The sequence below is a fragment of the Lolium perenne genome, chromosome 4, assembly GCF_019359855.2.
Source record: "Lolium perenne isolate Kyuss_39 chromosome 4, Kyuss_2.0, whole genome shotgun sequence".
NCBI classification, from domain to species: domain Eukaryota; kingdom Viridiplantae; phylum Streptophyta; class Magnoliopsida; order Poales; family Poaceae; genus Lolium; species Lolium perenne.
In genome coordinates, this window is record NC_067247.2 from 141,040,395 (window position 1) to 141,184,573 (window position 144,179).

General features: G+C 48.4%; 5 protein-coding genes across 5 annotated transcripts; 3 read left to right on the forward strand and 2 right to left on the reverse strand.

Moving 5' to 3' along the window:
- The first annotated feature begins 25,988 nt into the window (after positions 1-25,988).
- On the forward strand, positions 25,989-46,965 carry LOC127294059 (disease resistance protein RGA5). Its single transcript, XM_051323808.2, has 12 exons — positions 25,989-27,042; positions 27,265-29,361; positions 29,543-30,061; positions 30,146-30,233; positions 30,920-30,982; positions 31,062-31,225; positions 41,234-41,309; positions 41,981-42,037; positions 43,980-44,099; positions 44,565-44,821; positions 44,923-45,019; positions 46,442-46,965. Exons 1-12 carry the CDS (start codon positions 26,192-26,194, stop codon positions 46,499-46,501), a joined length of 4,449 nt encoding a protein of 1,482 aa, XP_051179768.1. The 5' UTR covers positions 25,989-26,191; the 3' UTR covers positions 46,502-46,965.
- Positions 46,966-47,153: 188 nt separating this feature from the next.
- Positions 47,154-49,934, reverse strand: LOC127348663 (uncharacterized). The gene has a single exon (XM_071819673.1). It carries the CDS (start codon positions 49,817-49,819, stop codon positions 47,264-47,266), a length of 2,556 nt encoding a protein of 851 aa, XP_071675774.1. The 5' UTR covers positions 49,820-49,934; the 3' UTR covers positions 47,154-47,263.
- Positions 49,935-50,992: 1,058 nt separating this feature from the next.
- On the forward strand, positions 50,993-59,105 carry LOC127347246 (uncharacterized). The gene is made up of 6 exons (XM_051373456.2): positions 50,993-51,225; positions 51,330-51,387; positions 51,532-51,651; positions 52,411-52,508; positions 52,600-54,695; positions 58,703-59,105. Exons 1-6 carry the CDS (start codon positions 50,993-50,995, stop codon positions 58,765-58,767), a joined length of 2,670 nt encoding a protein of 889 aa, XP_051229416.2. The 3' UTR covers positions 58,768-59,105.
- Positions 59,106-64,652: 5,547 nt separating this feature from the next.
- Positions 64,653-79,754, reverse strand: LOC127294060 (disease resistance protein RGA5). The gene is made up of 6 exons (XM_051323809.2): positions 79,535-79,754; positions 78,535-79,407; positions 68,560-69,226; positions 67,116-68,419; positions 66,371-66,718; positions 64,653-65,870 (listed from the first exon to the last, which is right to left on the reverse strand). Exons 2-6 carry the CDS (start codon positions 79,392-79,394, stop codon positions 65,069-65,071), a joined length of 3,981 nt encoding a protein of 1,326 aa, XP_051179769.1. The 5' UTR covers positions 79,395-79,407; positions 79,535-79,754; the 3' UTR covers positions 64,653-65,068.
- Positions 79,755-79,890: 136 nt separating this feature from the next.
- Positions 79,891-86,156, forward strand: LOC127294061 (disease resistance protein RGA4). The gene is made up of 3 exons (XM_051323810.2): positions 79,891-80,822; positions 81,469-81,743; positions 83,493-86,156. Exons 1-3 carry the CDS (start codon positions 80,026-80,028, stop codon positions 85,400-85,402), a joined length of 2,982 nt encoding a protein of 993 aa, XP_051179770.1. The 5' UTR covers positions 79,891-80,025; the 3' UTR covers positions 85,403-86,156.
- The last annotated feature ends 58,023 nt before the right edge of the window (positions 86,157-144,179 follow it).

The window sequence follows — 144,179 nt, forward strand, 5'->3', positions numbered from 1 at the left end:
ATGGAAAAGATGAATTCAGAGATCCCCCAGCTAAGATTACAGGTCAAGAAATATCTGAAATGACTGCAACTCTGCATACAGATTATGGCAAGTTACAGAAGAAGCCACCTAGGAGAAAAAAGAGGAGTGCTGCGGAATTAGAGGAAAATGAGGACATTTATATTCACAGTGTCGAGGAAACTTTCAAAAAAAAGAAGTGTCTTCTTCCAGTTGGAATACTGGCCGACACTCCTTCTAAGACATAACTTAGACATCATGCATGTACAGAAAAATGTTTTTGAAAACATAGTGACTTTTCAGGCATTTGACCGCATTGGAGTTGGGCCGAGATGAAGATGGGCTTGGAAGATTTACATATAAGAGGAGATTCTGAATCGGCCTTGGGGCTAGAATTTGGGCCAGCGTGCCCGTGTATCTGTAAATAATAGTAGTGTATGTGTCGGTTAGGATTAAGAAACAGAGTCTAGCTCGTACACGGTTGGGTTTATGCCCACGTTAAACAGTCTACGGACTATAAATATGTATCTAGGGTTTCTGAAATAGAGGACAATCACGTTCACAACAAACACAAACCAGGCGCATCGCCACCCCTTATTTCGAGGGTTTCTTCCGGGTAAGCATCATGCTGCCTAGATCGCATCTTGCGATCTAGGCAGTATACGTTTATTCATGCGATCTAGGCAGTATACGTTTATTCGTTACCTTGTGTTACTCTTGCTGAAGCGTTGTTGATGGCGAGTAGCAATATTTATCGTAGATGTTTTGGGGCTTGCATTGATTCTTTTCTTATGCATATTTGCTTAGCAATGCCGTCCCTCGATATCTAGCTGTCCTTACACCTATTCAGGTGTAAGGGCAGCACCTTGCTTGTTCGTTACTTAGTAGATCCGATCTGTTATAGTTGCTCCTTGTTTCAAGGATTAGTTTAATATCTGCATGATTAGGCCTTATGCTGGGGTTGGACGATCCGGTAGTGCGTGAGGTGTTGTTTCACCGTTCCTATAAGGGATGTTCCGGGAATTGACTTAACGTTGGTTTTTAGGCCTCTTTTAGGAATAGTTTCCATCATCTTTCGTATCTGCTAGGCCCAACTACGCGTAGGATGTTCCGATTATGCGGTGAAAACCCTAAACTGTCATAGATTGGTTTAGCTTTGTTTTGATCAAGCAGGATCCCCATGTCATCGTAAATCCAACGTGAACCATGGGGCGATCGGCTCCTTGAGCCGATCCACAGGGCAACCTGAGAGCCGATCGGGCTCATATTTAATGTTTACGTGTCTACCATGCAGGAGACTAGTCGAAGCAATCCAACACCTTCCTGATCAGGTATAGGTCAGGTGGCACGCCCTTGCAACCGCCAGGACGTGTGCTGGGACTTTACGGGACGACGCGAGGCACCAGGGCCCACTTAGCAGTCTTGGGAGTCTCCCGGCTCTTCGTGTTGCTTAACCACTGCTCGCCGGTGGGTTTTGGCAGGCAACACATTCTGGCACGCCCGGTGGGACACTTTCTACAACAACCATGTCAACATCGGCAGCCAAGATGTCGGACGAACTGATCAAGTACGAGGATCTACCTGCAGAGCATAAGAAGAAATACGATGAGCTGAAGGCCATCTTTGAAGCCGATCTCATCGGCTCTTTTGAGAAGACCCGTTCGCACGGCATCAGGTTCAAAGGATTCACACCCGAAGGCGCGTTCGAGGGATTAGATCTGTCTCTCCCTTCGGAGGAACGTACCAGAGCCCTGCGCCAAGAAATTAACTATGCTGTGGCTCATTCTCTACATCGGCATTCTGAGAGCCTGGTGAATACGCTTGAGCGAGTTGCGCTTCGTGTGGTGCAAGAAATCATGAAACATCAGTATTCTCCGTCAGGACCTGCTTTAGGGACTCACCAGGGAGAGATACCATTCCACACCAGGCCACCACTGCCATTCGCGATGGCAGCTCCACAACAACAAGGTTCACCGGCATACGTGGTCTACAAGGTTGGAGGTGATCCTGGCGACTACCAATTCTTGTATGAGCCTCCCAAGGAGATCCCACATGGATACGTGTGCACATACGTGCCGGACTGCAACAACTGGACGCACGCGATCCAAACTTCGGCAGGAGGAATTGCCGGAGCAGGAGCGATTGTTACGGCAGGAGGGATTGCTGGAGCAGCGGGGAGTTCTGGAGCAGATGCTGAGAAACAGGCGTGGCTAACTAAATATGCCACTACAATGAGTACGGACACCTCAACCCCTACAGCTCCTACTGTGGATCAGATCAGCGCAATCTTGAGAGGCCAGTTCGGTATCCTGCCGAAGAAGAAAATAATCGGCTATTCCAAGCCGTATCCCAATGAGTATGACCTGATCCCGCTGCCACCTAAGTATCGGCTCCCTGACTTCACAAAATTCAGTGGATCAGAAGGGTCTAGCTCCATCGAGCACGTGAGCCGATACTTGGCACAGCTGGGCATGGTTTCAGCATCAGAACCGCTACGTGTGAGGTTCTTTGCTCAATCTCTCACGGGTCCAGCCTTTGGGTGGTACACCTCGCTACCCCCAGATTCAGTTCGGACATGGAAGCAGCTGGAAGAACAGTTTCACATACAATATCATTCGGAAGCTACCGAAGCTGGCATTGCCGATCTGACACAGGTTCGGCAAAGGCGAGGAGAGACGGTGTCTGAATACATTCAACGTTTCAGAACTGTCAAGAACCGATGTTATTCGGTTCATTTATCTGAGAAAGAAGCAGTCGAGCTGGCCGTGGCAGGCCTCGCAACGCCACTCAAGGATCTGACGTTCCAAGTGGAGTACAATTCGTTGGCGCACATGGTCCAGAGACTAACTTCGTATGAACAGCGCCACCCAGAATTGTACCAAGACAAGTTCAAGCGCACGATAGGCCTGGTCGACGCTGAGGAGGATGAAGACCTTGCGGAAGATCAGGAAGTCGCCGTGGCTGAATGGACTCGGACGGCAGTTCCCGTGTCCTGCAAATGGGTGAAACAACCAGGGCCTCCAAAAGGGTTTGACTTTGATTTAAGCAAAACTGAGCAGATTTTTGATTTGCTGCTGAAGGAGAAACAGCTGAAGTTACCCGAAGGCCACAAAATTCCTACGTCACAAGAGATGAACGGTAGGCCATACTGCAAATGGCATCACACGTTCACCCACGCCACCAACGACTGCAAAGTGTTGCGCGCACAGATTCAAATGGCGATAGAGTCAGGCCGATTAATCTTCGGACAATTTGCCATGAAAGTAGACACACATCCGTTTCCTGGCGTCAACATGGTGGATCTCAGTCACTCCCTGAGATGCGAGCCAGGTTTCTCTTTTGGTGTCAACATGGCAGGGCTTGGGACCCGCCATGGCAAAGATAAAGCAGAAAGCAGTCACTCCCGTGGCAAGGAGAAAGAGGAGGCCGATCCACGCGACCGGCCCCAACATGATAACAGACGGTACCTGACAGAAAAAGAAGTGAGAAGCGTGCGGTATCAACGACCACTCTCCGCGCATCTCCTTAACAAATATGAGCAGCAGTATGACCGACGTCGGCGCTACGACGTGGATGACGAAAGATATCGTCGGTCTGATGCAGATGACAGGAGGTATCGTCGATATGATAGAGACGATGAAGGGTACGAGCGCCACGCTAGAGGGAAGTCAAGAGAGCAAGAAGACATGGATAGGCATTGGAACTGTCCTTTCTTTAAACACTGCTGGGACTAAGGAATGAGCCGATTGCCTACAATCGAGAACTGCCCAGAATGTAGACCGCAGAGGAAGGGAACAAATGAAGTTTCAGTGTTCAAGCGTCTCGGGCCTCTCCCACCTCAGGACAAACGAGCTGAGTCGTCTCAAGATGAAGACTTCGAGGAGTCAGATGAAGAAGAGGATAGGTACCACCGGCCAAGGTGGTGCCCTGATGGACTCAGCCATTCACAGAAGCGTAGGGTGCAGCGGCTACGAAACCTGGAGGAAGCCGAAGCACAGTACCTGTACACGTTGAGGAAGGCACGGCCCGATCTGGCCGTGAAAATTTAGCAAACGCTGGAGACAGAGATGTGCCCGCCAAAGAAAGTGTGGCACCCTAAACGGACAAAAGCCGATGCAGAGGCATCGGCTGATACAAACATGGTGTTTATACTCCCGTCGGAATTTTGTGCTCCAAAGGACGAAGAAGTATCGGTGGCTCAATTCGACTGCGGTCCACGGCCAGTGATCTTTGAGAAGCCACGAGAGAGGAGCTACAGGCATTTGAAAGCTCTATACCTAAAAGGTTATATCGATGGGCAGCCTGTCAGCAAGATGTTGGTTGACACGGGGGCGGCAGTCAACATAATGCCGTATTCCATGCTACGATGTTTGGGACACTCCAATGACAATTTGATCAAGACCAACGTCACGTTAAGCGATTTCAATGGCCAAGCATCAGAAGCAAAAGGTGTTCTGAATGTAGATCTGACCGTAGGCCGAAAAACCATACCTACCTCGTTCTTCATCGTCGACAGCAAAAGCAATTATGCTGTCCTGTTAGGAAGGGATTGGACTCACGCTAACTGTTGCATCCCATCCACAATGCACCAATGCATCATACAGTGGGATGGAGATGAAGTGGAGGTTGTTCAGGCAGATGACTCAATCGAGATCTCACTAGCTGCCATGAATATTTGGGATGCAAACGACCAAGAGCCGCTCTCTGGAATCAGTTTGGACGGTTGTGAACGCATCGAAGCTTCAAAAAACGGGGTGAGGCTGGTCTTATCCACCGGCCTGACAGAGTAACAAGATCTAAATCAGTAGGTGTACGTGGCAAGGCCGATCCCTGCGATCGGCCCCAAAAAATAAAAAGCACGAATCTCATCTCGAGCATGTCACGTAGCCATAGTAGGAAACCAAGAAGTTGTAGACCCTCATTGAGCATTGCGATGAAAAAGGAGGCCGATTCTAGCAATCGGCCAAAATTATCCTCGACACGCATTTTGCCTGTGTTCAGCATTGATCTAAGAAAGGATGCCTGAAGAGCCGATATCTTCAATCCCTTTGAAAAATCGGCTCGGGGGCACTTAAACGGATAAGATACGAGGTTACGAAGTATGAAGTGGCTGTCAATGGCCAGCAGCTCAAGATATATTCCTCGAAGATGATGGACATTGGAATACCGGGGCCGATGCATAAGTAGATCGGCCGGAAAAAATATAAATTTTTTAAGCACAGCCGATGTACAGCCATCGACTCTAGAATAAAAAGCTGATGCACAGCCATCGACTCTAGAATTACAAGCACAAACTGCCACATGCGCAGGCCCTACTGAAGGAAAGTTTCTAAGGCGCGGAGTGCACCAGCACGGACGTGATCCACCTCTGCGATCTCGGCCTTGTCGTCATCATCCATGCCTGTCACCAGTTGCTTGTTCAAGGCACGTATCTCTGCCAAGTCAGTTTTCAGTTCAGCCTTGAGGCCTTCTGCTTCCCGTTGGGAGCGAGCAATGGAAGCTTCCTTGTCACAGATGAGCTCTTTGGTGACCCGCACCTTTTCTTCGAGATCCTTCAGCTCCTTTCGCAAGATCTCAAGCTCAGCAGTGCTGACAGAGGTGTCAGTCTTGGCATCCAAAGCTGCCTTTTTCTCGTTAAGCCGTTGACATTTGTCTGCAATATCGGCTTTCAGCGGGAGTTGGGCGTGGCGTAAGTCGATTCTCTGACGAACCAACTGCACCCTTGACCTGAAGGCAGACAACGTCACGACTGGCCAGAGCTTCAACTGCAGCGTCACTGGGACGTGAGGCTGGATTTCTTCAAGAATGTTCTTCACCTCCTCAGAGTTTTCGACTAATGTCTCAATGGGTGAAGAAAGCAGAGCTTTGAGGCGTTGGAGTTGGTCAGCGATGACGCTGGGGCTCGGTTCATCACGTGCTGTGGAGTGGGCCGGCTCGATAGATTCAGGGTCGAACGACAGCAAGCCTGAGAGATCACAGCCCTGACAAACAACAAAAAGCAGCATAAGTCTGCAGATCAGGGTAAGGGCAAGCCCAACAAAGGGAGCATACCTCTCCTATGACCATGGGAACAGCCGATGACGAAGCAATTGGCTGTGGCATCTCTGCCTGGGGTTTGGCCAAGGTGGCAACTTGGTCGATGTCACCTTTAGAGGTTGTTACCTCCAGAGTTGTGGAGGGCATCAGAACTTCCTCGACATCCCCACTGGAAGTTTCATCAGTCTGCAAAAAAGATGGTGAGCCGATCTGGGCAGCAAAGCACAAGAACTAAGCTAGGAGGAGTTGGAGAGCCGTTACATTTGAAGCTTCTTGGTTCGAGGAAGGGGTTTGCTGATCCTTCCGAGCCCTCTTGGTGCATTGACTCTTTGTGCGTAAGCTTCCTTGCCCTGTTTTGATGGGAGCTTGAAGGGCAGCAGGTTCAGGGGCTGACCTTTTCTTGGAAGCCGATGGTGGCACATCTGGCTGTTTTTGCGTGGTGGTGTCCTCAGAGGTGCCCGAGCTTGAGCCTCGTTGGCTGGACTGCGTCTCCTCGCTGGTATTGTCTTCAGTAGAGGTCTACAAGAGCAGGATTAATGGACACTGACATGCTATAAAAGCCTAGAAGGATGAATGGAACAAGATGGGGTATAGAACAGCTTACATATAAGCTTTCTGGAACTGGCGCAGGGTTTTTGCCCTTCAAAGTTTTCCTGGCAGCTACTTTTCTCACTGCTGTTCTCGCCCTGACTGAGGCTCGGGGGGCAGCTGGCCCTGAAGAGTCTTTACTCTTGGGAGCCGATTTTATTGGAATCGGCTGGCTCTGCATCACAATCTTTTTAAAAGGTGGTGAGTTCTTGCAGAAGAGGACCACTGGAGCTGGTGGGAGGAATTTGAAGGGGGATCCATCATCATTGACAGGCTCTGGGCCATCTTGTTGCTGCAAAGAAACAGAGCAGGGTTATAAAGCATCAATGGAAACTATCGCAAGGAAATTTGCGAGCAAGTGGTACCTATTCTGCAGAAGTATCAGCTTCAGCGTCAAGTTGTTTCAGCAACGGTCCTAGGGCTCTCCTGAAGGCATGGGTCTTCCACATTGTCCACCAGATCTCAAAGTCATCAGTCGAAGAGATGAAGGATAGATTGTGAGGGATTGGGATGATTAGAGCATCAAAAAAGGAGTAACATCTTTGACTGGTGATAACATCAGGCAAGTCAGCCCTGCTCTCAGTTAGATGGTGGAGAAAGAGGTGAGGAGACACCTGCCCAAGACCGAATTGCCGGCCTACTACGACCGGCTGATAAGATTCATAACCAGGTTTTATGATCCTGTTTGAGGTGCTCATGCCAACTGGGAGGAAGCAGGGACGGATCATGATGGAATATAACTGCCGAGTGCTGTCGTCATCGGCAAAGCTGTCTAACCTGAAGGAGACTGGATTTTCAAAATTTTCAGACTCCTGATAAGGAAAGAAGAGAGGGTCATCCAGGCCCTGGTAAAAAGTTCTGAACCATCCTGATGCTTCCTTAGGGTTCAGTTGGCTGCACGGAAGACTGTACAAGGCTTGGCCGTGGCCGGTACAACGGATTGGCTTCCGTTGGTGTTTGGAAAGGTGCAGGTAGCCAAAGGTGGAAAGTTAGGGATGTGGTTGGAAGTACAGTTGAGCCCATAACTGAATAAACCACCAGGGGGTCTCCCATTTTAACTGTCTTTTGGGAGAATAGTTTGTGGGACATCAGTTGGAGGTATCGATAGACTTCTCCCAGAAACAGCTTGCCAATGCCAAGTTGGGTGCCTTTGGCAAGTTCATAGGCCAAAGAGAGATAGTTCTTGGTGGGAGCGAGGGAAGGACCACAGAATATGAAATGCTCCAACCAGAAGTTCAAGAAGGCCGTGTGTTCTTTCTCGGTTACAGGGCCCTTGGTTTTCATGTGGCGTCTAAGATAGGCACCCCAGTTAGTGCACTCTTCCTTAGAGGAGAGTTTGAATGGCACCTTTGGCAGCATGAAAGCAGAGGGGCTGGGGGATGAAATGTCTAGGCCGGTGATCATGGCCACGTCCGGCAAGGTTGGCGTCATGGGGCCATGGCCAAACATGAAGCAAGCTTTAGCGCGTCAGACCAAAAGTAGCCGATGGTTTTCAGGAGATTTTCATGTTTCTCAAGGGGAGACAATGACAAAGACAGAGCATCGGCTATTCCTGTGGTTTCCCATTTGGCTTGGTGAGTTTTAGCTACTCTATTGTACCAAGAAACCCAGTCCTTAGGAGGGTTAGGCCAGGCTCGTAAGCAGTCGGCCCAGGAGGTTAGATCCAGGTTTTGGTTCACGAAGGGAATCCTATTGGCCTCGTAGGAAATCAAATTGGATGGATTTTCGGTGGAACGGGGACCAAGGCAAAGGGAATTTGGAAGGGAAGGATGCGGCAGAAGAATGTCTGAAACCTAAAATTAATGATGAGACCAGGCATTAATTCAGGAGTTTTGCCGTTAAATCTAACATTACGCTCAAGTGACTTGGGGCGGTTAAGGATTACCTTCAGGCCAGAGACCGTGGCGTTGGCGCTGGATGATTCCGCCATTGGGTTCGCTGCGGAGTTTGGATTTGCGTGTCCAAGATCTAGGGTTCGCGCGACTGCGGTCTGGACCTGTTCGATTAGAAATTTGGGGATCTGAATTTGAGCAAGGTTTGCAGGTTACCGTTTGAGGAGGTGACTAAATTGACCTATCTCGTAATTTATCGTGAGGGACCGATGCGTTGCCATCGGCTCATTGAGCATTGACCAAGTTGACAATCGGCAAAGTCAGTATGAGGGGAAATCGGCTAAATTAGCATAAAGGAAATCGGCAAAATCAAATTAAAGGAAATTCTTCATTGATAACGGGATTCCTTACATAAAGAGCTGATTGCTCTCAAAAGGAAGTACCAGGGGATACATTGCCCCATCTACTACTACTGATCCTATGCTAAGGATCCTATCTATGGGCCGTCGCTGCCCTCGTCGTCGCCATCGTCGCTGCTGTCGGCGCTACTCCCGGCTGGCTCGTCGTCGCTGCTGCCGCGGCCGCCGGCAGGGCCCTCGTTGTCCTCGTCCTCCTAGTCAGCGTCGTCGTCGCTGTCGAAGTCGCTGAGGTTCCCCGGCCAGGGGCAGAAGCGCTTGGCCGGCGGCTCATCGGAGGAGGTGTCGTCCTCCTCCTCCTCCTCCTCCTCCTCCTCCTCGAAGGAGGTGAAGTCGTCCCAGGAGAAGCGATCGTCATCGCTCTCCTCCTCCGTTTCCCCGTCGGCAAGGAAGCGGAGGTCACTTTCCCCGTTGGTCGAGGACTTGTCGTCCTCAGACCAGACGGAGAAGTCGTGGCTGGACTCGTCCCCGTCTTCTATGGCGCGGTGAATGTAGGCCTCGTGGGCCTCCTTCGGGTCCCACTCCGGCGTCGGCTCGCGGGAGGGGGAGGACTGGAAGGAAAGACCCAACGAGGCAGAGGAGGAAGAAGACATGGTGGCAGAGGAGGGCTTTTGGAGTGCTAATGCGAAGGAGATGAAGAAGTGAACTGCAGGATGCGGTTAAAATAGAGGCGATATAGTGGAGACGATTCAATGCTGCAGCGGTTCCCGAGGATGTGGTGCCAAAACCGTCAAATCGTGCGGAGAAGTTGAGAAGGCAAGGTATCATGATGAAGGGATACCGTGGCGGTTCTGTTCTGCCCCAATTTGACACGACGAAGAAAGGGAAAAACAGAGTGGTTTTGGAATTACTATTGCCAAAACCAGGGGGGCATGTGTTATCGCCAGAATTTGACCGCATTGGAGTTGGGCCGAGATGAAGATGGGCTTGGAAGATTTACATATAAGAGGAGATTCTGAATCGGCCTTGGGGCTAGAATTTGGGCCAGCGTGCCCGTGTATCTGTAAATAATAGTAGTGTACGTGTCGGTTAGGATTAAGAAACAGAGTCTAGCTCGTACACGGTTGGGTTTATGCCCACGTTAAACAGTCTACGGACTATAAATATGTATCTAGGGTTTCTGAAATAGAGGACAATCACGTTCACAACAAACACAAACCAGGCGCATCGCCACCCCTTATTTCGAGGGTTTCTTCCGGGTAAGCATCATGCTGCCTAGATCACATCTTGCGATCTAGGCAGTATACGTTTATTCGTTACCTTGTGTTACTCGTGCTGAAGCGTTGTTGATGGCGAGTAGCACTATTTATCGTAGATGTTTTGGGGCTTGCATTGATGCTTTTCTTATGCATATTTGCTTAGCAATGCCGTCCCTCGATATCTAGCTGTCCTTACACCTAGGTGTAAGGGCAGCACCTTGCTTGTTCGTTACTTAGTAGATCCGATCTGTTATAGTTGCTCCTTGTTTCAAGGATTAGTTTAATATCTGCATGATTAGGCCTTATGCTGGGGTTGGACGATCCAGTAGTGCGTGAGGTGTTGTTTCACCGTTCCTATAAGGGATGTTCCGGGAATTGACTTAACGTTGGTTTTTAGGCCTCTTTTAGGAATAGTTTCCATCATCTTTCGTATCTGCTAGGCCCAACTACGCGTAGGATGTTCCGATTATGCGGTGAAAACCCTAAACTGTCGTAGATTGGTTTAGCTTTGTTTTGATCAAGCAGGATCCCCATGTCATCGTAAATCCAACGTGAACCATGGGGCGATCGGCTCCTTGAGCCGATCCACAGGGCAACCTGAGAGCCGATCGGGCTCGTATTTAATGTTTACGTGTCTACCATGCAGGAGACTAGTTGAAGCAATCCAACACCTTCCTGATCAGGTATAGGTCAGGTGGCACGCCCTTGCAACCGCCAGGACGTGTGCTGGGACTTTGCGGGACGACGCGAGGCACCAGGGCCCACTTAGCAGTCTTGGGAGTCTCCCGGCTCTTCATGTTGCTTAACCACTGCTCGCCGGTGGGTTTTGGCAGGCAACAATACTGTTCTGGAAATTGATCACAGATCGAAGGACAACTTGAATGCTAGATTGGATCTGCAGGATATGAATATTAGAACTGCCTTCCATCCTGATATGACGGCACCAAAACCTATCATACCTAGGGCAATGTACCAGATGCTTCCTCAGGGCAAGAATATATTTTGCACTGTCATCAAGTATGCAAGATTTCCAGATGGATATGCATCAAACTTGTACCACAAGGTAAACTTGGAAGACAAAAGGTTAACTGGCCTCAAGAGCCACGATTGCCACATCATAATGCAGGATCTCCTGCCGTTGGCCCTATGTAGATCGCTGCCTAGGAGTGTGGCTATGCCGCTGATACGTTTTTGCAAGTACTTCAAAGTACTTTATGGTAAGGTGATAGATGCTGATGAGATGGAGCAGTGGGAAGCTGAGATTGCAGAAATCTTGTGTCCGTTAGAGCTGATATTTCCTCCATCATTTTTTGACATGATGGTGCATGTAACTATCCACCTAGCAAGTGAAGTAAGAATTGCCGGACCTGTTCAATTCAGAGACATGTGGTCTACTGAGAGGTTCGTAGGAACACTGAAGGACTTTGTACAGAACATGACTTATCCAGAAGGGTCGTTGGCAGAAAATTATCAGTTCGATGAATGCCTGACATTCTGCTCAAGATATCTGAATGGCTGTGCTACAAAGTTTAATATACCTAGTAGACATGATAGTACTGAACCTAATTGTGCTGGACAACCTTATTTGAGGATCATCGGCAGGCCATTACCAGGTTTTGCTTCTAGTCAGCTGGATTTCGTTGCTTGGTCTCAGGCACAACGATGTGTTCTTGTGAACTATCCAAATATTGAAAAATATGCACAGTGAGTCCATTCCCAACCTAATTCCATAAACTAATTATCCATTTGCATCATCATTTTGATATCAGACCAGTGTCTAACCCCATTTAAATCATGTAGAGAGCATAAAAATTTATTGGCCAAAGGAAAAAGGAAGTCAAAGAGAGATATTGAGAATGCTCACCACAACACATTCGTAGACTGGTTTTCTAACCATGTAAGTACTGCAGAAAAAAACTTATTTTTTGTGAATAAAAAATGCGTTATTAACATGGTTCATTTCTCTACTAGGTACAAATTCTTAAAGATCAAGGAATTGATGTACCAGATGAAGTTTTTCTGTTATCTCAAAGACCATACAGGATGGTTAAATCTTATAATAGCTATAGTATAAATGGTTGCACCTATGACACACATTCATATAGTGTAGGAAAAGCAACCCAGTGTGACGGAGTTTCACATGTTGCAAAAACATCGAGTTATGCAAGCTCTAAGGACAAAAATCCTACTTTAGGCTATGTCACATACTACGGTAGAATTAGTCAAATAATTGAGTTAAATTACTCAAATGGAGGCCACGTAGTGTTATTCAAATGTGATTGGGTAAAAAGTAACGGAGTTAGGGAGTTGGATGGTTTCGGAATAACCGAGGTCAATTTCAACCATACCTACAATGCACAAGACGAGCATAGCGAACCGTTTATTCTTGCAAGCCAAGCCATACAAGTTTACTATGTGCAAGACCCAGTTGATGTTGAATGGAACGCTGTAATCACTCCAACAATTAGAGATTTCTTTGATATGGATGGTGTGGACGTTGAAAATGTGAGTGTTTTTGCACCATTTTTTTTGTCAACAAGGAATTTTTTATATACGTTGACAATACCATTTATTATTCATGCAGGAACAAAAATGCTGGAAAGCCAAGAAAGGAAGATGAGCATGCTCAACCACAAACTAAAGAAATTAAATCTGCCTACAAGAGATGTACAACCATCTGAACTCATCTCCAATGAAATGGAAAGAATAGCTCTTATGAAGGAAGCTAGGGCAAAGGGAGTTTACTACGATATGCTAGAAGTAAGTTCTCATTCATGCATCATTTTTAGATAAGAAAAACTCATTCAATTTGCATTCTGTAATTACTGAATTGAAAAACTGTTCAAATTGCAGTCTGCAAGGATATATGATTCACAAGGGAAAAAAGAAAATGATAGTGACGATACCGAAGATGAAGCAGTAGATAACATAGAACAGGACAATGAAGAAGAGGAGGAAGCTGAAGAAGAAGACGAGGAGGAAATTGAACAACCTGAAGAGAGAGGACAGCTTGAAGCACAACAAGGTATGGTCATCAGTTCGCTGGATTCCATGTGCTACAACTGTTGTAGGCTCTGGCTTGCTGGATTCCATGTGCTATAACTGTTGTAGGCTCTGGCTTGCTGGATTCCATGTGCTATAACTGTTGTAGGTTCTTACTCGTTGTACTGTTTTAATGTTTCAGTCAAGCCGAAAAGAACAAGAGGGCCTACTGATATGAAGAAGTTTTGGGAAAGGCATGGTCCGCATAACAAAGTGATAGTTGAATTCAACTATCTTGGACAGCCATGTGGAGTAAATACTTCACAATTAACAAACTTCATAGCATATCTGGTCAAAGGAAAAGACGTATCAATGGGTCATGTGCGTTGGAGAAAGGTTCCAACTGCAGAAAAAAAAAGTTATGGATGACTGTGAAGGTAATTAGGTTTTTTCAATGATTACTGCTAATGTCATCACAAATGGAGAATGTATCTCATAAACATTTCTTTTTGACAGGCTTTCTTCAACCTAACTGAAGCACACAAGGAGTGGGTGATGAAATCAGCCTGCAAAAAGTGGAGAGCCTTTAAGTGCTATCTGAAAAACACTTTCTGGAAAGCTGAATTGACGGTTAACCAGAATGTTGCAAATGGCTGTGGGGAAAGAATTCATGGAGCACAGTGGAAAGAACTGTGCAAGAACTGGAGGAAAAGTAGTTCAATGGTCAGTAACCCATCTTATGCGCTAGTTTTGAGTACTTTGACTTTCTCCTTCAGGCACTTTTTAGTCACAGTAAAGATGTGGTGTGCTTGTTTAGCTAATAAGGATTTTATTCAGGTACTGGCATCTAAGAACAGAAACACCAGACTAAATCAAGCTAACTGTCTGCATACAGCTAGAACACGTAGTTTTGCTGTTGTACATGATCAGGAGGTACATTTGAATGCATGGTTGTACACAATGATAAGTTTTGCAGAATCATTTTAAATATGATGTACTGACATATGCACTTGCACTACTGTAGGAACTGAGGCAGGGAAGAATAGTGTCTAGGACTGAACTTTTCCGAATTGTTCATACAAAGAAAGATGGATTGGCAGTGAATGATTTCTGTGCAACCAAAACTGTATGTCATATTCCCTGAAATTAATGCAAATGCAACTCACAAATTACTATATCATGTACCATCTGTTATCACCAGATTTTGGTCAAATCGGGAGGTGGGCCGTAAGAGAGATGGGCTTGGAAGATTACACGTGGAGGATCTCTGAAGCGGCCTTGCACGAGGAGTTTGGGCTAAATTGCCCGTGTATCTTTAATTATAGTAGATTTCATCTTAGATTGAAAGTTAGAGTTTGTGTCGTGTACGGTGGGGATTATTCCCACGGTAGAAAGTCCGTTGGACTATAAATATGTACCTAGGGTTTATGGAATAAACAACAACACACGTTCAACCAAACAAACCAATCTCGGCGCATCGCCAACTCCTTCGTCTCGAGGGTTTCTATCCGGTAAGCGACATGCTGCCTAGATCGCATCTTGCGATCTAGGCAGCACAAGCTCCACGTTGTTCATGCGTTGCTCGATGCGAAGCCTTGTTGATGGCGAGCAACGTAGTTATCATAGATTTGTTAGGGTTAGCATAGTTCTTCGCGTAACATGCTAGCGTAGTGCAACCCTTGCATATCTAGCCGCCCTCACACCTATCTTAGGTGTGGGGGCGGCACCCCGCTTGATCATTATTTAGTAGATCTGATCCGTTACGATTGCTCCTTGTTCTACAAGGATTAGTTTAATATCTGCAATAGTTAGGCCTTACAAAGGGGGGGAGGATCCAGCGGCACGTAGGGTGTCGTTCGCAAGTCCTAAACAGGATGTTCCGGGGATCAACTTCGTGTTGGTTTTTAGGCCTTGTTTAGGATCGGCTTACGATCACCGTGCGTGGCCGCGAGGCCCAACCTGAAGTAGGATGATCCGATTATGCGGTGAAAACCCTAAATCATCGTAGATCTCATTAGCTTTATCTTGATCAAGCAGGACCACCATATATTCGTGCACCCTGTACGAATCATGGGTGGATCGGCTCTTTGAGCCGATTCACAGGATAACCTGAGAGCCGATCGAGGCTCGTATTTAATGTTTACGTGTATGCCATGCAGGAAACTAAGCGAGGCATCTCCATCACCTTCGACCAGGTATAGGTCAGGTGGCACGCCTGCACTCGGCATCGGACGTGTGACCAGAAGTGCTTTGCGGGCCGTCGCTCGGAGGGACCTCAGCCAGCCGCAGCTCTAGGTTGTTCCCGGCTCTACGGTGTTGCTGATCGCTGCCCGCCGGTGGGTTTTGGCGATCAACACATTCTCGCACGCCCGGTGGGACAAGCTTCTACATCAACCACATCGCCATCTACATCCGAGATGGCGGACGGCACGCCCGATCACCTACGAGGAGCTGCCCGACGAGCTCAAGAAGAGGTATGACGAGATCAAAGTCACCCTCGAAGCCGACCTCATCGGCTCTTTTCAGAACCCGTTCCCATGGCATCGATGGAAGGGGTTCTCACCGGAAGGTGCACTCGATGGGATAGACCTCTGCCCCGTCGGAGGAACGCACCAGGGCCTACGGCGGAGATCAACTACTTGGTGGCTCACTCGCTACACCGCCACTCGAGAACCTGGTCAACACGTTGGAGCGTGTCGCTCTTCGCGTGATCCAGGAGATCATGAGGCACCGTACTCGCCGTCGGGACCAGCTCTCGGGACACATCAAGGAGAGTTGCCACTCCGGTCCCGTCCACCGCTGCCATATGCGTTGGCAGCACCAGAAGTGCCGGCTACACCGGCATTCGTCGTCTACAAGATCGGTGGTGACCCTAGTGACTACCAGTTCTTGACCGAGGCGCCTAAGGAGATCCCTCACGGATACGCGTGCACGTATGTGCCCAGTTGTGGTAATGGGCACTCACAAACCAGGCCACAACATCGGGACTTACGGGAAAACAGGAGGAACGTCGGCGACGAGCTTGAGAAGCGACGTGGCTAACTAAGTACGCCACCCCGACGAACCTCCAGAGCTCAGCTCTGCGGTTGGCTCGTAGGCGGAGAAGCAAGCATGGCTGGCTAAGTACGCCACCCCGGCGAATCTTCGAATTCGACTCCTGCAGCCCAAGACACGGCGGATCAGATCGATACCATGCGAGAGACCAGTTCGGCATGGTGCCGAAAAGGAGGGCAATCGGCTATTCCAAGCCGTACCCCGACGAGTACGAGATGATCCCGCTGCCACCTAAATATCGGCTCCCTGATTTCTCCAAATTCAGTGGATCAGATGGTTCCAGCTCCATCGAGCACGTCGGCCGATATTTGGCGCAACTAGGACCGGCTTCAGTGTCGGATCAGCTACGCGTGAGGCTCTTCTCACAGTCCCTCACGGGATCGGCTTTCGGATGGTATACCTCTTTGCCACCAGACTCCATCCGGACTTGGAAGCAGTTGGAAGAGCAGTTCCATATGCAGTACCATTCGAGGCTTCCGAGTCCGGCATTGCCGATCTAGCACAACTACGTCGAAGCGCGGAGAAACCGTGACGAGAATACATCCAGCGCTTCAGAATCTTAGGAACCGATGTTATTCGGTTCGTATAATCGAAAAGGAAACGATCGAGTTGGCAGTAGCAGGCCTTGCAACACAGCTCAAAGACATGGCCTCCCAAGCAGATTATCCCTCACTGGCGCACATGGTTCAGAAACTGTCAGCATATGAACAGCGCCACCCGGACCTGTACCAAGACAAGTTCAAGCGTGCAGTAGTCCTGGTCGATGCAGAGGAAGATGAAGTTCCTGCGGGAGATCAAGAGGTAGCAGTGGCTGAATGGACTCGGGGAGGAACCCCCGTGCCCTGCAAATGGGTAAAGCCACCAGGCCCACCCAGGGGATTTGATTTTGACGTGACCAAGACTGAGCAAATCTTCGACCTCCTGCTCAAGGAGAAACAGTTGACGATTCCTGAAGGTCTCAAATTCCCCACGGTGCAAGAGCTGAACGGAAAGCCATATTGCAAATGGCACAACTCGCTCTCCCATGCCACCAACGACTGCAGGGTATGGCGTCAGCACATCCAAGCGGCGATAGAAAAAGGGCGACTAATTTTCAACCAGTACGCCATGAAGGTCGACACCCAGCCCTTTCCCGCCGTTAACATGGTGGAGTGCACTTACCCTGAAGGTTGCCAGCCAGGATCCTTGTTCAGCATCAACATGGTAGGACCTGGGAACCACTCTGGCAAGGATGGAGACGAGGGCAGCTGCTCTCATAGCAAGGACACAGAGGAGGCCGCTCCACGCGATCGGCTCCGTCATGATGGCAAGCGCTACGTTACAGAGGGAGAAGTGAAGAACATAAGATATCAGCGACCCCTCTCTGATCACCTCCTCAACAAATATGTGAGTCAGTATGACCAACGCCGACGGTCCAGCCATGATGATGAAGGAGATCGTCTGGCTAGAGAAGCCAGAAGACATCGTCGGCACGATCGCGATGAGGAGGAGCATGAGCGCCGTGCCACGGAAGGATCAAGGGAGCAAGATGACAACGCCAGGCACTGGGACTGCCCCTTCTTCAGACACTGCTGGGATTCAGGAATGAGCCGATTGCCCACAATCGGCAATTGCCCAGAATGCAACCAGAAGAAGAAGGAGGCAGCCAACGTGTCTGTGTTCGAGCGCTTAGGGCCTCTCCCGCCACAGAGCAAACGTGCTGAGTCCCCTCGGTGGGCAGATCTCGAGGATTCCGAAGACGAGGGACAAGAAGAAGAAGAAGACAGGTACCACCGTCCAAGATGGTGCCCTGACGGGCTCAGCCGTTCACAAAAGCGCAGGGTTCAGCGATTGCGCGGCCTGGAGGAAGCCGAAAGGTTATACCTGCATACGCTAAGGAAGGCACGGCCTGATCTGGCTGCAAAAGTTCAGCGAACCCTGGATGAAGAGGGTCGTCCACGGAAAATGGAATGGCGTCCCAAGCAAAAGAAAGCCGATGATGAAACATCGGCTGGCACGAACATGGTACTCGTCCTTCCGACGGAGCTTAGTGCTCCACGATTCTACGATGCACTCAAGGTGGACGACAGCAGGCGTATCAAGTCAGAGGTTGGGCTGGTTTTATCCACCAGCCTGACCAAGTAGCAAGAACACACCAATGAGCAAACAAGGCGAGGCTGATCCTTGTGATCGGCCCCATAAATTATGAAGGAGCATTACAGAACCTTCAGTCAGCGCTCCAATGGATATGGGGGCCGATTCCAACAATCGGCCAAAATTATGTTCACCACATATTCAGCACATATTCTGCTTGTGTTCAGCAACGATCCACTGGGCAGCGGCCACGTCGGCAGATGAAAGTCAGCATGAATCCTTACGGAGCCAACGTGCAAGTACAGTGCCCTGACTGACCATAGAAGCCGATATCTGCAGTCATTTGGCAGATTCGGCTCGGGGGGCATACAGTCAGATGAACATGTGCAGATAAATGTGTGTAAACATGCGTGCAGTGAAACATTGGGGGCCGATTAAGAAAAATCGGCCAAGTAAAAAAAATTTTGCGCAAGAAGCGAAGCCGATGCGCAGCCATCGACTCTAGTACAGTTACACAAGACCAAGACCTACTGGCTATGTGCTCAAATTTCACGTCGACATCGACGTTTAGTGAAAGAAAGCTGATCAACGATCTGTGCATCCTCGCCGGTATCCTCGCCTTGATTAAGGCTCGGGGGGCAGTTAACTTGGTAGATGCTCTGATTTGGGAGCCGATTGGAGTCGCATCGACTGGCCTTGCATTGTGATCTTCTCTGGAGTAGTAAGGTGTTGCAAAAGAAGACTACTGAAGCTATGGAGAGGAATCGGGAAAGGAGGCCATCGGCTTTTACGGGTTTTGGACCGTCCTGTCGCTGCAAGGGGAGGAAAGGGACTGGACTCTCAAAATAGCCGATGAGTAGTCATCGGCTAAGGGATTGCGAGAAATTATGGTCAGGCATCAAATCGCAGTCTGAGATTGAGAAGTGCTTGACCGGCGGGCTAATCGGCATGTGAGTCCGGCTTCACGGGCGTCCAAAAGAAAAGAAAGCCGATACGTTGCTATCGGTCTTGGCATGACAGGCGGAGGGAATGAAATTGGAGTAATTGAAGGACGAATTAAAAGAACAATTTCATTAATTCAAAGGAGCGGCTTTACAAGAAAGAGCCGATGGCTCTCAAAAGAGGGATCTGGTGCCTAGTGCACTGCTACTACTAGTCCTATTCTACTAGTCGTCGCTGTCCTCGTCATCACCGCCGTCGATGTCGTCGGCGCTGCTCCCAGGAAGCTCCTCATCGCTGCTGCCCCAGCCCTTGGCCGGAGCCTCGTCCTCCTCGTCATCATCATCATCCTCGCTGTCCGCCCAGGAGCGGAAGCGCTTGGTCGGCGGGTACCCGATGGAGGAGGAGGATTCATCCTCCTCCTCTTCCTCCTCGTCATCATCTTCGTCCTCGCTGTCCGCCCACATACGGGAGTGCTTCTTCGGCGGGAGCTTGGCGGGGGGGGAGGCCTTGGCCTTCGCTACTTCTCCTTCTTTCTTCTCCTTGTCGGAGGAGAGGGGGTTCACCTCGGAGTGAAGGTTGTCCTCGTTCTTCTTCTTCGGCGAGGATTGGAGGGGGAGGCCTGAGAGGGATGAGGAAGAGGAAGACATTGCTACAGGAGGAGAGGGTTTTTTGGGCGCCGATGGCAAGAACAGAGGGTGAAGAGGGCTAATCGATCGGCACGGTTAAATAATGGGAAGCCTGGTGGAAATTTAACGCCATTACAGTTTCCGAGGAGGTGATGCCAGAGCTATCGAATTTTGCAGAGAAGCTGAGAAGACAGGGCATAATGATGACGGATGCTGCAACGGCTCTGCTCTGCTACGACATGACCCTTCGAAGGAAAAACAGAGTGGTTTTGGAATTATCATTGCCAAAACCAGGGGGGCATGTGTTATCACCAGATTTTGGTCAAATCGGGAGGTGGGCCGTAAGAGAGATGGGCTTGGAAGATTACACGTGGAGGATCTCTGAAGCGGCCTTGCACGAGGAGTTTGGGCTAAATTGCCCGTGTATCTTTAATTATAGTAGATTTCATCTTAGATTGAAAGTTAGAGTTTGTGTCGTGTACGGTGGGGATTATTCCCACGGTAGAAAGTCCGTTGGACTATAAATATGTACCTAGGGTTTATGGAATAAACAACAACACACGTTCAACCAAACAAACCAATCTCGGCGCATCGCCAACTCCTTCGTCTCGAGGGTTTCTATCCGGTAAGCGACATGCTGCCTAGATCGCATCTTGCGATCTAGGGCAAAGACAAGCTCCACGTTGTTCATGCGTTGCTCGTACTGAAGCCTTGTTGATGGCGAGCAACGTAGTTATCATAGATTTGTTAGGGTTAGCATAGTTCTTCGCGTAACATGCTAGCGTAGTGCAACCCTTGCATATCTAGCCGCCCTCACACCTATCTTAGGTGTGGGGGCGGCACCCCGCTTGATCATTATTTAGTAGATTTGATCCGTTACGATTGCTCCTTGTTCTACAAGGATTAGTTTAATATCTGCAATAGTTAGGCCTTACAAAGGGGGGGAGGATCCAGCGGCACGTAGGGTGTCGTTCGCAAGTCCTAAACAGGATGTTCCGGGGATCAACTTCGTGTTGGTTTTTAGGCCTTGTTTAGGATCGGCTTACGATCACCGTGCGTGGCCGCGAGGCCCAACCTGGAGTAGGATGATCCGATTATGCGGTGAAAACCCTGAATCGTCGTAGATCTCATTAGCTTTATCTTGATCAAGCAGGACCACCATATATTCGTGCACCCTGTACGAATCATGGGTGGATCGGCTCTTTGAGCCGATTCACAGGATAACCTGAGAGCCGATCGAGGCTCGTATTTAATGTTTACGTGTATGCCATGCAGGAAACTAAGCGAGGCATCTCCATCACCTTGGACCGGTATAGGTCAGGTGGCACGCCCTTGCACTCAGCATCGGACGTGTGACCAGAAGTGCTTTGCGGGCCGTCGCTCGGAGGGACCTCAGCCAGCCGCAGCTCTAGGTTGTTCCCGGCTCTACAGTGTTGACAGTCGCTGCCCGCCGGTGGGTTTTGGCAGTCAACACCATCTAATGAATGTGTTGCTTAAATTTGAATGCAGGCTTTGATAAATGAACGTTTCCAACAAAACCCAGAATTAGTTGGCCAACAGCACACGGATGGTGACCTCTACTCAGAATTGTTCTCACCACCTAGGAATTCTAGAAGGCATGGATTTGGACTACTGGTAGGAGGGAAAGCATCAAAGGTACTGGATGAAGCTGTAGAAGCATTAAGGGATTCTAAGCAGGAGAACATTGAGCTCAGAGGCTACGTGGAAACACTCATGTCAAGGAGTCAACAGTTGGAAGAAAAGGTAAATTACCTGATGGCACGTCAACGAGATGGACATACACATGAAATGCATGGAAACCAGGAACAAGAAGGAGTCGCAGAAGAATTAGCGGCGTCAACACTAGCTGAGCTGTCGATGCATAAGCAAGCACAACCTGAGCAAGAGCAAACAAAGGAAGCTTCCAGTGCACCAGGCAGAACAATATCAGCATCAGCATCAATAGCATCTGGCATAACAAGTGCACCATCATCAAGTCATAATACATTGAAGGTACCAACAGCAACAACATTGAAGTCAACATCAGCTCCATTCAAATCACCTTTCAAGGCACCAGGAAAAGCAGCGGCACATGCCGTGAAAAGCAAGACATCAACGGTCCGAGGATCGGCAAAGATGTGCCCAAAAAGAGCACCGAAACAAGACAGGATCAAAGGCAACAACAGAAGCAGCCAAGGTACCAAAAGCAGCTGGATCAGCCAAGGGATCAACAACAGCAATCAATGGGGCAGAAGCAGCATCAGTACCGACGATACCGGAAGCAGCTGTAGCAGCCAACGGATCAACGATAGCACTCAAGGCTTCAGCAGCAGCAGCAACACGAAAGGTACAAGAAGCAACTGGAGCATGCACTGGATCAACAACACTAAATGGATCAAAAGCAGCACCCAAGGGATCAGGAGCAGCGGCACACAAGTTACCGTATGTTTGGATCAGCCAAGGGATCAACAACAGTACTCAATGGGTCAGAAGCAGCAGCATCAGAACCCAGGATATCAGCACCACCACCCAAGGGATCAACAACACATGCAGGAAAATTGAGCAGCCAGACATCAACCAGGACAAGAACAAAAAAGTTGACAACAAACCAAGGCACATCATCTTCAGCATTGAAGGAAGCATCTTTGCTTGGTCTTAGTCAAATGTTGCCGCCGAATCCGAAACCAAAGAATGACTATCTCAGAACAAGGCAGTCAAGAAATGAAATCACCAAGAACAAGTAAAAGAAGGAAAAATGATAAGTCGGGAGATTACATCGAAGGATCACATGGCAATGTAGAAAGCCAAGCAACAACAGCTGCAACACCAACAGGAACAATAAGTAAGAGACCGAAGAAGAGGAAGCTAGAAGAACTTATTGATGATAAGCTAGAAGAACTTAGTGATGATGTGGTCATTACTTCAGTTAATGTAGTCACGAGAAGCCAAAATGCTCTTACGGAATCGCTATGAGACAACACAATCTTAGTCAAGGTAAAAGAGGAGAAGCTAGAAGAGAACATTGCTGACAAGGAAGGTGATTGGCATAGTAGAAAACGATGCACTGATGAACATAATGATTGGCTTAGAGCAAGGAATCCACTTAAGGTTAGTATGTTAGCAATTTTACCACACATTGGTTTGCTGTTCGCTGTACAATTGGTTGCTTGAATTAGTATGTTAGCTAATATGGCAAATGATATTGCTGATTAATATTCTGGCATAATGTAGGCAAATAAAATTAAAACTGGCATTGAAGTGGGGTTGACTTCGCCAAACAGCTTATAAATGGTGGCATTGGGAACAGTTCAGGAAATTGAAAATGAGGAGTTTGTCAAAATTTTGGTGAACGTGGTCTTCAAGAACACAACTGTCCTGCCAATACCAAAAGGCAGAATGGTTCAAATGGGAGACACTGATGCACATTGCATAACCTGGCCAAGAAGAAATGTAGGTCACCTTTGAATCTTTCTTGTTCACCTTGTTGTAATGCTTTTATTTGTAGAAAAATGTGCTAGACAAACAGATAATAAATGTCAAACTTATAAAAGAAACAGAGAGGATTAGCAAGGTAAAATATGCAATTTAACTAAACTATGCGGAGTAGAAACTATACAATATCATTATTATTAGTCAGCCTCTGTAGACATGTTAAGATGGAGTGTCAAAGCATGTGCACCACAGATATGTGCTTGGTTAAAGTATACATACAACTGTTTCACATTTTACAGGATGTGCTTGCTTAAAATATACATACATACAACTTGTTGATATATATTCATATGAAATCGGTAGAATATCATATTTGTTGATATATCGATAGAATTATCAGACTTTACATGACTTGACTTTTAAAGAAAATATGAGAGTTATTCATTGAAACAGGGCAGCTCACTCCACATTCCTTCCCAGCCTCCCCACTGTACATGGCTTGACTTTTTAAGAAAATATGAGACTTATATTTGTTTCTTCATTGTTTCTTGTTCAACTTGATTTAATACAATTATTTGTATATGGTAGTGCAATTATATATTCAGCTAGATTTTAGTTTTCTACCTCGCATAACAGCTTTTGTACTTTTGCAAGATATATGTTTTGCTGCCGACTTATAGAGCATGCAGCAACACGACCTAGTTGCTTTAGTTTGCCGGTCAACTTTGTGAGAGATCTCATTTTGCCAGTACTTGATGATTTATTCCTCCGTTACTGAAATTATTTTTGCCAGTACTTGATGATTTATTCCTCCGTTAGTGTAATTAGTTGTTACATCTTAATTGCTCAATATTATTTATTCCAACATCTGTTGTTTGACACATTCAAAATTGGTTCCTTGTAGGTAACTGATCCAGCAATCGATAGAACATCGGCCGAGATTGCGTGTACACTTGAGAAGAAGTTGAAAGCAGTTGCATCTACTGCTAAGAAGAGGAAGGGTGCAAGTCAGAAAGACACTGCTTAGATATTGTCATCAAATTACTGCATAGTTACTGTCAGTGTTACATAATGCAAAACTGCTTAGATACTGTCATCAAGACAATGCCTCCAAAACTGCAAAGTTATGCATCTGTGCATGTTAGTACTGTAATGTGACCACTGTGATTTGTTATTAGTACTGTAATATGACTTATACCTTAACTTTGACCAAATCTGTGCATGTTAGTACTGTAATGTTATTAGTACTGTAATATGACCACTGTCATGCTTGTAGTTTTAGGGGCATTTTGTTTACTAGCTTGTAAAGACATTTAGAGGCACATCTCAAACTGCCTCTAAAGACATTTAGAGGCAAATTTCAATGTGCCCCTAAAAAACTTTAGAGGCAAAACACTAAGTGCCCCTGAAAACCTTTAGAGGCAAATCTTAAACTGCCCCTAAAAACCTTTAGAGGCAAAATTCAAACTGCCTCTAAAAACATTTAGAGGCAAAATTCAAAGTGCCCCTAAAAACCTTTAGAGGCAAATCTCAAACTGCCCCTAAAAACCTTTAGAGGCACTTTTCAAACTGCCCCTAAAAACCTTTAGAGGCACTTTTCAAACTGCTCCTAAAAACCTTTAGAGGCAAAATTCAAACTGCCCCTAAAAACCTTTAGAGACACTTTTCAAACTGCCCCTAAAAACCTTTGGAGGCACTTTTCAAACTGCCCCTAAAAACCTTTAGAGGCAAAATTCAAACTGCCCCTAAAAACCTTTAGAGGCACTTTTCAAACTGCCCCTAAATGTATTTGGGGCATTTCATTCAAAGTGCCCCAAATACATTTAGGGACACAAGCATCCGGGGCACTTTTCATAGTGCCCCTAAAAGTAATTAGGGGCACTTTGGCTACCTATTGGGGCACTTTGAAGTGCCCCTAAATATGGACCGTACAGTAGTGCCACTTGCGATTGTAGGCGTACGGCCACACCACGGTTCTCGGGCTCGCCGTCGCATTGGCGGTGATGGAATCTCCAGAGTCCAGATCACTAGCTCGCTGTGATGCCGCTCGTCGTCTGCATCAGTAGCATCACCAGCGCATTATGCTCCTCGCCACCGACGCCGCGGACATAGCAGCTCGCCGCGTACCTCGCCACTGACGCCGCAAACACAACATCAGCAAAATAACAACATACCTGAAGAAGATAAACCTCAACATTACAGGTACGGTACTCCTAAAAAATGCACCAAATGTTTGGATCTGCATGGACAACATACATCCCCTCCCAGGTGATGTATATTTGCTTCGACTGATGCAAATTATACATCGTGATGTAAAAAAATTAGGCCTTTTTTCCATCTACATTATTTTGCTGGAGCTATTTTTTTGGCGTCAATGTAATATAATGGTAGTTATTTGGAAGTCATGATTTGGCACATATGCTTCCTTTATCCAATGCATTTTAAAATATTAAAAGAAATTAAAACAAAAAATTCGCACATACATCTTCACGTGCTACACGCTCGCGAAGTAGTTACATGAAAAAAACGACTTGTTGTGTGGCATTTGTAAAAAAAGAAAAATTTCGGTGCTAAAAATAAGGTTTTTCACGAGAATAGTTTTCTCTTTTGTACATAGAGCACATATATTATCGGTTTTTGGCGAAACTTACGAACGGATATATATTGTGGAGATGTACTTGTAGAATTTTTTGTCAACAATTTTCGATCCTTTAAAATATGATTTTTTGGTAGAGAAATCATATATGCATCCAAAGCCGAATTGAGTTTGCGTATTTTTTTTTTTACAATCTATTGGAGATGCTCTTTAGATCCTCTCAACCTGTTTCTTGACAGCCCGACCTTACCTTGTGTAATTGTGTTAGCGTCGTTCCCCAATCCTGGCGGAGTTTCCGCTGTTTCGTTTACTGCTGGATGCATCAGATCATCACTCTCAGACTACTACAACTTCCAAACTGGTGGAGTAACTACACTTTATCCATGATTGATTTCCCTTTCCACCTCTCCTGATAGTGATGAGTTCTTCTCTGTTCGGTACGAGCGCCATGGAGGCTCCGGTTAGTTCTTCTCTGGGTGCCATGGGCCCCCTTCTGAGGAAGCTGGATTCGCTGCTGGCCCTCGAGTACCGGCTGCCAAAGCCACTCAAGTGCGGAATCGAGCTCCTCAAGGAAGATCTAGAAGAATTAAGCGCCGCCCTTTTGGAGCAGTCAATGGCGGATTCCCCCAACCACAAGTCAAAATACTGGATGGATGAGGTGCGTGAACTTTCCTATGAAGTAGAGGACTGCATCGACGGCATGATGCTGAGACACACCGGCGCCGGCGCCAAGACCAGATCCGTCCGAGGCCACAGGGTCTGTCGCGTCAAGGTTTCTCGGGTTTTCAGGACGCTGAAGCCTTGCACAAGGATTTCCAAGATTGCAGCGCTCAGGACCCTGCTGCGGGAGGCGAGTGAACGGCACGAGAGGTATCACCTTGATGATTGCGCATCCAGTTCTAGCTTTGTGTTCACCGGGCACAACCGGGGTCCAGGCCTATATGGGCAGGCGACGGATTTCCTTGCTGGCAACGACGGCTCGAAGGTTAGGCTTACCAAGTGCCTTACTGAGGACGGTGGCCAACAGCTGAAAGTTGTGTGTATAGATGGGCCTGCAGGCGTTGGTAAGACCACGCTGGCTAAACAACTGTACCGTGATCTTGGAGGGCAGTTCGAGTGCCGTGCTTTTGTGCGGGCGTCGCGAAAGCCTGACACGAAGAGGCTACTCGGGAGCATCCTCTCTCAAGTTCAGCGGTGTCCACTACCCTCTTATTCTGAGAAGGTGCAAAATCTCATAGACAATCTCATGAAATATCTCCAAGATAAGAGGTATTGTATTTACCTTTTTCTTTTATTGAGGGTGTGGACTCAAAAGAAAAAAAATCCAGTGGTCATGATTGTGGACGGTTTAGTTTTGTGAATGTGTACGTTCGATGGACCAAATCTATGGCATAGCTCTTTGACCATTTGGAGATAGAAATCAAAATGCTAAGCAACCATTATGTAGGATATTTCAGTAAATATGTACTTATATATACATTCATTTTGCAGATACTTTATAGTAATTGATGACCTGTGGGAAACAACAACATGGGATATTGTTAAAAGTGCTTTTCCGGATGGTAATAATTATAGTAGAATAATAACAACGACAGAAATTGATGGTGCAGCTCTGCAATTCTGTGGTTATCAGTTTGCTAATGTTTTGAAGATGAAACCCCTTAGCAGCCACGACTCTGCAGAATTATTCTTCAGTATTGTTTTTGGCTCTGAACATCAATGTCCTGATCAATTGAAGGAAGTTTCATATAGAATCATTGGAAAGTGTGGTGGTTTGCTGCTATCAACCATCTGTATTACTGGTCTCCTAGCCAGCCAGACGGACAGCTCTGAGCTATGGCATCATGTGCACAAATGTTTATGCTCCAATTTAAGTACAAGTCCTTCTGCGGAAGATATGCTGAAAGAAGTACTTAACCTTAGCTACAATAGTCTTCCTCATTATTTGAAGACATGCTTGCTGTATCTTACAATGTATCCGGAGGGGTTTACAGTGTTGAAGGTTGATTTGTTGAAGCAATGGATATCTGAAGGTTTCATTACCGCAACACAAGAAAAGGAGGCAGAGGAAGTTGCGGAGAGCTATTTTTATGAGCTCATAAACAAGGGAATGATCCAACCTGAGCAAATTAACCATAATGATGAGGTGCTATCCTGTACAGTGCACCACACTGTACTTGATCTTATTATGTGCAAGTCCAAAGAAGAGAATTTTATCACTTCCATAGATTACTCAAAAGCCATTACAGGAAATTCTAACATGGTTCGTCGGCTTTCTCTCCACTTTAGCAGTGCCCAATATGCGACCAAGCCAGCAGGTGTAATACTGTCGCAATCACGATCACTTTTCTTTTTTGGACTTCTCAGATGTTTCCCTTCTGATGTGGAATTTAAGTTACTGCGAGTTCTAATCCTTGAGTTTTGGGGGGACCAATACGGGCATGCGAGTCTCAATCTCACAAGAATTTGCAGTTTGGTTCAGCTCAAATATTTGAAGATTTCATGCGATATCATTGTAAAACTACCATCCCAGATGCAAGGATTCCAATACATGGAAACACTGGAAATAAATGCAAGATTATCTGCTGTTCCATTGGATATTATTCATCTCCCAAAATTATTGCATCTCTCTCTTAGAGATGACACAAATCTACCTGATGGGATTGGCCACATCAGATCTCTGCGTACACTACAGTATTTCGACCTTGGCAATAACACCGAAGACAATGTACTGAGCCTCGGTGGCCTGATTAACCTGCAGTATCTTCATCTCACCTATTCCACAGTGCAGTCTGATGAGCATCTGAAGAGGAACATTGTAGCTCTGGCCTCTTCTGTTGTGAAGCTTGTTAACCTCAAATCTATCATTCTGGCTCCTGGAGCTTTAAGCACAGCCATTTACCGCGATGTCTCGGATAGCGTGTCGCAGTCTTCTCTCTTTCTTAAGAGTCTCCAGAGACTTGATTTGTTACCGCCAATTTGCATGTTTTCCAGGCTTCCCAAGAGTATTGCAGAAGTCCACAAACTTTGCTATTTGAGTATTGTGGTCCGTGAACTACGGAGGAATGATATCGACAGTGTCACAGGATTACCTGCCCTCACTGTTCTCTCATTGTATGTCCGTCAACCCCCAGCAGAGAGAATCATCTTCAACAATGGGGCACTCCCTGTTCTCAAGTATTTCAAATACATGTGTGGTGTACTGAGCCTGGCTTTCCAGGAAGGAGCATTGCCCAATCTTCATCGGCTCAAGCTAGGTTTCAATGCTCGCAAAGGACAATTGTACGATCATTTGCTTGCCGGGGTTCAGCACTTGGTATACCTCAAGAGGATTGATGGAATAGTTGGGGCAGCCAAGGGTGCTGAGGAACCTGACAGGACTGCTGCAGAATCTGCATTCAAGGACACAATTCGAAAGCATCCAAGGTTTCCTAGTTGCATCAATGTAAAAAGGGTAGATTGGGTTGAGGAAGATCACGAGCTTAGCACCCAAGTCAGCGACTCATCAAGTGAATGGCATGAAATTCTACAAAAACAGCGTGGGGTAATTGAGACTGAGGAAGACACAAAGCAGTGTGCTGAGAGCGGGTAGACTATTTAACCCTCGCTTGTTTCTAACAAGTAGTGCCATTTTATTCCACAAGCAAAGCAAATATTATATTTTTTATGTCCATTTTTCCACAAGTAAAACATGCACAATATTTTTCTCCAACAAAACCTTTGTATATTATTCAGATTATTTCCTGATGCTTACAATTGATGGTTATAGGGTGACAGGTCAGATCATGCAAGTGCTTCCTCAGCATATTGATTTGTGCCTAATAGATACAAAGTTGACTACATCTAGTCACCACAGAAAGGCATTCCCTGACAAGTTGCTGGATAGTATTGTTGCTGAACCAATTAACTTCTCATTTACTACATCATCTGCTCAAGGTCCACAACCTTGCTCAGCTCCATCATCTTCTCGCTCTTTACCTGAAAAATATATTGGGTATCCAGAGGGATCTCCTTACTCAGGGGTGTTGAGAAGTCCTATTCTTATGCCAAGGACTACCAGTGCCCCTCAATCAGCTATGCACACAATGTTATCTCCCCAAGACCATATTGCACGTACTGTCAGTTTTTACTCCCTACCACTTTCTCCCGGAGCTATAAGCCCAGTGAAAACAGGTCTCAGCAACCAACCTGCTCCAAAAGTTGAAATGTCTTTAGTAGATGGTGAGTGGGAAAAGGGGAGACTTATAGGTAGCGGTACATTTGGCTGTGTATTTGAAGCTACCAACAGGTATGCAAAGTGTAACTGGTATATCACTGCGACTGTTACTTCATGTTATATTCTGAATGTTGGCTTAATGCCATTTAAATGTAGGCGCACTGGAGCTCTTTGTACAATCAAGGAGATCAATATAATTCCCAATGTTGCTGGATCTGCTGAGTCATTGAAACAATTAGATCAGGTTATTAAATTTGACTATGCGCTCTTAAAGTAAATATAAGCTGTTCTTTTGCAGTAACAAGGAATCTATTATTTTTTTATCAGTTCCATGAGTTCTGTCTGGAAACTTTCCTTTGCTATTGTTCTTTTTTTCGGGTTTCTCATTCTGAGAATTAAGTATTTATCTGCTTGTGTTTATTAAATTGTTATGCTTTTTCTAACTATTACTTACTTTCATGTGGGACCGAGTTTATGGCTGGCACGCCAAAGGGCAGCCAGTCGATGACAGTTTGATCCCCGAGTCAGCCCAGAATTTTCCACATCAATCTATTTAATTATTTTCCATGTTTTTTAGTTATTGCCTTATCTCTTAGATTGGTTTAAGATTTCAACTTCTACTATAAAAGAGAGGACTAGCAATCTAGCATTATCAAATTGTCAATACAACAAAAAATGAAAACGATACTTTAACCCTGAGCACCTGAAACCTACAATATTATGTCATACTTATATGCTCATAGAAATACTTGCAATCTTTGTTCACCAACTTATTTCTCTAAAGCACCCCAGTTGTACCTACCTACTTTCCGAAGATTTATCTTAGTTCTCATTGTGTAACAATGATTCGTTACTTGGCTTTTCTCTTCTGTAATGATGTAGAGCAAGTTTTCAAGTTGCCTTTGCTGACTTACTTTCATTCTTTTTCAGGAAATAAAGCATCTAAGCCAATTTAAGCATGAAAATATAGTTCAGTATTATGGTAGCGAGACTGTAAGTTTCCCTTCCAATCTGAGCTAAGTAATTGCACATGTCTCCATAATGTAATCTTATTTCTTGGAGGATCTTTCAGATAGAAGGCCGCTTCTACGTTTACATGGAATATGTTCATCCGGTTTCAATTAATAAATATATTCAACAACATTCTGGAGCGATAACAGAATCAATTATCCGCAACTTCGTCCTTCATATTCTTAGGGGCTTAGCATTTTTGCATGGCCAAAATATTATGCATAGGTATGTGCAAATATGCATCCCTCTTTATTTAGGTGTTGCTATGGCATGTGTGCATCTTTGTTATGCAGAGGCTAGGTGTAAACTCTTTTGTTTGTATCGCCTTTTTTCGAAATGGAGGATGAGATCCCTGGCCTCCACATCGAAAATAAGCATATGGCCTTTATTAATTTATTCAACAAAAGGCGTACAAAGGGCATACATAAAAAAAAAACTGAAGCCTCCACACAACACCTACAGACCCGAGCGACAATGGATGAAGATCATGTCAACATGGCCTTATGCTCGGAAAACAATGAAATTCCTCCATCAGCTAGGAGCCGGGAGCATCGCATACCCCGAGATGCCCTCTAGGCGAAACGAGAGTGCTCATCCAGCTACAGATGTCGTCACCGCCATCGAACCGCCGAGCAATCTTCATGGTTAAGATCTGCATAAACTTTGCCAATCTTGCCGATGATGTCACCATGGCACCAGGCTGCACCTCCTCCTACGCGCGCACGCGTCCTCCCTCGAGACTCCGTGGCGCCACGCCGCGATGCAGTAAGAACCACACCTCTCCACCCCAGAGCCCCTCCAGCCAGCATCTGCTCCAAAAACTATACCCCAGGGGGGAGAATGGTGTCGTGCGTCACCATCGTCCGATCCGGGAGTCCCAGATCTGGGGTTTCTCTCGGAGCAGCCCGAGCTATGGGATCAGATCTGCATCGGCTGCAGCGAAGTTCCTAGACAATGCCTCCAGGTTCTGCTGCATCACACTAGGCTCCAACCAGAGTATACGCGCCAACTTGGAGTCATAGAATTGCGTCTCGGCCCGGCGGTGCTCCTCCTCAGCCCTCGTGAAATACCTTGTATCCTCTGATGCGAGGGCATGGGCGATGTGTCGTTCCTCGGGGAAGTTGAGCTGTAGGCGCATGCCACCTGGTATGTGTTAGCTCATGTATCAAGGTAGTGCTTCACCTTATTGATGGTGATCGCAGCCCCCATGTTGGCTTTTATTGATGGCCCAGCGGTGCTCCTCCTTGGCCCTGGTGAAATACCTTGTATCCTCGACGTGTCGTTCCTAGGGGAAGTTGAGCTGTAGGCGCGTGCCACCTGGTATGTGTTCGCTCATGTACCAAGGTAATGCTTCACGTTATTGATGGTGATCGCAGCCCCCATGTTGGCTTTTATTGATGGTGATCGCAGCCCCCATGTTGGCTTTTTTGTGCCCCAAAATAACCTACTCAACTTTGTTTAGATACAGAGGTATAAAGAGATGTATCTACAAAAAGTTGAGCAAGTTATTTTGGTACAGAGGGAGTACAATTTTTATCTTTAATTTTCTCATCTAACAATCGACAACTAATAACTAACAATTTTCTTCACACTACACTAACAACTACACTATTTTATCTAACAATTTACACTACACTATTTTATCTAACAATTTACACTACACTAACAACTACACTATTTTGTCTAACAATTTACACTACACTAATATATAATAATTTGCACTAAACTAACATCACTAACAACTACACTACACTAACATTTATACTAACAATTGACAATACTAACATCACTAATTTGCGCTGCGCCGTCGCGTGTTGCTGCGGGGCTCCCTGCGGTGACTTGGCAGTGGCAAGATCTGGTGCCTCCGGTCGGTCGTCTCGTGTCTGGCCTGCCGTGTGCGTCGAGGAGGGAGCTCGTCAGACTTTGGTCCGCTGTGGCTCCCGGATGCCGGAGCAGCGGCTCCGGACAGTGGTGGCTGATCTCTTTGGTGAGGTCATCTGGTTTCCATGGCAGGCTATGGGGTGGCCTGCTGTGGTGTGGTTTTGGGCCCCGGCGCTCAGTCCTACAGGTGGCTGCGGCGTTCTCGTCGGGCGCATGGGGCTGGCGGGCATCGGGCATGGATGGGCTCAGGTTGATCAGTTGGCCCTTCTTCTGGTGGTGGTTGAGCTGCAACGTCGGGCTAACGCCTTGCTCCCGTCTCGCGGCCGGGGCAGACGACGGCGGCGCTTATGGCGCCACTACCTTCTTGAAGGCGTCGTTGAGGCTGTTGCATGCTCCTCCACTTGGGAAGAGCTCCGGGGGAAACCTCAGATCCCACCGGGGATCGAACGAGGGTGGCGTCTCGCGTCACTCACCTCTTGAGGCCTCATTCTTGGAGTTGGCACTGACTGGAGGGCTTGCGGAAGACGGAGGTGGTCGGGTGTTCCGGGTGGAGGCTTGCGAGGCAACGACAATGGTGATGACCCAGGGTTGGTGGCGTCAAGACCGTGTTAGTCGGCTCCGTTCCGGCGTGTTCGAATGTCTTCGTGTTGGTCTCATCTCGCTGTGAAGTTGAACCCGCCTTTGGGCGGTGTACGATGACCTTTGAGGGGTGGTCTGCTGAAGGTCCTATTCGGCGAGCGGGTCTTGCGCATCTCCTCTCCGAGGCTCGTCTTCAGAATCGGAGCTGCCAGCCTCTACTCGAGGAGCCATTTGTTTGGCATAGGCCGACTTGAGCTTCGCGGTTGTGTAGCTTTTGTCGGTAGCTAGGGTGGCTGGGTGTGCCCTTGGGGGTAGTCGTGGTTTGGGCGTGGCCCTGTTGTTTGTAGGTTTTTGCCCGGTTTTCTCTAAAAACCGTGCACCTTCTTCTTAATTAATGGATGAGGCAAAGCTTTTGCCTCTGTTTCAAAAAAACAATACTAATAGTTTGCAAAAAATAATAGGGTACACAGCGGCACGACACTCACCGAGGACGGAGGCACGGCGGATTGATGGCGGCGCGGTGGAACAACGACTCCTCTGCCGATGAGGCAGTCGGGGCGTGGCGGCGAAGCGGACATGGGGCGTGGATTCTTGTAGCCGGGCCGTGGTGGCAGCAACGGTGTGGGGCGGAGCGGACCGAGCGTGGCGGCGCGGGGATGTAGAAAGTGAGGAGTGTAGTGGGGAGAGAAATGCGACGATGAGGTGCGCTGGGGCGGTTAATTTGTGTATATTGATTCTTGAACCAGGTGGGCCGTGGAGGCTATCGCTATGGCCCACTAGGCTATGATCTACGCCTATCTTATTTGCATATGAATTGATGATCAATGTTGTTGCATATGAATTGATGATGCATATGAATTGATGATCAATGTTGTTGCATATGAATTGATGATCCAACTTGTTTTTCATTGTTTTGCATCATATATTGTTAGATGCTCAATGCCCTCGAGATGTACAAGAACCAAAACGAGGACAAAGACTTCCCGTTTATGCATTGCTACAACAAGCTCCAAGGTTGCAAGAAATGGGACGACCTCCTCTCCACTCTCTTGAAGGATGGGGAAGATGGGCCGGTCGATCCAGCCCGGTGGGCGCCTCCACCGGGCGCCCCATTGGCAACAAGAAGGCCAAGGCCGATAGGAATGCGGCGCCGGTATTGGCAGCCATGGACGCCTCCATCGAGAAGATGATCACTTCGTTCTCGGTGGAGAACAAGGAAGCTCCCGATAGAGCCGCTGTCGTGTGGAAGGCCATCCTCGACAAGCAAGACGCCAAGCTCGAGTTGGAGAGGGAGAGGGTGGAGGCGGCGAAGATGGAAGCTCACGTCGCTGCCATGAAGGCCACCAACGAAGCGTCGCAGCTATCATTGGCCAAAATGTCTCAAGAATCGAAGATCTTGATGGCCGACATTGAGAAGATGGACCCCTTGGCGCGGGCGTGGCACGAAATGTACCGCGAGCGCATCGGCTAAGAGGTGATGGCGGCGCGAGCAGCGTCGGCGTCTCCCCCGGCACCGTCCACGTTCATGTCTACCCTGGCACCGTCCCCGTTCTGCCCCGACACCGTCCCCGTTCATGTCTGCCCCGGCACCGTCCCCGTTCATGTCTGCCCTAGCACCTTCGACGTTCATGCCTCCCCCGGCGACCGTGGATCCTGTTGCAGCGACGAAGCTGCCGCCGGTCGCCGATGAGGAAGTCCTCGAGGTTGCACCGCCCATGACCTCATTCATTTGATCATGTGATCATCTGGCTTGGAAGCCCATTTTTTGTGCCGGAAACAACGATCTGGTGGCCGTGTGTTGGCCCAAACTTCTTATTCCAAAACCTATTCGTATTTGGTGGTCGTCTGTTGGCCCAAACTTCATATTTGTAGACTTATTCAAATTTCTATGGTTGTGTTTGAGATTTCAAATTCAAATTATCTATCGGGGCCGCCTGTTTGGGGGCGCCGGTGTGGGAGAAGCTCCCCCAAATGGAGGATGTTGTGCCGGCGTCCCCCAAACGGAGGTGTCGGCGCCCCTGTCGGCGCCTATTTGGGGGGCGCCGGTGGAGATGCTCTAAGTAATTAATCCTATTTGATTGTGTTTGTGCATGCATTTGTAGCTATCAAGCCTACTAACTAGAGTGTTGATCTAATCAATGATGATTTGACATCCCAACATGTACAATCGCTAGCTAAATCCAACAGTTTAGTGAACAATGATTGCTTTCATTAGTATATCTTGAACTTTTATATGATATATTTTGTGGCAAGGTATTTGGTGCAATATATCAGAGTGATTACCAACCTTGTCTACATAGCGCATCTATGAATTTGTTCACCATTGTTAGCTATGCTAAACACACTCTCAATCGTTTTGAGCAAAATTAAACACAATGATAGCTCAATATAAAGTACTTACATTTTTTCGAAAATGGGCACTTTATTACTTGCGCAATAGACCCGGCCTCTGCATAACTAAGATGCACACACTAAGATGCACACAGCCGCACATAAATTCGTTACAAAACCAGAAAGGTGTTCAAATGGATAAAAAAGGTTCAAAAAACAGAACCAAAGTCTAGCTAGGAGGATCTAGCCGAAGGTCACGCTGCCACCCATGTTGGGAGAAAATATCTCTCGCCGTATCCTCCAACCGTGAAGACACCTCCGTAAAGAGGTCCCGGTGCTCGACACGCTGCAACGGTATCCATGAGCGGAGCAAAGCCGTGCATCGGTAGATGACCTGCAAAAAAGAAGAAGAAACATTATTGAAAATCTTGTCATTTCTACATAGCCACAGCGACCAGATAATTGCAATCGCTCCCATCCTAATAAGACGTTTAAACCTAACATCCACACCATTGAGCCAGTTGCCAAATAAATTGACAACACTACGTGGTGGGTATAAGGTAGACCCTATTTGGACAGCTGACCATATAGACCTAGCTAACTTATATTGGAAGAATAAGTGGTTAATTGTCTCGTCTTGATGACAGAAGACACACTTTTTACTTCCATGCTAGTTGCATTTGGCAAGATTATCTTTAGTAAGGATTACCCCCCGACGAAGATACCATGCAAAGATTTTTGTTCTCAGCGGTATTTTCATCTTCCAACACCTTAGCGATAGTATCGCTTTTGTGGCGCACTATATTGTACAATGCCGGATACTGTTCTTTGAGCGTGGTGTTACCCAACCATATATCCTCCCAGAAACGAATTTCCGATCCATCCTTAATAGAGAAAGAGCCATATGGAAAGAAAAACTTATTTGTTTCCATAAGACCAGCCCAAAAATGTGAATCTCCTGGTTTCCAAATAACCTGAGATAAAGCTTTTGAGCCAATATACTTCCTCTTGAGGAGTGTTTGCCATATGCCCTCTTCGGTAAGTAGTTTATACAACCATTTACCGAGAAGTGCCCTATTTTTGACCTGGAGGTCTTGAATACCAAGTCCTCCATGATCTTTGGGCCGACACAAAGACACCTCCATTTAGCCAGCCGATATTTACGCTTCTCGCAGTCCCCTTGCCAGAAGAATCTTGATCGGAAATAATCCAACCGTTTTAAGACTCCTCTGGAAAGTTGGAAGAAAGAAATCATATATAGTACCATATTACTCAGTACCGCATTTATGAGAACTAATCTTCCTCCCAAGGACAGCAATTTACCTTTCCAACTACTTAATCTAATCTGAAGTCTTTCCTCAACCAATTTCCACTCAGCATTGGTAAGTCTCCGATAGTGAATCGGAATTCCCAAGTACCTGATTGGAAATTGGCCTTGGCCGCAGCCGAAAAGTTCAGTGTACTCTGTAACATGATCTTGGGCCTCACCAAAACAAAACAATTCACTCTTATGGAAATTTATTTTCAGACCAGACAAAAGCTCGAACGCAGAAAGAATTAACTTCAGGTTCCGAGCCTTGTCTATGTCATGATCCATAAAAAGAATTGTATCATCGGCATATTGAAGAATGGATAAACCTCCATCAACCAGGTGAGGAATAACCCCTTCAATCTGGCCCTCAGACTTTGCACGTTCAATCAAGACAGCAAGCATATCAGCCACTATATTAAATAGCACTGGCGATAATGGATCTCCCTGTCTTAGTCCTTTCTTAGTCTGGAAGTATTTGCCCATGTCATCATTGACTTTAATGGCAACACTTCCTCCTGAGATAAAACTATTGATTAACGCACACCACTCACCAGAGAAACCTTTCATTCTGAGAGTTTGTTGCAAAAAGGGCCACTTGACCTTATCATATGCTTTTTCGAAGTCGATCTTTAAAATGACACCATTCAACTTCTTTCTATGCAATTCATGAACAGTTTCATGGAGGACTACAACCCCATCCAGAATATTTCGTCCTTGCATAAAAGCTGTTTGAGAAGGCCTAATCACATGATCTGCCACCGAATTTAATCGGATCGTGGCAACTTTAGTGAATATTTTAAAGCTCACATTAAGAAGACAAATAGGACGGTATTGTTGAATCCTTTCTGCCTCATTAACCTTGGGCAATAAGATAATTTCACCAAAATTGAGCCTAGAAAGCTCTAGCTGCCCAGCATGCAGATCCGTAAAAAGAGCTAGCAAATCAGCCTTGATGACATCCCAAAAAGATTGATAAAATTCAACTGGGAAACCATCAGGGCCAGGGGCTTTATTATGCTCCATTTGGAAGACAGCTTTTCTTACTTCCTCCTCAGAGTAAGGCGAAGTGAGAAAATTATTCTCCGCTTGAGAGACTTGGGGGATATCCTCTGTTCTTGTCTCATCCAACGAGAAATTGCTTTCCTCTGGAGCACCAAAAAGCCCTTTGTAATAACTTGTAATAAACGACTTTAGCTGCTCATGACCCTCAATCGTACCCTCATCTTGAACGAGAGTACGAATAAGCTTCTTCTTGTGCCTACCATTAGCCACACAATGGGAGTACCTTGTATTCGAATCTCCTTCGAGAATAAATTGGGCCTTAGATCGTTGGTACCATTTCAGCTCCTCTTCGCGCAGAAGTTTTGCGATTTTCGCGTTTGATTGGCTTTTTTGCTCAATCTCTTGTGCGGAAAGCGGTCTAACTTCTGCTTTAGCTTCGAGGTCATCTATAATAGATGAGAGTCGCTGTTTTTCTTTTCTAAGAATGCCAGTTGTATGTCGTGCCCAACCACATAGGTGTTTGCGTACCGCACGCATTTTGTTATTCCACCTCTGTATCGGAGACACACCCACAACCGGCCTATCCCATACCTTTTTAACCATGGTTTGAAAACCTTCTCGATTCAGCCAACCGAGTTCAAATTTGAAACGGCGGTTATTCGGAGGTCTAGGTAAACCAGTGGATAATAATATGGGAGCATGATCCGAGAACCCAACAATACGTTCTAGCGCGCGTACCGTCACCATTGGAAATTTCAATTCCCAGTCGGTATCCATTAGTACGCGATCTAGCTTTTCATATGTTGGCTCTGGAAGATTGTTAGCCCAAGTAAATTGTCTGCCAGTCATTGACACCTCCCTCAAATCCAAGCTGTCTATGACCGCATTGAACAGGAAAGGCCAATGATTGTCAAAACTACCTCTGCTCTTCTCGCATGGAAATCTCAGCAAATTAAAATCCCCCCTATGAGAATAGGGTGAGGGTTTTCCTTTGCTAGATTCACCAACTCGCGTAGGAAGGCGGCCTTATGAGCTTCCTGGGCAGCACCATACACGGCTACAAGACTCCATATGAAATTGTCAGCTCTATTACGGATGTGGAATTTGATATGGTATTCCCCAACCGAATGTGCTAACACTTCCATAGAGTCTGTTTTGACACCGAGTAGGATCCCCCCGGAGCGCCCACGGGGCGGACATGATATCCAAGTAAAGTCTATACCACCGGATATACGGTTCAGAAGACTTTGCGAGAAATCCCGTCGCCCCGTCTCAGAAATAGCCAAAAAATCCAAATTATGATCCCTAATGCAGTCGGCAAAATGTAAGTGTTTAGCCAAGTCACCAAGACCTCTGCTATTCGCGAACATGCCATTCATTGGGAAACAATTGGATATTTGGGAATTTTTGACCGTTTCCGCGGTTTTTTGCTAGAGGGAGATTTGGATTTCCGACGAGATGCCTTTAAGTCTTATAAAGAGTACATGTCGTCCTCATCCAAACCCACCTCTGACACCTCACCAACTAGATGATAAAGAAGCTAACCATCTGATGTGGCAATCGCTTCATCCTCATCCAAGTAAGTGGAGTCCAACCTAGTCGAAGCTTTTGGAATAACCGTGACACGATCAAATTCCATATGCTTGAAGACTCTAGTTGAAACAGATATCTCCTTTTCGGAACTACCAAGACTAACTCCTAAACCATTAAGTCTAGAAGAAATAACAGGTGATGAAAAAGATAAAAACGATTTAGACTTATGAGTAGAAATCATACCATCGAAGTCGAGGTTTTTCGCCGCCTTACGGCGCATCGCCTTCTGCATGGTATCCTCGTCCGTCACAGTCCCACCACCCGCATCCACACCAAACCTCCCACTCCTCCTAACCGGAGTGACATACCCACCATGGCATTCACTCGACGGTACAGGAGTGGGTGGCGGCTGAACAACCGCCCCCCTATGTCGCTGTGAAAGCGACACACAGGGCGTCGTCGGTGTCGGTGAGGAAGATGCAGCCGATGGTGTGGAAGGTGACTCCGTCATCGCGGGAGACGACGCCGTCGGTGAGGTAGGATGGGGAGCCGCAGCATCCGGCCTCAAACCCACCCCACCCAGGGTCAACGTCGCAACTGCGGTGGTGTGGGGCAAGGTCGATGTAGAAACCCCACACACCACCACCAACTCGTCTTCTACACACCCCTTCTCCACCGACACCCCCGCCGCAGCAACCGAGACCGTGGGAGGGGGCATAGGCGATGTAGCAGCCCCCTCAACCACCGTCGCAGCACCAGTAAGGGGAGGCGAAGGCGCAGCGGTCTCCCCCTCCAACAGAGTCGAAGTAGATAGAGGAGAGACCGGCGGCGTCGAAACAGGCCCCCTCTCCTTCGGCTCCACCTGCTGAGCCGCCGCGCGCCGAGGTGAGGAAGAACACACCTCCGGCGTCCCCTGCACTTCCTGCGAGGCCCCGGGAACAACCAACTCCAGTGGAGACACCGCCGATCGCCCCACTAGCTGCGGAGACACTCTACGAATCCTGTCAACAATCTCCTTTCCTCTCGGAGTCTTCGGACTAGCATTATATGGAGTAATGGCTGGACATAAAACATGAGAAACCGGTACCGACTTTCCTTGACCATATGAGGAAGAGGGCGCAGAAGAGTCCACCTCCATATTAGAAGTCTCGGTCGACGGTGCCCCAGATGGGCCAGTGGTATCATCATCCTTATCATTACCCAGGTCCTCTCCATCCATATCATCGCCCTTCCGCCTCCAAAAAAACTGAGAGAAGGACGGATCCGCCACAAACTCGGACGGCTCTCTACGGAACACAAAACTGAAAGGTACTTACATAGTTTGGAGAGATGATTTTTTTGGCTCCCTTATTGCCTCGTCCCGTATATACCTAAATCCTGGCTCCGCCATGTCCGCCGTGGCCGCATTGTCCAGGAGTGGATGTCCAATTCCACCAACTGTGTTCAAGTCCTTGTGGATGCAAATTTGGGTTCCTATTGGAACTGTCAAGGCTTCCCTTAAATTTTCTTTCTAAGGAAAAAAACTTCCAGATGATTTTTTTTGGTTTATATGCACTCAATATAACTCTGTCATGCACATGAATCTACTATTACAGGAGTATCAGAGGAGCAAATATGCTAATAGATGTTAACGGTGTTGTTAAACTGGCTGACTTCGGAATGGCTAAGCATGTAAGTGCATCCATACAAAGTTAGTAGAACTTTTCATATGGCAATGTATCATGTGTATCCGTTTTCATGGTTCCTTTGAAAGACATTTTAAGAATGATTGAGCACCAGCTCAAGCAATAGTCTAATACCATCATTATAGATGGGGAGTTGTTGGATATATCTCACAAGCAACAGGGACATGCAAAATGAGTCAGAAAGTGGAGGAGCCGCGTGGGATTTAATTAAAATAGAAACAACAATGAGATTCGAGAATTTGGGCCGATAGGAGTCAAACCCTTGTTGGTTGGGGCATACCACAACGCCCCTACCACTGGGAGCTCTCTATTTCCCATAATAAGTAATTAAGTGTGTATCTCTAATCTGGTGTGTGCTGTTGATTACTGAAATTCAAACGAGTTGTGTCTCTTATCAGCAGAATTTCTTTGACAACATTCTGCGTTTCTAATAACTGAATCTTGTCATTTGCAGAATTATTTGGTTGACAATTTTCTTATGTTGTGTTATTATATCATCCACACTAACTTTGTCAGGGAATGGGTACTCTACAACTGTTGATATCATGCTTTGCTGTACAAACTTATATGTTGACATTTTCTATTGTTGATGAACACTTCGAAACATTTTCTATATCCTCTCTTATGTATGTTGACACTGCCGTCACATCTTATCAGTTATATACTGCTGCCCCGGATCTTTTTTTAAAGGAAACATACTGGATGGCGCCAGAGGTATGCATATATATTCCTTGTATTGCTACCAAGTTCTTGTATTATCAACTTTAAATATCTTATTACAAATTGTACAAAAGTCCCTTAGGGCTGCAAAGTTGAAGTCCATACAAATGCAATGTTTTTCGCTCCTTATACTTTTTTGTACATGGGTGGTCAAGCTCACTTTATGACCCTTATGGACCGCAATCTAATTACACTACAAAGGAAAAGTTCATTTTCCCAATCAGCTGCTACATAGGCTGGTACATCACCGAAGACAACTTGTGTAGCAAAAGAAACAACATTGTTTTTTCACTTGATGGCATTATGATTGTTATTTCTCAAGAACAGTTAAAGTGAAAATTTTGATAGTGTAAAATTGCTGGGCCATATCGGGTACTAGCGTAGCAAACAAAAACGAGTGCAGGCACCAAACATGGTTACTGCTGAGGATCCGGCTCAGGGATTAGGCAATAGAACCTTACCACTAGACGCGCAGATGCGAAGACTTGAGGAAACGCGTAGTCAGGGCCTGTCTCCACAAGCAGCTCGGGCTCCATTACCGGCGTGTTTGTCATCGGCGGTTCTGTCTCAGCGTATCAAGAGAGGCGTCTCTACCGGTATCCACACATATAGGGTGGAACAGCGCCGGCGAGGTGTTAGCCTCTCTTCCGGCAACGAGGGACAAGAGTAAGGGAAACAGAATGAATCTGACATATCCTCCGTTCTGGCCGCACTCCTCCTTTTATAGTGTTGCTGAAGTGGGCGTGGTATCACATGTGGCCCAAGTTCCCAAAGGCCAAAACCCTAACCCGAAGTCCGTATGGGACCCACACTGTCCCCATTCCAGCTAAGGTCCAACCTTAATTTGCTGGCTTAAGGTAGTTGGATCCAATCCGCCTGGCTATATCCCCTTCAGTCAGTGACCCTTACCGTAAGCCAGACAGTTCAGAGTCGCACTCATAAACTTACAAGTCGGTAGTGGCTCTAGCAAAGCATGTCGGCTCCCAGATACCATTAAATCTTTGATTAGCCTTTCCCAGTGTGACATTGACGATATGTCCAAGTCCCTTTGCCTCACGATATTATTGCTGAGCTATAGGTTAGTCTGCTGTCATCCCTGTGTAGCAAAGCTTTGTCTTCTGGATTCCATTCGACATGTGATTCCATTCGACTAACTCCTGGTTGGACTAACTTGGTTAACACTTAACCAGGTAGCGCATGGCTTCTGAATCATTCACTTTGAGAGGGCCTGGAGAATATATCTCCAAGTCTGAAGGGCAAATCCTGTCTTAGCAATCCATATCACACAGCTTGCTTCTTAGTCAGTCCAATGCCCGCTTTTATAACAACCAGTTCCAGAAAGCGTTTTGGCGGGATCAAAGCTGTCTAATCCGCAACTTTGATCATGCGATTACCTCATGTCTAAGAATTCCATTATCTAAGACGAACCACATGACGACTTGGACTTTTTGTTGTGTTGGCCAATGCATAAAACTTGATATAGTATCACAGGCTGAGGTTTTGGGTTCAAAGTCTTGGCTTCCTCAATTTGTTAAAAACTGCTGCTCCGGCCTCCCTTTCAGTCCACAGATAGGCCTCTCATGTCTAACGTGAGATTTTCTAATCACGCGTTGGCCTCTAAGAGTCGCACGTGAGTGGAAGTGTTACAGTATTTGTGAATTGTCTAGCCCTTTCCGTCAATTTGGACAGATGGATGAATTGCTTAGGTGAATACAACTTGCAACTAGAGGTTCAGGGTTCAATACCGAAGTATCGCAATATATTTATCCATCAGTAAGTATCAGAGGGTTTAGTATGGAAGATGTATGATATGAAAAACTTCAATGGCACTGTGTTCGGTTTAGGTTCTCAACTTTTCATGTTACAAACTTGACCATTGAATATCTTGGTTTTGTCTTTATGCTTGTTGAACGTTAGCTTGTTTCTTCTTCTGCAGATGGTTCAGGCTATGCTTGTTAAAGACGTTGGCTATGATCTTGCTGTTGACATCTGGAGTCTTGGCTGCTCAATTATTGAGATGCTCAATGGAAAGCCTCCTTGGAGCCATTTAGAAGAGGTAATAACTTGGATCGTTTAGCTTTACAGTAAAATGACTAGCAGTCTGTGTAAAATGGATAACATCATATAACTGGAGCACTTAAGCTAACCAAATCATTGGTTCGTATAACAATTATGCATGATGACATCAAACTCCACTAAAATTGATTCTATAAGGAAGGTCTAATGTTGTACACAGGTGAGTATTTAAAACTTAAAATTTCGTTTTCATACTCAGGTCGGAGCTAGAACATAGAAAATCAGGCTGTCTAGCCTGAATGTGCTATGATTGTGTAAGTTTATTTTAATAATGTTATCAGTGGAAGCCTTAATACGTTGTATGTTCATACACACACATAAATGGTTATGAAAGGTAGTCACAAGTGTTGTCACCAGCTATTGATCTTGGTAATTCGTAGTCTGGGTACCAACATCATAAAGTTATAAGAAGAGCTATTTCTAAGAAACCTTTTCTGTACTACAGCCTGCTGCAATGTTTAAGGTTTTGAATAAAGATCCACCACTTCCTGACAATTTATCTCAAGAGGGAAAAGATTTTCTGCAATGCTGTTTCAAAAGGAATCCAACAGACAGGCTAAGCGCAAGCGAGTTATTGAACCATCCATTTGTCCAGAATTCAAGTCATGACAGCAAACATGTTCAAGAAGTCATTACAGCACGCTGTGAGGAAGTCATTAGAACAAGCTGCGATGCACCCTTTAAAGGGGAAACTACTACTCGGTGAGCAGCTTTGTTTCACTTATTGTTCACTCAAATAGAATGGTTCATTTATTCAATTTTCATTTATTGATCTTTATATACCTCTGTTTTTTTATTTCCAGCGGAGCATCTCTGTTCTTTATTTCCAGCGGAGTAATTGATGATGGTGGCAGGCCTTCTGAATCACCAGTTTCATGGTTGACTCCCGAATCAGTCCAGGTAGGCACGTTTTATCCCCTTCCCCCCCCCCCCCCCCTCCTCCAATAGACCCTCTAATCCTGGTTCTTAAGCATCCAGCATTGGATCTACACTCTCGGATGCTTGCATTGTAACATTTTAGGACTGTGGCACACATCAATTTTCGTACAAATTCTCTGGGTCATCAACGAAATGTACAAATCAATAACACCTAGACTGATTTTCTATGTTCAAAGACAAAGTAGCACAACAAAACGTATCGGTAAATTTGCATATGTCCTTTGATATTGTGCTACCAGTAACCCATATTCAAGAATATGATTGGATCTGCCATACAAATAACTCAGTCAACTTACAATCGCTGCCATATATTAAGTGAATATCTTTTTAAAATAAAAGCTGTTACTAACCCAGTAAGTATATTACTTTGTTAAAGAGCAAGCATATGTTGCCTACTTGCCTTCCTGTGCAAAATCTAGTCTTTTTTTATCAAATACAATTTTCCTATAGTGGAAGGGCGGGCCTGATGCAGCGGTAGAGACTCACCGCCTGTGACCGAGAGGTTCCAGGTTCAAGTCGCGGTCTCCTCACATTGCACTTCGTGAGGGTAAGGCTTGCCACTAACACCTTCCCCAGACCCCGCACAGTGCAGGAGCTGTTAGCACTGGGTACGTCTTTTTTTTTTTTAATTTTCCTATAGTGGGCAAATAGCATGTTGGCAAGGTTTAAAATTGTGGACCTCACTGAAATAAACAAATTTTTGTAAATTATTTCAGATTTTGATCTATAAAAATTGTCTGAGTTTTAACAAATTTGACGTAATTTCAATTTGGTTTGAAATTATTTTGAATCTGACTCAAAAAGATTTATATTGCAATTATTTTGGTACCCACCAAATTACTGAAATTTTGCTGATATTTTAAAGCTCTATGCTGGTGTGGTGCATACCTACAGTTCTATTGCTAGTTGCTTGGATAACTAGTTTTGCATATTGTGTCATTGTAGTTTGAAGGTGACATTACCTTTTTTTATGTGACATCCTGAAAATCTTGTCCTGTTAACTCTTTTTTGGGATTTAGCTTTAGTGTTTTTTTTTTGTGGTGCACAATAAATTATTCTTTGCTTGATACTTAACTTTTCACCATTTTGTATATACTATTCGACATCTCACCATTTTGTATATTATTCGACATCGCACCATTGTGTACAATATTCAACTACTTTTGCTCGAGTTGAAGCTGCGTACCGCCATGCTACAGCTGCGGCTGCTAACCGTTTTAAAAGTTTCAACATTCTGCCGAGGATTATCATGTCTACCGCTGTAGCAGCCAAGCGTGCTAATTTACCGCTGGATAGCAGCTCCCTCATTGGCACATATATAGCTAGCACCATCACATGCCTGCACCACTCTCCTCACCCACCTACGTTTCTCTCGATGGGCAGGATACGAGGCGGAGGACGAAGCTCCCTAAGGGAGGTACCATCTTGAAAGAGATCTTTTAGTTGATTGGCCGGAACACCAAGAAAGTGCCCTGACACTGCCACAAGTTCCAACAGCAGGGGCGGCAGTGGTGGAAACGACTGCTGAAATTGTGTTTCGTACTAAGGAGAAGTTTTCAAGTTCTTACAGACCAGCCTAATCGACAAGGGAAGAAAACAGCAACCAAGATGAGTACTACAGAAATAACAACAGAAACAACAAGACACAGGCTACGACTTGAGAGCCAAGGGAATATGAGATCACAAGCTCCAGTTTCGCCCCATGAATGAAAACTTTCCTTGCATATGTCTATAATCTTCGGATGGGAGTGGTGACCTTTTCTAAGACTCTTCCTTCTTTTCCACAAGTGCCAGGCGATAAAAAACAACAGGGCCGTCAGAGCTTTTTCATTAACAAGTGTTTACGTGTTTGGAAGAACATGAATCACTAATTATCCATTTTATTTTATGGCGGAGTTTGCTATTAATTTTTTTACTGTTGATTGGGGAACATGTACAAAAATATAATCAAACTGAAGCGCAATTGAATTAAAAATAATAATCTGGAGCACAATACAGAATTTTAGGAGATAAAAAAATACTCCACTCATTCATACAGAACACGCTCAAGTTTCCAAAGTAGTGGGCTACAGAAGTGCGTAGTAATCAAATAAGTATTGACCGATGGAGAAAAATATTTTGTGTTCGTCGACCTCAGCAGGCACTACTGCTTGGAGGGGTCGAGGACGTGCCCGGCGAAGACAATCATGCCGGTCACCTCCTCCACTATGTAAAACGCAAACGGATGGTCGGCACTTGCGGAGGTGGCGACCACCGCTGTATTTCGCATTCTTCAGCGGAGATAACCATGGTGACGGCCGTGGCTTTCGTACCTTCCTCATTCACCTCGATCACCGCCTTGTGGATGACGTTGTCCACCACAATCGGCAGTCCAGAGCTGTCGTCCTCCACCATGTCGGACAGATCGGCCTTCCCGTAGAATGGCAGTCGGAGACCCAGCTTCGTAAGGACATCGACGATGCTGCTGTAGAAGGAGAGCTTGAACTTGGGCACCCTGATCTCACGGACGTCGACTCGTCGATGCGGCAGGTGGTCGTGCAGGAACCCGGGCCGGGACGCTATCGTGTCGAGCAGCCCTCGCAGGCCATCGTGTGCCTCCGGAAGGAAGATGCACATTGAGAACTGTGTCTGGTCAGCAGCACGTTGCGGTGGAGCAGCATATCTGACTGTCCGCCGTTCAAGCTCAACACGGCCAAAAGGAGCGGGCGTTGGTGTCACTTTGTTAGGGTGACCTTGTGCCGCCATCCTGTACCGGAGTTTAAGCACCTTGAACCCGTCATGGACGGCCACGAACTGCCTCATCCGGCTCTGCATGAAGCACACGTCGACCTGGCTTCCGTCGAGCCGGTGGAAGGGCTTGTGCACGATGTGCCTCCTGTCGAACGGCTTGCCCTCCCATGCGCCCTTGAAGTACAAGGCATTGCCAACCACGACGCGGGTCGTCGCCGGGTCTATCGATCCCGGAGGAATGACGGAAATAATCAGCTTCTTCGTCTTCTGCGCCGCCCACGTGTTGATCTGCCCCCGCGCTTCCTCCGGCGCGTGGAGGAAGTCGACGACGCTGGCCTCGGCCTTGTACGTGCCCACGACGGCCTGGCGGAAGGCCGGTTTCAGCGGCCGCGCCAGGTCACTCCACACACCGCACGCGAACGCCACGCTTGGCCCACCGGATTCTGACCGGTCCTTTAGCGCGGCCACCATGCGCATGACCAGCTCCTCCAGCTCGCCCCGTGAATGCACGCCGAGGACATGGAGGATCTCGTCAAGTGTAGCACCACGGGCGCCCGCGGAAAGGAGCGCAAGCGCGGTGTAGATGGACAGTGGGGAGAAGATCAGGTTTTTGTCTACGCTCCCCTCAAAGAGGCGCCTCCCGAGCCCGGCAGCGAGCGTTGCTACTCCAGTGGAGCTGGTAATATTCCTCGTCTGCCCTACTTGACCCAAGTGCATCGGCGGCGGCAAATCGTATCCTCTAGCCGTGGCCGCAACAGGCTTTCTTGTCCGCACCGTGACTTTGCCATCGGTAGGGTCCACGACATGCCCTGCGAAGAGGATCGCACCGGTAGACTCCTTGAGGATGAAATACGCAAAAGGGTGGTCGGCGACAAAATCGACCGTCGGCTCCTGCATCATCGGCGGAGCACATCCAAAAGCCATCGGCGTGGTGGTGACCACCGCAGCTACGGTGCCCTCCTCGTTGACCTCGATGACGGCTTTGTGGAAGACGTCCTGAACGACCAAAGGCAGGCCGCTGCCGTCGGCCTCCATCATGTTCGACAGGTCAGCACCCATGCCGAACGGCAGCACGAGTCCCAAACGTTGGAGAATTCGGGTGACGTTGCTCATGAACTCAAGCTTGAACTTGGGAACCCCGAAATCGCCGAGCTCGACCGTGCTCGATGGCAGGTGGTCGTGCACGAAGCCCGGCTGAGAGGTTATCTCGTCGAGGAGGGTGCGCAAGCCGTCGTACGCGTCCGGTAGGAAGATGCACATGGAGTATTGCGTGTCTTTCTTCAAGTTGGCGGTCCGGGAGCAACTGGGCGTCCAGCTATATTCTTGTTGTGGCATCTTGTACCGCAGCTTGAGCACCTTGAACCCGTCGTGCACGGCGATGAAGTGGCGGCTCGAGTTGTACATGAAGGGCGTGTCGGTGGCGGCGCCGTCGAGCCGGTGAAACGGCCTGTCCCTCGTCGTAGAACGGTAGGTCCCACTCGCCTTTGAAGTACGGTATATGGCGTTGGCGATCACGACATGAGTCTTCTTCGTCTTAAAGGCCCTGGCGGAGACGACGTCGTTGATGAGGTTCCCCGTGACGTCTGCCACCCAGGCGTTGATCTGCTCCGCCGCTTCCTCCGCGTTCTCGTGGAAGTCCACGGAGCGCGACTCCGCCATGTAGGTGCCGACGACGGCCTCACGGTACTCCGGCTTCAGAGGGCGCGTCTTGTCGTTCCACACGCCGCACGCGAACGCCACGGTCGGCCCGCCGGAGTCAGACTGATCCTTCAGCGCTTCGGCCACCATGGTAGAGACGGACTCCTCGAGCTCGTCCCGGGACCGCCCGCCGAGGAGGCGGAGGACCTCGTCCAGGGTCTCTCCCCGTGCGCCGGGCGCCAGCAGCGAGACGGCGGTGTAGATGGACAGGGGGGAGAAGACGAGGTTGCGGGCGGGGTTCTCGTTGGCGAGGCGCTTGGTGAGGCGCGCGGCGAGCCCCGCCAGGCCGGCGCCGTACTGCCGCGACTTCTTGGTCGGCCGGGCCATCATCATCGCGGCTTCTTGCACAGAACGCGTCCTACAGACTGTGTTGTCGAGCCTTCGTGCTTGACCTCGCGCGCATATATGGAGACGCGCGCAGGGCGTTCGATCTGGTTTGGACTTGGAACGGGAGACAATTCTGTTTCGGTTTCGTTTCGGGAACCGACATATATATGCAACATTGGTTTCGTCTTTCAAGTGCAATTTTGGTGATCAGCGGTTTTGGTTTACCTTTTCTTGGAACTACTAGTGTACTCGTACGTACCTAATTCCAAATGCGAGGACCTCAGAAGGGATTGTCCCAGCAGGAACCAAAATCGCAGACGCGCGGTCGGGAACACCTTATTTAGTCCCACATCGCCAGGCTAGAGCAATACTGCGCTGCTTAAATAGCAGGGTGCTGGACACCGTCTCGCTGAGGAAGCAGAGCAGCCCTAACAGCTTTGCCGAGGTAAAGAGCAGTCGCTACATGCTTCTGGCCGGGCCTGGCCTGGCGGCCTGTCACCCTAAGTCTCATCTTGGATGGTGCAGGGGGCTAGAAGTGTGATGTGATGTCAGTCTCTTTTTTCCTCTCTCATCTTTTATGAATGCTTAAATAGCAGGGTGCTGGACCGAAAATCCCCAACGGAACCCGGGTACGGGCGAGGATGAAAAACACCCAATCAAGTTGCACCACATGTCAAACGCCATACGTATTTCCATCAAGTATTTGTCCCGTATTTTCAACGTGTCTGACAACCCAGATTTACATTAACTCCTCCCAACTTGCCTTCGTCTCCATCTCTTCCTCCTCCCTATCTCCGTTCCCCACGAAAATCTCCAGGCCGGCAGCGCCTCCTTCAAGCACGAGAGCTCCATCAGCGAATCCCACTAGATCTCATCCTCCTCAATGCTTGGGAACCCGTGGTCGCCGGCATCCTCCTCGCTGGCCCTCGGCAGGCGACATCCTTGCGCGGGAAAGGGAGCCCCCACCAGGTCACCACGGGTTCCCAAGCGAGGTCGTCGGCGTCCTCCTCACATGAGGAGTCCCAGGAGCACTGGGGGATGGACCAAAAGGCGCGTCGGCGGGGAAACGCGTCGACCTCGACGACATGTGAGCATGGGACGGCGGGGAAACCGGTGACTACGACGGCCGCGCGCGACGCAGCATTCCTGGTGATGTTCATCGGGGTAAGCTGGTGGGCGATGCTCGAGGCCGCCGCCGACGTTGACCCGGCCACGCTCGTCGTCGCGCTCCGGTCGTCCAAGGACAGCAGCGCTAAGGGCGTCGTCGATGCATACGGCGCGGCGCCGGTGGCTACGACGGCGGCGCGCGACACAGCTGGTGGATGGGCTCGACCCCGAGCTCACTGGCACGCGCGACCTCGACCTCGAGCGCGGGTGGCGGAGGCCTTCGACGGAGCGCAGCGGCCGTCAAGGTGAGCCGCAACTCCTCGACCACTGAGGAAGCAGCCCGATCTAGGATTCAGTTTCTCTCTCGTTCTGAATCTCGCTTGATCCACAAAATGCGGTTTCGCTGCAGTTTGTTGAATTTGGGGATTATTTTGTTAGATGAGGTTGCAGATCTTAAATTGATCCAGGTTGTGGTTGCTTCTTGTTGCGTTCTTAAATCCTTTCCGTTTGATCTCGTGTACTTGAATTCGTCTATTTTTTCTGGATAGTTCTGAAATAGCAGTGCAGTGTAATGAACGATTTGTCACAGAGTCTTTTTTTTTTGGATGGAGAGAGATAAGGTGAGCGAGGTGAGCGAAAAGGGCGACGGTGATGGCGATCTGCGCGACCCCGTCGCTGCGACGCGCGGGCCGGGCTCCGCCTCGTTGCCGGCCGGGCCGCCGGAGCTGCCGGTGCCCCCTTGCGGTCGGTCCCCTCTCCAGGGGGTGGGGAGGAACCGGCGAGGTTACGGGCGCGGGGAGTGACCTCGACGGGGACGAGCTCTCCTCCTCCTCGGATGGGTCCGACGGCGGCGCATCCGAGGCGAGTCGGGCGGCGCCGCGCCGGCCTTGTGTACCCTGGAGGCTTTCGTGCGACGGGCGGTGGAGCGGGGGCTCCACGACGGCGACGAAGCGCTCGGCGTTTGCCGGGGAGGCGGAGTTCAGTACGGTGGCTCGCGCCGCCGCCGCGGTTTCGGCGGCTCGGCGACGCGACGGTTCGGCGAGGTCCTCGGCGGGGGTCCTCCTCCCTTGGTCTGGCGCAGTTGACGAGGGTTCCGACGCCGGTGGAGCAGCCGGTCTTGGTCGCTGGTTCGCCGACGGGGAGTCGGGCCTTGGAGAGTCGGGCCTCGCCGAGATCCTCGCCGGCGATCTCGCCGGAGGAGGGGGAGCCCGGGATTTTTGAATCCAGGAGCGGGCTGGTGGGGGACAGGTGGGACCTGCGCCAACAGCCGTTGACCGAGGATGACGTGGACTCCACTCCCTCTGGGCTGGAGGGTGGGCTACTTCTTCCTTTGGGCCTGGAACAGGTCGGGCCCAGCCCGCCAGGAGGAGACGGGGTCGGCCTCTTGCGGTCTGGCCCACTTGCCACCACAGGCCGGCCCGATGGCCCAGGCGCGCCCACCAGGTTTAAGTGGCTTTGGCTGCCTAAGGGCTGCATCGAGCCATCTCTAGGGTTCCCTGCTAGGTCCTCCGAAGTGCGGCGCCGCCTCTCTGACCCCTTTGCTCCGCGCCATCGCCTTCTCCGCCGCTCCCCTGATCCAGCGCCGCTGGTCCGCTCCTTCGCGGCGGCGGTCATGGCGGGTGGCTTCGACGACGGGCGCAAGAGGAGATTTGATGAGGGCGCCGGGCGCTGCTTGCCAGGAGGCCGCGGCGCGCGGGCCGGGGACGCCAAGACGGCGGCGGGGGAGGTCGGCATGATGGAGGCGGAGGAGGCGGCGGTGGAAGCTGGCAAGAGGGAGGAGAAGGAGGTGGGCGGCAGGATGGTGGAGGACGTGGTGCTGGTGGCGGTCGCCAAGACGGGGGTGGAGGTGGCTGGTATGCGGGCGGTGGCGGAGCTGGTGGGCGGGCTGATGGTGGAAGTGGCTGGTCGGAAGGCTCGGGCGGCGGGCGCCAGGAAGGAGGTGGCTACCGCTACCTCGAGGGCCCTGGCCCTGGTCGCCAGGACGGCTGGCAGGAGGGTACCGGCGGTCAAGACCGTGGCCGGGGCGACTTCGGCTCCTTCGGGGCTCCGCCGCCTTGGTGGGAGGAGCAGCGACGGAGGGAGGATGCCCTGGCCAACCGCCGTCCAGACGGCAACTCCGGCAGGGGTGCTGGGCAGCCGCGGCAGGGCGAGCGGGGTAATTCCCGTGGGCAGCATCAGCAACAGAAGCTCAAGGGGAAGAAGCAGGCGGGTGGCGCATCAGGGGATGGCCTGCCACCGGCCAAGGACAAAGCCAAGCATGCGGCCCCGGCGGCGGGCGAGTGCTTCAAGTGTGGGCGTGAGGGGCACTTCCAATCAGAGTGCACTTTCGACCCTCTCTGCGTCGTGTGCTCTGGGGAGGGGCACACGTCCGCGAACTGTCCGTCAAGGGGTAAAGGGATGCGGCTGGAGACCATGGGGCATGCTATCACCGGCGGCGGCTTCTACAACATCGACGTAGAGCCGCTTAAGGGGGGTAAGGGCAGTGGTGAGGTCTTTGCAGCGGTCATCAAGTTCGCCGCGGCACCGCTCTCTGAAGAGCAACTTTCTGATGAGCTGAAACACTTGGTCGATGAGCTGTGGGACTGGCAGGTCCGCAAGATCTCCGACTCCGAGTTCTCAGTGGTCTTCCCCACCCGTCAGATCCGGAAGCGCAGCACTGGAAGTGGGAAGCTGCACCTCCCCTTGAGCAAGACAGACACGGAGATCCGGGAGGCCTTCCTGGCTCCGAGGCCGAGCCTCATCCTCCCCTCCACTTGGGTCCGCCTCACAGGGGTGCCGGAGGATCTGATGGTGCGGGAGCGCCTCATGGCGGCATTTACCATGATCGGCAGGCCTATCGACGTTGATGAGCTCTCCATCAAGAAAAGCGAGCATGAGCCTATCCGCATGCGCTTCCACTGCCGCTATCCGGAGCGGATCAAAGGCTCTGTGCAAATCTTCGTCAATGGCGAAGGCTACACGGTGGGGGTGCAGGCTGAGGCACCACCGAGGGGGTCGGCCGGGGCGGGGACAGGGGGTCCACCGCCGCCTCCTGCTCGCAAGGATCGTGAGGATGACTCCGATGAGCTGTCCTCTGACAGCGAGTGGAACAAACACCGCCGCTCTCGCCGCGGTGGCAAGGAAAAGGGCAAGGGCGATGACCCGCCTTCTGCGGCCGGGGGTGCCTCGGGTCCTTCAGGTTCGAAATCTGTGGGAGCTTCACTGGGAGTGGCTCTCGTTCTGGACCAGTATGGTTCCAACCTCTCGGCCTCGGCGGAGGTGCTGCCTTCCCTCCCCCTCCTTGACGCCTCCAAGCTGATGCCCGGGGTCCAGAGCGACCACCTTGGCGCTTTTGAGGAGTCCCTGGAGTCTGGGGAGATGGAGTCCCACCTCACTGACCCTCTGGCCTCGTGGGTGGAAGACAGTCAGCAGGCGGAGGGGCCTCCGGCCAAGGTGGCTAGGCGCTCGCTGCCTTCCCCGCCGCCGGCCGTGGGTGCGGAGGGTGTGGAGTTGGTGGAGATGGAGACGGTGGAGGAGTCCGATGTGGAGGAGCAGGTGGAGGGCGGCGATCTGCGGGCGGAGGTGGCTGTGGTGACGCCTATCGCTCAAGGCCCGCGCTCAAAGGCCGTCTACTACAAGCGTGCCCAGGCGACCCCGGCCTCGGCGGTGCGGAAGAGCGCCAGGAACGCCTCCGTGGCTCCTGGTACCTCCGCTCTGGCGAGGGCGCAGCAGCTGATTGCCGAGAAGAACCTGGAGGGGAAGACGGCGCCCGCGTCGACGATCGGCAAGGAGAAAGGTAATGTTTTTTCTGTTCTTGACATCCTCTCTGACTCTCACCTCACCTCTGTTGTCACGGATAGCTGCATGATGTTCGTTCCTTCGGCAAGGGAGCCGGGGGAAGCGCTTTCCATTGTTCGGGCCAAAGAAAGGGTCCAAGCCGCCATGGCGGAGACTGCCCGCCGCTTGGCTAGGGAAGCCGAGACGGCGGCGGCGAACCAGGAGGTCGCGGGCTCTCCTACGGCCCAAGAGGTTGCCGACGAGGTGGACCCGGCCCTCCTCTCGCCATGTGTGCAGGGCGCCGGTCTGAGTGAGGCAGGGGCCTCCACGGCGCGCACGCCGGCCACCCGTGCCAAGTCGCGGCCTGCGGTGGCCGAGGGACAGTCCGCCGTGACGCGGTCTCGTCCTTTGCGGAAATGTGTTAAGGCCTCAGTCCGCGCTGTCTCCACGAGACAGTACAAGAGGCGCTCGTCCAAATGAGGGCCCTCTTCTATAACTTGCGTGGGTTTGGGGGACGAGGGCGTCGCACCCAATTACGTGACTATATGCAACAAGAGAGGATCGATATTCTTGGCCTCCAGGAAACGATTAGACAGGACTTCTCGGCGGCTGAGCTTCGGAGTCTTGAGCAGGGCGGCCAATTCAATTGGAATTGGGTGCCGGCCAATGGCCACTCAGGGGGGATGCTCCTAGGGTTCCGGGATGAGTGCTTCGAGGTAGGGGCCTGGAGGAAAGGTAGTTTCTTCATCAGCGCGGACATTTTCCATCGCTGCAAGAGACTTATCTGGACTTGTATCCTTGTCTACGGTCCAGCGGATCACTCCAGGACTAGGGAGTTCCTGGATGAGCTGGTGTCTGAGGTGGAAGCTTGCCACTACCCACTCATCATTGGGGGCGACTTCAACCTCATTCGGGGTGCTCATGATAAGAGCAATGACAACATTAATTGGCCTAGGGTGCGCCAGTTCAATGACGTTATCGCGAGCCTGGCCCTGCGAGAGATTAATAGGACAGGGGCTAGGTTTACTTGGACCAACAGACAGCTCTCTCCGGTTCGCTCTGTTCTGGATAGGGTGTTTGTCTCTCCGGCGTGGGAACAGGTCTTCCCGCTCTGCTCCCTTTTGGCTGTCACGAGGGTAGGCTCCGACCACAACCCCCTCCTCTTCGATGATGGGGAGCAAGGGGTCCGGAGACCGTCCAGGTTTATCTTCCAATCGTGGTGGCTAAGGGTGGCGGGGTTCGACGAGATGGTCAAAGGGAAGATTGACCACTGCATCCATGCGTTAGGGCCGCATCGCTGCAGCGTTGACCTCTGGCAATGCATTGCTAGATGCCTTAGACAGCATCTCCGGGGATGGGGCGCGAATCTAGGCAAGCTGCGCCGTCAGGCGAGGGATGACCTAATTTCTCAGATCCAAGAGTTGGATAAGACGGCAGACTCGAGTGGGCTCGATGATGATGGCTGGGCTCTTCGATACTTTCTCGAGGACCAAGTCGTCAACCTGGATGGGCTGGAGGAGGAGTACTGGCGCCAACGGAGTAGACTTCAGTGGACCCTAAAAGGGGATGCCTGCACTGCCTACTTCCACGCCTTTGCCAATGGGAGGCGGCGGAAGTGTATGATCCCCAGACTCATCACGGAGGAGGGGGAACTCACTTCCCAGGAAGACATGATGGGGCATGTCTATCAGTTCTACCACGGTCTGATGGGCACGGTAGGGGAGGAGAGGGTCTTCTCCCTGGCACCTAACCTTTGGCCGGTCACCCAGAGGATTGGCGCGGAAGAGAACAGGGCTCTTGAGCTCACCTTCACGGCGGAGGAGCTGGACGAGGTCCTGGCTGGTATGAAGCCCGATTCAGCCCCAGGCCCGGACGGCCTTCCTGTGCTCTTCTTTAGGCGGTTCTGGGGAACTCTTAGAGCGCCTATCCTTCAGATGCTCAACGACTTTGTCCTAGGGAGGATTGACGTCGCGCGCCTCAACTATGGAGTTATCTCCCTGATCCCCAAATCCCACGGCGCTGACAACATCAAGCAGTTTAGGCCTATCGCTCTGATCAATGTTATTTTTAAATTCTTCGCTAAAGCCTTTGCTACCCGTCTTGCTCCCATTGCTTCTAGAACCATTGACCGTAGCCAGACGGCTTTCATCAAGGGCCGGTGCCTGCACGAGGGAGTGCTGGCTCTTCATGAGATCGCTCATGATCTTAGGGTTAAGAATCTGCCGGGGCTCCTTCTCAAACTAGATTTTGAGAAAGCCTTCGATCGTGTCAGTTGGAGCTTCCTGAGGGAGGTGCTCCTCTGCAAGGGTTTTTCACCGATGATTGTTCACCGCCTACTTCAGTTGGTCTCGGGAGGACAAACTGCTGTCAATGTCAACGGCATCATCGGCGAATACTTCCGGAATGCTCGGGGAGTGCGTCAGGGGGACCCTCTTTTCCCGATTCTATTCGACTTTATGGTGGACTCTCTTGCTGCCATTATTGCCAGAGCTTGCGAATCAGGGCACCTCCAGGGGGTCGTGCCACACCTGATTCCTGGTGGTGTCACCCACCTCCAGTACGCCGACGATACCCTTATCCTGCTTGAACCTTCAGATGTTGGTGTGGCCAACCTTAAGTTCCTGCTACTGTGCTTTGAGAACATGTCGGGACTAAAGATCAACTTCGATAAGAGCGAGGTGGTCGTGACAGGGGTCACTGACCAAGAGCGCCAGAAGTTTGCGGATGCCCTGAACTGCAAGCTTGGGAGCTTGCCTTTCAAATACCTGGGCCTACCCGTTAGTGACAAACCCCTCTCTGTGGCGGACTGGAATTTCCTCACTGACAAGGTAGGTCACAGGGTCGAGCCTTGGCAAGGGCTTTTTCTCACCTCTGCGGGGAGACTCGAGCTAACCAACTCCTGCCTCTCCAGCTTGCCGTTGTTTGCTATGGGGCTATACCTGTTGCACGACGCTACTCATGGGACCATGGACAGACACCGATCCCGCTTCTTTTGGGAGGGGGCGGGCCACAAGCGCAAATACCATATGGTAAATTGGGCCACGGTGTGCAAGCCAAAGGCGTTCGGAGGATTGGGAATCCTTAACACTAAATTCATGAATATCGCGCTTATGCTCAAATGGATCTGGAAGATCTATCGTAACGAGGGGTCGTGGTGACTCGCTAAGGGCCAAATACAGGAGATCATGACTTGTTTTCTCCATTGTGCCGACTAAGGGCTCATGATTACGGAATGCCATTCAGAAGATCAAATGGTATTTCAAAATGGGAGCCAAGCACAAGGTCCGGAACGGGAAACGCACCTACTTTTGGCTTGACTGGTGGACGGGCACGGGGCCCCTGCGTCTGACCTTCCCCCGCCTCTTTGCTTGTTGCGATAACCACTTTGCCACTGTTGAAGGGGTGCGCGACAATGAAGGGTGGCACATCCGGTTTAGACGCTCCTTCGGTCTCGCGGAGACGGTGGAATGGGACAACCTTTGTAGGATCTTTGACCTAACCCCCATTCTTCCGGGCGAGGACGAGGTCCGCTGGTCGCTGGATCCTTCCGGAGATTACTCCACTAACTCCATGTACTGTAAACTTTCTCAGGGCGGGGCCATAACCCACTTCAAGGAGGTTTGGCGCACCAAGGTTCCGCCTAAGATACGGGTCTTTCTCTAGCAGCTGATTAGGGGTAGGCTGCCAGCTGGGGACCAGCTGGTCAAGAGGCGGGAGCCCTCTGATGGTAGCTGTGCCCTTTGCGGTGGCTGGGAGACTTGCGATCACATCTTCTTTGAATGCCATCTAGCGAGATTCATGTGGGCAGGAATTAGGGAACTTCTGCACTGCTCTTGGAACCCGACAGGGGTCGCGGATTTCATTGCCATTGTCAATGGCCTTACGGGTCGTCTCCGTAGGATAGCTTGGTTCACCTTTGCGGCCCAATCCTGGGCCCTCTGGAACATCCGCAATAAGCTAGCTATAGAGGGATCCTTGATCAACAACCCGTCTGATGCTATCTTCAAAATGTCTATCTACATGCAGACTTGGAGGGTTCTGGTCAGACCGAGGGACTTACCGCTACTGGACGCGGCACTGGACGAGGTTAGGAGGCTTCAGCGACGGCTTCGCGATGATGACGGAGGATGATCCGCACCTGTGCCCGCATCCTGCTCCCCTCCAGCACGTGGAGCTGTAGTGCTTTGTAGCCTTTTTCGTTTCAGTTTGGGCACTTGTGGATTAGGAGTTGCTATGTATAAGGCATCAGACTAGCTGTTCGGGTGTGAGTTTGTATCGCTACTGTTGTTGCTTCGTGTGCTTTATTTATAAAGCAGGGCCATGGGCCTTCCCTTTAAAAAATGAACGATTTGTGAAGCTACTATGGATTGTAATTGAAAATTATGAAGTATTTGATGGGAAACAATGCAGAGTTGTGGATTGTGGCTTACTGTTTGCGTGTAACGTTCTCATACTTGGATTGGTGGTTTACTTCTTGCATCTAATTAGCTAGCAGCAGCTTAGCAAGTGTTTTACGAACTCTGAATAATTAGAAGCAGCGCATATTCATTAATCTGTAGATTAGCAACAACTTTTTAGGTCTTTCATTTTCAGTTGGTCTTTGTTTGACTATTTAGAGTTATAATTAGTCTCTTAGTTAGACGTATTCTTAACTTCAGTCTGTCGAATGCTCGAATGCTCCTGTATGGAAAAATGATGTTATTCCATAATCTCTTGTTTTACATGTGTAGTATGCTAATTATGCTGTTGTTTTGCAAGTAATCCCTTTTACTAATCCAGCATGATAGTTGGATCTTCCATTTTCTCCTTCGCAAAGCTGAGAATCAATTCAACAACTCTCATATAGGATAAAAGAAAGGACATTGTACTTCTCTGACAAATTTTTCCTAGTATTAACTACTCTGACATCTGCCTTACAACTTGTCGTATTTCATCTCGTATTCAACTGGTATATAAAAGGTAAAGCAAATGAATTAATTAGCTGCTATATTAAATGTGAATCTAATAGCACACAATGATGCTCCTGATTTAGACCTCGCGTGTAGCTAGGTTCCAAACGTCCGGGTCGGGTGCTGGACACCATCTTCTAGCCAGGGGACAATCAGGGGTCACGGCTTCCCCAACATTCAGGAATTTTTGTAAGACCCTAGATTTCTTGTCTAAATAATTGTGTATCATCTTTTATGTCTATGTCGTGGATATGCTAAGTAGGTACACCGTGATAGGCCTTTAATTTCGGTAAGCTCGGGTGGCCCAAAGATAGTGGTGAGACCTATGATCCCACCGGGCGACCTAGTTGCCGGAAATCAGGAAAGGAGGGATCTGGTCCGGAGACAAGCTGTCGGATCAAGCCCATAATGAAGGTCGGTCAGATTCGTGACGTACACAACAAGGAATACCCTGCGCAGTTTATGCTTCATCGTATCCACTAGGATCTCTACCTTGTAACCATAGATCCGGAGCCTTTATAAGCCGGATCCTATGAGCCCTTGCGACAATATACAACAACACCTTTCATTATAATCGCGCATTGGTAGCCTTATAGTGAATTATAGCAGCACAGAGTGACGTGGGCATAACCCTTCAGTTCAGCCCGGCAAGTACCAAGGCGGGCAGCAGACCCATTGCTTCACGTTCGGGAAAACCACGAGCAATCAGCGAAGTACGGCACGCTTGGAGAGTCTGCCTGCATGGAATTAGCGTCCAAGATGCTAATTGCATGGGCAAAACAGCAATCAACCAATAACCATGATACTCCACGTGAAGAAGAAGAAAAAGAGATCAGCAACAGCATTTGCATCAGTTATCAGTCTACTCTGCAGTATATTTTGACTCCACCGCCTGGGACAGCCTCATCGCCATCACAAATACTCCGGCGCTACGAGTGACTCCGCGACATGGTGATCAAGCAAGAGCGGGCAACTAACTTGCACGTACGGACTTCACTACTTCGACGGATTTCACTACTCCTCGGACGAAGACGAGAAGACGGTGACGGTTAGCACACCCGAATACTCGGGGGCTGCCGACGACAACAGCAAAAATTCATCGGCATCTACAAGCAGAAGACCCGAGTCGAGCACCTCCTCAGATGAAGACCCCTTACTCCGATCGGGAGCGCCGGTTCGCTGGAATTACTCGGGGGCTCCTGGAATATCTTCGAGCTATTGCGGTTACTCCCATCGGGAGCGCTGGTTCGCTGGAATTCAAGAAGACATGAAGACTATTACTCCCATCGGGAGCGCCGGTTCGCTGGAACCAGAGAAGACATGAAGACTATTACTCCCATCGGGAGCGCCGGTTTGCTGGAACCAGAGAAGACATGAAGACTATTACTCCCATCGGGAGCGCCGGTTCGCTGGAACCAGAGAAGATATGAAGACTATTACTCCCATCGGGAGCGCCGGTTCGCTGGAACCAGAGAAGATATGAAGAATTGCAGTAATTCGGGACACCCGAACTGCATCGTCAGGAACCTTGTTCGTATATTACAACGAACCTCGGGGCTCATAGTCCTTTGAAGATTCGACTATGCTCACAGTCCCTTGAAGATTCGACTGTGCTCACGGTCCCTTGAAGATTTGACTGTGCTCACAGTCCCTTGAAGATTCGACTGGGCTCACAGTCCCTTGAAGATTCGACTGGGCTCACAGTCCCTTGAAGATTCGACTGGGCTCACAGTCCCCTGAAGATTATTACGAAGACCTTGCTCTTTTCCTTTGCTATAGATGCCTCAAAGAGTGCCGCAAATAACAAGGATCATGAAGCAACGAAGACCTTGCTCTCTTCCTTTGCTATAGATGCCTCAAAGAGTGCCGCAAATAGCAAGGATCATGAAGTAACGGGGACCTTGCTCTTTTCCTTTGCTATATATGCCTCAAAGAGTGCCGCAAATAGCAAGGATCGTGAAGCAACGAAGACCTTGCTCTTTCCTCTGCTCCAGATGCCTCTACGAGTGTCGTACAAAGCAAGAGTTTGGAAAATATAAACGCAACCCACGTTCGATATTTTACTTATGGAAATATCAAAGAGCAACGGGCTCATCGGCAGAATCATTGCACCCGAAATATTCAGGAGTGACTGTCGAAACTTACAATCGGTTGAAAGCAAAGTTGCGCATACAACAGGTTTAGCAAAACCTGCAACACGAGCTGATCACTCATAATGATTTGCTGACCAACTAGTATACATACATCTAACGGGCAATTAAGATTTGCTCCTTCAAAATTTGCCAACGGCATTAACACGGTAAAAGTACATATACATGTATCTACCGAACAAAAGGTCTCGACTACGCAATCCAAACACTTGGATGAAGTAGCCAAAATAACTATTTCGACTTGAGTTTATTCATGGTTGCAAGCATCTGTGTCCGGACTCGGGGGCTACTTCCATCGGGAGCACTGGACGCGCACCCGATAAAAATCATCGGCTCCTCCCGGGTATCATCCGAATTATCGGCTCCTCCTGGGCCATCATCCAAATCATCGGTTCCTCTAGGCCATCATCCCAATCATCGGCTCCTATGGGCCATCATCCCAATCATCGGCTCTTATGGGCCATCATCCCAATCATCGGCTCCTCTGGGCTATCATCCAAATCATCAACTCCTCTATCGATGACATCATCAGAGTCATCAGCATCATGTTCTCGGAACTCGAGGACGTGTACGATATTTGACTTAGCATTTTTTACACCCTATACATAACTATTTCATATTTATCTACAGGCTCGGGGGCTACTCCCATCGGGAGCGCTAGTCGCGCACCCGATAAAAAATATGGCAACCTCGCCAACAAAGAAAAAGACGTCGGCATCAACAATCAAGATCTTCGAGTAGTACAACTTGAGTCTATGCGTGGCTGCAAGCACCCGCCCATAGACTCGGGGGCTACTCCCATCGGGAGCGCTTCGCGCACCCGACAGAAAGCAACTTCGACTCTACATCAAGCACAAGATTCAACAGATGATCAAGACATTTGGTGAAGACAACTTGAGTCCCTGCCCGAAGCTTCACTTCGGCCAGACACTCGGGGGCTACTGACGTGGGCATAACCCTTCAGGTACTCGACATTGCCATACCCGGTGCAAACTACGAAGCTGGACCAGCACAAGGACTCGACGAGCTGGACCTGCACGCGCCTCAACTTGGACTACAAGAAAAGAAGACTCCAATATGAATCCTACTAGGACTCTTGTAAACCCTAGTTTGGCTGATATATAAAGCCAGGCAGGGGCACCCCATAGGGACACGCATAATCAGAAACATAATCATAGAGGCGACACGCCTAGAAACCGCAACCCGCGGATTAGAACTAGACTAGATCCAACAACTCCGCCTATGGCGGCCCCCTGTACTCATATTATTACATACTGGATTGCTAGCAGGATGTAGCGATCCTCCACCGTGGGGACGTGAACCTGGGTACGTCGTGTACCGTCTCGCTCCCGGAACTTCCGTCGTCGCCTTTCTCTAAAACCCAAGCCCCTCATGGTGGGCATTGCCGAGGAACCGCCTCGTCACAGAGGATTTCGCCGCCGTTGCGAGGTCTAAAACTGTGTAACTCGTGTGACCTTGACCCGGTGACCCCTCACCCTATGGCTCCTCCCTCTCTATCCCCTCCGTTTGGCTCCCCTCACCGAAGTACCATCGAATACGCAAGGACAGTCCATCTCTCAAACACATACACACTAGTTAAAATGCACCACATATGCTTATAGAAGATCCTATCATTTTCTTCGCAGTTCACAAACACGAGCTTGCAAAAGGTACAAAGAGAAGATCTTACAACCTTGTCTCCAAATTTGCAGTATAAATATGTGGATCTAGTTTTTTTTTTTGGTGATTGGCTCTCCATTCCTAAATAGGATAGAATTCGTATATAAAAATCCATCTTCTTAACTTCTGGTAATTAATATGTGCAGGATAATCATGGCTAAAAATAAGATGAAGACCATTGATCCTTTTTATAAGAAGAAAATCAGGCATGATGGAGCATCTTGGATTATCTTTCGGCTTGTCCTTACTTTGCCGGTCTTGACCGCAACAACATAGCCCTTTTCGACACTAAACCTGGTTAAAACAAGGGTTTGACATAAAATGGAAGATGGGTTTCTAAAATATTGCTTATTACTATACATTTAGAAAGAGAATGTCATGGGGTTCCCAAATGATGAAATTATTGACGAGTTCAACACAGAGACACTCGTGTACCATTTGACTAGAATTTTTTATTCGTTGTCATCTAATTGTACATTTTTCTTGCATGCCACCTTATTTGTTATTTGAATATTGACCCACTGAAAAAGAAGCATATTCCTCGGATGATGAGGAGCCTACCCTAACTCCCCGTGCTCGTGGCCCTTCCTCGTAAGGTGGATCCTCTAATTCTCCAAAGGTGGTCAAACATATGCAGCAACAATATATAGCCCTCAGTTATGGCTGGGTTTGCGGCAGTGTCAAAAAACTGTGTCTTATTTACAGCTGTTGTTATGAGTGTGGCTAGGGAAGTTTCATAAATAGGGAATATGAAAGCATAGGAACCCTACAGTCTCGTCACTCGGTGGCTTCCCTGTTCGAGGACATCAGGGTTGAGTGACACCTGGACGGACGTGGGGGCTTGGGGTCTTCGCCAACTATTTGCTTAGATTAGCTTTCCTGGGTTGAGTTGCATGGCGTGATGTTGGTCTTTTTTTTATAAATGCATCGACGCGAGTCTTTTGCATTTTCGCTAAAAAGTTCCAACAATAGGATTTTAATTCCTCAATTTCTTATGTTCTGCCAAGATTGAATCAAAAGTGAACCGGAACCCCAAAATTTGTAATCAAGCAAATCATCTGAAATTATGTTGGATAAATGTATAGTCGATACGAACTTACTTAAGGTCATGTATTTTTAAAAACGATCAAAAGAGTCAAACTTCGGTCAACATTTTCGATTTATGTTAAATCCAAGCTTTGTAAAAGAAAAACCAAATTATGACAATATGTGTTTCATGTTCTTCTGAGCTTACAAGTCCCAACATTGTTCACCATCTCTCATACAACAATAATCAACGCTACAGGTTCAAAACCTGCATAAATTCTATAAGGTAAATAATAAAGATTTCCTGCAGCTCGCGTAACAGGCTCGCCATTATAAAACGACCCAGAGCCTGCTAACCTGGCATCCTTTTAGGATATCTGGCCATGCGTACATTCACATGTTCAATAAACCTTCTGACTGAAACTTGAAGATGCAGCGCACCAACACCAGAGCTCGAGCCCGCATGGCTTACCTTTGCAGGTAGATCCCTGGATCCCCGCATGGGAATCGCTCCATCGCCAATTCACCATGGATAAAAAAAAATTCATATTATCGCTGGTGGACGATGATGTGTAAAGTTTCCTCCTTCAACAAGCTTCGTCCTCGATGAACGTCTTCGTCGTCTTGGTTTCTTGATCTCCCTTGGGTTCGGCAGCGTCTACAATCTCGTCGGGTCTGACATCTGATGCAAACTGATGCCCTAAAACAGGGTCAAATGCCCTAAAAACAGGGTGGTCCTTGATTTCAGCCCTGTGAGCTGCACAGAGACCTCCTATCCTGCTCTCGGCTAATCTGTCGCACTGATGATGCCCGAGACCAGTAATGACCGCCAGCACGCCCCATGTGCAGCGCTTAGGTTTAGCATGTTCCGCGCAGAAATCAGTGCCGCAATCCGCACTCCTCATGCAGCTCGCAAACTTGCATCTACTATTGAGGTCTCCATGGGTAGCACAGTAGTCTGTCCGCCCTGCAGCAATCCTTGTGCAGTTCACAAACTTGCAACCCTTGTCGCCTCCATGGGCAACGCAGTAGTCTGTCCGCCCTCTAGTAGCACTACTGTCGGTGCAACCGGAAACAGCACACTTCTTCCCACCAGCATGTGCCTTGCAGTATATCGAGCTTCCCTCTGCACTACCTGTGCATTCCCCAAACTGACAACGATGATGTCCACGTCCATGCCTGACGCATAGGTCAGACCACCTTCCACGGGCCGCACGTGAACAACCTTCATGACTGCAGCGGGGATCACCACCATGAGCAACGCAAAAATCAGTCCCACCATGAGCACTCTTGCTGCAACCAGAGACAGTACACATCTTTGCACCACCAAGTGTACGACAAAGATCACTACTTGACATCAGGCTAAGTGCGGAGCCTATTTCGGGAATCCTGGCAACAGTAGAACATTCATCTTGCATTACTAATCTTGACATAATTCCTAACAAGTAGTAGTAGATACACGCACGGTGAACGTAATAACTCATTAGACAGTTTGCTATGCACTTCATTTATTATTATAGATGGGGTCAACTATTTAGTTTATGCCTCTTCAGACTGATTCCTGTTATGCAATCATCTTGAGATTAAATTCAATATGATGCTAGCAAAGAACCAATTTTTCAAAAAAAGAAAATAAGTTAAGTTGCAGAGTTGTAGATGTTGGATTATTGAACTATGGCGTTAAACTTGACAGTGTGGATGTCAAATTAGTTTTACTTTTTTTTTCTCATAATGTTGCTCCATTATAGATAGAAAGAACAAGTACTCCCTCTGATCCATAATAAGTGTCGGGACAAATTTGAACTAAAACCCCGACACTTACTATGGATCGGAGGGGGTAATTATTTTCAGAAACTTAAGAATGTTATTGGTGGGGAAAAAGCACTTACTCTTTGTCAGCACAATCATCCAATTCCATGTTGAAGCTAAGAGACCTTGGATCCTTGCTAATGGTGTCCTTGAACACAGATCCTGCAGCCTGTCTGTCTGAATCCCCTGCACCAGCGTCTGCCCCAATTTGTTCATCAGTCTGCAACACCATGGGAAACCCCTCTGCAGCACCATGGGATATACAATGCGCAGAAACCCCTCTTGCTGTTTTTACACATCCTGGGTACTGACAGTATTCAGTATCCTCTTTACGCTTTCTTGGGCTGATTAATCCGGATGTACTAACTTCACTATCTGGCATGAAGGCCTGTGAGGAGCTTGCTGGTGGATCCGTAAGTTCGGGAATCCTGACAACAGTAAGAATTCTATCTTCCATTAAAGACAGTAGATAAATCGTTCAAGGGAAAAGGAGACAAGGAACTCTATAAAAATGAAATAATAGCTGAAGGTAGAATTAAAATTGCCATATTGCGGCACATGGTGAATTGGCTCTGCAATATATTGATTTTTTAAATGCAGTTTACGTATCATGAGGTTAATTGAAGAATCCTGATTACATTCTGCAGGACCACACATACTACCACTTTTCAGACAAATTAGGAATGATTTAACAAAATTGCAGTGATTCGATCAATGAAGCCTGCATATAAACTTGACAATGTGTCTCATGTTGGCTCAGCAAAATCAGTAGCAAGTACAATTCATTATTCTTCCGAACTAAATGGTGTTAAGAAATGCACTTACTCTTCATCAACATAATCGACCATTTGTAGATTGAAGCTAGGAGACATTAAATGCTTGCTAATGGAGTTTTTTAGTGCAGATTCTGCAGCCCTCTTGTCTGAGTCCTGTGCACCGGCACTTGCCCCAATTCGTGCATCGATCACTTTCAGGCTTAACAGGTGTTCAACTCCAGTAAGCATATGGTCAAAGTGCTCTCCTCGGTGGGCATTGAATCCTATCTTCAGTATCTGAAGATTAGGTAATGCTTCTTCCTGAAAGGCAAGGCATAGTACACCACACCGGAATTTGAAACACTCCAGAACTTGGAATGCCGCACGGTTAAATACAATAACTTCTGCAGTGGGTTTCCGGACATATAACGAGAGAATAGTGAGAGCAGGCAATCCGGTGAGCATGTCAATGTCCTTCGTCAGTAATTCTCTAACAACAACTTTCAAATTACAGAGTTTGCGGAGATGCCCAATCCACACCGGAAGTCTGGAGAAGATGCAAATGGGCGGCAACAACTCAAGTCTCTGAAGAAAGGCAGGAGGAAAGACGACAATGCCCGAGCCATCCACCAATACGGCTGTGCTTAAGGTCCCAGGAGTCAGTGCCAGATATTTCAGATTACCAAGTTTCCCAAGAGAATAGGCCAGAGCTACCAGGTTTCTCATCAGATGTTCATCAGATGATGCTGAAGAACACACAAGATGCAGAACCTGGAGGTTCGTCAGCTCGCCAAGGCTCCGTACACTGTCTTCAGAGTTACTGCTCAGGTCAAAATACTCTAGTGTGCGTAGAGATGTGATGCATCCTATCCCATCAGGTAGAATTTTCTCATCTCGAAGACGTAGATGCAACAAGCTTGGGAGATGAACAATATCCAATGGTACAGCGGATATCCTTGCATTTATCTCAAGCGTTTCCAGGAACTGTAGCCCTTGCATCTGACCTGGTAATTCTACAGTATTATCACTTGAGATCTTAAAATATTTCAGCTGAAGCAATTGGGAAATTCTAGAGAGGTTGAAACTTATGTGCTCGTCGTGATTGCCCCGAAATTCAAGGTTTACAACTCGGAGAAGCTTAAATTTCCCAATAGATGGCATGCACTTAAGAAGTCCAAAGAATGCGACTGATCGAACATTTGACAATGCACCTGCTGGTTCCTTTGCGAGTTTGAATTTGGTGAAGTGTAACGACAGTCGATAGGCCTTGGTAGCTGTAATGGTCTGAGAGTAAGTAACTGTAGTGACAAAATTCTGTTCTTTGGACTTCTGAGTAATAAGATCAAGCACAGTGTGGTGTGCCACGAGAGTAGGCTTTGGTTCTCGGGCTTGGCTTATGCCGAGTTGGTTTGTAAGACCTTTCTAAACTTCTCCTTAATCAATGGAAAATGGCAAATCTTTTGCCTTGTTTAAAAAAAAAAAAAAAAAAAAAAAAAAAGCACAGTGTGGTGTACTGTGCAAGATAATACCTTATCCTTGTGGTTAATTTGCATAGGTTGGATCATCCCCATGTTGAAAAGCTCATGAAAATAGCTATCTGCGACTTCATATGCGTCTTTTCCTTCTGTTGCACTAATAAAACCTTCAGCTATCCATTGCTTCACCAAATCAACCTTCCAAATTGTGTATCCCTCAGGGTAAACGCTAAGATACAGAAGACAGGTCTTCAGGTGATGAGGAAGACTAATGTAAGTAAGGTTTAGTATTTCTTTCTGCATATCTTCCAAACTAGGATTTACATTCCAAATGGAGCATAAATATTTCTGTACTTGGTACAACAGTTCTGAGTTGCATGGTTGTCGTGATAACACACTGGCTACAGTGATGAGTGATAGTGGCAAACCACCACAAATTTCAATAACCCAATAGAAGGCCATCATAAATACATCGAGACGTTGTTCAGAACAGGAAACTCTATTGAATAACAATTTTCCAGAGTCCTGGATGCCAAGAGGTCTCATTTTTAATATATTATCCAATTGATTGCCACAGCATTCCAAAGCTATGTCCACATTTTCTACTGTTGCAACTATTCTGCTGCAGTTATTGCTCTCTGGAAAAGCACCATTAAAAATATCCCATGTTGATGTTTCCCATAAATCATCAATGACAATAATATACCTGCCAAATGATTTTATGTGTAACAAGTTTGTCAGACTAAAAGGTTTCACATGGTTTCCAGAACCAAATCCGAAGGTTCCAAACTGTAAACTAGGACTGATTGGTATTTCGATTCCATCTTGTATTCCCATTAATATTAATTATTACTACTATTCTTATTAGTAGTATCTTGTTCTGAAGTTGAGTTGATTTAATTTCGACCACTGTAGTAGTATTGGATCATAGAATAGTGTTTTTTCGATAAAGGGCGCTTTATTACTTAAAAGTTTTAAGCATTACACCCAGATCATAGAATAGTTAATCTTACCTACTTCGAGAATACACAAAGTATGTGCCTGAATTGAAAGATTAATCTTCTTGTTCAGGTTGTTCAATAGCTTATCTGATTTATACACCATCATAATCTGAACAAAACGAAGCGGTGATTTTCCTTTTTCCCCTCCCTATTAATGCATAAATATCTAATCCTTTAAAGCGAGTGTGGAAAGCTCATTTCAATTTTTCGAATGCTATAATAATAGATTTATAAGTATGTTGCGACGTATCCATATCCACTATTCAAAGAGAATACAAGAGTCTAAATTTAGATGCTTATTGCTAATGGGAAGCATAGAAGAAAGAAAATTTTCCAACTTGAACCTGATGAAGGGACGATTATTGGTAGGACCTGGGGGCCTTATTTTTTTCCATCTGCGCAATCACCTAAAAATTCTTAAATATTATTTGTAGGTCGAAGGATCAGAGAGGTCTCGGTGTGGACATGCTCGAGTTAAAAAAATAAGAGCTTGCTTAGCAAATGGCTGTTTAAGCTTATAAATGAGGAAGCTTATAAAAGACAAAACTCTATCTCAGGTTTCAGCTAAGCCAACAGACTCACCGTTCTGGAAAGGTTTAATGGGGTAAAAGATGATTTCTTCATGCGCGGGTCGATGGGGGCAGGGAATGGTCAGAGTACTAGGTTCTAGGAGGACGCTTGGCTCGGAGATAGACCTATTTGCGAGGAGTATCCCTCTTTGTACCACATTGTTAATCGTTCTAATGTTCTAATGTTTCAGTAGCTCATGTTATGAATGCGACACCCTTAAACATAGGTTTTAGGCGGGCGCTTTCGGATAATAGGTGGGATAGATGGGCTCACCTCATTGCTCGTCTCATGGGAGTTCATCTTTGAGAGAATGATGATGTTTTCCATTGGAATCTCAATGTGTCAAGGCGGTTTTCGGTTAAATCTATGTAACTTGATTTGCTTGATGGTCATACAGATTTTAAGGAACATATTTAGAAGATCAAGGTTCCACTTAAAATCAGAATTTGTATGTGGTTCCTTCATAAGAAAGTCATTCTCACAAAATGTAATCTCAAAAACATTACTGACAGGGGTGTGCTAAATGTTGCTTTTGCGATCAAGATGAGACAATTCAACATTTATTTTATGTGCCCATTTGCCAAAATCCTTTGGCGTATTATATATATGACTTTCAATATTCCCGAGCCCTCAAATGTGACTAATCTATTTGGTAATTGGTTAAATGGTGTAGCTAAGAAAGATAAATGCCACATTAGAGTTGGTGTGTGAACTTTATTTTGGGTAATATGGAATATTCACAGTGATTTTATCTTTAACAAATAAAATTTTCCCATATTTTGTGTTGGAGTGTGAGATCAGTAGTAGTACTCTAGTAGAGTCTAGAGTACTCTACGGGGTTGGAGACTAGTAGTGTCCTAGGAGAGTCTAGAATATTCCACTGGAGTGCTAGAGTCTAAGTTAGTTTATTAGCAAAGTCTGGAGTATTCTAGAGAGTGTTAGTATAGAAATAGTGTCTAGAGTATTCTAGTGTATGAGTGAAGATGTAACCCTAAGTTGAGCTATATATATGAGGGTGTGGAGGTCCAAGAGATCAATCCACCCATCCATTGAAACTCAACATGGTATCAGAGCCAGGTTCCTCCTAGTCCTAACCCAAGCCACCACCATTTCACCACTGTTGCACCTAGTCTAGCTATTGTTGTCAACAACACCGGGCGAGTTGTAGACATCTAGGCGGCGGGAGGCCGCATCAAGTGCTTTGCATGGGCTGCGGCCATCTCACACAACAATGTGAGTTGTGTGAGATTGGCGGCTGCTCGCGTGGGGAGAAAGAGCATGGAGGTCGATTTGGTTTGGAAGGAAGATAATATGAGGCGGATCCATGACAGAGAGAGATGGATTTGTGCAAGGGGGAGATGCACTCGTGAGGGGAAAGAAGAAGGTGTACGTGTTAGCTGTGCTCATGTATGGGCGTGCAAGAACTCAGGCGAGAGCGGTTCCTGGAGACGTGAGTTGGAGCTGTCCGGGCAAGGAGAAGGAGCTCGTGCGGGTTTCCACGCGAGCAGAACAAGGCAGGAAGGAATGGGAGCTGGCCAAGCTCGCGCGCGGAAGAGAATGAGGCAGAAGAAGGAAGAGAACGTGTTGCTTGAGCTGATGTACTTCTGTGTGCTTGAAGATTTGACGAGTTGCTGCTCCTGTGCCCCAACTTGGTGAAAGGAGCAGAGGGGGAGAAGATGGCAGTTTGGTGTGGGTGTGTAATGTGTTGTGAGGAGGTACACTGCAAGCAGCTACGGATGGCAGTCAACAAGAGGAGGCCCTCAGACAAGGGGAGAAAAAGGAGTTTCTGAGTCTGTGAGGAGATGCAATGTTGGAATGAGGCTGCAGTTGAGTGGTGATGGTCGTGGATGTCTGGGGGAGAGGCATGCGTGCCTGTGGTGAGAGTGGTTGAGGCCTGACCGGGGGATAGGCCTGTGTGCCTGTGGTGTGGATGGTTGATGCTAGAGAGCCGGGGGTTTGTGGGGAAGATGGCAGAGGTCAGTGGCTGGGTAGTGTGGGGAAGACTAGGTGAGGACATTGAGGCCAGTTTGGATGGTTCCGTGGAACCGGTGTGGTGAGGCAGCCAAGTTGTTGAGGAGGTGTCTGGTGCTCAGCTATAGGCGCTGCGGGCGTCAAAGTGATTGGAGAGGCAGCTGGGGGCCAGCACAAGTTGGAGGTGGTGAGAGTTGATAGATGGCAGGGGATGGTGATGATGGGGCTCCCATGTTGTGCAGCTGAGATGGTTGAAGATGGAGATCTTCTCTGCTGATAAAGAGAGGATTGAAATGGCAAGATGGTAGAGAGGGCAATGCTCTCATGTATCCTAGAAGTTGTGCTTTCCGTTAGTGGTAGTTGTAATGGTAATATGCTTTATGTTGCAAGATGACCATGGTTGTTAACCCATGATCATATTGAGGGGGAGTGTTGGAGTGTGAGATCAGTAGTAATACTCTAGTAGAGTCTAGAGTACTCTACGGGGTTGGAGACTAGTAGTGTCCTAGGAGAGTCTAGAATATTCCACTGGAGTGCTAGAGTCTAAGTTAGTTTATTAGCAAAGTCTGGAGTATTCTAGAGAGTGTTAGTATAGAAATAGTGTCTAGAGTATTCTAGTGTATGAGTGAAGATGTAACCCTAAGTTGAGCTATATATATGAGGGTATAGATGGTAGGAGCTCGGGTCCTGCCGTGTCTAGGGCGCAGATTGTAGGGGAAGGAGGGAGGCTGTCGCGGCCGGGGAAGAGATCGGCGGCGGCAGGGAGCCGTGGCGGCGGCCAAGGGCGGCGCGGCGGCTAGGGTTTGGAGAGACCGACTCCTTTGGGAGTCGGCAAAAATATTCTGATTATTGCTTGCTTCTTCACGTACGGATTACATCTAGTATTTATGAGCTGAAAATAAACAAACTAAATGGGCTAAGCCCCTAATTGGGCCCATGATTGGGCCCCCTCCTGGAATATGTCAGGCCGGTCATAACATCTCTCCCCGCCTGCGCAAACAGCTCGTCCTCGAGCTGGTAGTCTGGATAGTGGAGGGAGAAGTCATCGCGCTGCTCCCACGTGGCCTCCTCCTCTGGCAGTCCCCCCCACTGAACCAGCAAGTACCAAACACCGCGACGTAGCTGAGCCCGCAACACCTTTGCAGGACTCGGAAGAAGACGGCCATCCGCAGTAGGAGGAAGTGCTGGTGTCGCAGCAGGAGGATCTCCGCGGTAAGGCTTCAACAGCCCCACATGGAAGACATCGTGGATGCGGGACCCGGCCGGAAGCTGAAGATGATATGCGAGCGTCCCCACGCGCTCCAAGATGACGAAGGGCCCAGCGTAGCGGGGGCCCAGCTTGCGCTTCGCGCGCGGGTCCAAGGACTGAGTGGAACGATGCAGGAGACGCAGCCACACCCAATCACCGACCGCATACTCCACCTCGCGATGATGTCCATCGTAGTAGTGCTTGGCCAACTGCTGGGCCTGCACGAGGCGTTGCCGCACCTCGGCCAAAACCTCATCGCGGGTGCGGATGAGCTCGCCCGCTATCTCCGTCCGGGCTGTCGCCAAATCCACCGGTAGAATGGGCGGCGCTGGACGGCCGTAGACCACCTCGAATGGCGTGGCGCGCAGGGCTGAGTGGTAGGAGGTGTTGTAGCAGTACTCCGCCCAGGACAGCCAGTCCACCCATGCGCGCGGATGGTCCCCGGTGACACAGCGCAGGTACATGGCGATGACCTTGTTGACCACCTCCGACTGGCCGTCTGTCTGAGGGTGGAAGGCGGTGCTAAACCGAAGTTTCACCCCTGCCAGCCGAAAGAGGTCGCGCCACACATGCCCTGTGAATACCGGGTCACGATCACTGACAATCGACGCTGGAAATCCGTGGAGGCGGACGATGCCGTCGAAGAAGGCACGAGCCACGGACGCCGCAGTGTATGGGTGACCAAGCGCAATGAAGTGGGCATACTTGGAGAAGCGGTCAACCACCGTGAGAATCACCGACTTGCCGCCCACCTTGGGGAGGCCCTCAATGAAGTCCATGGAAATATCGGACCAAACCTGGGACGGCACCTCCAGTGGCTGCAACATCCCAGCCGGCCGCAGGGTCTCAGTCTTGTTGCGCTGACACGTCACACAAGAACGCACCCAATCCTGGACCAAGGTACGATCACCGGGGATATAAAAGTCGGCGTGGAGACGATGGAGGGTCTTCTGAATGCCCTCGTGGCCTGCAGAATGGGCCATCAACAGCACCTGATGGCGGAGGTCATCGTGGTCGGGCACGAATATGCGGCGCCCATGCACAAGCAGGCCATCTGCCACACGCCATGGCGCGGCCAACTCGCCCGTCTCCAACTGCTGCCGCAGGAGCTGGGCGTCGGCTGCCACCTCAGTTGCCCGGCGAATGGCATCGAAGAGGGCAAAGGAGGGTTCCGAGCGGAGGCACATCACTGCCCCTTCGGGAACGCCGTCCCCCTCATCCTGGTCCGCGTCGCGCCGGGACAGGGCATCCGCCACCGTGTTGAGGCGGCCAGGCCTGTACTCGACGGTGAAGTCGAAGCTGAAGAGCTTGCTGATCCACTGATGTTGCGGCACCGTCGATAGCCGCTGGTCCAATAGGAACTTGAGGCTGTAATGATCCGTGCGAATCCGGAACGACCGCCCCCAAAGATATGGACGCCAGTGGCGCACAGCCTGCACCAAACCGATGAGCTCCTGCTCGTAAGCGGCGAGCTTGAGATGGCGCGCGGCGAAGGGACGGCTGAAATAGGCGAGGGGCCCATCGCCCTGGTGTAGCACAGCGCCGAACCCCACCCCGGAGGCGTCGCAGTCCAGGACGAAGGGGCGGGTGAAGTCCGACATCTGTAGAACGGGGCCCGTCGTGAGAGCCCCCTTCAGGGCCTCGAAGGCCGCAGTAGCCTCGTCGTCCCAAGCGAAACCGTCGCGACGCAGCAGGCGCGTGAGCGGTGCCGCGATGAGGCCGTAGTCCCGGATAAACTTCCGATAGTAGCCGGCGAGGCCCAGAAAGCCGCGCAAGGCGCGCGGCGAGTGCGGTATCGGCCAGGCCGCGACGGCGGCCACCTTGTCCGCATCCATGGCCACCCCCTCGGCGGAGATGACGTGACCGAGGTAGGCGACCGATGACGTCCCGAACGAGCACTTCGAGCGCTTAAGGTGAAGATGGTGCGCTCGAAGCTCGTTGAAGACGATGGCGATATGCTGCAGGTGCTCCGCCCAAGAGGTGCTGTAGATGAGGATGTCATCAAAAAAAACAAGCACAAACCGGCGTAAGTAGGGGCGAAGGACATCGTTCATGAGAGCCTGGAACGTCGCGGGGGCGTTGGTGAGGCCGAAAGGCATCACCAAGAACTCGAAGTGGCCGTGGTGAGTCCGGAACGCCGTCTTGGCGATATCCTCCGGGTGCATGCGCACCTGATGGTAGCCTGACCGCAAGTCGAGCTTGGTGAAGAAGCGCGCCCCGTGGAGCTCGTCGAAGAGCTCATCCACCACCGGAATTGGGAACTTATCCTTCAGCGTCAGCGCGTTGAGGGCGCGGTAGTCGATGCAGAAGCGCCACGTACCGTCCGACTTGCGGACGAGAAGGACCGGCGCCGAGAATGGTGACGTGGAGATCCGAATGATACCAGCGGCTAGCATGAGTGCGCACTGCCGCTCCAACTCGTCCTTCTGCAGCTGAGGGTAGCGATAGGGCCGCACCGCGACCGGCGCCGTGTCCGGGAGGAGGTGGATACGATGATCGTACACCCGGACCGGCGGTAGCCCCTGCGGCTCGTCGAAGAGGTCGCCATGCTGCTGCAGGAGGTGTGTCAGAAGGGGATGCTCGGCCTCGGAGTCGGTCGTGGCGAGCTGAAGCTGCGGGGCCGGAGCGGTGCCCCCAATACCCTCCCACTGGACGCGGCGGCCCTGGCGCAAGAAGGTCATCGTGAGGGTGTCGAAGTCCCATAGGATGGGGCCGAGGGTCCGGAGGAAGTCGACGCCGAGGATGAAGTCGAAGCAGCCCAAGTCGATGCCGGCGCATGTGATGGTGAAGTGCTCGTCGCCGATGGTGAGAGGCACGTGCTGCGCCAGGCCATGGCACTGCAGGCGGTCACCGTTAGCCATTGTGACGCGGAGATGAGCACCGCCCGATGGCCGGAGGGCTAAGCGGCGCATGGTAGTCGCCGGCAGGAAGTTATGCGTGGAGCCCGTATCCAAGAGAGCCACCAGGTTCTCGCCGCGGATTGTCACCGGCAGGAGCATAGTGCGCTCGTGGCGGATACCCGCCAGGGCGTGGAGCGAGACCACGAAGGCGGTGGCAGGCTCGGGCGGCGCCGGTGGCTCGGCGAGTGTGTCTGCCTCGAAGTCGTCGACCGTCTCCAAGTAGAAGAGGCGGGGGCAGATGTGGCCGGGTGCATAGGGCTCGTCGCAGTTGAAGCACAGGCCGAGGTGGCGGCGCTCGAGCTGCTCAGCCGGGGTGAGCCTCCTGAACGTCCGTGTCGCGGCCGGGGCAGGGGCCAGTGGCGCGGTCGGGTTCGGCCGGTCTGGCCGTGCGGCCGGTGGCGGTGGTCGAGCGGCCGGGCGGCCTCCGCGGCTCGGTGGGCCGGGCGGCATTGCCTGGGCGCGACGCTCGTAGGCGCGGGCGTAGTGCATCGCCGTCTGGAGGTCCTGGGGAGCCTGAAGCTCCACGTTCACCCGGATATGGTCCGGCAGTCCACCGATGAAGAGCTCCGCGCGTTGCTGGCCCGTCACGCCCGGGGCGTGGCAAGCGAGAGCCTGGAAGCGCTCCGCGAAGTACTGGACCGTGGTCGTGAAGGGCAGTCGCCCAAGCTCCGCCAACCGGCTCCCGCGAATTGGCGGCCCAAAGCGGAGAAGACAGAGCTCCCGGAAGCGGTCCCATGGGGGCATGCCGCCCTCGTCCTGCTCGAGGGAATAGTACCACGTCTGTGCGGCGCCCCGGAGGTGGTAAGAGGCCAGCCAAGTGCGGTCGGAGGCGAGGGTGCGCTGTCCCCGGAAGAACTGCTCGCACTGGTTGAGCCAGTTGAGGGGGTCCTCCGAGCCGTCGAAGGTGGCGAAGTCGAGCTTGGCGAAGCGGGGCGGTGTTGGTGCAGCGACGCCCTGGACGTATGGCGCGACGCGGCCGGCGGAGGGTTCCGCGTGTCCTGCGGCTGCGTCGTCCGGGAGTGTGGGCCTCGGCGGATCCCCGGCCACGGAGTAGACCGGCGAGGGCGACAACGACGCGTTGATCCACGCCGGCAGCGGTGATGGCGACGGGGGAAAGTGCACCTGCTGGATAGGGACGCCGCTCGCGGAGGTGGGGGCTGGCCCGGTGGTTATGGGCGGCGGCCACGCCGGCCAGGGCAGGGCCGGTGGCGGGGGCGGCAGCATCGTCGCGCCGGGGAGCGCGGGCAGCCAGGGTGCGGACGCCGCGGTGGTGGCGGCGGGCGGCTGCATCGGCGCTGGCGGCCCCTGGGAGCTGATCAGGTACAGCCGGATCCCCTGGACGGCGGTGACGAGGTCGTTAATGACCCCGCTCATCTGCTCGGGAGTGTAGACGACGGGGGTCGATGGCGGGGCGGACGGCGACATGATGGCGGCGACGGAGGTGGTGGCGGTCGTGGAAGCGGGCAGCGAGCCGGCCGGCGAAGTAGACGCTGGCGGTGGCAACAACATGATCGAACAAGAGCTATCTGATACCAAGTTGGTAGGAGCTCGGGTCCTGCCGTGTCTAGGGCGCAGATTGTAGGGGAAGGAGGGAGGCTGTCGCGGCCGGGGAAGAGATCGGCGGCGGCAGGGAGCCGTGGCGGCGGCCAAGGGCGGCGCGGCAGCTAGGGTTTGGAGAGACCGACTCCTTTGGGAGTCGGCAAAAATATTATGATTATTGCTTGCTTCTTCACGTACGGATTACATCTAGTATTTATGAGCTGAAAATAAACAAACTAAATGGGCTAAGCCCCTAATTGGGCCCATGATTGGGCCCCCTCCTGGAATATGCCAGGCCGGTCATAACAGTGGAGGTCCAAGAGATCAATCCACCCATCCATTGAAACTCAACATTTTGTGCAGGTTGTTCCTTTGGTTACCCATTGGATTCATATGTGGTCTTTTATCTAGCCGTAGGACGTGCGTCAGGACATAGATATTGGGTGCAACCGCTTGGCGATGGTAGAACAGTATTTCTACGACCGATGCGGCTGGCGTTCTGATAGGCGGGTCACATGAAGATCTTGTGGCGGCTTGTCTTTTTTTGTTACTTTTTTAGATGGTTGGTTCATGTGGAAACTTTGAGTGATCCGGATTTGAAATAATTTTGTAACTAGGACCTTAAATAAATTTAATAAAGGGTTGCATGCGTCAATTGATGCAGAGGCTAGGATCCCCCCTTGTCGAAAAAAAATAAGAGATAAGCTATTGAACTACTATAATACTAATTAATAAGTTCAGCAAGCTTTATACATCGTTAGGCTTTCTGCGCAGAATAAATTACCTCTTATCTTGGAGATGCTCCCTGAGAATGTCAATGAGGTCTTGCACCGTGCAGACATCAGAATGTCGTTGGCGCCTCTGGACTTGAGAGAGCAAGCCCAGAAAAAGCTTGATCATGTCAGGTTTCCTTGACACCCTCACAAAAGCCCGGCACTCATAGTGTCTTCCAAGATCACGGTATAGTTCTTTAGCAAGTGTGGTCTTGCCAACCCCTGCAGGTCCTACAATTGGAACCACTTTGAGCTCGTGCTCCGCTTCGTTGGTGAGCAATTGGATAAGCTTCATCTTGGAGTCGTCGATACCAACGAGGTAGTTGGGAGCCAATCCATGGCAGGGCGTTGAAATCCAAGGTTGATGAGTGAAGGCATAGCTAGAACTAGGGATACAACCATCGAGTTGATACCTTTCATGCCTTTGACTCGCCTCGCGCACCAGGGTCCTAAATCGGGCGATCTTGGAAATCCTTGTGCAAGGCTTCATCGTCTTCGGAAGAGGAGCAATCTTTACACGACGAACTCTGTGGCCGTGGACAGATCTGACCTTGGTACCGGCGCCGTTATGCCTCGCCATCATATTGTCGACACAATCCTCGATTTCATAGGAAAGTTGACGCACCTCATCCATCCAGTATTTCGCCATCTTGTTGGGGAAATCAGCCATTGACTGCTCCACGAGATCGGCGCTTATATCTTGCAAATCTACCTTGAGGAGCTCGATTCCGACCTTCAGTAGATGTGGTAGACGGTAGTACTCGGGAGCCAGTAGTGAGTCGAGCTTCCGGAGAAGAGGGCCCATGGCACCCAGGGAGGAACTCATCGGAGCATCCATAGCGACCATGGAAGAGCTCAACTCTGTCGCCATCCCGAGAGAATCACTGCAGATGAAAATTTAGGAGACAAATTTGTGTGAGAGGGGGAAGATAACGGATGATTGAAACATTGACACCACAATATGAGAACAAGCAAACTCTGTCACCAAAGGTTGTGGAAAATAACCAATACCTCTAGTGCCAGCATCCTCACCATTTTCTCTGATCTTGGAATCGCCATAGGTGACACTCTTGACCTCTTTTTTCTCTGAATTGCGTTCGTAGGCTTGGTAGCTAGAGCATCGCCTCATTTCTTAGGAGTATTTGTGAGGACCGGAAGAAAAAGATCCCCGTCGGCCGGCTGATGGCTGATTTTCCGAGGTAAATGATCCCCATCAGCCGGCCGCTCGCGCGCGGGCGACGACCCCGATGTTAGCCGTCAGATACGAGGTGATTTGGAAAGTGCCGTAGTGTCGTCGCATGGAAAATGACGAGCCCGGAGTGCGTTAATTGGGTGGCTAGAAACAAAAATTCTAGCCGGCTCACTATGCTAGCTGCATTGGAAACCATATCTGTTGGAAACACAGATGGTGTTGTCTGCTTGTACCAGCTGATTACCCCCATCTCGGTCGATCCTCATTTCACGGGGAGGTCGAGGGGAGCTGAGATAGGCGGGAGAAGAAGATGGAGGCCACCCTTCTGAGCGGATTCATAGAGCTTATCTTGCCGAAGCTCTCGTCTTTGGCATTCGCGAAGTACAAGCTGCACAGATCCATCAAGGACGACATCAGGTTTCTGGAGAAAGAGCTTCGCATGATCCATGGCGCAATCGATGATCAACAGCTCCCCACGTGGAAAGTGGACAAAGGAAGCGTGTTGAGCCTTTCAATTGAAGAGCTGCGGGAGGTGGCTCACCACATCGAAGACTGCATCGATCGCTTCATCTATCAAGCGGCCTGCGAGCAGGACGCGTCGTTGCTCCGCCGCGTTGTCCGCTACCCAAGGGACATGCAGTCCCGCCAGAGGTTAGCCACCGAGCTGCACCTTCTGAAGAAGACAACGGAGGAAGCGCACCTGCGGAAAGAAAGGTACTCGGTCTTCGCCGGTCAGTCCTCCCCGATGCCGGCAGAGGAGTCGGCCTACTCCTGCTCATCTGATCCACGCATCCTCGACACGGATCTCGTGGGCATCGACATTCCCCGTAAGGAGCTCCTGGAGCAACTGCAGGAGGGCCAACAGAAGCAGCTGAAGGTGATCTCTATTGTCGGGTCCGGTGGCTCAGGGAAGACCGTTCTTGCCAGAGAGGTGTACAACAGCGATGTCGGCCAGCGATTCAGTGTGCGGGCATGGGTATCTGCTGCGGACAGGTCCCCAAGGCAAGTGCTCGTGGAGATACTCCAGGAGCTTGGTAGGCCGGTATCGGATAACTCCGATGTTGGCTCGCTTGCTGAAGACCTCAGAGAACACTTGCATAAGAAGAGGTAAGCTTGCACTCGTCTGGCTGAGTAATTCTGCTACATACGTACACATGCTGAACTTTGACAGAACTCACGATCAAGGCTTAGTTAGCACCCACAAACTTCGTTAGTTGATCCAATCCGGTCTCAAATAAATTTTCCTTTGAAACCAATGCATACTTCCCAATTACCAGAAGTCAAGATTTGCATGACTTCCCACGTGAAATGCGAACAACCTCAAACTCCTATAACATAAGTACATTTCATTCATCAGCATAAATTGTCTAAAATGAGCAACAAAAGGGATGAACACATCAGTAAATACAGAGTTCTCCTTTAGTTACGAGGGTTTTCTTTTGATATAGTAGCTGACCTGTTGTAATCTGACTGAGTAGTCATGCTCTGTTCATGTTAGTTGCTCCCCTCCATCCTCTCTCCTTGACTGATATGAAGATCAGGAGTTCATCTTGAAAAAGGGGTACCTCTCCATGTTGAACCATTCCCCTTTCTTAAGCACAAGAAAATAGTATTCCCCACAATAGTACATCGAAATTTTCTTTACTAGGCATATTGACTATTGACAACAAACGCTATGTTAGCTCAGCACGCTTGATAAGTTGGAGTTGCGAAATGAAGGTCTATTGAATATCATTCCCACTATGTGTTTCAGGTATTTCATTGTGATCGATGATATGCGAACAGATAACTGGAGTGCCATGGAATCTGCCTTCACAGCAGATAATGGTGTAAGCAGTAGAGTAATGGTGACGACCACTGTGCATTCAGTAGCTAATGCTTGCAGCTCTGAGAACGGCTATGTGCACAAAGTAAGAAGACTTGGTAAGAAGCACTCTAAACAATTGTTCTTCAAGAAAGCTTGTCCAAAGGAATATTCAGGTTACATGGAGCCAGATTCTTTTAGACGGAAGGCTCGAAGTGAGCCCGGCTTTGAATTAACGAAGCCATCAACCGGCCAGGAGTTACACCAAGATTACAACACACACGCGCCAAGCGCACAACCCAAACCGCAACAAAAGACAACACAGAAAAGCAAGCCGAAGCGCCATATGATCCAGGAAGAGGGAGCCTTGTCTTCTGTTGCACCGGAGGGATCGCGACCGTGTCCACGCCAACAAACCTCCACCGCACCAAGACTGCAACTCAAGGGGGAACTCAGCAACGGGCCGGCCACCTGGCAGAGCTTGAGGAACCAAAGGAGGGGGGGTCTTGCGGCGACGCCTCCAAGAAGGTGAATGGCGCAAGAGTGCGTCATCGTCGTCGGCAGAGAAGGACCTGCAAAGTTTTCACCCAGACCCGAGAACCACCACCCATGGAGCTCAGGCTAGGTCCAGACCAAACACACAACATCATCCCCCGGCATTGGGATAAGCACACCGGCAAGAGCTGCGACCAGACGCCGACCTAGCAAAGCCCCCAAGGCGCTAGGAAGGAAATCAGCTACCGCAGCAAGCCGTGTAAAAGCAGCCAGGCCGACGTTGTGAGAGGGCTGCGACACCATCGAGAGGTCACACAGTGTTCCACAAGGCACTACCAGAGAAGCTTACACGAAGCGAGGCCTCCAAGAGGAGCAGATTGAGGCGGAGGGATGGAATCCATCATTTCGAACAGGAGGCCTTCAACAAGGGAACGACACCCGCAGGTGACGCCGTCGCCGGCACAGGCCAGAGCCATATGCAGCTTTCGCCGAGGTCCAAACCTGGATAGAAAATCCGGACGTCGTCGCGAGGACGTAGAGCGAACAAGGCGGAGATCACTGCCGCGCCTCTAACCTAAGTCGCACTATGAGCTAGCCCCAACTCGACTCAACCGCAGGAAACACGTGCTGGCTGGCGGAGGGTTCGGCCAGACCACGCTCTGGCGTCCAAGACCCTAGATTGGCGGCACCACGAAGTCCACCATCCCAGTAGCGGGAGCACACTGCACAAGCACGACCAAATTGGTTGGAGGAGAGCAGGCACGGCCCGCCGGAGAAGGCTGCGATGCGAGCCGACCCAAGGACCACGTCCCGGATGGCTAGCAAGGACGTCGCCCCAACGACTCGAGAATGTGGGGACGTCGCCCCAACGACACCCCACCGCCGGAAGCTCAACCGAGCTCCGACAAGCCCGAACGGGCGGATCGCGAAAACCAGCGCTGCCGGTCCAATCCGGGCACGACCACCAGCCGCGACGGAAGGTAGCAGAGGAGGTCCTGCGTGCAGCGCACGAGCAGAAGACCACCCAAATCGGCCGGGCCCTCCCCTCCAGACCCAGATCTAGGCCCGCGGGCCCAGATCGGCCGCCGCCACCAGGAACAGCACAGCGTCGGCTGACGGAGGCAAAGGGCACCACCGCCGCGAGCGCACGCCTCGCCGCCAACCACGGCGGATCCACGCCGGCCTGGGCCGGAGCCGGCGTCCTCCAACGCCGCCTGGTCAGACCCGCCCCGTCGGGCCTCCCAGACGCACGGGAGAGAGAGGAACCGCCGCCGCCAGCACCGCCCGGGCTTTGCCCGGCGGCTCCCGCCGGCGGCGGCGGGGGGGAGGAGCGAGGAGGGTGGGGAGAGGGTGGGGAGGGCGGGGACGCCCCGGTCGCCCACGGGGGAGGCGACGGGAGCGAGCGAGACCGGTCCGGGATCTACAGCGATTTGTTCTCGTGTACAATTTGTTGGTCCTTCTGATGGAGCCAGATTCAGCAGCGGCTCTGAAGAAATGTGATGGCCAACCACTTGCTATTGTTAGCATGAGGCAGTTCTTCCGAAAAATGGGTTGGCCGACACGATCCAGCTGCCAAAAACTGTGCAGGCAGCTAGGCCGTCATCTGGAGAAGGACGAGACCTTAGAAAGGATGCAACGGGTGCTTACCCATAGCTACGCCAGTCTGAAAGGTCATGCCCCCAAGACTTGCTTGCTGTACTTTGGTCTGTTCCCAAGTGATCGTCTGGTCAGGAGGAAGAGTCTGATGAGGCGGTGGTTAGCTGAGGGATTTGTGCTCACAGAATCTTCATCTTGTGAAAACTTTGACATGCTCCTGGATCGGAACATCATTGAGCCCATCGATGTAGGCAGTAACAACGAGGTGAAGACATGCCGAACCTATGGTATGATGCGTGAGTTCATCTTGCACATGTCCACTTCCCACAACTTCAACACCTTGTTTTGCAATGGGGCAGTCGGGCGCAAATATGTCCGCCGGCTTTCCCTACATCCCAATACTCCTAGAATTGGCACTAGTTTGGACATTGATTTGTCACTTGTAAGGTCCCTTACAGTCTTTGGGGAGGCTGGTGATGCTAATTTTGATCTCCACGAGTATCAACTGCTGAGAGTCCTAGGTCTTGAAGAATGTACCGACTTGGGAGATGATCATCTCAGACACATATGCAACCTGCTGCTTCTGAAATATCTGGGCCTTGGGAGTGCTTTTACGAGCCTTCCAAAGGGGATCGAAAAACTTAAACTTTTGGAGACACTCGATCTAAAGAGAACCAAGGTGGAGGTACTTCCCATAGAAGTCATCCTGCTACCCTCATTAATTCATCTCATTGGGAAGTTCAAAATTTCAGACAAAGTAAAGATAACGAGTGAACTGCAGAACTTTTTGTTGTCAGGACAATGCAACTTGGAGACACTAACAGGATTTGTCACTGATCGAAGCCAAGGATTTCCACAAATCCTGAGCCACATGAATAAACTGAGGAAGGTGAAGATATGGTGTGAGAGAACTGCAAGTAGCACTAACTTGTCTGATCTTGAGCTTGCCATTCAAAAGTTCATTCATGATGAAAAAGAGGAGACCCATGAGTCCCGTTCTCTTTCACTTCACTTCGATGAACACTGCTCCGAAGACATCCTGAATTCCTTAAAAGAACCCTGTTATCTTACATCACTGAAAATAACCAGCAAGTTGCTTGAATTGCCACAGTTTGTGAAAGCACTGCGTGATCTCAGAGAACTGTGTCTTTCATCAACAAAACTTACAGCCGGACTACTTGCAGCTTTGACCGAGTTGAGATCCTTGAAATATCTCAAGCTGATTGCAGATCATCTTGAGGAGTTCATTATTAAAGATCGGGCATTTCCAAGACTGCTGCGCCTATGTTTTGTACTGCAATGCCCCACATTACCAAAAATTGAGGAAGGAGCTTTGCCGTATCTCATGTCACTTCAGTTGATCTGTAAAGACCTAGTTGGTCTTGCCGACATGAAAATTGAACACCTCCGGTGTCTTAAGGAAGTCACTCTTGATCAGAAAGTCACTCCAGAGACGAGAGAAGCTTGGGAAAAGGCTGCTAAGGAGCATCCAAACAGACCAAAAGTTTTGCTGTTCAAGACAATTGATCCAACGGAAAGTGAGCATACAGACCATTCTGTTGATTCAGAACCAGAGGAACATGAGATAGTAGAAGCTTCTGTAGACCTAGAGGAGCCAGAACAAGTTGTTGACAGTCAAATGCTAGTCAATAAGGGATCAGGATCCTATGCCATGACTAAGAAACGGAAGTATTCTGCAGTCCAGTCAAGTTCAAACGGTGAAGCGAGTTCTTCTTTCAATGATATGGGAACGGCACGGTGCCTTCTTGTACCCATTGATCCTGGTCTATGATGCAGGTTAGTTTTATTCATCTATGGCTCCTCTGTTCTACTTCTTCTGTTCAGTCGTTTTACCTGTCCAGGGACATCTAATATAGAAATTTAGTTTGAGGATGGGATATCCCAGAATTACTTCAACAATGGTCTTAATCTCTCTTCTGGTTTGATGAATGAGGAATATGTTCATGACATAGAAAACAACACTAATACCACTGTTTAGAATTGATTTGCATTTGTCCATTTATTAACTAATTTCAAAAAATAAAAACAAGAAAATATGTTACCGATTAGTCACGACTTTAGGCCAACAACATTATGGGCCTAAAACAGTCCGTCAATAACTCCTCATGAAGTTGGGTTCAGTTTGTTGTTTTCTATGGTTTCTATTACCTACCTTATTACCGAAGTTTAGACATGAATAATGTCAGAAGTTCACAACTGCCTAAAGAAAAACCTCACAGGAATCAAGTAGATACATGTTTCCTTGGGCCCAAAAATTTGTGAGTAATATTTAGATAGAATGATAAACTGTACAAAATATGAGCAGGTGTTTATTTTTTATCCAGATAGCTCAATTTGCACCCTCGTTAAGAGCTTAACATGGTACTGTTCAGAGTTCTGATAATTTTCAACACTAGTAGGCGTGCATTGTTTTTATGTCACTGTATTCATGGCCATGTTAGAAAATTAGCAAATGCAATTGCACCAACGTCTGTGTTGACCTGATAGACACGGCGTGTTGAATTGTTCTTAACTGGCAAACTAACGACTGTGTTGGTCTTGCGTTGTACTTCAGCCTTTTGGCTTTCCTTCTATATTACTGATATGTCTTCCAATTATTACATATTTATTTTTATTTTATCAATATTTAGATCAAAAGTCAGAAGATACATGTTTGAACTTATAGGGCACAATTATCACCGAAGGAAAAGGGTGGAATTTGAAAAAATAAACGAAATAACCTTCAACCAAGAGATCGGAGATCGACAGTGATAGAGGCTACAATGGTGCAGTAGCCTGAGGAGTTCAGGTGCAAGCGAGAGAAGATGGCAGTAGCTCCTATCCCTCATCTTTGACGACACTGCCACCGTTGTTTCTCCATGTCCCGTGGTTACACAGGACCAGAAAGTCGGCATGAAGAGGAGGAACAACAAATATTACAGGTCTTCTTGGCATACAATACATACCACTCCAGAGAGCTTCAAGAGCGGATTTCCTACTGGAGATGCCAACTAAGAATTTAGGCCACGCCACATAAAGAATGATCTGACTCTGTTATTCTATTTAGGATTAGGAATAGGTGTAAGTGTAACTAAACTTGCTTTTGACATATCTATCCTATTTTTACTCGAAACAATGCAACTCATTTTACTCGGAAACCATCAAATTAATATACTACCTGTGATGTAGTGACTGCTCGGGGGGGTCAGTGGTCATGACAATTGACATCGAATATTATCTCTCCATGACAGCATGGACCCCAGAGTTTTAAATCTAGAAACAGAGTGGAGCCTGGAAGAAATCAAGATGCAGTTACTCAGACAAGTGAAGAGTTCTAAATTAAAACATCTGTAAGATTTTTTTGCAAACCTCCAGGAACTATTGACATCAAATATCTGCATTGATTGTCAATTGTCATTCATCCATTCATGTCTTCCTACAAGCATAAAACAGATCAAAGTAGTTTCAGTCAGGACAAGGTACTAGCCAATCTTTTATAATTCCTTATCTGGCCGAGTATCTTTTAACTCCTTATATTTGGTCTTAGTTGGTCTGCTTATGACAAGGTACTAAGAGCATCTCTAGCCGATCCTTTATAATTCAGCTCCTTGTCCGGCCGAGTATCTTTTAACTCGTTATATTTGGTCTTGTACAAAAAGCAGAGCCTAGCCGATCGCCTAATTTAACTCCCTAAATTTTTCAAAGCACAGCCATATAAATCAATAGAAGTCCATAGCATAGTCATACAAATCAATAGCATAGTCTCATAGTGCATAGATCAGACCATAAAACAAATCATCTGCATAGATCATAGTGCTCTAGTTTCTCCACTTGATCAAACCTAGCTGGTTTTGGAACACATAACAAGAACGGTCCACCTATTGAAGAGTGATTAGTGATCTAGCTTCTCCCCACTTGGGTTGGACTTGTTAAAACGCTCATAACTTTGTTGCCAAAATTAATTGAACGGTTGGTTTCCACTCTATGAGTACAATGCCTCTTCGAGAAGAACTTGATCATTTCATGCAAAATACAATGCATTATCCTCATCCACGGTCCACTTGAGCTCTCTCCTTTTGCAGTTTATCATGGTACTACGAATTTCAAATGAAATTGTGTAGAGACACCGGCATATATCTCCTACCTCATTCACAAGAAGAAAAAAAGGAAAACAGTACCTTTTAGGCAGTGTGCCAAGCGTCATTGGTGTGTCCTCGAGATGGGAAGGGAAAGACTCCGCCGCTGCCTGTTCCGGTGCTCCTACGACGGTGAGAGCTTGCGCATGGACCAGCTCGGCCTCCTCCATCTCCATGGACACGCCAGACTCGGCGACGGAGGATCGAATGGCGACGGCAACCCTATGTCGTGCAGCATATGTGACGGATCGGCCGGGGGCGCCGGTAGGGCTGCGAAACGGCTGGCCGTCGTCGGTGGGACTCGAAGGAGGTCACCAATTGGAGTTTTCGGCGACGACATGGCGGCCCAATTCCAAGTTGATTCTGGCGATGGCAGCCTTGAGCGAGCGAGTCAAAGTAGGGCAAGAGGTCGACGGAGGCTACACGGTGTCCGCGGAGGCGACGCTAGGGACGGTATGGCGCGGGCGGGGGTGTTTTTCGGCTCGGGGTGGGTGGCCGAGATTTACTCTATAGAGGCTGCAGCCAAGTAGACCTAGGTGTCTGGGCAGCTGATGAGTAAATTTTTTACTCCTTTAACCGGTTTGAAGATTCTGCTAGGTCTAGTTTAGACTTTAGAGGCTTCTCTAATTATTATAATTGACTAGCAAAAGTACCCGTGCGTTGCAGCGGGAGAGAAGGATCCTCTATTGTAAAAGCACGTCGCAAAGCCCAAACAGTTTCATCGCATCCATGATACGGACTACGGTCATGCGCGTGCCACTGACTAATCCTCCCACCGCTTTAACCAAGTGTTATCACCAGAATTCGACCGGATCAGAGGTGGGCCGTGATTAAGATGAGCTTGAAGAATATACACGGAAGATATACATGAATCGGCCTTGTACAAGAAGTTTGGGCTAGTTTGCCCGTGTATCTGTAAATATAGTAGGATACGTGTCGGTTAGGTAGAATTTGGCTCGTACATGGTTGGGATTATTCCCACGTTAGAAAGTCTACGGACTATAAATATGTATCTAGGGTTATTGAGAAAGAGGACGATCACGTTCACAACAAACCAATCTAGGCGCATCGCCAACCCCTTGTTTCGAGGGTTTCTTCCGGGTAAGCATCATGCTGCCTAGATCGCATCTTGCGATCTAGGCAGTATACGTTTATTCGTTGTTCATGCGTTGCTCGTGCTGAAGCCTTGTTGATGGCGAGCAACGTAGTTATCATAGATGTGTTAGGGTTAGCATTATTTTACCATGTTATATGCTTTTATTCATGCAACCCTTAGACGTCTAGCTGCCTTTACATCTATCTTAGGTGTAAGGGCAGCACCTTGCTTGATCCTTGTTTAGTAGATCCGATCCGTTATGATTGCTCCTTGTTCTTCAAAGATTAGTTTAATATCTACATAGTTAGGCCTTGCAAACGGGTTGAAGGATCCAGCAGTACGTAGGGTGTAGTTTGCTAGCCCTAGAAAAGATGTTCCGGGGATCAACTTCATGTTGGTTTTTATGCCTTATCTAGGGCTGATTTATAATCATCTTGCGTGGCTGCCAGGCTCAATCACGTGTAGGATGTTCCGATTATGTGGTGAAAACCCTAAATCGTCGTAGGTCGTTTTAGCTTTATTTTGATCAAGCAGGACCACCATGTTATCGTAGACCTCATACGAATCATGGGTGGATCGGCTCCTTGAGCCGATTCACAGGAAAACCTGAGAGCCGATCGAGGCTCGTATTTAATGTTTACGTGTATGCCATGCAGGAAACTAAGCGAAGCAAATCCATCACCTTCCTGACCAGGTATAGGTCAGGTGGCACGCCCTTGCACCAGCGTCGGACGTGCGTGCCGGAGCTTTGCGGGCCGTCGCTCGAGGGACCAGGGCCTACCGCAGTTCTGGGAGCCTCCCGGCTCTACGTGTTGCCCGTCGCTACTCGCCGGTGGGTTTCAGACGCCAACACATTCTGGCACGCTCGGTGGGACAGTCTTCTACATCAACTGCATCGTCATCCGCATCAGAGATGGCGGAAGATCCAGTCACGTACGAAGATCTGACTGAGGAGCTCAAGAAGAAGTATGACGACGTCAAAGCCCTCTTCGAAGCCGACCTCATCGGCTCTTTCCAGAGGACCCGCTCACACGGCATCAGGTGGAAAGGGTTCTCACCTGAAGGCGCGCTCGATGGAGTGGATCTGTCTACCCCTTCAGAAGAACGCACCAGGTCTCTGCGTCAGGAGGTTAATCACATGGTAGCTCATTCGCTACACCGCCATTCTGAGAGCCTGGTGAACACTTTGGAGCGTGTCGCGCTTCGGGTGATCCAGGAAATCATGAAGCATCAGTACTCTCCGCCAGGACCTGCTCTAGGGACTCACCAAGGAGAGATACCACTCCAGACCCGACCACAACTGCCATTCACGCTGGCAGCACCAGAAGTGCCGAGTTCACCGGCATACGTCGTCTACAAGATCAGTGGCGATCCTAGTGATTACCAGTTCTTGTATGAGGCGCCTAAGGAGATCCCGCACGGATACACGTGCACATATGTGCCAGACTGCGATGGCAGGGTACTCACGAACCAGGCGCAACGACAGGATTTCTGGAACAGCAGAGGGGCTTGGATCAGATCTTGAGAAGCAGGCGTGGCTAGCTAAGTATGCCACTCCAACAAACCTTCAAAGCTCAACTCCTGCAGCTAGCTCAGATCTTGAGAAGCAAGCGTGGCTAGCTAAGTATGCCACTCCAGCGAATCTTCAGAGCTCGACTCCTGCAGCTAGCACCGCGGATCAGATCAGTGCAATCTTGAGAGACCAGTTCGGCATGGTGCCGAAAAGGAGGGCAATCGGCTATTTCAAGCCGTACCCCAACGAGTACGATTTGATCCCACTACCACCCAAGTATCGGCTCCCTGAATTCTCCAAGTTTAGCGGGTCAGATGGCTCCAGTTCAATCGAGCATGTGAGCCGATATTTGGCGCAGTTGGGCACGATCTCAGCATCGGACCCATTACGTGTGAGGTTCTTCGCACAGTCCCTCACAGGATCGGCTTTCGGGTGGTACACCTCGCTGCCACCAGATTCAATCCGGACTTGGAAGCAGCTGGAAGAGCAGTTCCACATGCAGTATCACTCAGAGGCTTCCGAGGCTGGCATTGCCGATCTAGCACAAGTACGACAGAAGCGCGGAGAAACAGTGTCAGAATACATCCAGCGCTTCAGGACCATCAGGAACCGATGCTATTCGGCTCGTTTGACTGAAAAAGAAGCAGTCGAGTTGGCGGTGGTGGGTCTCGCATCGCCGATCAAGGATATGGCTTCCCAAGCAGAGTACGCTTCACTGGCGCATATGGTTCAGAAACTGTCATTATATGAACAGCGCCACCCAGAGTTGTACCAGGACAAGTTCAAGCGTGCGGTAGTCCTGGTTGAGACAGAGGAAGATGAAGGCTCTGCAGGAGATCAAGAGGTAGCAGTGGCTGAATGGGCTCGGGGGGCAAGCCTCGTGTCCTGCAAGTGGGTTAAGCCACAAGGTCCTCCAAGAGGGTTTGACTTCGACGTGACCAAAGCTGAGCAAATTTTCGACCTCTTACTCAAGGAGAAACAGCTAAAGTTACCCGAAGGCCACAAAATCCCCACGGCACAGGAGCTGAGCGGAAAGCCATACTGCAAGTGGCATAACACGTTCACCCATACCACCAACGACTGCAGGGTGTGGCGTCAGCAGATCCAAATGGCGATAGAACAAGGGCGTCTAATTTTCAGCCAGTACGCCATGAAAGTCGACACACACCCCTTCCCCGCCGTTAAGATGGTGGAGTACGCTTACCCCGGGAGGTGCCAACCAGGTTTCTCGTTCAGCATTAACATGGTCGGGCCTGTGCACCACTCTGGTAAGGACAGAGACGAGGGCAGCCGCTCTCGTAGCAAGGACAAAGAGGAGGCCGTTCCACGCGATCGGTCCCGACACGACGGCAAGCGCTACATCACAGAGGGAGAAGTGAAGAATGTACGATATCAGCGACCTCTCTCTGATCATCTCCTCAACAAATATGAGCGTCAGTACGACCAACGCCGGCGATACAACGACGACGACGAAAGAGATCGTCTGGCTAGTAGGGACGCCAGGAAATATCGTCGGCATGATCGAGACGGCGAAAGATATGAGCGCCGTGCCAAGGAAAAGTCAAGAGAGCAGGACGACGTGGACAGGCACTGGGATTGTCCCTTCTTCAAACACTGCTGGGATTCAGGAATGAGCCAATTGCCCACAATCGGCAACTGCCCAGAATGTAGACAGAAGAGGAAGGGCACAGGAGACGTGTCAGTGTTCAAGCGTCTAGGACCTCTCCCATCTCGGAACAAGCAAGCTGAGTCCTCTCGGGTGGAAGATCTCGAGGAGTTAGAAGACGAAGGAGAAGAAGAAGAAGATAAATACCACCGTCCAAGGTGGTGCCCTGATGGACTCAGCCACTCCCAAAAACGTAGGGTTCAGCGACTACGTTGCTTGGAGGAAGCCGAAAGGTTATACCTGCACACGTTAAGGAAGGCGCGGCCTGATCTGGCTGCGAAAATTCAGCGAACTCTGGACGAAGAAGGTCGACCACAAAAGAAAGAGTGGCGCCACAAACAAAGGAAAGCCGATGATGAGACATCGGCTGGCACGAACATGGTGTTCATCCTTCCGGCGGAGTTTTGTGCTCCTGGAACAGACGAGGCACCTGTGGCACAACTTGACTGCGGCCCACGGCCAGTTATCTTTGAGAAGCCATGAGAAAGAAGTTACAGACACCTGAAGGCCTGTACTTACGAGGTTATATCAATGGGCAGCCTGTCAACAAGATGCTAGTTGACACCGGAGCGGCAGTCAACATCATGCCATACTCCATGCTACGTCGTCTGGGACGCTCTAGCTCGGATCTGATCAAGACCAACGTCACATTGAGCGATTTCAACGGCCAAGCATCAGAAGCACAAGGTGTTCTGAACGTGGATCTGACCGTAGGAAGGAAGACCATCCCTACGACGTTCTTCATTGTCGATAGCAAGAGCACCTACGCTGTCCTGCTAGGGAGAGATTAGATCCACGCCAACTGCTGCATTCCATCCACGATGCATCAATGCTTAATACAGTGGGATGGGGATGAAGTAGAGATCGTCCACGCAGATGACTCAGCCGAGATCTCAACGGCTGGCATGAACGTTTGGGAGACGGCAGGCCAAGAGCCACTCTCCGGAATTACTTTGGACGACTGTGAGCGCATCGACGTGACAAAAAACGGGGTGAGGCTGGTCTTATCCACCGGCCTGACCGTGTAATAAGAGCAAAGGCTATGGACGTACGTGACAAGGCCGATCCCTGCGATCGGCCCCAAAAAATAAAAAGTGATGATCTTGTCTCAAGCATGTCACGTAGTCGTAGTAAAGCACGAACAAGATGTAAACCTTCATTGAGCAATGCAATCAAAATGGGGGCCGATTCCAGCAATCGGCCCATATTATCCTCGCCATACGTTTTGCCTGTGTTCAGCGTCGATCTAACTGGTGACGGAAAGCTAGGGTATGGGTTTACATCGGCTGATGAGCTAGAAGAAGTCGACATTGGTCATGATAGAGCCGATGTTCAGATATAGTTCTTTGGATGACTGCAGAGCCGATATCTGCAGTAACCTGACAGATTCGGCTCGGGGGGCACCTAATTAGATGAACATGCGATACATGGACAGTGAAACATGGGGGGCCGATGGAAAAATCGGCCAGTAAAAAAAATATACATGCAAGTCACAGCCGATGCGCAGACATCGACTTGAGAAAATACGCGAAGACAACAAGTATACAAGTACAGCCGATGCAAAGACATCGACTTCAGAATAAAAAAGCCGATGCACAGCCATCGACTCTGGAGGTACAAGTTCAACAAAGCATTTATCAGTTTACACAGAGAGGCTCTACTGAAGAAACGCGTTGAGGGCATGAAGGGCGTCAGCACGGATACGATCCACCTCGGCGATCTCAGCCTCGTCGTCCTCATCTTTGCCCGTCACCAGCTGACTGCTCAGGGCACGAATTTCAGCCAGATCGGTCTTCAGATCCGCTGTGAGGCCTTTTGCTTCCTCTTGAGAGCGGGCAATAAGAGCTTCCTTGTCTTGGATAAGCTGCTTGGTCACCCTGACCCTCTCTTCAAGGTTCTCCAGTTCCTTACGCAGGGTTTCGAGTTCGGCACTGTTGGCAGAGGTGTCAGTTTTGGCGTCCAAGGCAGTCTTTTTCTCGTTGAGCCGTTGACACTTGTCTGCAATATCGGCTCTCAACGGTAGCTGGGCGTGGCGAAGGATAATTCTTTGACGAGCCGACTGCACCCTTGACCTGAAGACCGACAGAGTCACAGCTGGCCAAAGTTTCACCTGCAGTGTCACTGGGAGATGGGGCTGGATGTCTTCGAGAATGCCCTTTACTTCCTCGGGGTTTTCAACCAGGGTCTCAACTGAGGAGGAGAGCAAAGCCTTGAGACGCTGGAGTGGACCATGGGCCGTGCTAGGACTTGGCTCTTCACCTGCCTTGGAAGTAGCTGGTTCGATGGATTCAGGGTCGAACGTCAGCAAGCTTGAGAGATCACAACCCTGACAGACGAACAAGAACATCATTAGCATACAGCAAAAGAAAAGGGTAGAGCCAAGGGAATGGAGTGTACCTCTCCCAAGATGGGAGGGACAGCCGATGTTGTGGTGATCGGCTTTTCCGTGGGCTTGGTTAGGTTGGCCACCTTGTCAGCCGCGCTCTTTGAAGTTGCTAGGTCTAGCGTGGCGGATGGCATCAGTATCTCTTCAACGTCCCCGCTAGAGGTCTCATTAGTCTACAAAAGGAAGTGATTAGCCGATCCGAGTGGCAATGGGATAGCATGAAATATAAACCAGGGGAGTAATTACATTTGAAACCTCCTGGCTTGGTGAAGAAGCTCGTGGGTCTTTGCGAGCCCTCTTGACGCATCGACGCTTCACGCGTGACCCTGCTTTGATCGGAGCTTGAAAAGCAGCAAGTTCGGGAGTCGACCTTTTCTTAGAAGCCGACGCTGGTGAGTCCGTCCGGCTCTGTGTGGTGGTTCTCCCAGAGTTGCCTGGGCTCGAGTCCCTTCGGCTGGACTGTGCTTCCCCGCTGGAATTCTCCTCGGTGGAAGTCTGTAAAGAGAAGTACAAGCATGTTGCAAAAGCCTAGGGGGACAGATAAAATTAGTCAAGACACAAATCAGCTTACGTGCAAGCTTTCTTGAGCAGGAATAGGGGCTTTGCGCTTCAGGGTCTTCCTGGCAGCTACTTTCCTCACTGCCTTCCTCGCCTGGATTGAGGCTCGGGGGGCAACTGGCCCCGAGGATGCTTTACTCTTGGGAGCCGATTTCGGTGAAATTGGCTGGCTCTGCATTATAACCTTCTTCAGGGGTGGCGAGCTCTGGCAGAAGAGAACCACCGGGGCTGGTGGAAGGAATTTGAAGGGGGAGCCATCGGCTTGCATGGGTTCTGGGCCATCTTGCTGCTGCAAAGAAATAGAGCCAGGTTACAAACAATCATCGTGAGCCATTGCAAGAAATTTATAAGTAATGGTACACAGTGCAGAACGTCGTATTCAGCATCAAGTTGCTTCAGCAACGGTCCTAGAGCTCTTCTGAAGGCGTGGGTCTTCCACATGGACCACCAAGTCTCAAAACCATCGGTAGTGGTGGTGAAACGGAGGTTGTGAGGAATTGGAATGGCCAGAGCGTCAAAGAAGGAATAGCACCTCTGGCCGGTAAGGATGTCAGGCAGTTCAGCTCTGCTTTCTGTCAGGTGGTGAAGAAAGAAGTGTGGAGACACTTGCCCGAGACCAAACTGTCGGGCTACAACCACCGGCTGGTAAGACTCATAACTAGGCTTGATGATCTTGTTTGAGGTACTCATGCCAACTGGGAGAAAGCAATGACGGATCATGATAGAGTACAAGTGCCGAGTGCTGGGGTCATCGGCAAAGCTATCCAATCTGAAGGAGGACTAGAAAGAGAGGCCCGATGAGACGGAGGAAGAGGAAGACATTGCTACAGGGAAAGAGGGTTTTTTGGGTGCCGATGGCTAGAACAGAGCAAGGGGATGAAGAGGTGAACTGTTCGGCGCGGTTAAATAAAGGGGATATAGTGGAAATTTAATGCCATAGCAGTTTTCGAGGAGGTGATGCCAAAACACTATCAAATCTTGCAGGGAAGTTGAGAAGGCAAGGCATCATGATGAAGGATACTGCGACGGTTCTGCTCTGCCACGACATGACCCGACGAAGAAAAAGCAGAGTGGTTTTGGAATTATCATTTCCAAAACCAGGGGGGCATGTGTTATCACCAGAATTCGACCGGATCAGAGGTGGGCCGTGATTAAGATGGGCTTGAAGAATATACACGGAAGATATACATGAATCGGCCTTGTACAAGAAGTTTGGGCTAGTTTGCCCGTGTATCTGTAAATATAGTAGGATACGTGTCGGTTAGGTAGAATTTGGCTCGTACACGGTTGGGATTATTCCCACGTTAGAAAGTCTACGGACTATAAATATGTATCTAGGGTTATTGAGAAAGTGGACGATCACGTTCACAACAAACCAATCTAGGCGCATCGCCAACCCCTTGTTTCGAGGGTTTCTTCCGGGTAAGCATCATGCTGCCTAGATCGCATCGTTGTTCATGTGTTGCTCGAGCTGAAGCCTTGTTGATGGCGAGCAACGTAGTTATCATAGATGTGTTAGGGTTAGCATTGTTTTACCGTGTTATATGCTTTTATTCATGCAACTCTTAGACGTCTAGCTGCCTTTACATCTATCTTAGGTGTAAGGGCAGCACCTTGCTTGATCCTTGTTTAGTAGATCCGATCCGTTATGATTGCTCCTTGTTCTTCAAGGATTAATTTAATATCTACATAGTTAGGCCTTGCAAACGGGTTGAAGGATCCAGCAGTACGTAGGGTGTAGTTTGCTAGCCCTAGAAAAGATGTTCCGGGGATCAACTTCATGTTGGTTTTTAGGCCTTATCTAGGGCTGGTTTATTATCATCTTGCGTGGCTGCCAGGCTCAATCACGTGTAGGATGTTCCGATTGTGTGGTGAAAAGCCTAAATCGTCGTAGGTCGTTTTAGCTTTATTTTGATCAAGTAGGACCACCATGTTATCGTAGACCTCATACGAATCATGGGTGGATCAGGAAAACCTGAGAGCCGATCGAGACTCGTATTTAATGTTTACGTGTATGCCATGCAGGAAACTAAGCGAAGCAAATCCATCACCTTCCTGACCAGGTATAGGTCAGGTGGCACGCCCTTGCACCAGCATCGGACGTGCGTGCCGGATCTTTGCGGGCCGTCGCTCGAGGGACCAGGGCCTACCGCAGTTCTGGGAGCCTCCCGGCTCTACGTGTTGCCCGTCGCTACTCGCCGGTGGGTTTCGGACGCCAACACCAAGTCACCCGGTACACATACGCAAGCGATAGGAGAGACATGTTTCGCCATCGCCACCTCACCCCATTTCGCGAAGGCTATCATCTCCCTTGAGATTGAGGAGTAGAGGAATAAGCGGAATGCTGATAAATGGTGGGGGAAGGAGTCAAAAATTGATGCACAACGCACGCTCAATCATCTACTCAAACACCGCTGACATCGAGGCCTTCGTCGTGGAATTCCCATCAAATTAAAGACATGTCATGCAACTCTTGAACAGTCAAGCAGCAAGATATGAAAACTTTATGGCGACGAAGAAGCTTGTGTGCTATTACGAAACGGCATATAATTAATTTAGTTCGGCATATAATTAATTTAGTTAAGAATAATCAAAGTTTTAGAAAATAAATGATAGGTCATATCATGTACTTCCTCCATCCCGGTTTATAAGTACTGCGTGTATCCCTAAGTCGTAAATTTAACCAACATAATACAATATAAATATTACAAAATATATATCATTAAAAAGTTTAGATATTCGATTCTATTTTCTAATTATGTTTTTTTGTTTTTCAATTTATATTATGTTAGTTAAATTGATGATCTAGGGATTCGCGCACGTCCTGTATACCGGGAAAGAGGTAGTAATAGAGTTGTACAAAATGATAGCAAAATTCTTCATTGGATTTAACAATAGGGACCTTACAAAATATTTTCAATTTCATAGAGATTGAAAACTGGTAAGTGAATAGTAGTCTCAACTTATTTTGATTAATTATCTGTGATAGAGAATTGTCAGATGTGTGAAATACGGATAGAAAATATATGTCGCGGGTTATTATTTTTATTATCGTAATAGTCTATGTACTGTACTCATGATTCAATGTTTTTTTGCTAATCCTGGTACTTTTCTATGATGGTGGAGCGGGCCTGCCATTGCACACAAAATTCGAATATAAAAATTATCGATTTGGTCCAAGAATTTTCCGAGCGCTCAGTCCAGCCGTCCAGGAGGCCCAACTGCACAAGGTTGGTTTGGCCCGAGCCTGCAGCGAACTGCTCTGCTCCTTTCCTCTCTTCCGTTGCACGCCGCCACCGAATTGCTCAGGCAAAATGCCCAGTCTGCATCGCCGCTCTGCTCGCGTCCCCCGGCAGCCGCAGCTGCGCTCGCCTACGGAGGATCTCGCCCTCAGCAACGGACGCTGAGTCAGCTAGAGCACCCGCGCGTCGCTCGGCCGACGAGGATGTCGCGGCTCATTGCTGAACTCCTGTGGAGAACTCCCCCGCACGCTGTCCTAGCCGATCCCGACTCCGCCGCACGCCACCAGCTTCCTTTCTACCGGCCGAGGCTCCTCTCGCCGGCACATGCCACCTTCGAGCGCCACCACACACTAACCCAGGGGTTTGCACACATGGCACCGATGATGGCCGACTCCGACTACAGGGCGGGCATGAGCCGGATTAGTCTCACCGCGCGGCCATCATCACCGACACGGCTGTCCGGGCGACGATTGCCGACGGCCGAAACAGCGTGGTACCGCGCGACCCAAGCTTAGGACCGAATTGGGGATTTGGGAAAGAACTTATCAGGGCGGGGTGGGAATAAAACGAAGCGTTTTTTTTAACTCACCAATGGCAGGTGGTGTAATTTAGATGAAAGTCAGGGGTATAAAAAAACGAACGAACAAGAAGCTTTTTTGCTTTTATTATTAGGTACTAGGACAAAATCCGTGCGTTGCTACGGCGCCACATTTAATAAAATAAACATGATTTTATTTGTTTCAAATGTGTATGTCAATCCAAGCAAAATGGCATGGAGTTTTGCTCGTACGCTGCGACATAAAAATAAATAAATCGTATATATTTCTAAAACAATAAGCAAGATTCAACCATTAATCTCTGCACATAGATTCACTTCCTCTATTCTCTGCTTTTCCTTTTAAGAGAACTATTTCACTTTTTTCTGTATTTTGTAACTGCAATGAATGACAACACATTAAGAGGTAATATAACAATTAAAACCTATTGTCTGCAATATTCTCAAAAGTTGAAAATTCTATGACAGAAAATAAATAGTAAGACCACTTTAACACATTTTACCACAAATTTGGTATTGGCCGGACTATACTGGAAAAAAGTAAGATAATTATAGTATTAGGTTAGCTATGAAACCTGACTAAAATAAAAAACTATGCTTACAGAATATAAACAGTTTCTATCACGATGCATGAATGTGCTCTCTGCTTGCTGGAAAGGGCTCTATTTTTTGCTTAATGATTTTTTTTTCTGACAGCCCGGCCGACGTTATAGTTGATATTTCCCCATGTTCTTAATATGAAGGCAGAAACAAAAGGGTTGATTTCACATGCACACAAAAGTGCACATTTTACAGTATTCAGAGCAGCTAGTACAACTATTTATGATTTATGGCGAACTCTTTCATTCTAAGATGATTTCTGTCCCACTCTGAAATTTTGAACTAAAACTCAGACTGAAGAAAAGTTTTTGGCAAATGCCGATTAAACACATCGAACAAGTGCACCCAACTCTCTCTTCCTAACCTTCATTGTACTAACATGCTCTCAAGGCGTTGCTCTGAAGTCAGTGGGATCTTGTATCAAACAGATAATGCACAATGAATAACCATTGCAGCTGAGTCTGCATGACGCCTGCTTCACCTCATTAGCATTAGGCGTTTGAATGCATATCCAGGCATAACACACCGTAGTTGTAGCAAATCGGTCTACATTAATGTCAAAGAAATGCTCTGGCACGGTCTCCTCCCACCTCCCTGCTATTGATCTGCCCCGCATTAGCCACGCACGCCATGGTGGGAGTCTGGTGGACAAAACCGTGCCTCCAGGTGCTAGCGCAGCGGAGATCTCTCTTCCGGCCGCCGGCGCAGAGAGCGGCGCCTTTTCGTGGGCGTGGGATTCATGAGGAGCCAAAGCAGTTCCACTAAACTCCTCCAAATGTTGACATCAGAAACACAAAGGTTCTGTAGAGCGCGGAGTGGACGGGGCGTGGCCTCCTGCTGTTAAATGTGAGTGCTAGTGTCATTTGTTTTACAGAGCTCACTGATTGGAGCATTCAAATAAACGAAGCGTCAGGGGAATAAAACTTCAGAAGAAATGTGGTTCCTCGGGGCTTGACCTTCAGCGGGAGTGCACGATGGCGTGCGGGATTGGAGAAGCGCTGCCCCCGCCCGTAACTCTCCATTGCCGCCTCCAACAAACAACTTATAAAACAGAGTAGGCGCCAGTGTACAAACTCAAGAAAGGGATTCACGGATGGCGGCGTGGAAGAAGATGCAGGGGCTGCACCAGTTTCCTGTAGCGCCGGCGTAGGAGATCCGTACGGCGTCGGCGCGGGATCCCAATCTAGCGACAACATAAAACCAGGGCAAGGGGGTCTGCCGGTCTGGTCAAGGGCAACGGAGGCGCAGCTGGCCGCAAACTTGTGGGCAGGTGGCGGAGTTCGGGGATCTAGTGCGGCCGGATGCGGCGAGCAGAGCAGCAAATGGTCGGGTCTCTTCGCTCGCTCGCATGAGCCTAGCCATGGAGGAGAGGGGTGTGATTCGCCGGCCTTATCCCGTTCTTTTTCCACGCTCCGCCTTGCCTACCGGTTGCCGAAAAATAAAAAGACAACGAACCAGTACGCTTTTGACTTGGCGGTGGCAATTCTGGTAGATATGTATCTGGTGGAAGGGTAAATTGGTAAAATTTAGGACGGACGAAACAAGAAACCTTATCTATATCTATATCTATCTATACCTTATACCTAATAATAAAGGGAGGATTGTTTCCCTGGTTTCGTCCGTCCTTGGGTTTCGTCCGTCGCTCACCGTACTAATCTCGAATCTCTCGATCAAGGGCAGGAATCGATGGAATACTAGGTCTCATCGTACACGTATCGGCTCTCCCCGGGTCTCTCTCCAAAAACAGTCCTTGTCGACGTGCACACAGTCAAATCGAAATTTATCAGAAAATTTTCGTCAAGAATCCGATCGAGAATAAATTGGTGGCGGCGTATCCTTGACTAGCCCAATTTCGTTAGTTCGCATCGCCCAAAGACCCGCTTCGATCCCAGCAAGCGCGCGACCGGCCGAGGGAGACTAAAAACGAGATCGTCAGACGGCTTCTTGAACAAAGCGCTGGCCACCACCACATGAGAACCACTGATCGCTGATCGGGACACCGGCGGGTGCGGCGCGCAGGCGGCGGGTATAGGGGTCTGGACCTCCACGGATTCACCCGCCAAGGCGTTGACACCATGGCCATCGACGCCCGTGGCCGCCGCATCACTCTGCACCAAGCCCCGTCCTGCTTCATGACGACATCTGGGGTATGATCGACGCCGCGATATGGGACAACACCATGGTCCGGGGAGACGCGTCGTGGAGCACGGCGCCAGGTGCGGCCTCAGGTGCGGCGAGGAGCGCACCCCTTGCGTTGCTGCTGTGCTATGCAGGTGCGGTGAGCCATTATTCCTCCGCCGAAATATTCAAGGAATCTCAATTGAAGGCTAGCGTTGGCACATAGTCTATAGACAGACCACAGCCGTGACCGCGAAGTCCGTGATCGTCCGCAGGCCTTGGCTCCTTCTCCACCATGCATACTCGACGCCTCCTTCGCCTGTCACTCGTGCTGCTGGTAGTAGAAGGCACGGGCTGTAGCCAGAGCGCGTCCAGATGGCTAGACAGGCAACGGAAACGCCCGCGCGGAGCAGAAACACACCCGTGACTCGCCCAAACTGCGTGGCCGGCAAGTCGGGCAAGGTTCCCTGTCAGATGGTCGTGCTTCTTTGATGTTTTGATATGGAAACTTTGAGGTTAAGTGCTTCCCTTATATGACGCATGTCCATGACGAGGCCTGCGCTGCCTCCTCTGAGGCTAACGATCGATACCTCCGCTGCCACTTCGTTGGGGACGTGCTGGTCGCCATATATACAATAGTGTGGAGGCTCACATCTTGGGTGGTTGCCTGCCACTTCGGGACATCTGTGCAGAAATGAATGGTTACCTTGCCTGTAGATGCTTGTGGAGTTTTCTGCTGCAGGTGCCGAGCCTGCACATGCAGAAAATAAGAGTGCCTTGAGTGCTCACCCTGATTTGCATTTTTAAGCTAAACATGATCCGGCCATTTGCAATCAACGGCAATGCGGTTGTGAGAGATTGATGCTATTGAGATGAGGTGCACCGAAAGCTATTGTGCGGACTCTGCTGTTACCGGAGATTTATAAATCTTATTTCAGTACTACATATATTACTTAGGTGGAATTCACATACTCCATCATATATTCCTCGAGAAGATGACATCTTCTAATAAATATTGTTTGATACCATATTAACACACTGCCGAACATCAGATTGCATTGGAGCATTATATTTGTCTCATATGACCTGATCTTCTATCTATGCTATACCTTTTAGGCATTTGCCAGAATATGGCGAAGAGGATCCATTGGTTCATTGCTTATTCAAAAATGAATTCAACAAGGTAAGACAAATATGGAAAAGCTTTTAATAGTAGAATATTATTTTTGAAGTTCTATTTTGTTTATCAACCAGCGATGAACGTATTCAGGAAATCAGGCCATGCGAGTTTGAGTCAGCTCAATGGGGGATTTTGCATATTCAATTTAATATACGGCAAGGGGATGTTCACTGAGAGAGTGGAATTCAGTATTGACGTCTCAATACAACCCCGGCCGATTACTGTGATGATGCATCTCGGATGTGCATGGAGTTGTTTGAGTATACTCGCCAAGTATTATGAAGAAGAATTTGAGTTGTGCCGGTTGATTGACTTTGGGAAAAAAAAATGGTCACACCGACTCCTTTCAAACTTTTTAATTTCATCCCGTTGCTCGACATGACAAGTGCTACACTATGCATGTTAATTTGGTGTTTCTCTGGATGAACAGTGTAATGAAGCTGCTCATGAATCGCGTTGTCTGGGTTAATGTTTGCGCTCTTCGCGATCACGTACTTGCCATGAAACTCCTACACGCCAAATCTAAGCGGCTTCGGTAGGTGCTATTCATTTGGTTCAGTTTAGGCCACCAACTCTCTACGCCCCGTGAAGCGTGACTCGAGCGCATCAGACTGGATGACTAACGGTATCGGTGATGCACACCTCAACCAGTGGGTGGTTGCTGATCGGCGATGCACACCTAAGTCCATAGGTGTATGAACAACAGAAAGACTCCTAACTTCATTTGTCGAGAAAGTCAGCCACAACTCAGTTTTGTATCTTATTTGGTTATTTTTCTATATGTAGATTTTTATTTCACACAACATATTTGATCTTATTTTTGTTAGCAAGAAGCTATAAATTGTTAGGAATATGTTTTGTCACGATTAACGGTATTGAATTGCTTTTATTGTTGAAGAGAGGAAAAAAGAAGGGGGTGACATTAACATGAGTATTCTCAATTGAACACACTATAGATGGTTGGTTATGCATTGAAGAAAGTCTCTTTTTAGCTATCGTCAACTCGATTTAACTAATATTTACAATACAAGCATGGCCATAGCACTATATTTCTCTCAAAAAAATTGTATGAGAAATCTGAATCACTAACCTAATATATGTTTCTACATATCACAAATTGGCAGTCAATTTTAGCTATTGTCAATTCAGTATGGATGAATTTCAAATTGTTTGAAATGAAAATCCATTCTAACATTTTTATTTTCAGGGCGAGCATTTTTTAATCTATTCTAGAGCCGTAGCTTCTAATCCATTGTTCTGATGAACATCCTTTGTTGCGCAACAATGTAAACAATGCATGTATATCAGACACAGGTATTGTCAACCAACATGACAAACATGTGTGGGTGAAGTATGCACCAAATTAAAATTACATAGCTGTAAACGTGACAACCTTCCTCGATTGTGCTAGAAAGAAGAAGTGTCATCACATATAATTAGTACAAGCATTTGCATACTTATTTGTCCCGGTGCAACGCACGGGCACTTTTACTAGTACCTACTAATAAAGGAAGGAAGGAAGGTTTCTCCCCAAATTTTTCGTCCGTTTTTTATTTACCCCTGACTCTAAATCGAAATTACAAGGATTGCCACCGCCTGAGCTAAATAACAGTTCGGGGTCTGGCCCAATCGCTACCTTGAACAGAACTCGATGGGTATCCTCACCCGGCCGCCACCCGTCGATCTCCAGCGGCGCCGTCTCCCTCTTCCGTCGTCCCCCCCACCTCGCCTCCGAGCTCAAAGAACTCACGTGGCCTAGCGTCTAACACGACGCCTCCCCCGCCGCGACCTACCTCTTGAACAGGGCCGTCGGGGTGCTCTGCATCGGACACCCGGGCGTGGCTCCTTGCTGTGGGCGACCTCCCTTCAAACTCATCGAGCAGTCACGGCGCGAGGTGAAGGCTGCGTACAACGACCGGACGCCCGGCGCGCGCCGACTCGATAAGGTCGGAAGCTCTGGGTGGGGATGCGTCCAGCGTCCGTCAGACGTGCAGCCTACGATGGTCTCCTATGGCTATGGGTGGTGTGTATTCTCGACTAGATGCAGTAGCCGGACCGGGTGGTGTGTATTCTCCACGAGATACGGGAGGTACAGACGAGTATGATCACCTGCAACCCAATCGTGAATGCTCTGGCGCACGCTGATCGTTACTGGGATGCCTGCAACCTGCTCGAGATATTTCCTCTATATGGTCCATTCAACTTGCTTGTGTTGGGTTACTGCAAGTACAGAGACCTTGCCGAGGCTAGCAGTGTGTTCAAAGAGATGATGGGGAGGCGCATCTTGCTAACCGCAGACAATTACTTTGTGTTTTGTGCCATGACCGGATGTTGAGCTTGGATGAATCTTTGTAGCAAGATTCCTAAAAGATTCCAGCCATCATAGTCACCCTAATTTCTTGTCTGCCAACCCACTTATTCCTTTGATTGGAGAATTCTGGCATCCGTGACTACCAAGCCAGCTCAATATTCCTCCTTTGCAGTCTTCACCATCAACTACTACAAATACTTCACCATCCGGCTGGTTCAAAGGAAAGCAAATAAGCTTAGCAGCCGAAGCCACCGCCGGCAATGGTATATGAAGCAGCAGTGGTTGTTACTCTGAAAGGCCAGTTGCAGCACATACCATAGAGAAAAGAAAGGCATAGATCCGTGTCCAAGAAGAAGAACTCCAGGTGGAGCGTTATTCTCTGGATCGTTAGGAAGGTTTACCCAGGCGGCTAGCGGACAAATCAAGTTGCGCCTTGAGGATTAAAATAAGAGTGGGCATTCATTCATTTTCGAGAAATAGGATATCCTTTAATTTAATGTTACACCGTAGCAACGCACGGGTTTTGTGCTAGTTTTCTTTATATTATTAAAAGTATAGATTATAAGGGATCGGCTAGAGATCCTCTAAAGCAATAACAACTGCAGTACAGGCTGAATTATTTGAGGAATCAGCATTGTAGCCGGATGGATATGTATGCCATGCCATTTTCAAGAAGAGTTCTGAAGAGTTCTGAAGTATGTGTGAGTTTTCTTCTACGGAGTAGCATTTATATGCAGGATAAAATCGGTGTGCTGTATTTTTTCCACCTCTGCCAAAACAGAAGGGATGAAGTCCTGGTCTTTTAGACTAATTCTTACCGCGCCTACGAGTTCAGATAGTATTCGGTATCTGTGCAGAGGTATCTATCACCAACCAAAATATTCTATCAATGGCTACAATCACGATGACCCGGGAAGAAATACAGAGAAGTTCCGATGCTACCTGCAGCCAGAACCGCACCCGTGGACGGCATCCAATTCCTTCCCGCCGGGCTGCTCCAGTGCTCGTCCACAACCTGGTGACCTCGAGCAGCGGCCAGGTGAACGTGCAGTACTACCGCCTTCCAACGGCCAGCGGAGGGCCATTGGCCCATTGCTGGCAGCCCACAGGACATCGCGCTCTCCGTAGGCCATTGCGGCGGCCTCGATTCGTCATCGGCATCAGCTTCTATCAGGCGGAACAGGGCGACCTCGAGCAGCGGTCAGGTGGTGGGTTGTCGTCGGTGGTCGAAAGAAGCCAGCCGCCTAGATCTATCCCATCTAACGGACTGATATTAGAGCATCTCTCTAGCTGAAAAACTCCGGCGGAAACAGGGGTTCGAAGCTCCCGACCTGGTCCAGATAACGAGTTTGAAGCCCCCCAAAAAATTGGGCAGCCGCCCCATATTAAAAGAGGCCACGGAGGGGAGTTCGGTTTCTAAACCCTACTCCCCTTCGCTGCTACCATTTCCTCCGCCGCCGCTCCCCTTCTCTCTGATGGGCAATTCTGCCGCCGATGACGCTGCTCCGCCGCAGCCGCCACCACCCCTCCGATCCGCAATGGGCCGCGCAAGACACGTAGGTAGAGGAGGTGGCTGAATCGGCGGCGGGAAGCCAGCTCCGCGTTCGTCGGGCGTACGGTCAGAGGCGGAGCGGGCAAGGCGGGTGCGCTCCGACAGGGCTTGGAAGCGGGCAGCCCGAAAGTGGCCGCGTGCTTTCGCGCGCCGAGCTGCGCACGAGGAGGTGCGCGATGGAGAAGCCGAGGAGGCGCCCCCCGCCAGCTCGTGCAGCCCGCCGCTACCGGCGCTTCCCCCGTGCGGCGACGGCAACGACGATGACGACGCAGCCGGGTCGCCTTTGGTCTGCGGGAGCTCGGCGGAGGCGGCGGCGTTCGAGGCGGCCGCGGTAATCATCGCGTAGGAGTCACCGGCACGGAAAACCCTCCGCCGTCGCCGCAAGAACTGCCCCAGTGACAATCCGGGGCAAATCTAGTATTTTAGATCTATAATTATCGAATGTAGTTTGACTGGTACCGTATTCCAAGTTTAATGTAAATTATTGACGAATGTTGATCGATTGGAGCAAAATGGGTTCAATCTCGCAAAATCATCACATCACAATTTTCCCGCGTCGTATGATTTTATCTTTTCAGTTCGTGTTTTCGGTTTCTAATCTGCACCGTGACAAAATACAACTAAACTGAACAGTTCGGGAAACCGAACTTCGGTTCGCAGAGATTCTGGACAAACAAGGAAATCCAGTTTTAACCCTCAACTTTCGGAAGTTTACCCTCCGCTCCCAGAAAAATTCATATCCCAAAAAATGAGCTAAATACATCTATAGAAGCCTACACGTGGCTGTCCTTTTGCAAAATGGTCCCTACAAGTTTTTTTTATAGTACATAGAACCAGTGCGGACCCCACCTATTAGGTTGGAGGAAAGAAATAAAATGAAAAGGTCGAAAGAGCGGGTGGTGGGAGTCACGCCTGGCCATGGGCAGCCCGGCTTGAGGCCCGGCCGCCTGGCTCGAAAAACCCGGACCTGGGCCTCAAAAATGTTGGCTGACAGCCAAGCTGGGCCAGGCTGGGAACCCGGAATCTGCGTTTAACACTACGGTCTGTCCCGATAGTCTGATGGGCTTTGTGGGTATTTGCCTAGACCAGGCCAGGTTTGGCCCTGATTTTCCAGCGTCGAGCTATTCTCAGTCCGGCCTGATACATGGCCAGGTATAGTGGAAGTTGAACTCAGGACCAACAAACTAGGATCTTCTCACTTTGTTTCTATCCTCCCACCAGATAGGTGGGGTCCGCACCGGTAAGCAACATCAAGGTTCTATATACCATAGAAAAACTTGTAGGGGTCGTTTCGCAAAAAGATCATAGCCATATGTAGGCTTCAAGATCATTTAGGGCTATTTTTGCACCTTATGACAAGTTTTGGGACTATCTTACCCCATTTTACAATTAGAGGGACTAATTTGCACGCAACGAACAACTATTAGGACTATGGATGTATTTAGCTCCAAAAAATCGGTAAACCAAATCTCGACCGGCTCATTCTGCCCAATCAAAATCCACCCGTCTGCATCTCAAAAAAAATCCACTCCTCTTGTCAAAATCACCACACGGAAGTTGAATTCCCAAACCTCTCCACGCGAACGCCCTTGTGGTCTCACTCTTAAACTGTCTAGCTAGTATGGTGCATGATGAAGGGTGAACCTTCTAGGAGTTATAGGGTTGCCTGATATCACGCATTCAACCACGTGGAGTGTGATCGCGGTGGGGATTCACGGGGAGGTGGATGAATGTGAAGAACATGATACAAACACACGCACACAAATCGGTTGTACTCGTTGGCCCGAATCACCAACCCGATAAAATTGCAAGACAAAAACTAAAGGTAGAATCTCTTGCAAAAGATCGACAAATCCAAATAGAGTTCCAAAGAGTAAATGATCAATTGAGAATAGAGTTGCAAGACAAGAGATTCTCAATAGATAGAATTACTATAATGGAAAATATCCGGATAAGGAGTAACCTTGATACAATATATTGGTAATCAAGGATGAGGTTTCCCTAATCCACCACTAGGGATAATAGGCATAAGCCAAGTTCATCTCAATTCATCTCTCCCTAATGAAGGTGGGGGATAGGTGCCTTTTTATAAGGAGGGATCCGAGGGGGTAAGTTACAAGCCAAAAGGTTGAAATATGCAAAGTTGGCTCATAGGGGCAGAAGTTCCGGTCACAGGGGGCGTTAGTACCGGCCCTGCGGTAGTACCAGTCAGTGAGGCCGGTAGTACCGGCCTGGAGGGGGTGCTTCTCCTTGACTTGATTCTTGGGATGGTTGTAGCGCTCCCTCCCTCCTTCTTGGACTTCTTTAGTCTTCTCTCGCATGCTTCCGTGATATCGGCCTTGAGTCCTCGGATCTCCAGGGCACCCTTCCTTCCCTTTGTACTTGTCGTTGAAACCCTATCATAAAAATATGACGGAGTACGAAGTAGCATACCATTCCACATAGGCGATTGTAGGCCCGCATAAAGGAGAAGATTCACCTTTGCGTAACGTGTCAGCGTTGAAGCAAATGATGCGGTGGAAACCGAGAGTCAGGCTGCATCAATGCGCTTTCCCGTTAATTTACACACCCTCGAGGCTCTAGCTCGTCCAAGCATGTACATTTCCCCGCTTACTCGCACAACTAGCTCGTGTCTCTCCTCCGGAACAATGTCAGCTCATTGTGGTCATTGCCCTCATCGGAGGACCCTTCCTTGTCCTATTTTTTGAGAGGAATACCATGCTCAATTTATGCTGACATGATACTTCCTTTATCTTGGAGCCCGAATTAGCCGATAAGCTTCAAGAGGGCGACGTGGTGGAATGATTATAGTGTTTTCGGCCGATATTATTCGCTAATATAAGATACTTTAAATATTTAAAAATAGACTAGACATAAACCAAAATAAGTGAATCTATACACTAGAAGTAAATTAGATATAAATTTAAGTGAGTGAATCTACAGAAGAGCAAAAGCGTCTTAATTTTTTTTACATAAAATGCACTAAAGTGCCCAACTTTGAATCAATAAAGCCTCCAACGGTGAGAAGATACAAAGTGCTGAACCCAGCTTACAAAATGAACCACACACCCACGCGAACTACCAACAGAAGCTACAACCGGAAACACGGACAACAAGGTCGCTCCATACAGAGACTACGAAGAACCGGAGCAGAGCTGGACAGCAACAATGTCGGGCCGGAGCTCACCCGAGAGCCATCGAACATGCACGCCATCGACAGAACCCCTTTGTCACGGAAACGCCATCGGAAGCCGACCACCACCGGGAACCGGCCCATGCTGCCCACACACCAGAGAGCAGCACCAAGGGAACTCAACAAGGGAGGGGCACGAAGCAAGCCTTGCCGAAGATTGTCAAGCGAAGAAACCTTCGCCACACAACCTTCAGAGAGTTGCTTGTTGTGGGCTCCAAGACGATGTCTTCAAGAAGATCGCGACACCAGAGTGCCGCCACCGCCCGATCCGAGGATCTTGGGTTTTCACCCGGAGAAAGTAGAAAGACAGAGAGAAGCCCCATGACGCCTTCAAGAAGGGGCAAGGGTTTCCCCTCGGCGTGTGTAATAACCCAGAACATAGGAACATCGAAGGGTAGATTTAGAATTGGGATGTGCATTTCATCGCAAAACGAGGGAAATTTTTGTGCCTTATTGCATATAAACCTAAGAGGGATCGAGGTTCTCTCTCGTTGCAATTAGGGTTAGGCAATAGGAGGTTAAGAATTTCGACATGATCTCTTTTGTAACTTGTGAATTTTGGGAGTTGATTTGAATTGGCAATTCATATTTGAATTCTAAACAAAAGAAGTAATTGATAAACAATATAGAATTGAATTATGAATTCATAATTCAAAAACACATCATAATTCAAATCATTTGATATTTCAAATTACATTATTCATATACAAATAATTCATAAGTAAATGATACAATTATAAATGAGCTCATAAGGAAATTTGAGCTTTATTGATCATACACACACATACAATGTCTTTACAATATTCATCATACAAAAATTGGATGAATAATAAAAAAAATACATAAATTTGAATCCTATACTAAAACTTAAACTATATGTCTTGGAAGAATTGCTTCTAGATCATTTCCATCTTTGAAACCTGCAAAATAGAAAGAAGAAACTAGGCAGAGGGGTTAAACCAAGTCAGAAACTAGCCAGTGGGTAAAACCAAGTGTCAAGGACACTTGGCAGTGTCCAGAACCTGGATAAAACCAAGATATGCATAGGCATACCAAACCCGAGCCACACACAGGGGCTGAAGTTTCACCAAAGCGGTCACACAGCTCATTGAGTTGTTGTGCATCCAACAGCACACCAAGGCACAACCTAGTCACCAAGCATGCCGGGTTTGTGTGTCACAGCCAGAGGAGAATCACAGCAAGTATAAAAGGGTAGAAACCCTAGAAGCAATGCACAGGTCGGCCAGATAACCATTAATCAAACAATCAGCAAGGAACAATGATAGTTCATCTCTGTTCTTGCTCAAGAACAGCAACATCAACTACTGAAACCATTTATCCATCCAAAAATCCACCAACCAAAACCAGTAGGAAGATGGGAACTTAACCAAGATCATCATAAGCTAGGAGGAGTAGGGAAAGTAATAAGATCATCCAGCAACTGCTCAACAGCAGTTGAGCTTAACCATCTAGGAGCTGGAACAAGGTATACCAAATACCTGGAGAGGATCCAGTGGATCCAATCCATAGATTTTGCATGACACAAGTCATGGGATGAGCAGATGCTCATGGGTTGATCATCACTTGGTGTTGACCAAGGATCACTGGTAGAAAAGGGAGTAGCTAGAGCCCAAAACCCATCTAGACACTATTTATGTGCAAATAAGCAAGGATAGATGCACAAATGTCCAAACAAGCAAGGTTAAATGCAAAGATAGCACCAGTAGAGGATTTACAAAAACTAGAAGCTACCAAGAACCAGCTAGTAAAACCCTAGCCACTAAACCATCAGTATACCCTAGATTTCTTCACAGACAAGCATAATGCATTCATAACTTGTATGATTCCCTATTATGCAAGCAGAGATGAGTAGCCAACAAGATCTAGCCAACTGCGTGAGCAACCAAGCAGTAGCAATGCTACTAAAGTCACATCAAACACAAATCCATCCATTTAACCAAGATTATAAGTCATCATCATCCAGAAATGGATTGAGACTTGATTTATTTCCAAATTGGTCATAGAAATATCAAATCATGCACAACAAGGTAATTAATCAACACTGCATAAGCAGTTCAGTCATAAATAATCCACCAAGCATACATACACAGTAATGCAGGCATGAATATATAACAATCCATACATGAATAAGGCAACAACAGCATGCACCATTGCATCCTAGCCACTGGATCAAGTCCAATGAGCTATGGACAGCAACAGTAGCACACACAGATACTTAAGCATCATGAGCAAGCATGAGTGACATCAAGAGCTAGTAATCCATTCATATAACCAAAGGAATTAACCAGTAATTACCACTAGCATATAATTGATCAAATGAATCAAATAGATCAAACACCAGGCATAGCAGAGCATCACAGGCAAACAGTTATCCAAGAATTGGATCAACTGAAGCCAACACATGGCATAGGTGAGCATCACTGACACCACAAGTGTCAGTAGTGCTAACCTAGGCAAATAACAAAGCTATTAGCAAGAAATTGCATGGCCCAGAAGTATCACTGGATAGAATAGGATGAACAAGCACAAGTAAGCATATGAACTAGCATCAGTGAGCATATGAACAGCACAAGAACATGAACCAATAGGATAAGCCTAGCACATGAAACCAGCAAGAACTGTACAGGCATAAGCATCGCAGCAGTAAGCAGGGATAAGCCAGAATAGGGCATCAGTAGGCTTAGACGCAACACATCAAGAATAGCAGCACAACAGCAAGCATGGCAGCAAAGTAGCACAGCAACAGCATACGCAAAGGGGCAGTAGGCACGGTTCGAGAAGGAGGGGATGGAGTAGAGGAGGTAGACGTAGCATAGGAGGGTTACCTGTTGAAGAACGAGGCGACAGCAATGGCGGCACGGCCAACCACGGCAGCGCCAGACCGCGGCCAAGATGTGCCAGGCCACACACACCACCAGAGGAGGCGGCGAACACCCAGGGGTGGCGAGGAGAAGCAGATCGACGGAGATCACCACGGATCCGTCGGCGTCTGCGAGCGTCGCGCACGAGCAGTTGAGGACGAAGTAGTCGGATCTACGTGGATGAGAAGACGCGTTGTCGTTGCCTGCTCAACGGTACCTCGGAGGAGGGATCCTCACGAGGGGGAAAAGAAGTAGGGGCCATAGGGCGGAGAGCACTTGGGATGGTGGTACGCGATTTACCCAGCTTCGGAACACCTGCTCGAAGACAGGGCCTACTGCTCCTTTTCTGGAATTATCTGGGCGCTTTCGCGTTGTTACAATGTGTTGTAGTTGTTGCCTCTAGGGCTCCCAGGATCCGGCTTATAAAGGCGCACGAATCTAGGGTTACATGGAGAGTCCTAGCCGGATTATAGGTTGCCTAACTACGGTACAATGTCTTGCCGTGTACGTCAAGGATCCGCCTTCCATCTACGTCGTACTGGATCCGGGTTCCTCATGGGCCTTCACGGATCCGGCCTCCTCCGAAGGTCGGTTGGGATCCGGCTTCCTGATCCTGGGCTGGACTTTGTCCTTCACGATCAACAGCAGCTGGGCCGCCCGATGGGCCACATGCCACATCACCGTCTGTGGGCCACCCGGGCTTGCCGGAGCTAGGCACTGTCGATGGTACACCCATGAAGTATACCCACAAAAGTAGCGCCCAGATTTCTTCGAGATTCACCTCTTGTTTCCGCCTGGCTAAAGCTTCGTGGCTTCCGACAATTCTCTCGGTAACATGGGGAAACTTGAAGAACTCCAACTTCATCTTTTCTTCTTTCCCAAATTTTAGTCGGAAAATAACTTAATCCCGCGGGACTTCATCCATCGACATTATTGTTACAACGCGTCTCCGGATTACTCCCCTGCTGAGATAATAGTTCATCAGTTTTCAAACTGTTACTCGGAACCTCGAAAAGTTCAAACGGTTCCGCCAATCTTGGCGCCATTTTCGGGCGATTTGAGCGGTAACTTACCCTTAGCCATTTTTACCGCTTAGGGTTTTTGACACGTGTCAACCATCTAACGGCGCGACGCTTGCGTTCCAACCACAGGATGCGGAGCACGAATCTCACCCCAGCGCCTATAAATATCCCACCGTCCACCGTAATCACCTCATTCGCACCTTTTTCACCTTTCTCAACAGCGCCACCTCCGAGCTCCTCCTCCGCCGCGCCGGAACCCACCGGAAGTTCACCGGAGCTCGAACGCCACCGCGAGCTGTTCTTCGTGTTCTTAAGTCTGGCAAGCCACCGCAGCAAATACCTCACTGCCGGTGACTCCGACCACCGCAGACTCCATTCCGGTAAGTCCTCCGAGCTTCGTCTTCTTGCCGTACTTGGTAGGGATGATTAGGGTGTTTGACGTTAGGATCCAACTAAGTTCAGTCATCTCGCCTCTTCCTCTGTAGATGTCTTCTTCGACTCCACCTCCATTGTCTGAGCCAATTATGGCGACGCCAATCTCTTCCGCCCCTCCTCCCTTCGTACCAGTTCAGCTGGATCCTTCAAAGGACTCCGGCAAGAACATCGAAGGGGCGACGGCCAACCCGGAAGAAACCACGGGAGCTTAACAGATGGAAAAGAAGGCGGAGGAAGCAGCTACCAAAAAATCTAAGGCTCGCGTGCGGGACAGCGAAGCCAAGGGAAAGTGGTGTCCCTGCACTACCACGGAAACCGAGCTCCGCAACCTCAAGGCGGAGGGATTCTTGAAGCCCGGGTCCTGGCGGACGATTCCGGGTTCGTTGACTCCAGCTCCCGAAGCCGGAGAAATGGTGGTGACCAAGGCGCTCGTCGAGCGAGGCTTCTCCTTTCCGCCTAGCGATTTCTTCTCAGAAATTCTGAAGGCGTACGGGCTACAACCACACAACATCTCGCCGAACAACATTTTGGCCATCAGCAATCACGTGATGCTGTGTGAAGGCCACCTCCGAGTAACCCCAGAGCTCTTCCTCTTCCAGTACTTCTTCTCCGTCAAAAAGGAGAATGTTCCTCAAACCTCTTCTTTGGCCACGTGTGGAACGATAACGTTCAAGATCTGCCCTGGCCGCGTCTATTCTCACACCGACCGCCACGAATCCGCGCGTTACTGGTCCGGAGGCTTCTTCTATATGAAGGACGTTTTCGACCCGGCCAGCGCGAGGGTGTTGCCAGCCTTCAAAAATGGCCCCGCCAGTGAGACTCCGGCCTGGACCCAATGCCCACATCTTTCCGAGTCTCCTCAATTGACTCGCGCAGTTAGGCGGATCTGCATGCTGACGGATGACAGCATGTCAGGGAAGGACCTCACCATGTCCTGGTTCACAAAGCGGATCCAACCTCTACAGCATTGGGACCGCCTGATGTTCCAGTACACGGGGCGCGACGATCTCATGCGCGCATCTAAGGACAACCTTTCTTCCGACGCCGTAGACAAGCGGGTCCAGCTTCTAATCAAGATTCCGCGTGATCTTAGGATTCACATGTGCAACATAGACATCCACACCAATGGCTCCGGGATCGCGGTGACGTGGGCACTACCCTTCGGGTAACCGACATTGTCCTATCATGTATTGATTAGTTGGAGGCCCATGAAGACACCTGAAGGCGAGATGGGCCACTAGGTCGGCGCACCAGAAGGTTCCTTGACGGGCAAGACAAGGAAGCGAACGGCCAAGGAAAGATCAGATCTAAAACTACTGTAAACCTAGTCGTACTCGGTTAGACCTCTTGAGGCCTGGCCTCCTATATAAAGGCCAGGAGAGGGGCTGCCGAGGGACACGAACAATCTTAGCAATCTTAGCCAGCAAAAGCTTAGAGCTAGGTAACCCTAGCGATAGCAATCTCGACGAGATCTCAGCCAAACTATTCGGCACCCCATTGTAACCCATTGTCATCATAATCAAGAACAGACAGGCAGGACGTAAGGGTTTTACCTCGTCGAGGGCCCCGAACCTGGGTAAATTGCTCTCCCCGCTTGTCTGTGAACCGATGTCTCGTGTCAGCTTGCAGGATTCCATCAACCCTAAGCCCCTATCGGAGGGCATTGGCGAGGAGTACCCTCGACAATTGGCGCCGTCTGTGGGAACCCTGTCGGCACAAGATCGGACATCGGCTGAACCCGTCATGTCATCGGCAGCTTCGTCAACACCATCATCACCTCATCTGGGAATCCCGATTCGTTTTGGATCCTACGAATTCACCCCGCATAGCGATTCATCTCGCTCGACCTTCTCTGGTCTACAAGGCAACATGGAGATGGCTTTCGGGAGCATCCACTACAACGTCAACTCAGAAGGAATTCTTCGGCTGCTGGAATCTCCCGTCTCCGGATCGACGAGTCCGAGCGCATCGTCGTCACCCAACCTTTCGGCTGGCCTGACAAGCCCGTCAAGTCTGTCTGCACCTTCGACTCCCCGTTCGGCATCTTCTATGTCGGTCGGATCTGATGATCCCGCATCCTCGGAGCTAACCTCGTACTACTACATGAACTGCGACACCAGGCACGGACTGGGGTCAAGCGACACGCCGTTCATCTGCAACACCTACTATTCATCGGGAGAGGACAGCATCGGCAGCATCACCCAAGGAGACACCCGAAGAGTGGCGCCCCTCCAAGTTTATGTCGCTAACAGGGGAGACGAAGATCGCACCCCCCGTTCCAGCAGGCAAGCTAGTTTTGGAAACAGCGCCAGTAACGACAATAGCGACCACACCATCGCAGAGGAGGAGTGGGCAGAAGCCAAGGCAGCCATGCTTAACAACACACCGCTTCCGGCGGGAACCACGGTTGGCACTCTCAATGCTTACCGCTCCATATTGGAGAAAAATCGGGAGCGCCTATCCAAGGAGCAAGCCACCCTCGAGAGACGCCTATCTGCGGCAGACCAGTCAAGCGAGCGGCGAAGGGGCTCGCAGGGAAGTGCCTCTCGAAGTACCCACGGAGGAGGCAAACATCGATCAAGAATGTCCAGGCTTTCGGAAGATGATGCAAGGGAGATAACGTCGAATCTGACCAAATCCTTTATAACTACGGACACCGCGGGCATGCCACGGCCAAAAACCGTTGCGGGAGCAACATCCAACCTTGCAGCATACCTCATTAACCAGCGTCCCGAAGGATCCATGGCTCAAGATCACCGTGGCGCTTTAGAAAGTCTCGCGATATTAGGACATAATCTAGTTCCACCGAAGGAAAAGACCACGGTGCAGGCCAGCGGCTCAAAGCACCGCGCAAGAGACGCTCGGGATGAAATTACTCAAAGCAGGATCGACAAAGCAAGGTGACGACGCGCCACCAGAGAAGAATTCGACAGTGACTCTTCGGATGAGACCCAGGAGAACGACGGCGAGTTTAGGGGAGCCGATTGTTTAAGCTACAAAATTCGGGAGGCGATGCCACCCAAGAAGTTCAAACCCACCCCTACCGACGCCGCCAAATACGATGGGCAGCAGGAGCCGAGATCCTGGATAGAGGACTATCTGCAGACAGTAATTCTGCAAAAAGGGAACCAGATAGCAGCAATACAGTGCCTACAGCTTTACCTAAAGGACTCAGTGCGAGCCTGGCTCAGAGGTCTGCCAAAGGGTTCCATTAAGTCATGGGACGAAGTAGTAGAAGCCTTCGTCGCCAACTTCCAAGCAACCTACAAAAGGCTCGTCGGGATCGAGGAGTTACGGCATTGCCAGCAAAAGCAGAAGGAGTCGATGCGCGCATACATCGGAGATTCACCAAGCTCCTGAACGCTGCGGAAGACGTATCTGTCGACAGAGCAATCGACGCCTTCAGTGATGGCATCCGACGTGAAAGCTATATAGAAGAGCTTGGGCGCAAGAAGCCGAAAACCATAACCAAGTTAATGGAAATCGCCAACAGCTGGGCCGATGGTGAAGACAACGTTCGAAAGCCACGACAGCGCAGTGACGACGAAGAGGATGACCAGCCGAAGCATGATTCGGGTGGTTGAAGGGATCGCAACAAGAGAAGGAAGAACCGCAGTTACGATGACAATAACTTGGTGGCCGCAGGTTACTCTGATCGGCAGGATGATCGGTACGATGACAGGCGAGATGATCGACAGGACGGTAATCGGAACAACTCTGGGAACCGTGGCAACTATAAGCCATGACAACAGAGAACTCCCGAGCTACCCTATGCTGAGCAGATCAACGCCCCTTGCTACCTGCATTCATATACCGATTCCATGGATGGTAAAGTAAAGTCTAGCCACCTGCTCAGGGACTGTCGGCAGTTCATCGATATGCATAAACTCATCCAGCAGGTAGGCCAGCAACAGTTACCACCGCCACCACCACCACCCCCACCACAACATCAGGTCCAGCAAGCTCAACCTCATCAACCCAACGAGGCATTTCCGCCACCACGTGGGCAGATGAGTATGATCCACATGACATGCGTTTCAAGGAGAGAAATGAAGAAGCTCACCCGAGAAATCAACCTGGCAGAAAGCATCATGGCGAACATTCCTGAATATGTCGAGTGGTCGTCTCAGGACATCACGTTCAGTCGAGCGGACCACTCGATGACTATACCAAAACCAGGACACGCCGCCCTAGTGGTCGAAGCACAGATAGGAGGGTTCAAGATGAGCAAAGTCTTTATGGATGGAGGAAGTGGACTCAACCTGATATTCCTTGACACAATTCAGAGTATGGGGATCACCATGAGAATGTTGGAAGATTCAGACACCCGCTTCCATGGGATACTCCCTACTTCACCAGCGCACTCTCTTGGCAAAGCGTACCTGAACATCGTCTTCGGCAAACCCGACAATTTCAGGAAGGAGAAGATCGAGTTTGAAGTCGTGAACTGGGAATCACAGTATCACACCATACTCAGGAGACCAGCTTATGCCAAGTTCATGGTTGTGCCGCACTATGCGTACCTCAAGCTGAAGATGCCGGGGAACAACGGGACAAACATCACAGTCTATGGAAGTTTCTCACGCTCGGACAATTGTGATCGTGACTTTCAAAGGATTGCTGCAAAGTTTGGGCCACGGCGAGAGACTGTCGACCCTCCGCCCAAGATGACGATACGAGAAATCAAGGAGGAAAAACTCGACAGGGAAATCAAGAAGAAGCCAGCCAACCTTGCTCTTGAAGCCCCAGCAGCAAAAGCATCGGCAGAAAAAGTTTCGGCAGTCGCCGATGCAGAAGATATAGGAGGCAGCAAGACACTAACAATCGCTGCCCAGACCCCTGGTGAAATCAACAACGCTGCAGCAACCACCAGCATGACGAAGAAATCGGAAGATGCTCTTGAAGATGAGAAGAACCCCTTCCTTGATAAAGCACTTCCTTAGTTTTTAATTTTTTCCCTTTACTTTACACAGGGCCTCCCTTTTTCGCCCTCTAGTTTCGTACTTACTCTATCAATGAGCACTTAAGTTTTGATTCTTGTTAAGCATTGCAGTAATCTAAAGCATCTATGACCGCGCCGCCGTAAACCTTGCTTACAAGTAACGGTACAACGTAACGCGCGGCAGAAGATCGCGCCCCAAGGCAAAAGCCTCTACGAGTGCTGCAAAGAAAAACAAGGACATTAATCCTTCCCTCTGCTTCAGATGCCTCTACGAGTGTCGTACAAAGCAAGAGTTTGGAAAACTTAAACACAACCCACGTTCGATATTTTACTTATGGAAATATCAGAGAACAACGGGCTCATCGGCAGAATCATTGCACCCGAAATATTCGGGAATGACTGTCGAAACTTACAATCGGTTGAAAGCAAAGTTGCGCATACAACAGGTTTAGCAAAACCTGCAACACGAGCTGATCACTCATAATGATTTGCTGACCAACTAGTATACATACATCTAACGGGCAATTAAGATTTGCTCATTTAAATATTTGCCAACGGCATGGTAAAAGTACATATTCATGTATTTACCAGATAAAAAGTTTCGGCTTAACAATCCTAACACTTGGATGGACTAGCCAATGCAATTTACAAAAGCAACTTTACACCCTGACATCACCCTTGCGGAGTTTCCCTTTCTTCAGTTCTTCAAAATCACCAGTTGCGTTGGCGATAGATAGCAAACATGCTGAGGGATAACGAGCAAGCACAAGGGCAAGCGTACACTTGGCCCCTGCAAAAACTTGAGCTCTCACCAGCTCCCGAACCTTCTTGGCATTTCCAAATTCGGACATCAAAGTCAAAAGAGTAGGGGGAACTGCATTTAAAGGAAACATCGTCTTCCAAACCACCCTCTTAGCTTTGTAGCACTTGTCGAAGAACTGGTGGACTTGTTGGACTCGATCCTGAAATTTGGCGACAGCCGAAGCCTTTGAGTGTTCCCGCCAGAAAATCTCTTCGGATGAGGAAAGCTGGGTTAAAGCATGCACTCGCTCGTGTATCCGCTTGTTCTCTTCCGCACGGTTCAAAGCTATGACTGGCAAAAGAATCAGTAAAGAGTCAGACAAGGTGTCGTTGACAAACAGGCAAAGGAATCAGGAAACTTACAGTTCAAACTTTCGGTAGCTTTATACAGCTCAGTAAGAGTGTACCATTCCACGTCGGCTGCAATCTCGCTCTTTTTATTGACAATGGCAGCTAAGGCATAAGTGCTGCGTAGGTCCTTTTCCATCTGCGTGACCCGGTCCTTCATACGCTGGATCCGATCACTTTCAGGAAGGGCACCCGAAGAATCATCAACAAACGAGGGCACTGGGAAGACCTGCAGGAAACACCGTTATAAAGGGATGATGGATATGGTACAACCGAGCATCCAAAATAACTCCCATCGGGAGAAGTGCAAGAAGAAATATCATAACAAAATTGTGCTAACAACATTGTTAGCACGGAGTTTATTACAAGCATAAGTTTTGCGGCAGAACAATGTTTCACATCAGCTCAAGCACAAGTTTGCTACAAGAATCAAGGGAGTTGAGTCTGAGTCGATAAACTGGGTCCAGCCGACGACTTCCTTGATGAAACCAGTTCAAGGAGCTGGTGGGCACAAGTAAGGGCAGACGCTTTAAAGGCGCTTAAATCAACAAGCTGCCCGTCTTGCTCTTTTGGCAGCTCCTTAGTCATTTTCTCGATATCACCCTTAAAGTCGTAACCCATCATAAGCTGGAAGGCAAGGACAGCACCAAAAGTGCGCGATGTACGCTTGAATACCTCGATGACCTCCTTGGTGTCAACCGCGAAGGTATCGATCAGCTGCCCCAGGGTCTTCTCTTGCTTGATCTTGGGGAAAATCATCGAGTGCATCCGCGCCAGGGCACCCTTCCCCTTTACAAGAAGCTCTCGCGTAAGCTGGTGAGAAGCAAGAATCATCGACGTAGCATTTGCTGGAGAGTTATTGGGAACTCTGTCCAGGGCATCGGCAGGGATGTTCGCCGCCTCTGCAAGAGAAAGGAAGAAAAAAATACATTGGCAAAAGGATCGAATCCATAAGTGCGTCAATCGACAGGGGTGTGTTAAAAATTACCAAGTAAGGCCAAAGAAGACTGACGAAGGACTTCATCTTTTTCGGCTGCTCGAGTTTCAGCCATCAGCCTGGATGCTTCCTCCTCCTTCAGTTTCTCTTTCAGTTTGCCCAGTTCTTCCTTCAGAGAGTCAACCTCTTGGCGGGCCTCAGCAGCTATCTTGACTGCGCCATCCAATCTCAAGGAGGAAGATTTGACTTCCTCTTGTAGCCGAGCCTTGTCAGCTTCCAGAGAAGTGAATCGGGAGGCGAAGGCCTCCAAAGAGGAAATAACGCCTCGCAAGTCCTTAAGAAAGAGGGATGTTTTACCATAAATTGTCAAGTAAAGCACGCTCCAAGAGATTTGCATCACAGTTAGAAAAAGACTTACAGAAGAAGGAGTCGCGGTGGCAGCAGTTGGAGAAATGTCTTTCGCTTTGGAAAGGGAAGAAGCAGTCGATGCTTGAGCCACAGGGGCAGCCTTAGGAGTCGAAGCTTCGGAAGCCACCACGACCGGCGAGGCAGCATCAGATCTGGCTTTTTTAGACGGAGGCTCGATAAAGCCTTCGTCACTGCAAAGGTGAATGGTCGACAATGATTACAAAAGGGGTATGAAAAATAAAAAGGCAAAGTATAACTTCTGGGAAGGAACTACTTACATGTCGAAAAGATCATCTTCATCGGCAAAGCCGCCGGTCGATCTCTTCACAGGTGAAGCTCTGGCCTCCTCCGCAGCTGCATCAACAAAGGTATCACGATCAGCATCGTCATTACGCACTGATCCATCTGCGACACCAGCGTCATCGGCTGAGGAAGGAGGGTCGGTGCGGGCAACTTCGAAATCTATCGGACCATTGTATTCATCCTCTAGGCCTGCATGCTCGGCAGTGTGAAAATCTACGGGGATTGAGGAGCCTCTCCCCTCAGAAGTATCATCCGGCGAATCATGCATATTTCCAGAAGCTATGGGTATCTGTCGAAGAAAATAACAAGTAAGAACAATGGTAATTATGTCGGCTAAGAAAAAATGGCATAGTAGGAACGTGAAGAAAGAAAAATACCTTTGATGGTGGATGATCGGCGTCAAGCGGAGCATAAGAAGAAATCAGCGGAATCGAATCTTCCTGGTTAAAGGAAGTAAGGCGACAGACTGCGTCAAGCAACTCCTTTTCCGACAGATCGGCAGCATTAATCCTGGTTTCATCCTTTGGACCTGAGTACAACCACAGCGGGTGAACTCTGGCCATGACTGGTTGGACTCGACGCTTCAAGAATACCGCTGCCACCTCTGTGCCGATCATAGTTTGGTCGTCGGCCTCTTTGATTCGAAGGAATTTGGCAAATAGTTCTTCGGCTGATGCTCTTTCGTCGGGTGAGAGAATGTTCTTCCAAGAGTTCTTGGGTTTGGCTTCAGAAACATCGGCATAGCAAGGAAGCCGAGATTCGGGAGACAGCGAGTCCTTGATGTAAAACCATTTCATCCTCCACCCTTGCACGGACTCTCTCATTGGGAAATTAAAGTAATTGACCTCCGAACGAGCAACAAACCCTACTCCTCCGGTGAAAAAGTATCCATTACTACTGCTGTATCTCTTCACATAGAAGATCTTTTTCCACAGCCCGAAATGAGGTTCGATACCCAGAAACGCCTCACAAAGGGTGATGAATACAGCAACATGGAGGATTGAGTTGGGGGTAAGTTGCCATAGTTGGATTTCGTACGTTCGCAAGAGATGGAGGAGGAATCCATGAGTGGGAAGTGAAAGACCTCGGTGAAGGAAAGATAAGAACATCACAGTAAAGCCAGCAGGGGGATCAGGCCGAGAAATCGCACCTGGAAGGATCACGTCTCCCACATCAGAGGATATCAATCCTAGGCTTCGGGATCTCTTCTCGTCACGCTTGGTGACGGTTGATGCCACCCAATCTCCGGGCGTGACCGTTGAACTCGACGGCGCTGGCGGTGCCGGAGCTGGAGGAGGAGCGCTTGGAGCGCTCCCCTTCGGAAGAGAAGAGGAGGACTTGGCGGCGGCGCCTCCGCTGGTGGAACTGGCGGCGGAGGCAAGATTCTTCTTCTTCACCATTGTGAGATCTGATTGAAAAAGCAGCGGTGGCAGCGCAGCAGCGGCAAAGGAAGGAAGAAGGGGAAGAATGAGGAGATGCTACGGAACCCGTGGAGGAGATTGGAGATTTTTCGCCCTTTGGAAATTTTGGGGAGAAGTTAAGAGCTATGTGAGCACGTGGCGCTTGAAAAAGGGGTGGAACCGGCGGCCCATTATTCCCACGTTGTGCGAAAATCGAGGAGACACCTCGATCGCTACGCGTGCACTGGTCAAACCCTAAAAACTGCCCGCGCAGAACTAGGGTAAGCCCGTCAGGTCAAGTCCTGTCAATCAGCCCACAGCAGATTACACGTCAACAGTGACGTCATAAAAAAAAACTAGAAACATTCGAAGGAAAAATGGAAAGTTATCGGATGAAACAATTGAGTCTACGCCCGGCTGCAGACATCCGCACCTAGACTCGGGGGCTACTCCCATCGGGAGCACTGACGCGCACCCGATAAAATGAAGACTCGACAGAATGAGCAGTCGAAGGAAGAAGGTTTGAGTTTGCACTCGGTTACAAGCGCTCGCGCCCAAACTCGGGGGCTACTCCCATCGGGAGCGCGTAATGCACACCCGATAGAAGTTTTTTGCATTCCAGGATCATGCCCGGGGACTTGATTCTGTGTAGGGTAACGTTGTTTTACCATCAGCAGTTAACCAACAAAAGTTGGGCACGTTACTCATTATCCCTTGCATAAAGATAAAAAAACGGTTGATCTGTAAAGATCTGCGGCAAACATCGGCAGAGGAGAATATTCGAGTGATACAACTTGAGCCTACGCACGGATTGCAAGCATCCGTACCTAGACTCGGGGGCTACTCCCATCGGGAGCGCTGACGCGCACCCGATAAAATGAAGGCAGAGCAAATTCAAGATGAACAAGGACAACGAAGGAAACAAACATCAGGAGAAGACATGTTTTAGTCTCTACCCGAACTATCTTCGGCTAGACACTCGGGGGCTACTGACGTGGGCACTACCCTTCGGGTAACCGACATTGTCCTATCCTGTATTGATTAGTTGGAGGCCCATGAAGACACCTGGAGGCAAGATGGGCCACTAGGTCGGCGCACCAGAAGGTTCCTTGACGGGCAAGACAAGGAAGCGAACAGCCAAGGAAAGATCAGATCTAAAACTACTGTAAACCTAGTCGTACTCGGTTAGACCTCTTGAGACCTGGCCTCCTATATAAAGGCCAGGAGAGGGGCTGCCGAGGGACACGAACAATCTTAGCAATCTTAGCCAGCAAAAGCTTAGAGCTAGGTAACCCTAGCGATAGCAATCTCGACGAGATCTCAGCCGAACTATTCGGCACCCCATTGTAACCCATTGTCATCATAATCAAGAACAGACAGGCAGGACGTAAGGGTTTTACCTCGTCGAGGGCCCCGAACCTGGGTAAATTGCTCTCCCCGCTTGTCTGTGAACCGATGTCTCGTGTCAGCTTGCAGGATTCCATCAACCCTAAGCCCCTATCGGAGGGCATTGGCGAGGAGTACCCTCGACACGCGGTATAAATCTTAACATAACACCAGTTCCCTTTGTTGTTTTTGCAATTTTAGCTAAGTGTTTGTGTGCTCAGCTGGAGGATCTAGAGGAGAAGGACCTCGGAACCTTAGTCCGAGTCCCAGCCTCCGGAACCAACGACCCCGAGGCTGCTTCCGACATGGAGGTTCCTGAAACCTTAGGTCCTACCAAGCGGAAAAGAGCGGCTCCCTCCGGCCCTGCCCCGAAGCGTGCCCGCGAGACACTAAGTGTCACGGCTACCCGGAGGGCGGAGAAAGAAAAGCATCGCCTCAAGCATATCGATACCAGCAAGCAATCACAACCCAACATCGACCAGTTCTTTATGACGTCCTCGTAAGTGCTTAATTTCCCGTCTAAAATTCCTTTGCTACCATTCAATAGGCATATGCAAAGTGCTAAGCCTTTCCTTGCATGCAGCAGAACCTTCGGAATCAAGCTCCCCAAGAACCCCAAGAAGAAGACCAAGCCATCTCCGGCTTCAGTGCCTGTTACACCGGAAGTTTAGGTTCCGCCCAAGGCCTCTTCATTTGCCAAGCCGGATCCGAAGGACGTCATCCAACTTGATGACCTTCCTGAGGAATCAACCGCTGATTCTGGCAAGGGCACATCCTCGCCTTCACCTCTGCCTAAACAACCTACTGTTACCTCGGCTGAAGCTCCGGCTGATGATGCCGCAAATAAGTTACTCCTAAGTCGTGCAACTGGCACGCCCCAGACGCATCCTCAATTTTTCCCAGTCTTGCAGAAGGTCCCCCTCTCACAACGCCACACGGAAATCTCCAGCATGATGGAGAAAGTGTGGGGATCCGCAGACACGGAACAACAAGAGCTGAACAACCTCGAGGGCGAACTCAAAAGTCTTTTTCGCCAAGCACAAGAATATGCGCCAGGTAACACCAGCCCCCAAGCGTTGGTTTATACATTTCCGAGTAACATGTGTGAGCCAATGTTTTTAACTGTGTACCTTAGCGGAAACTTAAATTTTCCACACTAAGGATTTTAGCCTCACGTCCAGCCCCCAGAATTTTGAATTTCCGGCTAACTCTGACCTGCTTCTCAGAACACGTGGAAGCTGCATGAAGATCTGGGCATCCATGTGCTGGAGCAAAAGGCAGAGATTGAGATGCTGCAGAAGAGGGACGCGGAGAACCAAAAATCCATTGCGACCCTGGAGACCCGCGTGAAAAATTATGAAGGAAAAGGTTCCGACTGAGCCCCCAGGTTCCGCAATGCCTTTTATAACTTTAAACTGAAACCTTTCAGAACAACTTGCCAAACGGCCATCCATCGATGAGCTTGCTGTAGAGCTCGAAGTGCTCAAGGCCGAGCATGACTCTCTGCAAGAGTTCCTCAAAGAATCTTCCGAGCAAGAAACTAAGAAGAGGAAGGAGCTAGAGGAAAGACATGCTCAAGCCATCGCGGATCTCAACGACAAGCTGAAGAAAAGCAACGCGCGTGTAAAGCTTATGAGACGGAGGCAGAAGATATTGACAAGCTGATCTTCCGTAAGGACTTCATTCTGTATTCCGACTTTCTCATTTTTGATTGTGCATCTATCGCGGAGGAAACTGATCATGCTGTTTCACAGCTGCTCTTGGATTTGAATGGACAGCGCGGAACTCCATCAACGATCTCTTCATAGCCTGCCACGGAATCGCCAAGGCCTTGAATTTAAAGAGAGCCACGACCGCCATGATTGACCGGATGACCAAGCTCATGCAGATGGTGCCGGATCTCATTAAGGATTGGCAAGCGTCTTCCGCCCGTGGGGTCGCCTCTCTCACCTTGGCAACTTGCAAGGCTCATTTCCCGACCATGAATTTCGCTGATGTTGCGCGCGGAGCTCCGAAGGGGTCCAACGTCAAGAGTGCCCTCGCGGAAACCCAAGGTTATGATAGGCTGTTAGCCGAGCGAGTGAATCACTCGTTCTGGTATAACAAGTATGATCTTCCCGAGGGTTTCACTGACGCGGAGGATGAAGACGAAGACGAAGACCTTGAAGAAGGCTAGCTTCGGGTCCACCGCTGATCAATCTGACGATGATTCCGGCGAGGATTCCGGCGACGCTTCCGCGTATCTGGCTTCAGAGGATGAGGATCATGTTTTCGAGTAAACCCTGTAGTGAAACAATGTTATGCATTATTTTGGCCCCGGAGTGGGTTTGTAATAAGACTTAAGTATTCTTATGTAGCTACGAACGAAACAGTGGCATGTGAGCGGAAAACTTATCCTGCGATCTTTTTATATTATGGATGCATGTTTTGTTCATTTGAAAAAGCAAGTGCTGGTTTAGAAGTTTTCCGGCTTGCTCACTTGACCTTCCACGAGCCGGAAGACCTGTAGCCAGAAACGCTCGCCTGCGGCGACAAAGCCCAATGGCAATCCATCAATAACCACAGAAACAAGCCCCCAGCCAAGGTGCCGGAAGTCGCTACCAGGAATCCATGATTTCGCAACAGAAATTTTTTCCACCAACAAACTTAAGCTTACGTCCTAAAGGACGATTTTGAAAATCACAACTTTCATACACGCCTAGGCGGAAATATCCAGCTCTACGGTTTTAGTCAGAAAACATACACGATCTAAAAATGAACAAGTAAAGGAGGTAAAAGACTCATAGAGTGAACCATATGCTTTATTTTATTGATCATGTATAACTATTACAAAGTATGTAATTTGGAAAAAAGTTGCTAAGTGTGGAAAGGACATAGCTGTGTTATGTTCCATGGACGATTTGTCTCGTCATAGGTGTCATCCGGATCCTCTCGTTTTCGTTTCCGGTGCCAATTTGGAGGCCGATCTCTTTTTTCCCGGAAATCAACGAGGTATTATGATCCATTGTGTAGCACTTTGCTAATGACAAAAGGTCCTTCCCATGGAGATTGCAACTTATGCGCTTTCACCTGTCGAAGGCGGAGGACCAGGTCACCAACCCTAAACGAGCGGTTCCGAACTCGACGACTATGATAGCGCCTGAGTTTCTACTGGTAGATGGTGGAACCCTGGTCAGCTAAGTTCCGAGCTTCCTCGATCAGGTCCACAGATAGCTGCCTGGCCTCGTCAGTTGTATCTTCATTATAGGCGGAAACTCGCGGTGAGTCATGGATGATGTCAGAAGGAAGAACTGCTTCAGATCCGTATACTAGGAAGAATGGGGTAAACCCTGTTAATCTGTTAGGGGTAGTTCGTAAACTCCACAAAACAGAATCTAGCTCTTCTGCCCAAGCTCCGGCTGCGCGACGCAGCGGTTCTTCAAGGCGAGGCTTGACTCCGGCTAGTATGAGACCATTAGCTCGCTCCACCTGTCTATTGGGCTGTGGATGCGCCACAGATGCTAGGTCAAGTCGGATCCCTAAATCATGACAGTAATCCTTTAACTCTCCCTGTGCGAAGTTTGTGCCATTGTCTGTGATTATGCTGTGTGGGATGTCGTATCTCACCACGAGGCTGCAGACGAATTTGAGTGCAGTAGCACCATCGGCTTTTCTCACTGGCTTTTCCTCGATCCATTTACTGAACTTGTCAATAGCGACCAAGAGGTACTCAAAACCACCAGGAGATGATTTTTCAGCTTCCCCACCATATCAATCCCCTAGACCGTGAACGGCCAAGTGATAGGGATGGTCTTGAGCTCCTGAGCTGGAGCACTTGGTAGAGTAGCGTAGTATTGGCAGCCTCGACAGGTTTTCACTATTTTCTCAGCATCTTCTTTAGCTGTGAGCCAGTAAAATCCTTGTCGATAAGCTTTTGCAACTAGGGATCTGGGAGCGGCGCGATGCCCGCAATCGCCAGCATGAATTTCTCTAAGGATTTCTATGCCATCTTGATTTGAGATGCACTTCATGAACACCCCATTTGCACTTTGTTTGTAGAGATGTCCATCAATTATTGTGTAGGATATTGCTCCTCTGACGACCTGTCGTGCGAGAACCTCGTCCTCAGGCAACTTATTGCGGTCTAGAAGGTAGTCCAAGAAAGGGTGAGTCCAGGCCGGAATGATTAACATCACCACCTTAGCCGGAGAAACTGCCACGTCTGGGTTTTCCGGGTTAGCTCCCTTTACCGAGGGTATCCGTAAGTGCTCAAGGAAAATTCCGGGTGGGATGGGTTTCCTGCCGGATCCGAGCTTGGATAGCATATCAGCCGTTGTGTTATCATCTCTCCGGACGTACTTGACTTCGTATCCGAGGAAGCATTTGACGATCTCGTCAACTTCGTCTCTGTAAGCCGCCATGATGGAGTTTCTGGCGTTCCAGGTTCCGGCTACTTGTTGTGCCACCAGGTCAGAATCTCCGCAACATATGATGTGCTTGATCCCAATTTCCTTAGCGATGCGCGGACCGTGTAGTAGAGCCTCGTATTCCTCCATGTTGTTTGTAGCTTATAACTGAATCTGCAGAACGTACTGCAGTTCTTCTCCAGTTGGGGACTTCAGGGTGACTCCGACTCCAAAGCCTTGATGCTGCTTGGATCCGTCAAAGTGCCTAACCCAAGTTTCAGGTTCTGGCTCCAATCCTGCATCTGGAGCTTCTGTCCAATCCGCAACAAAATCTGCCAGGATCTGGGATTTGATCGCAGTTCTGGATTTGTAATTGATGTCGAAGGCAGATAATTCAATGCCCCATTTTGTTGTGCATCCTGTTGCGTCAGCGTTGTTAAGAATCATTGACAGCGGAGCCTTACTCACAACTGTCATGGGATGCTCTTGGAAGTAGTGTCTCAGCTTCCTGCTACCTAGGAATACTCCGTAGGCTAGCTTCTGAAAGTGAGGGTATCTTTGTTTGGATTTCGTCAATACCTCGCTAATATAATAGTGATGAGGACATCCCAACTCTTGATACAACCGCTGTACCTACAGCCACACAAATACAAGGACCAATCACTCGAGCTCGTGCCAAGCAACTTAACTATCAGGTACTTTCGTTTCTTGGAACTATTCCTCACATACATGAGAATATGATGCTGCCTAAATCAGATATGTTTGTTACTCTTAGGAATGATGGACCAAGCATGGATGAGGAGGACAAGCATTGGAGCATGATCACGCATGGAGGAGATGGCAGCAAGCGTTTGAGAATTGAAGATGACGCCGCAAGTGGAGATTTCAGAACTTTGAAGCCACCATAAGAAGAGATGAAGACATGGACGAAATATAGAGTTTCCCACTTCATAATTTCGTCCATAGCATGTTATGGTGCTGCGTCACCTTTAGTTTTGGGCCAAGCCCATGTCATTTTCGCAGGAATTAAGTCTGCCACTTTTTAGAGTCCGTATTGAAGGGGGAAAGGCCTTCTAGGGTTTGGTTCGACCACCATACGTATGGTTGGCCGAAACCCCACCTTTTCCTCCTTTAAATACCCCCATAGCCGTCACGTTTAGACTCGGATTTTGATTAGATTAAAAGTTAGCCATCGCTGCAACTCTCGTGTACTTCTTTTGAGGCCAACGCCCAGAACAAGACCGACTATTCGGAATCCCACCTTTTTCAATAAAGCTTTCATCTTTCATCCGCAATATTCTGATTGCATCATTAGTTCTTACTTGTTCTCGATTTCAGGTAGGAATTAAGACCCTCGCTGGTCAGGCTGATCGTGCATCCGCAAGATCAGTAACTCCCGGAGATTGTCCTAGCGATTGCATTGGCGCACGAGCTTTGCACGTGTAGTCGGATCGTCAAGCACGAACTCCACCAAAAAAATCGATCTATCCACGTCTCATCGAAAGATCGGCCACCTTTGCCCTATCAAGTGGTATCAGATTTCAGGTTGCTCGGTGAGAATTTACTGTCTTCCTAGTGTAGATTGCATCTGCCATCATACCCATAAACCACGAAAAAGCCAAAAAAAATATACAGTTAGGGTTTAGATCATATTGTCCCATAAACCCCCTGCCACGCCTTGCATTGTCTTTTCAGTTTTGCATAGTTGAATTTGTGTCTGCATCTTCGTGTCGAGTTGCTGGTCTTAGCGTCTAGTTCCTTTAGAGTTTCGAGTTCTGGTCATATTAGTCACGCCGCCGCCGCCCACTCGCACCATACGCAGATCACCGCCATATACACCCACCATATACTTCCGCCACTGCCAGATACATCCACCATATACTTCCGCCACTTCCATATACACCCACCATATACTTCCGCCACTGCCAGATACATCCACCATATACACCCACCAGATTGTTTCCGCCACAGACATATACATCTGCCATATACCCTGTATCCTACCGCGACACGGATTCGTGCTGTTTCTCTGCCGCGACAGAGCCCGTGTAGAATTAGGTTTTATTGTTTTTCCTACTTAGCTGTTACCTTCTAATATCATCTTGCGCTGCAGAAAAATTTCCGTGAGTTAAGTTTCGGCCGCCAGTAAAGAATTGGAAGGAGAGCAAAAAAAAAAAAAAAAAAAAAGTCTGGAAACGCTTCCGAAAAAAATTTCTGGCTACATTGGTTTTTCACTTTGGCGATCACTTTTCGCCACTGCCCGTTATAGCGACATTTTTTTGGCGCCAGCGCGCTTTCCGGAGCACCCCCGAAATTTCGCCAAAAAAATTTTCTCAGGCTATACTGTTTTTAGACCTTGGGGATCAGTTTGAGACACTTGCCATCATAGTGATTTTTCGCACCTCGCGTCGCCACCTCATCGCTGCTAGTTGCTTCTGTGCCGCGCCGTGACCTCGCTAGTGTTCTAGGCTCGCGTCTCTAGTACGGTCTAGCCTAGGACCAGCACAGTACCGTCGTTGAGCATACTTTCAATATTGCATTGCTGTTTTGACAATTGCTGTTTTGCTACCATATATAAGCCATCCTACAGCTCTACATATTGTCTCCACGTGCTTTGTGTCGACACCTGGTAATCGCTTTGGCAATCTTTGGAGACGCTGATCCTTGCTGGTTGTTACATCGCCTTCCTCCTGTTTGGTATGAACTTGTAAGAGCTTTGTATTTTGCTTGACGAATTGCGCGTGAACCACCATATTCCGTAGTTTTGTAAGCATATACAGTTCTGCTTTTGTCTGTACTAACCATGTCAGGACCAGTTAATTCGGCCGTTGTTGACCCGGCCAAGATGACGTCTGAGCAGTTACATGCTCACTTCACCCACCTTTTGGGCGGGCATGCACGCGACACCGATGCGCGCATTGGTGACGTGGATGCCAAACTCACCGACGCGCTGGACAAGCTGGATGGCCTCGAGGCAGCTTTCAACTCCAAGCTCGACGCCAAGTTCCAGGAGCTTTTGACTCGGTTGCCGCCACCTCGCGACAATGTGCAACGACGCGCACGGCGTGTTCCTCGTGCGGATGTGCCTGCGGGTACCGCTCCTGCCGCAGCAACCGCACCTGACGCGCCTTCTGATGAGGGATACGAAGACTATGAAGCGGACGCGGACGAGCAGGTCGAGGAGAACGTACTGGACGGCGAGGAAGTCGAACAACCTGCACCGGGTCGTCCACGACAACTGCATCGCAACGCTCGTCCACCTCCACGCCCGGTACGTAATGATGATGATCATGTTGCTAAACTTAAATTGAATATTCCACCATTTGAGGGTAGATATAATCCTGATGCATATCTTACATGGGAATTGGAAGTAGAACAACGCTTTGCATGTTTAAAATACCCTGATCACTTGCGTGTTAGTGCTGCTACTTGTGAGTTCAAAGATTTTGCTTCTATTTGGTGGTCTGAACATTGTAGAGCACGTCCTGCTAATATTCCTACTACTTGGGTTGGTTTAAAACTTGCTATGCGTACTCGTTTTGTTCCTCCACATTATCAGCGTGATTTACTTAAGAAATTGTCTCGCTTAGAACAAGGGAAAAATTATGTAGAAGACTATTATCAAGAATTGCAAACTGGTATGATTCGCTGTGGTGTTGTAGAGGATAATGAGGCTATGCTTGCACGTTTCTTTGGTGGTTTGAATAAAGAGATTCAGCATATTTTAGATTATAAGGAGTACAACACTATTACTCGCTTGTTTCATCTTGCTTGCAAAGCTGAACGTGAAGTGCAGGATCGTCAACCACCATGGAGAAGAGCTAATGTTTCTGCAGGTCGTACATCGTCGTGGTCTCCGCGACAATCAGCGCCACCATCGCGTGGGACTGCACCAGCACCTACTACTTCCAAGTACACCGCGCCTGCATCACGAGCACCACCTGCTGCGACTCCACCACCATCTGCTGGCCCTCCTCGGAGTTCATCTTCCATGGCCTCCACAGGGAAGACGCGCGACATTCAATGTCGCAAATGCTTGGGATTTGGTCACATAGAGAGAGAATGCAGAACAAAGCGTGTGATGTTGGTGCGTGAAGATGGAGAATATGATTCTGCAAGTGACTTTGATGAAGATACATTGGCCCTTATTGCTGCACGTGATGGTGCCAATTCTGATTACGAGAGCGAGATAGAGGTAATGGATGCCGACACCGCTGATCAGTACAGGAGCTTAGTTGCACAGCGTGTGTTGAGCGTGCAATTGAGCAAAGCTGAGCATGATCAACGCCACAATCTGTTTCAAACAAGAGGCGTTGTAAAAGAGCGAGCTATAAGGATCATTATTGATGGAGGGAGCTGCAATAATCTGGCTAGCGTTGACATGGTGGAGAAGCTTTCTCTTTCTACAAGACAGCGCACACATCCATACTAAATTCAATGGTTTGAGAGCTCTCGGAAGCTCAAGGTAACAAGAACTACACGTGTGCATTTTACTATTGGTACATATTCTGATTTTGTTGATTGTGATGTTGTACCTATGCAAGCTTGTTCTTTGTTACTTGGTAGACCTTGGCAATTTGATAGAGAATCTGTTCATAATGGTAGAACTAATCAGTATTCTTTTATGCATGATGGAAAGAAAATTGGTCTCAAACCTATGACTCCTGAACAAATAGTAAAAGATGATCTTGCTAGAGCTAGTAGAGTAAAAAACGAGGAGAAACATAAGAGTGAAAATCAGATTGTTGCTGCAGATTTTGTGCCCCATAAGACTAATACTAAATCTGATTCGAACCATGCTACTGAAATTCGTTTGAAGAATCCTTGTTTGCTTGCTAGCAAATCTGATATTGCTGAACTTGATGTGAACACTACTCAATGCTATGCTATTATTTGCAAAGAAGTTTTGTTTTCATTTGAGGATGTGCCTCCTTCTTTGCCACCTGCGGTTGCTAACCTTTTGCAGGAATTCATTGATGTGTTTCCACAAGATGTTCCACCTGGATTGCCACCTATTCGTGGGATAGAACACCAGATTGACTTGATTCCAGGAGCTTCGCTGCCCAACCGTGCACCATACCGTACCAATCCTGAAGAGACGAAAGAGATTCAGCGACAAATTCAGGTTCTACAAGATAAAGGTTACATTCGTGAGTCTCTTAGTCCATGTGCTGTTCCTATTATCTTGGTACCTAAGAAGGATGGTTCTTCACGCATGTGTACTGATTGTAGAGCTATTAATAATATTACCATTCGATACCGTCATCCTATACCTCGTTTAGATGATATGCTTGATGAATTGAGTGGTTCTATTATGTTCTCTAAAGTTGATTTGCGTAGTGGTTACCACCAGATTCGTATGAAATTAGGAGATGAATGGAAAACAGCGTTTAAAACTAAGTTCGACTTATATGAGTGGTTAGTAATGCCCTTTGGTTTAACTAATGCACCTAGTACTTTCATGAGACTGATGAACGAAGTTTTACGTGCTTTTATTGGACGTTTTGTGGTGGTATACTTTGATGATATTCTGATTTATAGCAAATCTTTGGAGGAACATTTGGATCATTTACGTGCTGTTTTCAATGCGTTACGTGATGCACGTTTGTATGGTAATCTTGAGAAGTGCACCTTTTGCACCAATCGAGTTGCGTTTCTTGGCTATGTTGTTACTGCGCAGGGAATTGAAGTTGATCCAGCCAAGATTGAGGCAATTGAGAGTTGGCCGCAGCCAAAGACGGTCACACAAGTGAGGAGTTTTCTTGGCCTCGCTGGCTTCTATAGGCGCTTTGTGAAAGATTTTGGATCCATTGCTGCGCCGCTGAATGAGCTTACAAAGAAGGATGTGCCCTTTGTGTGGGGCGATGCACAACAAGACGCCTTCATGATTAAGAAAGATAAGTTAACACATGCTCCATTACTCCAACTTCCTGATTTCAATAAGACTTTTGAGCTTGAATGTGATGCTAGTGGAATTGGTTTGGGAGGTGTGTTATTACAAGAGGGCAAACCTGTTGCATATTTTAGTGAAAAATTGAGTGGGCCTAGTCTGAACTATTCTACTTATGATAAAGAATTATATGCGCTGGTTCGGACATTAGAAACTTGGCAACATTATTTATGGCCTAAAGAATTTGTTATACATTCTGATCATGAATCTTTGAAGCATATTCGTAGTCAAGCTAAGTTGAATCGTCGCCATGCAAAGTGGGTTGAGTTTATAGAGTCTTTTCCTTATGTTATCAAACACAAAAAGGGTAAAGATAATGTTATTGCTGATGCTTTGTCGCGTCGTTATACTATGCTATCTCAACTTGACTTCAAGATTTTTGGATTAGAAACCATAAAGGAACAATACTTGCTTGATGCTGATTTTAAAGATGTGTTGCTGAATTGTAAAGATGGTAGAACATGGAACAAATTCGTCCTCAATGATGGATTTGTGTTCCGTGCTAACAAGCTATGCATCCCAGATGGTTCCGTTCGTCTTTTGTTGTTACAGGAGGCGCATGGAGGAGGATTGATGGGTCACTTCGGTGTGAAGAAGACGGAGGATGTACTTGCTGCACACTTCTTTTGGCCACGTATGCGTCGAGATGTTGAGAGATTTGTGGCACGCTGCACTACATGTCAAAAAGCTAAGTCTCGACTTAATCCACATGGTTTATATATGCCTCTTCCTGTTCCTAGTGTACCGTGGGAGGATATTTCTATGGATTTCGTTTTGGGTTTGCCTCGTACACAGAAGGGGAGGGATAGTATCTTTGTTGTTGTGGATAGGTTTTCTAAGATGGCACACTTTATTCCATGTCACAAAACTGATGATGCTACACATGTTGCTGATTTGTTCTTTCGCGAAATTGTGCGTTTACATGGTGTGCCAAATACTATTGTTTACGATCGTGATACTAAATTTCTTAGCCACTTTTGGAGATGTTTATGGGCTAAGTTGGGGACTAAATTGCTGTTTAGTACTACATGTCATCCCCAAACTGATGGACAAACTGAAGTAGTAAATAGAACTTTGTCTACTATGCTGCGGGCTGTTTTGAAGAAGAACTTAAAATTGTGGGAAGAATGTTTACCTCATGTTGAATTTGCTTACAATCGTTCACTGCATTCTACCACTAAGATGTGCCCATTTGAGATTGTTTATGGTTTTGTACCACGTGCACCTATTGATTTGTTGCCTTTACCATCTTCTGTGCAAAATAATTTGGATGCTACAGACCGTGCTGAAATGATACTAAAATTGCATGAGACTACTAAAGACAACATAGCACGCATGAATGCTAAGTATAAAATTGCTGGGGATAGAGGAAGAAAGCATGTTGTGTTTGATGTTGGTGATCTTGTTTGGTTGCATTTGCGCAAAGATCGTTTTCCTGAATTGCGCAAGTCTAAGCTAATGCCACGCGCTGCTGGTCCTTTTAAGGTGTTAGAGAAAATAAATGATAATGCATATAAACTTGAGCTTCCTGCAGAATTGGGTCCGGTTAGTCCTACATTTAACATTGCAGATTTGAAGCCTTACTTTGGTGAAGAAGAGGAGCTTTCGTCGAGGACGACTTCAATTCAAGAAGGGGGGCATGATGAGGACATCCCAACTCTTGATACAACCGCTGTACCTACAGCCACACAAATACAAGGACCAATCACTCGAGCTCGTGCCAAGCAACTTAACTATCAGGTACTTTCGTTTCTTGGAACTATTCCTCACATACATGAGAATATGATGCTGCCTAAATCAGATATGTTTGTTACTCTTAGGAATGATGGACCAAGCATGGATGAGGAGGACAAGCATTGTTGCATGATCACGCATGGAGGAGATGGCAGCAAGCGTTTGAGAATTGAAGATGACGCCGCAAGTGGAGATTTCAGAACTTTGAAGCCACCATAAAAAGAGATGAAGACATGGACGAAATATAGAGTTTCCCACTTCATAATTTTGTCCATAGCATGTTATGGTGCTGCGTCACCTTTAGTTTTGGGCTAGGCCCATGTCATTTTCGCAGGAATTAAGTCTGCCACTTTTTAGAGTCCGTATTGAAGGGGGAAAGGCCTTCTAGGGTTTGGTTCGACCACCATACGTATGGTTGGCCGAAACCCCACCTTTTCCTCCTTTAAATACCCCCATAGCCGTCACGTTTAGACTCGGATTTTGATTAGATTAAAAGTTAGCCATCGCTGCAACTCTCGTGTACTTCTTTTGAGGCCATCGCCCAGAACAAGACCGACTATTCAGAATCCCACCTTTTTCAATAAAGCTTTCATCTTTCATCCGCAATATTCTGATTGCATCATTAGTTCTTACTTGTTCTCGATTTCAGGTAGGAATTAAGACCCTCGCTGGTCAGGCTGATCGTGCATCCGCAAGATCAGTAACTCCCGGAGATTGTCCTAGCGATTGCATTGGCGCACGAGCTTTGCACGTGTAGTCGGATCGTCAAGCACGAACTCCACCAAAAAAATCGATCTATCCACGTCCCATCGAAAGATCGGCCACCTTTGCCCTATCAAATAGACTGGCCTTTGGACTCATATTCATGATCTTCTTCCTTTCGCTGCACCACGATGACGAGGCTGATGACATTGTTGGAAGCTGCCAGGTAAAGGAGCATAGACTCTGACCCCTCTGGAGCTGCTAGAATAGGTGGGGAGAGGTAAATACATCCTTCAAACCCTGAAGTGTTGCGTCTGCTGCGTCGTCCCAGACAAATTTGTCTGTTTTCTTTAGCAGCATGTATAAAGGTAGTGCCATCTCGCCAAGACGGCTAACAAACCTACTGATTGCTGCACACAACCAATTAGTCGTTGCACATCTTTGAGACAAGTTGGCCTTTTGATACACAGGATTGCCTTGATTTTTTCTGGGTTCACTTCAATGCCCCTATGAGAGACGATGAAGCCAAGGAGTTTTCCAGCTGGTACGCCAAAGACGCACTTCAGAGGATTTAACATCATCTTGTACCTTCGGAGGTTCTCAAAGGTTTCTGTGAGGTCGCTGATCAAGTCGGATCCTTTCCGGGTCATGACCGCGATGTCGTCGATGTAAGCATGTACGTTCCGGCCAATTTGGTCCTTCAGGCACCGCTGCATCGTGCGCTGGTAAGTGGCACCTGCATTTTTCAAACGAAAAGGCATGGTGACATAGCAGAAAGTACCAAAATGAGTGATGAACGAGGTTGCCTTGTGGTCGGACTTCTTCATCCGGATTTGGTGATACCCAAAATATGTGTCAAGAAAACACAGAAGTTCCGCCCCCGCCGTCGAATCAATGACTTGGTCAATGCGCGGCAAGGAGAACGGATCCTTCGGACAATGCTTATTCAAGACAGAGTAATCGATGCACATTCTTAGTATTTCAAAATTCTTTTTGGGTACAAGGACGGGATTTGCGACCCAATCAGTATGAATAACTTCTATTACAAAACCTGCCTCTAGTAACTTTGCTAGTTCCATTCCTATGGCGCGGCGCTTCTTATCTCCAAAGCGTAGCATAGCTTGCTTCACCGATTTAGCCCCCGGATTGATGTTGAGGTTGTGCTCGGCGAGTTCCCTTGGTACTCCAGACATGTCAGAAGGTTGCCATGCGAAGATGTCCATGTTAGCGCGGAGGAACTCGACAAGCGCGTCTTCCTATTTGGGGTCCATGTTGGCTCCGACCGAGACCTGCTTAGAGCTATCTCCTTCCTTGAAGTCGATTTTCTTGGTCTCTATCGTGGCCTTGAATGAAGTTTCTGTTCGGAGACCTGCTTCTTGGTGGTGTGCATCTCTTTTGGATCCACCGCGGCTCTGTAGCCTTGCATCTCCTCTCCAGATATTGACACGCGTACAGCACGCGACCGTTGGGAACCCCAAGTGGAAGGTGTGATGCGTACAGCAGTAAGTTTCCCTCAGTAAGAAACCAAGGTTTATCGAACCAGTAGGAGTCAAGAAGCACGTTGAAGGTTGATGGCGGCGGAGTGTAGTGCGGCGCAACACCAGGGATTCCGGCGCCAACGTGGAACCTGCACAACACAACCAAATTACTTTGCCCCAACGTGACAGTGAGGTTGTCAATCTCACCTGCTTGCTGTAACAAAGGATTAGATGTATAGTGTGGATGATGATGTTTGCAGAAAACAGTAGAACGAGTATTGCAGTAGATTGTATTCGATGTAAAGAATGGACCGGGGTCCACAGTTCACTAGTGGTGTCTCTCCCATAAGATAAATAGCATGTTGGGTGAACAAATTACAGTTGGGCAATTGACAAATAAAGAGGGCATGACCATGCACATACATGTTATGATGAGTATTGTGAGATTTAATTGGGCATTATGACAAAGTACATAGACCGCTATACAGCATGCATCTATGCCTAAAAATTCCACCTTCAGGTTATCATCCGAACCCCCTCCAGTATTAAGTTGCAAACAACAGACAATTGCATTAAGTATGGTGCGTAATGTAATCAACAAATACATCCTTAGACATAGCATTGATGTTTTATCCCTAGTGGCAACAGCACATCCACAACCTTAGAACTTTCTGTCACTGTCCCAGATTTAATGGAGGCATGAACCCACTATCGAGCATAAATACTCCCTCTTGGAGTTACAAGTAATGACTTGGCCAGAGCCTCTAATAATAACGGAGAGCATGCAAGATCATAAACAACACATAGATGATAGATTGATAATCAACATAGCATAGTATTCATTATTCATCGGATCCCAACAAATGCAACATGTAGCATTACAAATAGATGATCTTGATCATGTTAGGCAGCTCACAAGATCCAACAATGATAGCACAATTAGGAGAAGACGACCATCTAGCTACTGCTATGGACCCATAGTCCAGGGGTGAACTACTCACACATCACTCCGGAGGCGACCATGGCGGTGAAGAGTCCTCCGGGAGATGATTCCCCTCTCTGGCAGGGTGCCGGAGGCGATCTCCTGAATCCCCCGAGATGTGATTGGCGGCGGCGGCGTCTCTGTAAGGTTTTCCGTATCGTGGCTCTCGGTACTGGAACTATTATCGACGAAGGCTTATGTAGGCGGAAGGGTAGGTGAGGGGCGCCACGAGGGCCCCACACGCCAGGGCCACGCGGCCCAAGCCTTGGCCGCGCCGCCCTGTTGTGTGGGCGCCTCGTCGCCCCACTTCGTTTCCCTTTCGGACTTCTGGAAGCTTCGTGGAAAAATAAGATCCTGGGCGTTGATTTCGTCCAATTCCGAGAATATTTCCTTACTAGGATTTCTGAAACCAAAAACAGCAGAAAATAGCAACTGGCTCTTCGGCATCTCGTTAATAGGTTAGTGCCGGAAAATGCATAAATATGACAAAAAGTATGTATAAAACATGTGAGTATCATCATAAAAGTAGCATGGAACATAAGAAATTATCGATACGTTGGAGACGTATCAGCATCCCCAAGCTTAGTTCCTACTCGTCCCGAGTAGGTAAACGATAACAAAGATAATTTCTGAAGTGACATGCTATCATAATCTTGATCAATACTATTGTAAGCACATGTAATGAATGCAGCGATTCGAAGCAATGGTAAATACAATGAGTAAACAATTGAATCATATAGCAAAGACTTATTATGAATAGTACTTTCAAGACAAGCATCAATAAGTCTTGCATAAGAGTTAACTCATAAAGCAATAAATTCAAAGTAAAGGTATTGAAGCAACACAAGGGAAGATTAAGTTTCAGCGGTTGCTTTCAACTTGTAACATGTACTACCTCCGTGTCAAGGAATAAGGCGCACGCGTATTCCAAGACGAACTTTGACCATAAAAATTGAGCAACACAATCTTAATTATATTATATGTAATTAGTATTGTTGGATTCGTATTGAAAAGCACTGTCTAATGATGCTAATTTCATTCAAACAATCTTTATATATTTAAAGTAATTCTTGGTCAAACAAAAAGCACGTAAAACGAGGGCGCCTTATTCCTTGAATCGGAGGTAGTATATCTCATGGATATTGTCAACATAAAGTAATATAATAAGTGCAATATGCAAGTATGTAGGAATCAATGTACAGTTAACACAAGTGTTTGCTTCTTGAGATAGAAGGAAGTAGGTAAACTGACTCAACATAAATGTAAAAGAAAGGCCCTTCGTAGAGGGAAGCATTGATTGCTATATTTGTGCTAGAGCTTTTATTTTGAAAACAAGAAACAATTTTGTCAACGGTAGTAATAAAGCATATGTATTATGTAAATTATATCCTACAAGTTGCAAGCCTCATGCATAGTATACCAATAGTGCCCGCACCTTGTCCTAATTAGCTCGGATTACCTGGATTATCACCGCAATACATATGTTTTAACCAAGTATCACAAAGGGGTACCTCTATGCCGCCTGTACAAAGGTCTAAGGAGAAAGCTCGCAATGGATTTCTCGCTTTTGATTATTCTCAACTTAGACATCCATACCGGGACAACATAGACAACAGATAATGGACTCCTCTTTAATGCATAAGCATTTGGCAACAAATAATATTCTCATATGAGATTGAGGATTGTTTTCCAAAACTGAAACTTCCACCATGGATCATGGCTTTAGTTAGCGGCCCAATGTTCTTCTCTAACAATATGCATACTCAAACCATTCAACTCATGGTAAATCGCCCTTACTTCAAACAAGACGAACATGCATAGCAACTCACATGATATTCAACAAAGTGGTGATGGCGTCCCCAGGAACATGGTTATCGCTCAACAAGCAACTTATAAGAGATAAGATGCATAAGTACATATTCAATACCACAATAGTTTTTAGGCTATTTGTCCCATGAGCTATACATTGCAAAGGCGAAGAATGGAAATTTAAAGGTAGCACTCAAGCAATTTAATTTGGAATGGCGGAGAAATACCATGTAGTAGGTAGGTATGGTGGACACAAGTGGCATAGTGTTTGGCTCAAGGATTTTGGATGCATGAGAAGTATTCCCTCTCAATACAAGGCTTAGGCTAGCAAGGTTATTTGAAACAAACAAAAGTATGAACCGGTACAGCAAAACTCACATAAAAGTCATATTGTAAGCATTATAAGACTCTACACCATTTTCCTTGTTGTTCGACCCTTACTAGAAAATATCTAGACCTTAGAGAGACCAATCATGCAAGCCAAATTTTAGCAAGCTCTATGTATTTCTTCACTAATGGGTGCAAAGTATATGATGCAAGAGCTTAAACATGAGCACAACAATTGCCAAGTATCACATTATTCAAGATATTATACCAATTACCACATGTAGCATTTCCCGTTTCCAACCATATAATAATTTAACGAAGCAGATTGAACCTTCGCCATGAACATGTAGGTATCATCAATAATGTGGCATGGAACATAAGAAATTATCGATACGTCGGAGACGTATCAATGCATGAGAAGTATTCCCTCTCGATACAAGGTTTAGGCTAGCAAGGTTATTTAAAGCAAACACAAGTATGAACTGGTACATCAAAACTCACATAAAAGACATATTGTAAGCATTATAAGACTCTACACCGTCTTCCTTGTTGTTCGACCCTTACTAGAAAATATCTAGACCTTAGAGAGACCAATCATGCAAACCAAATTTTAGCAGGCTCTATGTATTTGTTCATTAATAGGTGCAAAGTATATGATGCAAGAGCTTAAACATGAGCACAACAATTGCCAAGTATCACATTATTCAAGTTATTATACCAATTACCACATGTAGCATTTCCCGTTTCCAACCATATAACAATTTAATGAAGCAGTTTCAACCTTCGCCATGAACATTATGAGTAAAGCCTAAGGACATATTTGTCCATATGCAACAGCGGAGCGTGTCTCTCTCCCACACAATGAATGCTAGGATCCAACTTTATTCAAACAAAAACAAAAACATATAGATGCTCCAAGTAAAGCACATAAGATGTGATGGAATAAAAATATAGTTTCACTAGAGGAACCTGATAATGTTGTCGATGAAGAAGGGGATGCCTTGGGCATCCCCAAGCTTAGATGCTTGAGTCTTATTGAAATATGCAGGGATGAACCACCGGGGCATCCCCAAGCTTAGAGCTTTCACTCTCCTTGTTGATCATATTGTATCATCCTCCTCTCTTGATCCTTGAAAACTTCCTCCACACCAAACTCAAAACAACTCATTAGAGGGTTAGTGCATAATCAAAATTCACATGTTCAGAGGTGACATAATCATTCTTAACACTTCTGGACATTGCACAAAGCTACTGAAAGTTAATGGAATAAATAAATCCATCAAACATAGCAAAACAGGCAATGCGAAATAAAAGGCAGAATCTGTCAAAACAGAACAGTACGTAAAGACGATCTTTTTTAGGTGCACCAGACTTGCTCAGATGAAAATGCTCAAATTGAATGAAAGCTGCGTACATATCTGAGGATCACTCACATAAATTGGCAGAATTTTCTGAGTTACCTACAGAGACTACTGCTCAAATTCGTGACAACAACATATCTGTTTCTGCACAGCAATCCAAATCTAGTATGAACCTTACTATCAAAGACTTTACTTGGCACAAAAATGCAACAAAATTAAGATAAGGAGAGGTTGCTACAGTAGTAACAACTTCCAAGACTCAAATATAAAACAAAGTACTGTAGTAAAATCATGGGTTGTCTCTCATAAGCGCTTTTCTTTAACGCCTTTCAGCTAGGCGAAGAAAGTGTGTATCAAGTGTTATCAAGAGATGATGCATCTACAGCGGGGCTTGGAGTTTTCTCAACCATGCATTGTATTTTGTATATGTAAGTTTCAGAGGCTCCCTTTTCATTAGTCTTAGGCTTGCTATTCTCATCAAACAAATTTTGAGGGGCAAGCCAAGCATAATTATCTTCTAGAGCTTCATGCATTCCTAGGAGCTTGCAAGGTATTGGTGCTTTAATCTCCCCACCATCATTAACATTATTAGTGTACCTTATTCTATCCATGTCCATATTTTCGAGTGTTCTTTTAAAATCGGTGAACATACCAAGCCTCTTATGCTTAATGAAAACTTTTCTAGCTTCTTTAGCTATATCTTTAAATTCCCTATCAAGGACTTTTAAAACAAAATCTCTCTTTTCTCCCCTCTCCATATCAGAAAGTGTAAGAAACATGTGTTGTATCATGGGATTGAGACTAATAAATCTAGTTTCCAACATATGTACCAAGCAGGCATAGGCAGTTTCATAAGTAGGAGCAGCTTTT

Coding starts and splice junctions, on each gene's coding strand:
- LOC127294059 (XM_051323808.2), top strand. CDS start 26,192: ATGAGTTCTTCTCTGTTCGGTACGAGCGCCATGGAGGCTCCGGTTAGT. Junction 29,362..29,542: donor AAGCAGTGTGCTGAGAGCGG/GTAGACTATTTA, acceptor TGATGGTTATAG/GGTGACAGGTCAGATCATGC. Junction 44,822..44,922: donor AAAGGGGAAACTACTACTCG/GTGAGCAGCTTT, acceptor TTTTATTTCCAG/CGGAGCATCTCTGTTCTTTA.
- LOC127348663 (XM_071819673.1), bottom strand. CDS start 49,819: ATGATGATGGCCCGGCCGACCAAGAAGTCGCGGCAGTACGGCGCCGGC.
- LOC127347246 (XM_051373456.2), top strand. CDS start 50,993: ATGCTCGAGGCCGCCGCCGACGTTGACCCGGCCACGCTCGTCGTCGCG. Junction 51,388..51,531: donor CAGATCTTAAATTGATCCAG/GTTGTGGTTGCT, acceptor TTTTGGATGGAG/AGAGATAAGGTGAGCGAGGT. Junction 54,696..58,702: donor GACGATCGGCAAGGAGAAAG/GTAATGTTTTTT, acceptor ATCTACATGCAG/ACTTGGAGGGTTCTGGTCAG.
- LOC127294060 (XM_051323809.2), bottom strand. CDS start 79,394: ATGGCGACAGAGTTGAGCTCTTCCATGGTCGCTATGGATGCTCCGATG. Junction 68,420..68,559: donor ATAAGGTATTATCTTGCACA/GTACACCACACT, acceptor CGAGAACCAAAG/CCTACTCTCGTGGCACACCA. Junction 66,719..67,115: donor GTCGATTATGTTGATGAAGA/GTAAGTGCATTT, acceptor TACTGTTGTCAG/GATTCCCGAACTTACGGATC.
- LOC127294061 (XM_051323810.2), top strand. CDS start 80,026: ATGGAGGCCACCCTTCTGAGCGGATTCATAGAGCTTATCTTGCCGAAG. Junction 80,823..81,468: donor GAACACTTGCATAAGAAGAG/GTAAGCTTGCAC, acceptor TATGTGTTTCAG/GTATTTCATTGTGATCGATG. Junction 81,744..83,492: donor GAAGGCTCGAAGTGAGCCCG/GCTTTGAATTAA, acceptor AGCCAGATTCAG/CAGCGGCTCTGAAGAAATGT.